The 144,179-nt window shown below is 41.7% G+C and overlaps 1 protein-coding gene across 1 annotated transcript; it reads left to right on the top strand.

Annotated features, from left to right (window-relative positions):
• On the top strand, positions 34,874–39,280 carry RTP4 (receptor transporter protein 4). Its single transcript, XM_005675140.3, has 2 exons — positions 34,874–35,158; positions 37,497–39,280. Exons 1-2 carry the CDS (start codon positions 34,977–34,979, stop codon positions 38,824–38,826), a joined length of 1,512 nt encoding a protein of 503 aa, XP_005675197.2. The 5' UTR covers positions 34,874–34,976; the 3' UTR covers positions 38,827–39,280.

Raw genomic sequence — 144,179 nt, 5'->3', positions numbered from 1 at the left:
ATTTGATCAGACCTCATCATCTTTCATTTGGACTCCTACAGTATTTTCTTAATGGGCCTTTCTGTCTTGGTCCTGCAAATGTCTCCTCTGCAATATAGGAAGAATAATCTACCTAAATTGCCAGTCAGACTGTATGACTCTCCTATCTGAAAGACCAGCCTTTTTAGTTTGGTACATAAACTGGACATGGTGGTCTGCCCATCTTTCTACTCCCTCTTTCACAAGGTTTTTACATGGTTTTAAATTCAGAACTTCTGTAATTTTCTCCTCTCCTCCTTCCCTTATGTCCCTATACATATGTACATTTGCGTGTGTGCACACACACACACACACACACTCCATCCATTCATGACCAGGATAACAGGACAGGAAGGGGATCTGATTGACTTGGGTAGGCACTTTAAGAACCATCATGAGGAAATCCAGAAGGGACTTATTCTATGTGGCTTTGGAAAATAGGATTAGAAACTATTAAGCTCATTTTAATATTCAGAGTAGGTATTTAACTGATAGGAACAGAGTAAAGGAACAAAGTAGATGATTAAATAGTTAATCTCTCTAGGGGAGTGTAAGTAGAGAAAAGAGGTGTGGGAGACTCCTGTTAGCTAATGATTTCAGGAAAGCAGGCTTGCCTAACAACAAACCAATGCAACAGAAGCATGAGGCTTGCCCCTCAAAGAGTAAAATGAGAGTGGAATGAGATTTACTTCCCTCCCAGTGAAGTCAGTAAGTTAATGATTCCTAGGACAGGCTTCTTTGTGCATACTAAAAGCAAAAATATAGGGAAAGCGTGACATTATACTGAAACCTGAGATGATCTACCATATTTTAGTATATGACCACCTTCTGGCCTGTTTCCATTGTACCACAACAGTCCTAGTTTGACGACGTAGAAACAAGAAAACTCCCCTGCCCAACATGGAGGAGTTGTTGATGATGAAAGTTCGAAGTCTATTCCAAAATGAGGACGAAGTTGGTCTTTCCCCCTCTCTGCTTTTCCTTTGATTATAAAACTGTAGCCCACTAAGCTCTTCAGGCGGCACTCCCTTGCCTGTCGTCTTGTTTTTCTCACGAAAGTCCTGTACTAATAAACTCTTTCCTTGTCACTCCGCCTCTCACTGAATTCTTTCTGCCCTGGGACAGAAGAAGCTATGCTCTACTGAGTCTCAAAATGTGTTCTGCGATTTCATAACCATTGAAGTTATTTGAGTACATAGTGGGCTCCCCCAGGAAACAGTGAGTGTACCACCTGGAGGATTCGGGCAGAGGCTGTCAGTTAAGGTGCCACAGGTACAATTCTTGCACTGGGTATGATCTTGGAGTCTTTGGCCCCCAAATAACTTTCTAATTCCAAGACTCTGTAAATCTCTGATACAAAAGGCACATCAACTTTTGCTATTTCCATTGAGACTTTCCTGTTTGGGAAAATCTCTCACCTTTGAGAATTTATGTGCAAATCCCCTCCATGCACATACACACACACACACCCCACACACATATCTCTGACATGGAAATTGCTGTTACACAGGGAACTTTACCATACACTGAATCAAGTTACTTCAAATATCTGGTGGAGACACATCTTACACTCATTCAAGTATAAAAGCTGGAGGGGGAAGTAGAGTGGGAAAATAATTTGAATATGTGGAGATGTCTCCTGGCTTTCCACTCAGTAAGCAGAGGCCCCAGGCCACACTGGGGTGCGAACGGGGGTGGTGAGAGCCCACCGTTTCCTCATTCTCTGTGTGCTGCTCAGAGTTGGGAGGCATCTTGAATAATACAGCTGCTGAACCCAAGCCAGCTACTGCAGCTGAGGCATCACCAAAAAGCAGAAGTCAGTTCCAGCCTCAAATGACCAAATGGTGGTGTTGGACTCAATGAGAGTTTGGATCAGTGCCTGTTGTGTGGGCCTTCCAGAATTTTTAAATTTTTAATTTTAAAGGGGATTTGGGTGCTGCTTGATTTTCCCTCACATGCCAACTTTAGAGGGTACTGAAGTCCAAATCCCCTGTATAAGGTCTATCACCATGCCTGGTAGAAGAAACAGGAGGTTAATGGTTAGTGACCCAATCACAGTCCAGGCCAATTCTGTGATTTTAGGTAAATCTCTTCCCCTCTGTGGGGCTCAGCCTCTTTATCTGTGGCTATGGTGGCGAGGGGAGGAAAGTGGATTAAATGATCTTCTATCCAATATGAATGTGCTAGGGTTCTGATTTTTCTGTTTTAGGGAAAATTTTCCTGTAGAGGGCCAGGTATTTTAGGGTTTGCACACTACAGTCTCTGTAGCAGCTATTCAGCACTGCCATTATCGCCTGAAGGTAGCTATGCGTGAATGAATGGGTGATTTGTCTCAGTAAGACATTATTTGCAAAAACAGTATCAAGTTGACTTTTGTTTGAAGACCCCAAGTTTGTGGACTTCTGTTCTAGTCTAGTCTGTCTGTTCTTCATACAGTGGGGCTTTCTCAGTCTGAACAGAGTGGTGGGACTTCATTGTACACTGCTCAGTTACCTATTTCACAAAGACTCTCACCAAAGTTCCTTACTCTTTCTCTGCCGAAGTCAAGTGGTTCCAACCTACAGTAGCTTTTTCTTAGTTTGTCTCAGAGTTCTGCTGAATGTAGAGCTGAGAACCATGCAGTGAAGAAAGTAATAGCCGACTATTTTCACTCTGTCAAAGAAGTCTAACTCTTCAAGATTTCCCAAATCACTGTGATGAGTGGAAAATCTGGTCAATAACTTGCACAGAATCTTTTCAATAACAACATCTGGGATGAATATGTCAAGAGCTGCACACATTGGTCTCCTAAGCCTGGCGTTCAATATCCTCCTGTTCTATTATCAGTGACTTTTACATACTCTCCTGTAACCTGCACCCAGACGTTGAGTCAATTCTATCACCTCTAAGCTGCGTGAATTCAAAGAAGCTCTCTGTGCTTCAGTTTTCTCAGTCTAATGAAATTAGTTGTTTTAAAGAGCTTGACATGGCACCTGACACACAGCAAGCACTTGATAGATTCCACCTTACCTATGTACGTCCCTCATCTCTACCTGCCCCTGGGGCTTGGCTTACCTTTATTCTCTTCATTCCTCAGGATTGCACTCCCATACTGATTGTCCAGGAAAAGCTCCCTGAACTTTGTGAGGGAATAAGTGAGAAATAGGCTTCCCATGTCCCACTCACCCCTTCATCTTTCTCTACTTCTACTTATCATGGGTATTTTCTACTTTGTCATAGTTTGTTGACATAGTTTGCATATTACCATAAATATCTTAGAGATAGAACATGTCACCAATTCTTTTCTGGATCCCCTCCATGGTGCTGAGCCAAGTGCTTCAACACATAAAGTGTTTTTGCTAAGTGTTGGTTGAATTAAGGAATCAAGTAAATCAAGAAAAGCCTCAACAGTCAGATTTCATTTTCCCTTTCATTTTTCATTGTGATACTTTGTTTCATGAGGATGGGGCTCTATTGTCAGTTTCCAGTAGAAGTTTAACAGGCTCATTAATTTTCAGAATATATTGGATATGATAATTGACAGAGATGTGATTCTTGCTCAGGTTTCATTTGTGTATGGGTGGATGGTTTTCCTTGATAACTTGTAGCCTATGAACTCATCTGTTTATACCTTATCTAGGCACAGATTGGAGACTGGAATTCTATGCCTAGGAGGCAGCAGGAGTAGGTGGCCTTGGAGCCTGGAGCTCAAGAGAGAATTTGCCAAGTTTTGCTAATTAGTCCTGGGACCCATCTTGCTGTCCACCTGCCAGGATGAGGACCATGGGCTGCAGCTAGTCATTTTACTGAAGAATTGCCACTGACATTTTTTTCTGTTATTAGTGAGAGAGAAGTCTGTTTGCATTAGGACATACTTTACCCCAATTTGGAATATATATTTGGTCCTACTTGATTTCACATTTATGGAGCTGAGTTTAACTTCAGGGAGATTTCAGTTCCCAGGCCTATGATATTTCCAAGTGTTGAATGAATCACAGACTTTTAGAACATTGAAAAGGGTCTCAGAGATGAATGAGTCTAACGTCTGATTCATCCATCTAGCCAAATGTCTCTAAGCGAGGGCTGTGCAACTTTCTCACACATGCTTCCACTGACAGGGAGTTTTATTGCTATATGAGGCAGCCTATTTCTCTTTAATTATAACTCAAATTCTCATTGATATTAATAGTAACACTGGCTTGCATCTTCATGGTGATTTACTTCCAAGAAAGTATCTTCACATTTACAGTGTTTGATTTTCAAAGGTGGTTTGGAAGAGGCCTGGACCCCTTGGTTCCATCACCCCTACTTCACTAGGGGAGGAACATAGGCCTGCATGGCTCTGAGTCATGAACCCTGTTTAGGGTATTGGACTCAGCATATGAGGTGATTGTACTATGCCATGAGCTCCCTTTTTAAGAAATAAAAGCTATTTTTGCCTTCAGTTTTTAAATAATGAAAGTATATATATATATATATATATATATTTTTTTTTTTTTTTTTTCTGAAAAAGTAAAGGGAAATGGAAATACTTGAAGTGTATGTTTTGAACTCACCCCCTGTGTCAGTACTCCTTTGATATGGCTTAACCCTGTGAAGAAAGTTCTGGGAAGCAAGGAAGCCTGGAAGGGGTCCCACTAGCCTTATTACAGCCTCAGTTTCCGTGGAGATGATTCAGGCAGCCGCCTGAAATTTGCTCGCCATGGGCAATGGCTTGCATCTCGGAGAGCAAGGAGTAAAGTCCAGGGAAGCCAGTCTTCCAGTTACTGTGTGTTTGACCCCAGGAGGAGCTGGCCAGATCCTGGTGGGCCAGTCCTGCTTGAGGAGCATTGATCTTCTTCAGTGCCCCATTTGTCCTGTTATGAATCTGGACAACTTTATGAACTCAGTGGTCTGTCCTTTATCTGAATTCAGGAATCCTAGCTTGTCTACCCTTTGCTGTTGATCTACTTGGAAAGAGTCCAATACTTTCAAGTCACCAACAGACTGATAATCAGTATTGTTGAAGGAACCTACACTGGCTAATGGTGCTGGCAAGTCTAGGCCTGTTTCCATAAGAAATAAACATGTACACATACAGAAGAAGTTAAAGAAGAAGAGAAGAAGAAGAAAGAGAAGGAGAAAGAGAAGAAGAAAGAAACACTGGATATTTGAAAGAATGAGAAGCCTAAAAGAAGAACTATAGCATTGAGAAATCAAAATGAAGTGGAGTCTGTTTAAACAGAATAGAGGCAAGAGAGCAAGAAAGAGAACTCTCTGATACAAATTTTCAATGAGATTTAAGAAGATATTATCAAAGAGAGACAGCTCTCTTTTTATTAAGAAAAACATTTAATTCTTGGGAAAATAATTTAAAAAATAGTTTCTGAAATCAAAACAATCCAAAAGGAGTAAAAATATATGGAAGGACAGAAAACTGAATTATTGATCTCAAAAATAAACTTAAAATATACTCCAGAATATAGAGCAAAAGGAAAAATGAATGAAAATTATTACTAAAAGTGAGAGACAAAAGGAAGAGAGACTCAGGATGCATAACTGACAAAAACAAGCAGCTCAAGAGGGAAAAAAGAAAGAATGGAAGAATTACACTAAAAAATAAAAATAAAATTTTCTGAAGCTGAAAAAATGACCAACAGTTTTGAATTAAAAGTCACAGAATTATATACAAGGTTAATAAAATTAATATAAACAAGTATTTTCTGGTGAAAATGTTAATTTCCAGGAACATAAAACTAAGCTTTAAGCTTTCAGAAAGAGAGAAGAGCTTACTTACAAGGGCAAGATAATTATTTTGACATGAGAGTTCTTATCACAGCCCTGGACACTAGAAGACGTTGAGAAATAGTTAAAGACTATCAGTGGAAAAGGACTGTGATTCTTTGGTTTTCCAACCAAGAACTTCAAGGACTCAAAATGCATTAAGCCATGGACTTCTTACAAAGGATTTGAAGAAGTATGCTTTTTCCATTAAAATGGCAGTAGGAAAAAATATCAGATTGGGGAAGATAAAATATGTAAGAAAAATACTGATATTCAATGAATTCAGTAAATCTCATTTTTAAGTATAAATCAAGTTTCTTACAATAAAATACTGCAATAAATGTTTAAACAACTCAGAGTAAAAATTCCAATCATCTTAATAGGCAGAAAGAGGATAGAATGAAAGAAAGCATTCTAAGGGTCTCTTCTTGAGGGACTATGAGCATATACAGTATACAAAAGTCAAATGTATCCAGTTAAAACATAAAATTCTAAAAGTGTATCATTTAGTTCTTTGGCCCATTTTTTGATTGGGTCGTTTATTTTTCTGGAATTGAGCTGCAAAAGTTGTTTGTATATTTTTGAGATTAGTTGTTTGTCAGTTGCTTCATTTGCTATTATTTTCTCCCATTCAGAAGGCTGTCTTTTCACCTTGCTTATATTTTCCTTTGTTGTGCAGAAGCTTTTAATTTTAATTAGATCCCATTTGTTTATTTTTGCTTTTATTTCCAGAATTCTGGGAGGTGGATCATAGAGGATCCTGCTGTGATTTATGTCTGAGAGTGTTTTGCCTATGTTCTCCTCTAGGAGTTTTATAGTTTCTGGTCTTACATTTAGATCTTTAATTTTTCTCCAAAGAAGACATACGGATGGCTAACAAACACATGAAAAGATGCTCAACATCACTCATTATTAGAGAAATGCAAATCAAAACCACAATGAGGTACCACTTCACACCAGTCAGAATGGCTGTGATCCAAAAATCTGCAAGCAATAAATGCTGGAGAAGGTGTGGAGAAAAGGGAACCCTCCTACACTGTTGGTGGGAATGCAAACTAGTACAGCCACTATGGAGAACAGTGTGGAGATTCCTTAAAAAATTGCAAATAGAACTACCTTATGACCCAGCAATCCCACTTCTGGGCATACACACCGAGGAAACCAGAATTGAAAGAGACACATGTACCCCAATGTTCATCGCAGCACTGTTTATAATAGCTAGGACATGGAAACAACCTAGATGTCCATCAGCAGATGAATGGATAAGAAAGCTGTGGTACATATACACAATGGAGTATTACTCAGCCGTAAAAAAGAATTCATTTGAATCAGTTCTGATGACATGGATGAAACTGGAGCCGATTATACAGAGTGAAGTAAGCCAGAAAGAAAAACACCAATACAGTATACTAACACATATATATGGAATTTAGGAAGATGGCAATGACGACCCTGTATGCAAGACAGGGAAAGAGACACAGATGTGTATAATGGACTTTTGGACTCAGAGGGAGGGAGAGGATGGGATGATCTGGGAGAATGACATTCTAACATGTATACTATCATGTAAGAATTGAATCGCCAGTCTATATCTGATGCAGGATACAGCATGCTTGGGGCTGGTGCATGGGGATGACCCAGAGAGATGTTATGGGGAGGAAGGTGGGAGGGGGGTTCATGTTTGGGAACGCATGTAAGAATTAAAGATTTTAAAATTTAAAAAATAAATTAAAAAATAAATAAAAAATAAAAGTGTATCATTTATAAGGACATAACAATATGAAATATCTAGGATAAAAATCTAACAAAGCTGTTCAAACCTCTCTGCAGGTAAGCATAAATTTGCTGAAACATTCAGGAAGACCAAACTAAATGGAGAGATACAATATACTCAAGGACTGAAGACCTACTGTAACATACCATTTCTTCCAAATTGATCTAAATATGTAATACAATCCCAAACAAAATCTTAAAGTGTTATGATCATGTCTCTGATAATCTCAAAGCTTATCTTTATAAGTTGATTATAAAATTTATGTGGAAATATGAAGAGTCAAGCATAGCCAGGATACTTTTGAAAAAGAAACCAACGCAGGAAGACATGTAAAAATATGAAGACTTACTCTAAGGTATTAAAACAATGTAATATTTAATAAGTAATATGTAATAAGTAACAGTATAATATTTAAATTACATAATATTAGTAATTATGTAAACATTATAGCCGTTAAACAGTGTAAATTTAGCACAGGATAAGAAGCCAATGGACTAGAATAGAGAGCCTAGAGGCAGATAGTATGTATGGATGTCTGATATGTAAGTGACAATTCAGACCAGTAGAGGAAGAACAGTTTTTTTTTCACTAAATGGTATTAGCTGGACCCCTACCTCACAACATATGCAAAAATTAATTCCGAGATAATCTGAGATCTAAATGTGGAAGACAAACAAGAAAATATTTTACAAGACAAAACAGGCAAATCTTTTTATACATCAAGGAAGGTAAATTTTCCTTTAAAAGGACATAAAGGGGGAATTCCCTGGCTGTCCAGTGGTTCAGACTCTCAGCTTCTATGGCATCAGACATAAATTCAATCTCAGGTTGGGGAACTAAGATTCTGCAAGACTAACTAAATAAAATTAGCAAAAGGACAAGAAAGCAATAATCATAAAATAAAAGAATGAAAAATTTGAGTATATTAAAATGAAGAAATTACACTCATCAGAAGACACCATTGAGAGAGAAAATACAAGTCAAAGAGTGGGAGAATACTTTTTCAAGGGGTTCATATCCAAAGTGAAAGTGAAAGTCACTCAATCATATCTGACTATTTGCGACCCCATGGACTATACAGTCCATGGATTTGTCCAGCCCAGAATACTGGAGTGGGTAGCTTTTCCCTTCTCCAGAGGATCTTCCCAACCCAGGGAGTGAACCCAGGTCTCCCACATTGCAGGCATCTGAGCTGCATCTCACATCTGAGCCACAAGGGAAACCCAAGAATACTGAAGTGGGTTGCCTATCCCTTCTCCAGCAGATCTTAAGGACCCAGGAATGAAACCAGAGTCTCCTGCATTGCAGGTGGATTCTTTGCCAACTGAGCTATCAGGGAGGTCCTCATATCCAAAAATACAGTTATAAAACAAATCAACAAAAAAATGACTGATAATCCAAGAGTTAGCAAGAGTTTTGAATAGGCATTTCACAAAAGATGAAAATTTGTAAGAAATTAATGTATGAAAAAGCACCCAATTTCGATAGTAATCCCAGAGATACAAAATTAAAACCACTGGAAAATATCACTACACATTTGCTAGAATGATTATAATTAGAAAGAATAGCCATATCTCATATCAGTGAGAATGTAAAATAGTGGGAACTCATACATGTGACAGTTTAACCCCTTTGTATAAGTTAGGCAGTCTCCAATAAATTTAGTCCCCATGATCCGACAATTCTACTTATTGTTAAACAACCAATGGAAATATGTGCATAAGAAACTTGTTTAAGAATGTTCATAGCAGCATTGTAAAATAGCCCAAATGGGAAACAACCCAAATGTCAGATAAAGGTGGAAGAGAAAAATAAATTGTTGTGTATTTGTATAATGGAATATTGTACATTATCACCACCAATAACCAAAAGCTATAGCTACACATCCCTCACAATCCCTTAGAAGAATTGGAGTAGCCATCATAGTCAACAAAACATTCTGAAATGCAGTACTTGGATGTAATCTCAAAAACGACAGAATGATCTCTGTTCATTTCCAAGGCAAACCATTCAATATCACGGTAATCTGAGTCTATGCCCTGACCAGTAATGCTGAAGAAGCTAAAGTTGAATAGTTCTCAGAAGACCTACGAGACCTTTTAGAACTAACACCCAAAAAAGATGTCCTTTTCATTATAGGAGACTGGAATACAAAAGTAGGAAGTCAAGAAACACCTGGGGTAACAGGCAAATTTAGCCTTGGAGTACGGAATGAAGAAGGGGAAAAGGCTAATAGAATTTTGCCAAGAGAACAGACTGGTCACAGCAAACACCATTTCCAAAATCAGAAGAGAAGACTCTACACATGGACATCACTGGATGGCCAACACCAAAATCAGATTGATTATATTCTTTATAGCCAAAGATGGAGAAGCTCTATACAGTCAGCAAAAACAAGACCGGGAGCTGACTGTGGCTCAGATCATGAACTCCTTATTACCAAATTCAGACTTAAATTGAAGAAAGTAGGGAAAACCACTAGACCATTCAGGTATAACCTAAATCAAATCCCTATGGTTATACAGTAGAAGTGAGAAATAGATTTAAGGGACTAGATCTGATAGAGTGCTTGATGAACTATGGACGGAGGTTTGTGACATTGTACAGGAGACAGATATCAAGACCATCCCCAAGAAAAAGAAATGCAAAAAAGCTAAATGGCTGTCTGAGGAGGCCTTATAAATAGCTGTGTAAAGAAGAGAAGCAAAAAGCAGAGGAGAAAAGGAAAGATATACCCATTTGAATGCAGTGTTCCAAAAAATAACATGGAGAGATAAGAAAACCTTCCTCAGCAATCAATGCAAAGAAATAGAGGAAAACAACAGAATGGGAAAGACTAGAGATCTCTTCAAGAAAATTAGAGATACCAAGGGAACATTTCATGCAAAGATGGGCTTGATAGAGGACAGAAATGGTATGGACCTAATAGAAGCAGAAGATATTAAGAAGAGGTGGCAAGAATACACAGAAGAACTGTACAAAAAAGATCTTCATGACCCAGATAATCATGATGGTGTGATCACTCACCTAGAGCCAGACATCCTGGAATCTAAAGTCAAGTGGGCCTTAGGAAGCATCACTACGAACAAAGCTAGTGGAGGTGATGGAATCCCAGTTGAGCTATTTCAACTGCTGAAAGATGATGCTGCGAAAGTGCTGTACTCAATATGCCAGCAAATTTGGAAAACTCAGCAGTGGCCACAGGACTGGGAAAGGTCAGTTTTCATTCAGTCCCAAAGAAAGGCAATGCCAAAGAATGCTCAAACTCCCGCACAATTGCACTCATCTCACGTGCTAGTAAAGTAATGCTCAAAATTCTCCATGCCAGGCTTTAGCAATATATGAACCGTGAACTTCCAGATGTTCAAGCTGGTTTGAGAAAAGGCAGAGGAACCAGAGATCAAACTGCCAACATCCACTGGATCATCGAAAAAGCAAGAGAGTTCCAGAAAAACATCTATTTTTGCTTTATTGACTATGCCAAAGCCTTTGACTCTGTGGATCACTATAAACTGTGGAAAATTCTGAAAGAGATGGAAATACAAGACCACCTGACCTGCCTCTTGAGAAATCTGTATGCAGGTCAGGAAGCAATGGTTAGAACTGGACATGGAACAACAGACTGGTTCCAGATAGGGAAAGGAGTATGTCAAGGCTGCATATTGTGTCCCTGCTTATTTAACTTATATGCAGAATACATCATGAGAAACGCAGGGCTGGAAGAATCACAAGCCGGAATCAAGATTGCCAGGAGAAATATCAATAACCTCAGATATACAGATGACACCACCCTTATGGCAGAAAGTGAAGAAGAACTAAAGAGCCTATTGATGAAAGTGAAAGAGGAGAGTGAAAAAGTTGGCTTAAATTTCAACATCAGAAACCTAAGATCACAGCATCTGATCCCATCACTTCATGGGAAATAGATGGGGAAACAGTGGCTGACTTTATTTTTGGGGCTCCAAAATCACTGCAAATGGTGATTGCAGCCATGAAATTAAAAGATGCTTACTCCTTGGAAGGGAAATTATGACCAACCTAGATAGCATATTAAAAAGCAGAGACATTACTTTGCCAATAAAGGTCCATCTAGTCAAGGCTATGGTTTTTCCAGTAGTCATGTATGGAGGTGAGAGTTGGACTATAAGGATAGCTGCTCACTGAAGAACTGATGCTTTTGAACTGTGGTGTTGGAGACTCTTGAGAGCCCCTTGGACTTCAAGGAGACCCAACCAGTCCATCCTAAAGGAGATCAGTCCTGAGTGTTCCTTGAAAGGACTGATGTTGAACCTGAAACTCCATTACTTTGGGCCCCTAATACAAAGAGCTGACTCATTTGAAAAGACCCTGATGCTGGGAAAGATTGAAGGCAGGAGGAGAAGGGGACGATAGAGGATGAGATGGTTCAATGGCATAACCGACTCAATGGACATGAGTTTGGGTAAACTCTGGGAGCTGGTGATGGCAGGGAGGCCTGGCATGCTGCGGTCCATGTGGTCACAAAGAGTCAGACATGACTGAGCGACTGAACTGAACTAACTGATAGCTACACATAACAAGATGAATAAATCTTTAAAATGTAATATTTCGCAAAGGAAGCAAGACATAAAAGATTTATACTGAATAATTTTCTTTATGTATATTTCCAGAAGCTGGCAAATCTAAATTTTAGAGTGCTGAATATACACTTAGGTGGTTAAAATATGAAGAGAAAGGAGCCAATTCCTATACAAATCAGGATAATGGTAAGATCCAAAAGGAAGCTTGAGAACAGTGGGCTTTTCGAGTTCTCCCAGTGATCTACATTGTTACTCAATAGGGATAGTGGTTAGATGAGCAATTCTTTAACCATACATTTATGTTCTAAACATCCTTTTCTGTATATTTCACAATAAAAATTTAATGTATATCCTTAAAATATAAAAATAAGCATCCCTCCTGAAACTGGCAATATTAATACCAGATAAGGTAAAATTTGAGGCCAAGAGTAAAAATAGAAAAAGAGAATATTTCCTATTTGATTAAAGGCACCAAGAGTATGAATTCCCTGGTGGTCCTGTGGTGAGGACTTGGTGCTTTCAGTACAGTGGCCTGAGTTCAATACTTTATCAGGGAACTAAGATCCCACAAACTGCACAGCATGGCCAAAAAAACAAAAACAAATTCCCATAAAGAAAACATTTGTCATAAACTTTCATATACTCTAAATAATACATAGCAAGATATACAAAGCACAATTCTTAAAAAGCAAAATTTGATAAAACAAAATTGGTTTTTTTTAAATAAGAATTTGATTAACCAGATAGACAAAGGAATAGAAAAAGGCTATAAATGAGTTTAATCACATAAATAGTAGGATCAACTTACTAGATAATCTAGTACTTGATACCTTATAGAGCATATATTCTCACTTACTGATAGAAGTGAAGTGTGATGTATTTAGTCATAAAGGAAATCCTGAATAAAAAATTTCAAAATTTAGAAATCTTATTGAGCATATTCTGGGACTATCACACAATCATACCAGAGCCGCATGAATTGTAGATCAAAACAAAATGAAAACCAAACAAATAAAATCCCACAGTTTCTTTCAAGAAATTGTAAATGAAATCAAAAGTATACCCTGAGATCATCTAAAAATCAACAAAAATAAGAACAGTGCATAGCAAAACTCTTGGTTGATGCTAACAAGAATTATTATAGATTTTAATGCTTTTATTATTTTACTCAAAGAAGGCCAAAAATAACAACCAAGCTTTCAACTCAAGACAATAGAAAAGTTAACAAAATAAGCCAAATATATAACTTACATATAATAATTAATAAACAAAAGAACTTAATGATTTAGAATACTAAAAATAAAACACAGAATTAATAAGTGAAGTGATTCTTCAAGAAGATAAAATAAGCAAGTCCCTAGGAATTCCTAGGATAAAGGAATTTTATTCCTTTGAGTAAAGGAAAGAAACAAAAATATAAAGCATTAGGAATGAGAAAGGTATAACTACATGAAGAAACTAAGTGAGACGCATAATTCTTTAGGAAAGTTGAAAAAACCAAAACTGACTTTCAGGCGGGCTCTCTGGCTCTCCCACCTTGTGTCTGCGGGTACAGGAGCGTCAATGGAAGAGGTCTTTGCTCTCCAGCACAATCAGTAACAAGGAAGCTCAGTTCAGGGGGATGCTATTACACTATTAGAGCTACAGAGCTCTAATTTGCCAGGAATAAAGGTATTTTCATTCCCTCTTAGGTACAGTATCTATTCTTTAGTGCATGCTGAAAATGAATAGAAGGAGGTAAGAATAATTAGCTTTCCAACATATTCAGAGTATAAATGAAACGAAAAATTTCCCAAATCTTTTTAATGAGATCAACATAAATCTGATACCAAAACTTATTAAGAGAGCATACAAAATTAAAATACAGATAATTCTAGTCTATGAACGTTATATTGTGTCAGCTGACTTAAGGGAAAAATGATGCTTACACTGAAGTTACCAAAAGTATGGGAGTATGTCTTTTGCCATGCTAGCACAGGTGCTTAAAGCTTCTCTTTTTGCTGATTTCATTCCCAAGTACACTTCCGCCTGGCTGTGGCAAGCTGTTTACCAGTGGTACAAGCTAGCGTTCTATTAGCTGGAACTCCAGCAGAATAAGAGCACATCTCCCCTGATAATACCTGGCAAGTTCTGAGAAGAAGTCTCATTGGTCTGGCTTGGCTCCAGTGCCCATCACGGAACTGTTCATTGTGGCCCAAAGACTGGTATTCCAGCTGGCCAAGGGTTGATTATAAATCCTCTCCTAGAGCAGAGACTGGGTTAGCCTGACCTGATCCTCTAGTCTAGAACTGAGAAAGCAGTAATTCTCCAAGAGAAAATTGAACCTCTTTTTAAGAGAAGGGCGAATGGATTCAGGGTAGGCAGAAAAAAAGAAGTAAAGGAAAGGAAAAGAAACAAGAGACAAAAAAATATAAAACAACATCTAATGTAAGATTTCTTATAAAAATCTTAGAAAATCAAATGTAGCTGTATATTTAGGACTATTGTATGGTCAATAACAAGAGTTTATTCCAGGGCTTCCCGAGTGGCTCAGTGGTGAGGAACCTGCCTGCCAATGCAGGAGACGCGTGTTTGATCCCTGGTCTGGGAGGATCCCACATGCTGAAGAGCAGCTAAGCCCATGTGTCATAATTGCTGAGCCTGTGCTCTAGAGCCCGCCTGGGAGCCACAACTACGGAGCCCATGTGCCACAACTACGAAAACCCCTTCGCCCTAGAGCCCATGCTCCGCAAGCAGAGAAGCCGCTGCCGGAAGCCTGAGCGCCGCAGCTGGAGATGAAGCCCCGGTCGCTGCAGCTAGAGGAACGCCCAGGCAGCCACAGAGGTGCAGAGCAGCCCGAAATACATACAATGAAATATTTTAAAAAGAGCTCACTCCGGGATTGCGAAGATGGTTCAGTATTAGAACTCCACGAATGCAAATCATGACATTAATTATTAAAAAGGAAAAAACATATAGACGAGAGGCATTGGACTTGATTCAGCATCTAGTTCTGGTCAGTTGATAATTTCTCCAACAAGCATTTTTTCAATACCAACCATGTGCTAAAAACTTTTCTAGTCATTGGATACAGGAGTGAATAAAATGGGCACAACTCCCTGCCTTGTAGAAGTTATATATTAGTGACTAAAACTCTATGCAAAATAGTAAGAATACAGAACATCTTAAATATGGTAAAAAATACCTGTCACATGCTAACAGCAAAATTTACATTAAATATTGAAGTGTTAAACACATTCCCATCCTATAATTTTTATTTTATTTATCTTTTAGGGCACAATTTTAATAAGATTTCTGGGAAGAGCTGATGTAAATACTGAGTTCTTACTTGTTATGAATATCTTTCCCTGCCCTTTCAAGTGAAAAGAACTTGCAAGATTTTTCAGCCTTGAGTATTTTCCCTTTAAATTCTGCAAATGTTGCTTCTTTTCCTTCTGGCATTTAATATTAATGAGAAATTATCTGAAGCCAACCTAATCTTTGTTTCTTTGTAGGTAAGCCATAGCTTCCCACTCAATGAAGAATTCTACAGGACTCTTAACTAATTTTATTGCTTTTTATGAAATCTTTTCAAACTTAAACACTGTCTGACTCAAAAAAACGCTTGTCATTCTCTTCCTTTTATTGTTTCTACTCAATTTGCACTTTTCTCCTCTTGGTTTTATTTAATACCTAAATAGAATCTTCTTAAGTTGTTCCTTACGTCTTGTCTTCATTTGTTTCTCAATTGTTCACCTCCTTCTCCCTTTCCTTGGACTTGTGGGGACATCTTTTGAATTTTCTCCAGCTTTGATGGTTCCCCACCACCACCCTTTGGTTTGTAGTCCCCTGTTGTGAAGAAAGCTGAGCGCCAAAGAATTGATGCTTTTGAACTGTGGTGTTGGAGAAGACTCTTGAGAGTCCCTTGGACTGCAAGGAGATCCAGCCAGTCCATTCTGAAGGAGATCAGTCCTGGGTGTGCTTTGGAAGGAATGATGCTGAAGCTGAAACTCCAGTACTTTGGCTACCTCATGCAAAGAGTTGACTCATTGGAAAAGACTCTGATGCTGGGAGGGATTGGGGGCAGGAGGAGAAGTGGACAACAGAGGATGAGATGGTTGGATGGCATCACTGACTCGTTAGATGTAAGTCTGAGTGAACTCTGGGAGTTAGTGATGGACAGGGAGGGCTGGTGTGCTGTGATTCATGGGGTCACAAAGAGTCGGACACGACTGAGCGACTGAACTGAACTGAATTGAACTGTTGTTTGTATTTTGGTGTTATTATTCTGAGGCTAGCAAAGGAAGACAGGCTTTCCTTTATCAAACTGCATGATGTTGTTAGAAAAAGATCTCCTTTTAGTTAAACATTCTCAGAAAACAAATTAAATATTCTCTCTTCTTTCCCTAGCAATCTTATTTAATATAAGGATGTGTTGTGATTCCTGAAGTCCATGCTTTCTCTGTATTAGATATTGAGCCTGGATCTGTCAACAATTACATGTTGACGTTTTAGACATTTAGGTCTAGACAAGGAGAGATTGGAGGAGGTTAGCTTTAAAGTAGTTTTCCTTTCCTGCTCTACATTCTGGAAGCCTGAGAAGGGGAGGCAGAGGTTCAGGGGCAAAGATGGTTGGGATCTTTGCATTCTTTGCAAGGCTCCTTTCTTTTCTTGTATTTTGTTTGATCTGGGGCAGTAGCCTCGTCTGCCCACCCTCAGGGTTCTGTGGTGCCTGGCTCATAGGTCCTTGGACATGCACCGGATACCAGCATGCCTTTATATTAGAAGGACCAGGAAATCTATTTCAAATAGTTTCAGGCAATAAAGGAGAATGACGTGCTCAGTTAGCTAAGATAAGGTGAACTCCACAAAGGTTGTTTGTTGTTCTAGGTTTTGGGTTTGTTTTTTTTTTTGCCACAGCCCAGTGATGTCAAGGACTAAGTTTCTTTTGATCTCCTTCCTCTGCCTCTGAAGTGTCAGCCCCACTCCTAGACTGAACTTCCTTAAGGAGATGAGGTAGCTGCGGCAGTTCTGGACTGCATGGACCTGCAGGAGAGGAAGCCAGCTAACTCAGAAAGATGCGCCTGGACTTCATGTGACTTCTGAAGGAGAATGCAGTTTCACTAATGAGCTTAGACCAGTCTTGGCACTCCTTCTGCTCCAGGGCGGGGATGGGGGCAAGTCACGTTTCCTTACTCCACCACACAGCTGCTACCCAGGGGTGAGGGTGAAATGGGTGGTGAGGAGTCAGGCATAACATATTCAGATTTGTAGTATTTCTTTTAGTGTGTTCCCAGAGTTGGGGAGACAAGTTCCAGAACTGGTCTAAACAATACAGGGATAGTTCATTTCGTTATGTAAGTTTTTTATATTAATCACCAAATTTATTAAAATCATGTAATCCAGTCTTAAGAGTGAGAATTTGGGAAAGATCCTTAGCTTTTGCGTTTGTTTTATTTCACTTTGATACTCTGTCAATGAAAAATCAACTAGAGAAGAGAAAGAAAGATGGACTAGCAGAATCTCATAAAATAATACTTAATTTGGACATTAAATATGGACATTTGGATTCACTTACTTGTGTAAGAAATACTTTTGAGCACTTACTTCCTTCTTCCCAGGTATTTCATTCCTAAATGTGGGGAGTACAGTGGTCTACCAGATGGAAAATATTCCTGCTCTCAAAGAGTTTAGGTCATAGAAGAAATGATAGTCAAGTCAGCAGATTTGTAAGTGTGAAATAAAAGGAGAAATACCAGCTGCTTTGAGAATACACGGAGAAGGAAATGGCAGCCCACTCCAGTCTTCTTGCCTGGAAAATCCCATGGACGGCGGAGCCTGGTAGGTTACAGTCCAAGGGGTCGCAAAGAGTTGGACATGACTGAGTGACTTGACTTTCACTTTCTTTCACTTTGAGAATACACAGCGTGCGTGTGTGCTCAGTTGTGTCCAACTCCGTGACCCCAGGGACTGTAGCCCGCCAGGCTCCTCTGTCCATGGAATTTTCCAGGCAAGAGTACTGGAGTGGGTTGCCATTTCCTTCTGCAGGGGATCTTCCCAACCCAGGGATTGAACCCACGTCTCTTGCATCTCCTGCATTGGGTGCCAGGAGTCCAGGGAAATCTCCTGAATTGGGTGCCAAATCCAGGCTTGGGGAGGTAGTTCAAAGCTTACTTATCAGAGAAGGAATTCATCTGAGCTAAAACTTAAGCGATGGGTGGGAGTTGGCCAGGTGAGGAGGAGATAAAGGGGCTTTCTGGCCCGAGGGTCAGCACGTAGAAAGGCCCAGCAGAGAGGCAGCATAGCGATTCCAGGGCTGGAGAACCTGGTGTGATTCCTGGCTCTGCCACTCAGCACCTGTGTGATAGTGAACATTCAAGTCCTTTGTTTCTCCATCTGAGAAGCAGATAAGAATGAGAGCAACCTCGTAGCATTATGAAGACTGAGCTAGTTAATATTTGTAAAGCACTTAAAACAACGCTCTGTTTGTTATATAACAAACAGCATAAATCTCACGCAAACCATAGAACACATCTTTCCGCACTGCTTCGGTCAGCAGGGAGTAAGAGAGAGGTTACTTTTTGGGGTCTTGTGTTCAAGAGAAACATGCTTTTCCTCTAACCTCCACAGTAGCGGGTCCAGCTGCCTGAACAAGACTGCCCACTCAGTACTTCCTTGGACTGAACTCCTGGTCCACTCAAGAGACAAGCTAGAACCTCTCTTGTGATTCAGTGGTTAGGACTTACCTTCCAGGGCAGGAGGTGCATGCCAAAAAACCAAAATGTAAAACAGAAACTATATTGTAACAAATTCAACAGAGACTGAAAAAATGGTCCACATTAAAAAAAGTCTTGAAAAAAGAAAAAGAGAGAGACAACCTGAAGCAGGAGATCACAAGAGAACAGTGAGAGAGAGTGAGATGGCACTCAGATTAGCAAGTCAATGTGAAGACGGTCAACAGGAGTCCGGGAGAGCTGGTTGTGTATTGGAAGGTGAAGGCAGGGGCAAAGCAGCAGTGAGCCACCTGGGAATGCTGTCAGACAGACTGACAGCAGGTCCTTGCCAGCGCTTCCAGACCCCATGCAGAGGCAAGACTCCGTCTCTAGGAATCCCGACCAGGACTAAGCCAGGTCCAGATCCAGGAAAACCACAATGCCAGGTAGGCTATCAAACCCGTGATCATCTTTTTCTTTTGTTCTTTCCACACACACACACACACACACACACACAAATTAAAAGGCTTAACATGTGCCAGACTACATGCCAGGTGCTGGAAGTATTAATGATAAAACATTGTCTTTGCCTTCAAACACTTTCTGTTAGTGAGACTAATGACAGGATAGACAGCAAATAATGTGCTGCTTTGACCAAAACAAAATGCATGGGGCACCAGCGTAACAGTCCCAAAGTTCTGCCCTTACCAAGCCCAGCTGTAAGTTGAGGGGAGAGGGAAGGAAAGGGGTCAGGATAGAGAGTGTAGATTAAGAAAGTCTTCACTGAGAAGAAACACAGTTATTAATATAGGATCAGAACAAATGGCTTCCAGAATGGCCTGTTTAAGCCACATCACAAATAACTCTCTAGAACTTAGGAGTTGAAGTATGCAAAGAGAGAATCATATAATGAAGATAAGGGCAGTGTCTGAATGAAAGAGGAAAAAATGCAGGGTATCCATTATATTGGGCTTCCCAGGTGGCACTGCGGTAAAGAACCCACCTGCCAATGCAGAAGACAGAAGAGATGTGGGTTCAGTCCCTGAGCTGGGACGCCCCCCTGGAGGAAGGCATGGCAACCTGCTCCAGTATTCTTGCCTGGAGAACCCCAATGGACAGAGAAGCCTGCTGGGCTACAGTCCACAGGGTGGCAAAGAGTCATACATGACTGAAGTGACTGAACACACACCCACCCATTATATTAATGAGCAAGCCTCAAAAATACCATCATATAGACTGTTATTCAGCAATAAAAGGGAATGAAGTACTGATACATGCTATAACGTGGATGGATCTTGAAAACATTATGCTTATTTATAAAATACCACAGTATCGCATGACTCCATTTATATGAAATGTCCAGAAAAGACAGGTCTATAGTGACATAAAGTAGACTGGTGTCTACCTAGAGTGTGGGTGGGGTGGGCGGGGGTTGGAGGAAAATGAGGAGTGGTTCCTTATGGATATGAAGCTTCGTTTTGGCTGATGAAAATGTTCTAAAATTGATTGTGATGATGGTTTAACAGCTCTGTGAATATACTAAAAACCTATGAATTGGTGTACTTTGGGTAAGTTGCATGCTATGTGAATTACATATTTAAAAAGCTGGCACAAATATAAAATAAAAAGTGGCTCGGTAGAAGAATAAGGAAAAGCTAGTGTGACTATATAGGGTGACTGTAAGTTCTACATAGAGTGTCAGGTGTGGTGACTGATTAGTCTCAAGAAGTGGTTCTCCACCCAGGCCGATTTTGCCCCTAGGGTGCATTTGGCAATGTCTGGAGACTTGCCTGGGGAGATGGTGTGACTATTATCTAGTGGGTAGAGGCCAGGGATGCTGCTAAATATCCCAGAATGCACAGGAAAGTCTCCCACAATAAAGAATTATATAGCCCAAAATGTCAATAGTGCTGAGGTTGAGAACGCTGGTCTGAAAGAGGCAAGCAGAGTTCAGATCATGAAGGGTTATGGGGTCAAGTCATGGAGTTTGGCCTTCCTCTTAAGAGGAGTAAGGAACCACAGTATTTGGTGGGGAATTGGCATAGTGAGATCTGAATTTTAGACAGATCACTTTTGGTGCAGTTTAGAAAATGGACTGACAACAGAGGAGGGATGGAGATATTGATTACCCAACTAGGATGGCAGGAGAAGAAATGAAGGGATTTGAAAGATGTTGACTTAGAAGGAACAACTGGTGGAGCATGATGATTCATATGACAGAACTCAGAAACAGATGGAGAAGAGGGGGAGGTCGGCATCGAGATTTCCTACTTGTGCTAACAGCTGGAGGGCTGTAATGCCATTGGCTGGAATAGGAAACCAGGGTAAAGGAGCCGGTTTGTGAAATAAAATAATAAATTATATTCTAGATGCATTGAAAGTCCTGTGCAAATAAAAGTAGAGATGTTCAGGTGATAATAGAAGATAAAGTTATAAACGTGGGAGAGACTGGAACTGTAAATGGTTATCAGGGTATATAAAGAATCCCTAGGATGACCAAATGAGATGAGATGAGAAGGCAGAACTCTGAAGGGGTACTAACAGGCACAGAAAAAAAAAAAATTGCAAAGAAACTCAGAAAGTAGCCAGAAAGTTGAGGATAAAAAGAAAACACCACAAAGCAGGAAGGTATGGTATCATAGAGGTCAAAGGAAGATTGTTTCAAGGAGGCCAAGAGTATAAAATTTTGCATGGAGATCAAATAATATAAAGACTAAGAATTACCCAACAAATTTACCAATAGTAGTTTGAGGGAGACAAGAGTTAGACTGGTTTCAATGGTGTGTGGGGAACAGAGAAGTCTGGTGTGGTGGGTTGAAGAGTAAGTGGGAGGTAAGGAAACAGAGGCAGTGAGTATAAGTGACTTGGGTATGGTGAAGGGAGAGAGCTCACTGGCAGCTGGAAGAGAATGTGGGGTTCAGATTGGGGGCTTTTTCAGAAAAAGAAAAGACTTCAACACTTTAAATGCTGAATGAGGGGGTTGGTAGACAAAAAGGTTAACATATAGAATAGGAAATTAAAATGTCATTGCTTAGTTTAGGTTAAAGGACATCTTGCTATCAAAGCAGTAGAGAAGGACAAAAGATGATGCAGCTAAAATAAAGTTTATACTCTTGGTGGCAGAAAGTTGAGGATATTTTCATTTGAAGATTTCACCTTTCCCCATGGATGAGGTAAGGTGATCTCCCAAGGGTAAGCCAGCGAAACAGCAGGGTTAGAGTTCTGTGGAGAGTGGACACAGTTTGCAATAGCTATAGTAGAGTGGAAGAGAAGGAAGCAGATTGATAATCTAGAACATGACAAGGTCAAGTAACATGGCCATGGGATTGGATGAATTAAATAAATAGAGGTGAAGGTGATTGAAAATGAATGGGGTCAGGAATTTAAGATGGAATTTCCTCATTGAAGCTGATTCGTCTTGGCAGAGTAAAAGTATATCATTCTTCTCAGGATATGTTCAGATTCTAAGCAATGTCTTGTTTTGTTTTTGGTTCTCAATTGGATTTCATCCACAAATCCAGACTCAATAGTACTTGTTACATTTCAAATCTCTCTAGCACTTGTACTTACAGAAATTGTGCAGAGAAGAATGGAAATATTTCAGAAGGCTAAAATGGATATGGTCCATGATGTGCTCAGTGACTTGCAGGTTGCTTTCTCTTACCCCGGTATAATTTTTGGTCATTCCAGGTAACATCTGTGTAGTGCATTTTCCCTTCCTCAAGGTAAATAGTCCCATTTACTTTGCCATTCTTGCCTCTTCTCAGATACTGACTTAACCCTGTGTACTAGCTTTTTTCTCTTCCAGCACGTATATTCCAGATTTCCTCCTTAGCTAACTGGGACCACCCCAGTTTTCTCTGAAGGATAAGCCCACCAGGAGATGGCACTTCTGAAGGATGGCACTCAAGGCACTACTCTACTGTGCACCTGGGACAGCAGCACTAACTCGGGACACTGAGTACTCTTTCACATCCCCTGATGTAGATACAGAGAACTGATCTATCTACAGAATGCCAGATCTGGAACTGAACTTGGAGACCATCTTGTCCAATGTTCTATTATGCAGAAGGGTAAGCTGAGGCAGGGAGTTGAGGCAATACGTCCAGATCATGGCAATCAGCTAGTGGCACAGCCTGGATTCAAATCCAGATCCTCTAACTCCTAACTTGATCCAGGTCAGGAAGCAACAGTTAGAGCTGGACATGGAACAACAGACTGGTTCCAAATAGAGAAAGGAGGACATCAAGCTGTATATTGTCACCCTGCTTGTTTAGCTTATATACAAAGTACATCATGAGAAACGCTGGGCTGGATGAAGCACAAGCTGGAATCAAGATTACCCAGAGAAATATCAATATTTCAATTGAACTGAACTGATGTTTATCAAATTCCCTGGAATAATATCTCTTTTTCTTCTAAATATCTATGCCAGAATAATTTTTCAGCTGAGTTCCATGTATCAGTACTCTGAATATTCGTTTTGCAAACCTCAGGAGCTTAACAAGAATAAAAAAAATAGATAAAAAAGTCAATTCATTATTGGGTGACATGGAATACAAATACAAAGTGTGAGAAAACATGTAAGAAAGTAAAACTTCAGAATGTTTACAGCCTGATGACAACCATCAGGCCGTGACCAAAATGGGACATGACAGAGCATTATAAATTGTGGGACTATAAGGGAAGGGCAGGGAGAGAAAATAGTTCAACAGCGCTGATGCCTCAAGCAGCATTCATCACCTATAATCTCTCAGCCTCTCCATCTCTGGAGCAGGTCATGTACAGGGCGGGTTTTGTTCTGAAGTAGCTGCCCTCACTGATCTCTCTCTTCAGACCTGACACCTGCAACTGATACCTTGTAATTAAAAGTGATCACAGGGCCAGACAGACTCCTCCTCATTGATTCAGGATTATAATGTATCTGGATTTTTAAAAATGAAATGGAAAAAAAAAATGTCTGAAGAGTTGGCAAGGAGAGCTAAAGCTTTGACCTCTTTTTCTGAAACAACAATGGAAAACCTGATCTTCAATCTTGTAGCTGAGAATGAAGAGTACCCCAAGGACAAATACACAAAACAGCCTGTCACAATGAATTCTAGTGAAATCAATAACTTCAGTGGAAGACCCTAGGTTATATTGTAAAATTACTCCAGCATGAATCTCATGAACTATCCTGTAGGGTGGCAAAGCTGAATCTTTGCAAAATACCTACATTGAGGTCACGATCAGGAGTCCTTTCATGAACTCACGAAACCACTCCTGGGTGAGTCTGTGGCTTTGAGTCTGCTTGTTTCCTGCTCCTGGGCTGGGGTCCTGGCTGCTCTTTGCACATGTTGAAAATTCTCACTGACGTCAGGAGAGGCCCTGGGGCTCTCACTGAGGCCTGAGCTACACTTCCATGGCCAGATCAAAGCTGCAGAGGTGAAAAACCAGTTCGGCTTATTAGTGTGAACAGTAGCAGACTGTGTGGCGCCTTCTGCTTCTTGTTGCCGTGGTCCTGGATGGTCTGCCTTCATTTCTGTAGCTACTCTCCCTGGATTCCAGTATGTGCTGCCATTAATTAAACTCATACATTAGGACTGTGGCTGTCTCTTGGCCTCCATCCATCAGAGAGCAAGCAGCTTTCTGGTGCCGAGTCAGTTCAGCTGTAATAACTAATGAAGGCTGACCTTGCTTTCCAGAACCTCACAGTGGGAAAAAAGTACACAAGTGGAATTTAAAGTACCTAGATTCGCTTCCTATTTCTGCCACTTGTGTGTTAGATCTTGGCTCAGCAGTAAAGAATCTACCTGCAATACGGGAGATGCGGGTTCGATCCCTGGGTGGGGAAGATCCCCTGGAGGAGAAAATGGCAACACACTAGAGTATTCTTGCCTGGGAAATTCCATGGACAGAGGAGCCTGACAGGCTATAGTTCATGGGGGTCACAAAGGAGTCAGACACGAGTTAGCAACTAAACGACAACAGCATGTTAGATCTTAGGATTTGCTCAAGCTTCCTGAGCCTCAGACTTTTAATTTATAGTGATTTTTATTCAGGAGTGTGTTTTGGTATCATTCTTGGAAATTTTAAAAACTATCTGACCTCCTTATTCCCAGACATGCAGAATCAGAATTTCCAGAGGTTGGCCTAGACTTCCAGATTTTACAAAGCTCCATTATACACATCTGTTCTGAAACATTCCTTATTAAGAGTCACAAGCCATTGGTCTATTGCAAGAACAAAAACAATATGGTGATTAACATATCTAAGATAAAGTGCTCTAAAATTTAGTTGTTCATTTTATCTTCCGCTTTTCTTCTCCACAACATACAGATATTTTCTAGGTTCTTAGTCTTATATATCTCTCTCCTTTACATATAAAGGTCCTTATCTCTTTTTTATCCTTTATATATCCAGTTCAAATGTTCTATTCCATCCAAGAGCTTCTTGTTTTTTTTTTTTTAAATACTATCTGATATTTTGTAGTTATGGTTCACATCTAAAACATATTAATACATATACCATTAAACCTAATGAAATGGGCATTATTATTTCCATTTGGTAGATGAAAACATTAAAGTTCAACGATCTTAAGTAACTCAATAAGTATTAGAGGTGGAATCTATACCGTTGTCTTCTAATTTTAAGTCCAGAGCTTTTCTCCCTGAGTCAGTCTAGAAACAGTATCTGAATTTTTACTCGTAATTCAAATGTTAACCATTACAAAGCAAGGAAGTAAAGAGTAGGCCTGAGAGGCCCTTTAAAATCTCTTCTGTGTCTTGGTGGTTTAATGATTCTAGTTGTATGTTTAGAAATCTTGATAGCTGAATTCTTTATTCCTCCCCCAGATATTATGAGATGAGTAGAGAATTAGTTTGACTTGTGTGGGACCTGGCTCCTCTCGTGGAAAACAGCACAGAGGTAGCCTCATCCTAGGTGTATGCCAGACTAAGCATCCTCAGCGCTGAAGGTTTGGTGGGCTTTGTACAAATTCTTGAGCAGAGAAGGAGAGGAATCATCTCATCCCCCTCAGTGAAGGATGGAGGGACTGGCATTTGGATAGTTCTTGTCCCTCAGGTCAGCTAGGCTTTTGTAAAATCCAAGTGTGTCATGCTCCAGTGAAACAGTTTTCCTTAAAGGCAGACTTAAAGAACAGAGTTCTAGGTGTTTTGAAAAATGCCTTTTTTTCTCCTTCCCTGGCAGAAGCACAGGACACTACTGAGCGACTTCACTTTCACTTTTCACTTTCATGCATTGGAGAAGGAAATGGCAACCCACTCCGGTGTTCTTGCCTGGAGAATCCCAGGGACAGGGGAGCCTGGTGGGCTGCCGTCTATGAGGTTGCACAGAGTCGGACACGACTGAAGTGACTTAGCAGCAGCAGCAGCAGCAGTGAGTTTTTCCTGGAGGGAAAACTCACAAATGGCTGGGAACACTCCCACACCTTAGGCCTGGGCCCCCTGGATATTTGTAATGCCCATTCTTGGCTACTAAGGCTCCAGTTTCTGCTGCTACTATTTCCTGTGGTGGCTTCTGCTTCTGAGCATTTGACAGCAAAAAGCTGTGATCCTCTGTATCCCCCCAATCTGTTCCTCCAGTTTTCAGGGAAGCAGTTTGCTCTCATGAATCTAAGAAGAGTTGTTGATGCTGTTTGTCCAGCTTTTTTCTTGTTGTAGGGATGGGAGTGGTGACTTCTAAGCTCCTTCGATGTCAGACTGGAAACTGCCTTTTCACACGTGGGCAGGAAGTGAAGGAAAATTAAGTTGCTCTTTGTCTCGGCTGGGGTTCTTCTAGAAGCACAGCCTGAGGTGAGAACTTGGTGCCGGTGGTTAATGAGGGGGTGATGCCTGGGGCAGGAGTGAGGAACTGTGTAAAGTGAGTCAGCTATGCAAGAAAAGCCCACCAGTGGGTACAGCTTCTGCCTGCTGGCTTCCTGGCTTGGCCCCTGGTGGCCATGAAGTGGAACCTAGAGACCTTGCTCTACCACAGTCTCACCACAGCTTTGGAACAGGGCCCAGATAGTTCTGACTCTGGTTCTAAAACCACCTGTGCTGAAGAAGAGGCAGTGGTTGTCAAGAAGGGGAGTCCAGGGCTATGTTTGTAGGTTAAGCAGCCTGGAGTTGGCCACCCTCCTGTCTGGGGCCAGCTCTCTTCAGGCTCATAGTTCTTTCTCCCCTAAAATACCCAAAAGCATTTTTATCAAGGCAAGCCCCAGCTTCCTAGAGGGACTGTGCAAGGCCTGACACCAAACAAGTTTTCACAGAAAACGTGAAACAAACTGCCTCTGAAAATTTGTTTTTGTTTCAGTTCTTTTGATTTTATACATCGCTTCTGGTTCTATCTAAAAACTTTTCTCTATTATCTTCTGAGTGTGATTTTTGCTGTCTAGAATGGTGTTCTCAGGAGGCTTAGCCTTGGTCCTGAGCCGCAGCAGGCTCTGGGCTTCCTGCTCCTTTCACAACTCGTATTTTACCTTTTACAAGAGTTGACAATCCAGACAGGGGCTGGACATGAATCCTGGGGTAGCCCTGGCCTCATCCAGGGAGGTCCACGGAACAGAGCGGGTTTCAGAGTAGATAAGAAGATATGATAGGACTATGTATCTCTGCCCAGACTGGGTTTCTAAGTGACTATTGTGCTCTCGGAGTCCTTATATACACACTTTTTGTAGATTTTTTTCACCCTGTACCACTACAGATAGATAGATAGACCAAAGACTTTATGGTAACTTACAAAGAAACATGCAACATAGCAACAATAGAAAGCTAGAAAAGACTTCTATTTGTTTACTAAGTGCACATAACTATTTTAAAAAAATTATTGGAGTATAGTTGCTTTACAATGTTATATTAATTTCTGCTGCAGAGCAAAGTGAACCAGCTACACATATACATATATCCCCTCTTTTTGGATTTTCTTCTGATTTAGGTCACCATAGAGCACTGAACAGAGTTCCCTGTGCTGTGCAGTAGCTTCTCATTAGTTATCTATTTTATACATTGTAGTGTATATGTGTCAGTTTCCTAATGGTTGTCAATACTATTTGTTAAACATCATTCAATCTTCGCAACAGCCCTGTTAGGTAGGTAGTGTTACTGTCCCTACTTTTTTGATGAAGAAACTGAGTCACAGAGAAGTTAAAGGGACTGGCCTTCCCAGGGTAAAGAACACCTGCCAATGCAGGAGATGCAGGGGACATGGGTTCAATCCCCGAGTGGGGAATATCCCCTGGAAAAGGGCATGGCAATCCACTCTGGGCTGGCTCCAGATCTATGCTCTTAACTGAAAGGATAAACTGAGAAAAGTGAGACAGGGCAAAGTGAAGCTAGATGCTCTTTTCCATACCTGTCTTTCCTGCTGGGCTATGCCCTGCCTGAGGTTAAGAACCAGCAGGTGATAGATATTTGATAAATGTATGATTTGATCTCTTCAAGACAACTGTCTGATTCTGCTGTTTCTTAACTTTGCTGGTTCCCTGTTGTGTTTGTCACTATTTATATGTGCAGCGCAGAGGCCATGATGAGAGTAAAACCATCCCATCCCATTACATTCAAGGTAATGGGATCACAGAGAGTCAGACATAACTGAAATGACTTAGCACGCATGCACATCCTAACCAGAGCGGCAGTCTTTCCTAGGACATTCCCAGGAGCCCCAGCTCAGAGAGAGCCAGCCTCAGAGGAGCAGCAGGAAGAACCCCGCTCAGATTCCCCCAGGTGGCTCCCTATACCTTCTGCCTGTCCTTCTACCGCGAGCAACTCATTTTTCCTTCAGACGAGCCCCTTCTTTCATGAGACTTTGTGCGGCATCAGAGAAGCTTGAGTCCTGACTCTGCCACTTTATGAGCAAGTCATCCTGGGGTCCAAGAGATGAAGATATTTGTCTGGCATCACCAGCACACCAGGGACTCCTAGTCCAGAATTCACCTTTCCGTGCTCTGGAACACTGAGGCAGGAGAAACGGACTTAGGTTAGGAATCATTCAGCCTCACTGTTCCCCAGATTGATCACCTTAAATGTCTTTCTGTATTTATGTTCCATATACCTATAGTGTTTATGCTAACCAATCAAAGAGACTTTTTTGTTATTACAAAATATTGAATATAGTTCCCTATGTGATACAGTAGGTCCTTGTTTATTTTATAGTAGTGTGTATATGTTAATCCCAAACTCCTAATTTATCCCTTCTCTCCCTTTTCCCTTTGGTAACCATAAGTTTGTTATCTATACCTGTGAGTCTGTTTCTGATTTATAAATAAGTTCACTTGTATTTTATTTTTTTTTTAGATTTCACAAATAAGTGAAATCATACAATATTTGTCTTTCTCTTTCAGACTTACTTCACTTAATCTCATAATCTCTAGGCCCCATTGGTGTTGCTACAAATGGCATTATTTCATTCTTTTTATGGCTAATATTCCATTGTGTGTGTGTGTATATATATATATATCATATCTCCTTTATCCATTCATCTTTCAATGGATATTTAAGTTGCTTCCATGTAAAAAAGTGCTGCTATAAACATTGGGGTGTGTACATATTTTTGAATTAGAGTTTTCTCTGGAAAGAGATGTTTAAAATGTAAAATTATCTCTACGTTAAGGAGTACATTTCTTGTTTCTTGCTTCTCTCCTTTAACCAGGCCAATCCTTCCATCTCCATCTATTCCCAAGCTAGAGTAATTATTGAAATAAAGTACCTACCTCTGTCTCATTGACTACGCTAAAGCCTTTGGCTGTGTGGATCATAAGAAACTGTGGAAAGCTCTTAAAGAGATGGGAATACCAGACCATATTACCTGCCTCCTGAGAAATCTGTATGCAGGTCAAGAAGCAACAGTTAGAACCCTGTATGGAACAATTGATTGGTTCAGGGTTGAGAAGGGAGTACGACAGGGTAGTCTGTTGTTGCCTTGTTTATTTAACTAATATGCTGAGCACATCATGAGAAATGCTGGGCTGGATGGGTTACAAGCTGGAATCAAGATAGGCGGGAGAAACATCAACAAGCTCAGATATGTGGATGATGCGACTCTAATGGCAGAAAGCTAAGAGGAAATAACCTCTTGATGAGGGTGAAGGAAGACAGTGAAAAAACCGACTTAAAACTAAATACTAAAAAAATTAAAAAAATTAGATCAAGGCACCTGGTGCCATTAATTCATGGCAAATAGAAGGGGAAAATGTGGAAGCAGTGACAATTTTCCTCTTCTAGGGCTCTAAAATCACTATAGATGGTGACTGCAGCCATGAAATCAGAAGATGATTGCTTCCTGGCAGGAAAGTGATGACAAACCTAGACAGTGTGTTTAAAAGCAGAGATATCACTCTGCCAACAAAGGTCCATGTAGTCAAGGCTACAATCTTCCCAGTGGTCATACACAGTTGTGAAAGCTGGACCATGAAGAAGGCAGAACACCAAAGAACTGATGCCTTCAAACTGTGGTGCTGGAGAAGACTCCTGAGAGTCCCTTGGACAGCAAGGAGATAAAACCAGTCGATTAAAGGAATCAAACCAGTTGATTAAAGGAACTCAACCCTGAATATTCATTGGAAGGACTGATGCTGAAGCTGAAGCTCCATTAATTTGGTCACCTGATGCAAACAGCCGACTCATCGAAAAAGTCAGTGAGGCAGGGAAAAATTGAGGGCAGAAAGGAGAAGAGGGCATCAGAGGACGAGATGGCTGGATGGTATTATTGATGTAGTGGACATAAACTTGGGCCAGCTTTGAGAGATGGTGAGGGGCAAGGAGGCCTGGCATACTGCAGCCCACGGGATCATAAAGAGTTGGACACAACTGGATGACTGAAAAACAGCAACATCAAATGGATTACTGCCATAGATAGAGCCTCCTTCTCCTCTCTCAGCCCCACCCACTCAATCCCTATCAATAATGTTCTTTTTCGCTCCACTTAAAATGTCCCAAAAAAGAACACATCTCTTTGGGTCAAACTTTGTGCTAGACTTTGTGATAGGTCATGTGATATTCTGAAAATGGGTACACGCCTAAGATTATGAAAACTGTACTTCCAGTTCAGTTCAGTTCAGTCGCCCAGTCGTGTCCAACTCTTTGCGACCCCATGAATTGCAGCACACCAGGCCTCCCTGTCCATCACCAACTCCTGGGGTTCACTCAGACTCACATCCATTGAGTCAGTGATGCCATCCAGCCATCTCATCCTACGTCATCCACTTCTCCTCCTGCCCTCAATCCCTCTCAGCATCAGGGTCTTTTCCAATGAGTCAACTCTTCGCATGAGATGGCCAAAGTATTGGAGTTTCAGCTTTAACATCAGTCCTTCCAATGAACACCCAGGACTGATCTCCTTTAGGATGGACTGCACTTTAGTCCTAGTTTAATCCAATCTATCTTGGCCTCAGCTTCTGCAACTTATAAAATGAGGAAGCTAGACTATTGCAGAAATGGCAAAAAAAAAAAAAAAATGTCATCTATATTCAGTTGGCAATGACTGCCTAAATCACTGATGAAAGAGTTTTTGAAGTTATGCCCAGACACAAGGGAAGGGTGCAGTCATTGATTAGCAATGTCTGTCTTGAATAAGAACAGGACAGTGACATCATGTGCCATCCAAGGATTAGGTGACCCTGAAGATTCATTTCAGCTCCAAACTGTTGAGTATCTAAATTTTCTTTTTCAAAACTGACCTGTGCTTTGTGTTCTTTGGGGATCCTTTCTCTTTTCTGACTGTCTCTCAGAAACTTTTTAGCCAATCTAGGATAAGGCACCAACAGTTGATGAAAACATTCAACTCACTACTATCAAGCCTGGGTGAGATAGTTAAGTTGTTTCAATATCTCGTCTCTCAGTGACATGGGTGGGAAGGTCAGGAGATGATATGTGAGGTTTCTTCCAGCTGTCAGTTCAGTTCAGTTCAGTCACTCAGTCATGTCCAACTCTTTGTGACTCTATGGACTGCTGCGCACTAGGCCTCTCTGTCCACCACAAACTCCTGGAGTTTACTCAGAGTCATGTCCATTGAGTCAGTGATGCCATCCAACCATCTTATCCTCTGTCATCCCTTTCTCATCCCACCCTCAATCTTTCCCAGCATCAGGGTCTTTTCAAATGAGTCAGTTCTTCGCATCAGGTGGACAAAGTATCAGAGTTTCACCTTCAACATCAGTCCTTCCAAAGAATATTCAAGACTGATTTCCTTCAGGATGGACTGGTTGGATCTCCTTGTCATCCAAGGGACTGTCAAGAGTCTTCTCCAACATCACAGTTCAAAAGCATCAATTCTTCAGTGAGCAGCTTTCTTTATAATCCAACTCTCACATCCATACATGACTACTGGAAAAACCATAGCTTTGACTAGATGGAACTTTGTTGGCAAAGAATGGCTCTGCTTCTGAACATGCTGTCTAGGTTGGTCATAACTTTTCTTCCAAGAAGCAAGCGTCTTAATTTCGTGGCTGCAGTCACTATCTGTAGTGACTTTGTAGCCCCACCCCCACCCCGCCCCCCAATAAAATCTGTCACTGTTTTCATTGTTTCTCCATCTATTTGCCATGAAGTGATGGGGCCAGATGCCATGATCTTAGTTTTCTGAATGTTGTGTTTTAAGCCGACTGTAAGTTCCATAATTTGATAATACTGAAGTCATGATGTCTTGGCACAAAGAAACAGTGGTTTACAGTGGATCCATGGGGTTTTAAAAAGGCTGTGATTTCTTTCTCTTCTTTATTTTCCCTTCATGGTGGTGAGGAAGATAATGGGCTTCCTCCAGTTCTCAAGTCTCAGTTCATACCCCACGGCCTCCCCATGCTCCTCCTGTTCTTGGACCAGGCTGGGCTGGAGCAGTTGCGTATATCAAAGGAAACACATCAAACAGAGGCCAAGGGAAATGGCAGGGAATGCAATGGACCAGTCAAGGCAACATCTGGGGGGAAAGGACCATTTGAGGAGTCAGGAGACAGGGATGCTCTGAAGATACAGGACAAAAAGAATGGACTTGGGCTCAGAAAGTAGAAGAGGGAGGGTGGGGAAAGGGCCTAGGCATGGTTGGACAAGTGAGCAGAGTTCAGAGCTAAAAAAGGGGATGTCTGTGTTCTGGCCCTCTATTGGCAATAATTTTCTGCATAGCCTTGGGCAGGAGGATCCTTTGTGTCTCTGTTTTTGGTTTTCATTTATCTACTTATTCATTTATTTTTGGCTGTGCTGGGTCTTTTTTTTTGCTGCATGCAGGCTTTCTCTAGTTGTGATGAGCATGCTGCACAGGCTTCTCATGTTGCAGAGCCCCAGCCCTAGGGTGCATGGGCTCAGTAGCTGCAGCCCATGGGCTCAGTAGTTGTGATCACTGGCTCTAGAGTGTGGGCTTAGCTGTCTTGTAGCATGTGGAATCTTCCTGGACCAGTGATTGAAGTCAAGTCCCTTGAATTGGCAGGTGGATTCCTAACCACTGACCACTAGGGAAGTGCTATGTCTCTGGTCTCTGTTTTTTTAATGTATAATAATCGGAAGGAAAAGAGGACAAGTTGATTCCTAACAGATTTCCAATTATAATACTCCATGAGTTTAACCTGAAGTTCCTACAACTATCTGTGCAGACAAGAGTATCCTATATTGTTTCTGCAGACATAAGCACCCTCAATGTATAAAGTTATGAAAGTGGGAGAGTTTGTATAGAACAGAATATCCTGGGAGGGTAGGATAGGGGAAGAGGTTTCTGCCTCCCAAATAGAGCATGTTAAAATCTAGAAAGCCTGAGAAGACTTAGGGTGATCCTGTCTGGGACTTCCAAGGGTTGTAGTGGGATTTCCAAGGCCACAAGCATCCTGCTTATCTTAGCTCCATCATTTGAATTGCAATCAGAGGGACAGAGCTTACTTTCTGGGATCTCAGACTATTTTGAGTTAGAAGTGACTTTGTTGTTGTTGTTTAGTTGCTAACTCGTGTCTGACTCTTAGTGGCTGCATAGACTGTAGACTGCCAGGCTCCTTTGTCCAAGGGATTTCCCAGGCAAGAGTACTGAAGTGGGTTGCCATTTCCTTCTCCAGGGGATCTTCCCAACCCAGGGATCAAACCCATGTCTCCTGCATTAGCAGGCAGATTCTTTACCACAGAGCCACCAGGGAAACTCAGAAGTGACTTTGACTTTATAGGTCATCCATTCCCAATACTTCACCCCAGGAATGGGAACTCTATCATGACATCCAAAGATGGCTCCCACTCCTGCTTGTATATTGCTTTGCATGATAACTTACACAGCGAAAGGAGGAGTTAAGAAATCCTTTCATTTGTCCTACAGTCATGCTTCATGACCCAGGAAACCTCACTAGACCAAATCACTAGGTCAGGGTCTCAAGATGGTTCTTCCCACTGGTTCCAGGATGCCAGCCTGGAATCCAAAACACCATCCTGAGCTCTCCTTGGGGAAGGAGGTGGCTGGAGACATCGCAGGTTAAGAGTCACACAAGAATGAGTTCAAGATTATACTGCTTACTAGCTGGGTGGCTTTGAACAAGGTAACCCCCTAAACCCGGCTCTCTGTGCCACTCACCTGAAAGATACCAGGAATAATCCATCCCCCATTAAGGGACTATGGTGAGGACTCATCAGGTACGTGAGAGACACCTTGGACACATGCTCCCCTACATCGACCCCTACGCTCCAGTGTCTGCACGAGGGCGTGAGCACCTGTGGGGGCAGGAACCGCTTCCTAGTTGACGTTGCTTGTCCCAGTGATGAGCATATTGCTTTGTGTGTGTGTGTGTGTGCTTAGTCACTCAGTTGTATCTGACTGTTTGTGACCCCATGAACTGTAGCACACCAGGTTCCTTTGTCCATGGGGATTCTCCAGGCAAAAATACTGAAGTGGATTGCCATGGAATATTCCTGACCCAGGAATCGAGCTAGGGTCTCCGGCACTGTAGGTGAATTATTTCCCAGCTGAGCTACTAGAGAAGCCCGAGCATAGTGCTTTGCCTAGTGTAAAAACAAGAGGAAAAAAACAACTAACTAATAGGTACCTCCAGAATCCAGACCAGAGTTTTGTACTCAGACATCCCTTAGCAAGACCTGTTCACAAACTAGCTAATCCCTGCTGCCGCCTGTCCTCAGAACAAAAACTTGCTCTGTGTGCTCAGACAGCCTGAAATGAAAGTCAGAAAAAAACAGCTGACGTGTGTTCTGAGAAACTGAAACTGTTTTTCCTTCTTGCTAGAAACTGAAAGTTACTGTCAACATGGACACCAAACCTCAGAGCAAGAGAATAGCTTTGGATATCAAAGAATGGGAGCAGACATTTCAAGAACTGATCTGTCAGGAGAAACCCCGGGCCAGATGGACCCTGAAGATGGATGGAAACCTTCGGCCAAACTGTGTGGCCCAGGGGTGGAGGCAATACCAGCAGAGAGGATTTGGCAGGTATGTGAGTCTGTCTAGCTATGGGCCTTTCTGGGCCAAGAGGCTCAGCTTGGCACTGATGAATTCTTTGGGGAGCTTCTTAAAAAGAATATGTGTCACCAGGCTGTTCATCCTTTTGCAGTTACAGAGTTTTTTTAGTATGGAAATGACATGGTTCTAAGCCTCTATTTTGGCTTAATGGTAGGAAATTTCCTCTAGTAAGGTTTCTCCCCTAAATATTTTTGGAAATCCCCAGGGGATGAAATAAATCTGCCCCCCATCCTCTCACCACCATTTATTCCAGACTGCCACTATATAGAGACTTCTGCTCTTTCTTCCCGCCTTAGTTTGGACTGGCTTCCGCAGGCTGCAGCAGCCCTACAAGCCTAGTCCTGGTCAGTACCAGCCTAGAACTGGGGCTTTCCTTTATGGCCCCAAGAACTGACTAAGGCCAGACTTTGACTATTACTGTTAATGGCTTTGAATATTACTTTACTGAAGACCTGAGGAGGGATTGGTGCTGCAAAAAATTAAAACCTGGGTCTTAATGTCCCTAAACACTGCCCCTCCCTTATTGACTGTCTCCCTCTCACTTCCAGTGAGACTTCCAAGTTTCAGGAATCAGCCTCCTTGCCCATGCAGGAGGGTGAGAAATGCTGATTTGGATAGTCAAGTCTGCTTTTTTATATGGCATGCAAGGACCTTCACTTCAACTGTTATATTTCTTCCTGGCCTGCTCCTAGCTCGCCTCAGATGTCCTCTCTTCCCTTCCTTATGGGTTATTAGCCATGACACACATTTCAAGACTTCTATACCCTTGTCCATGATGTTCTGCCTATTCAGCAGGCCATTTCCTTCCTGCCTCCCTATTTACTCCTCAAGGAATAACTCAAGTGCCCTGAAATTCCTAGACAGAGTAAGTGTTCCTTCTTCTCCATTCTCATAAGACAACGAATAGTTCTCTCTCTCTCTCTATATATATATAATGTATATATACAATGTATATATAATATAAATTATTGACTTGAGTCTATATATATATGTTGGTAACATATTTATAAATAACTTGTTCATATTTTACATATTACAGAACACATATATACTTATATATAAATTATTTTTAGCTGCAGAGCATATTGTTATAGAAAGCCTCCTGGGGCTCTACAGAACACAGTTTTCAAGCCATTGGCTAGAGCCCATGCGTCAGTTATTCTGCTCTGCTTGGAACCCAGTGTGCTAGATAAGAGTCTCTCTTTGCACCAGCCAGAGCGCTTGAAGGGACTCATGATGTCTTTAATCACTTTGGCACTCTCCCAAATGAACAGGTGCTTCTCTTGTTCAGATGAATTGACCTGATAGTCATTCCAAGATGGGAAAAGCAACCTACCAACATAGTTTTAGAAAAATATTAACCAGTTTAAAAAAAAATACTTTGTAGTTTAGAAAATGCTTTCACATATTCTCATTTAGTCTCATGACAATCTAACTCTTGAATAGTTTTCCCTTTTTGAATATAAAAAATGAGGCTTAGAGAAGTGCTTCTTTAATATAAACCATGGGCTTCCCAGATGGCTCAGTGGTAAAGAAGCTCCTGCCAAGCAGGAGGCACAGATTTGACCCTTGAGTTGTGAAGATCCCCTGGAGAAGGAAATGGCAATCCACTCCAGTATTCTTGCCTGGGAAATCCCATGGATGGAGCAGCCTGGAGGGTTACAGTCCATGGGCTTGCAAAAGTAAGACACGGCTTAGCAACTAAATAACAACAATGTAAATTACTGACTTGAGTCTCCAACTCAAGTATTGTGCTTCCAGGTTCTAAGTGATGTAGAAAACAAACCCCATTGCTCAATAGAGGCAATGTGGTATAGTAGATAGAGAACAGCTTGGGACTGGAAGCATGGCTCTACCATTTAACTTTGCGAGTCCCTTAGGCAAGTCATGTATCATTTTATGATTCAGTTTCCTTATCTGGATATTGGGATCAATAATGCCTACCTAAGAGGGATGCTTTAAAGATGAAATGGGATAATACTGTAAGCATTGCTTCAGAATAGGTACTCTATGAGTTCTCTGTGACCTTGTGAAGACCACATTTCACTGGCAAATGGCAGAAATGTTTTTCCCTCTGAGACATTCAGAAATGTTTTACTGGCAAAGAGGCAGACTTGGGACCACATCTGGGTGGGAGTTCAGTGGGCCACAGGGAGAAGCTTAATTAGAAACACAGTCCCTCTCATTCTTGTGAAATTGTCAATATCACATGCCCTTTTCCAAGCTGAAAGGGTTCTCAGAGACCAGGCCAGGCCCGTTTCCCTCAGGTCATCAGCAGCTGATGGTACAACGATCTGTCTGTGTGCAGGTTTCAGTGTTCCTCATGCCGTCGAAGCTGGGCTTCCGCCCAAGTGCAGATACTATTCCACATGTACCTGGAGAACCAGAAATCCACGGGCAAGGTGCTCATGCGGATCTTTGGACAGAGGTGCAAGAAGTGCTTCCAGTCTCAGTTTGAGAAGCCTGATTTCTCCCCAGAAAGCAGCCAGAGGATTCTGAAAAACCTGGTGCAGCGTGTTCTGGAGAAATTCTACAGAAATGGTATCAGGAAGGTTTCGGAGATACCTGTGAAACCGGAAGTACCTTTGGATGGGTCCCATGACAAGGCCAATTGTGAAGCATGCATTCTGGGCTACTGTGGACTGAACTTAGAAAACTGCATGACAGGGCCAGGAAAATCCTCTCTCTCCTACATGAACACTGGGAGTTCCTCTCCTCACAATGGTGACGAGTGTGGCCAAAACCGATCTAGGAACCACTCAGCAGCGGGGAGTGGGTATTCTGAAACCCTTATAGGCTCAGGGCCCAGCCATGTCACTGCTGGGATCCAAGTGCCTGGGACAGGCCCTCAGCCTAAACGGGAGATGGGCCAGCTGTTCACACCAGGGGGAGATCGACAGGCGGCGCGGGCAACCGGCCCACAGCCCATCCAAGTAGCAAGATCACTTCCCCCAGGGTGCACCGATCCACGGCCCAATCCAGCAGTAGGCCCACTACCTGCAGGGGGTGCATATTCACAGTCTACACTGGGGAGAGGACTGCAGGCCCCCCGGATGACGTACTCTCAGGCTATAAGGATGTCAGGCCAGCGGTCAACACAGGACGCACAAGCCACACAAGGGGCACAGCTTCAGGCCGCAAAGACAACAGAGCCACAGCCCACCAGAGGGACAATGCCAAGGGCCACATCAAGGTCAGACAGTCAGGCTAAAGCGAGGGCAGGCCCCCTGCCACAGGGGTCAAGCTCACAGCCTGTACAGGGGGCAATCCCAAAGGCCACAACAGGGTCAGACATTGAGGCTGCAGGGAAGGCAGGCCCCCTACCCCAGGGGTCAAGCTCACAGCCCACACGAGAGGCAATCCCAAAGGCCACATCAGGGTCAGACACTGAGGCTACAAGGAGGGCAGGTCCCCCAGTGGGGTCAAGTGCACAGCCCACATGGCCACATGTAGGACCTTCGTGTGGAAGTCAAGCTGCCTGGGGCAGGGAGGAGAGGTGGTCACCTGGAGGGTCTGCTTCAAACAGCTTTTACAGATTACCTCCCTCAAATGATTTCCGTAACCAGGAGCAGCTCTTCAGGTGGGGCTATGCCTGTGTTTTCGCTCTGTTTACCTTTCTGGTGTCTAAATACTTATGATTAGAATGATACAGAAAAAAAAAAAAAAAAAGAGCTGTCTTCTCTTGTCCTACTTTCATGGTAGTCAGTGAAGTGGCTGCCATTTTAATATGACAAAATTTGCTCTGGGACCAATGCAGGGTCAGGTTTAGAGAATAACCAATGGTTCCTGGACCTCCTCTGTAGGTAGTTCAAAACATGACCCAGGGAATGCAAACTGATTCAGCTACTATAAAGAATACTATGGAGATTCCTTTTAGAAAACTAAAAATAAAGCTATCATATGACCCAGTAATCTCACTACTAGGCATATACCCTTAGGAAACCATAATTGAAAAACACACTTGTATCCCAATGTTCCTTGCAGCATTATTTACAATAGCTGGGACATGGAGCAACCTAGATGTCCATCAGCAGATGAATGGATAAAGAAATTGTGGTACATATACACAATGGACTATTAGCTACAGAAAGGAATGCATTTGAGTCAGTTCTAATGAGGTGGATGAAAATAGAGCCTATTATACAGAGTGAAGTACATCAGAAAGACAAATGCTCTATATTAACGCATATATACAGTATATATGGAATCTAGAAAGATGGTACTGATGATCCTATTTGCAGGGTAGCAAAAGAGACGCAGAAATAAAGGACAGACTTGGGGCCACAGTGGGGGAGGGAGAGGGTGGCATGACTTAAGAGAGTAGTGCTGAAACACATACACTACCATATGCAAAACAGTCAGTGGGAATTTGCTGGATGATGCAAGGAACCCAAACCAGGTGCTCTGTGACAACCTAAAGGGGTGGGATGGAGAGGGAGGTGGGAGGGAGTTTTAAGAGGGAAGGGACATATGTATACCTATGGCTGACTCATGTTTATATATGGCAGAAATTATCACACTACTGTAATTATCCTCCAAATTAAAAAAATGACCTCACAGATAATGGAACCAATAATATTTGTTAAATCATTAAAACATTTTTGCTGGTGCATTCACTCATTCATTGATATCAATATATATAGACCATATCCCAACTAGAACTGAGGGTCCTGAGTTTCATCAGAAAATTATTGTAGTACATTGAATAATGGTTCCCCCAAATGTCTATGTCTTAATCTCCAGAACCTGTAATATGTTACTTTACATGGCTAAAGGGACTTTTCAGATGTGATTAATTTTAAGGATCTTGAGATGAGGAGATTATTCTATATTATCCAGATGGGCCAAGTGTAATCACATGGGTCCTAATAGGAGGGAGGCAGGAGGGTCAAGGGGCTTCCCAAGTGGCGCTAGTGGTAAAGAACCCACCTGCCAGAGCAGGAGACATAAGAGATGCAGGTTCAATTCCTCTTGTCAGGAAGATCCCCTGAAGGAGGGCATGGCAACCCACTCCAATATTCTTGCCTGGAGAATACCATGGACAGAGAAGTCTGGTGGGATGTGGTCCACAGGGTCACAAAGGGTTGGACACAACTGAAGTGACTTAGCAGGTAGTACACACGCACAAGTCAGTCAAAGTCAGAAAAAGGAAATGTAACTGTAGAACTAGAGGTTGAAGTGATGTGTTCTGAAGGTGGAGAAAGACATCACGAGCTAAGAAATGCATGCAGCCTTTAAAAGCTCATACAGGCAAAGAAATACATTTTCCTCTGGAGCATCCAGAAGGATGCTCAGCTGACATGTGACTTTAGTTAAGTGTGACAGATTTTAGACTTTTAACCTCCAAAAACATGAGATAGTAAATTTGCGCTGTTTTTGAGACACTAAATTCATGGCAATTTGTTATAGCAGTAACAGGAAGTTGACATCACTGCAGGGATCAGGCAATTATGGTTTAGCATATAGATACGCTTTAGCTTTAACAACAACATCAAAGATCATAGGTTAGAAATATTGTCATACCTATCTCCTCTTGTTCTTTTTTTCTCCTACTTAAACTGACTCAAATATTCCCATCCCATCCCATAGAGATTTTCTCAAGAGTCATCAAATCAAAAGGTATTGTTTAGAATAGAGATATTTGGGTGGGCTTAAGTAGTCTGGTGACCCTCAAGGAGGCTACCTATCCTTCTCGCCTTGGATGGGAAGCATGTAACAACCTGCCAATCCTGAGATCTTGTGATGCATAGCTACATCTTTCTTTCTCTATTTCCATCTGCATGTTAGGCATTTTTACATGGCTCTCACACTGCCATCTCTACATTCCCACTTTCAAAATCAAGCTCATCAGCATCTCTGTTTTCTTGTTCCAATTTGCCTCAGTCACTCAAGCGTATCACCTGAGAGTCATCTTTACCTTCTCCTCCCTGTCACCAATGCTTATTATCCCTTCTTTTGTCAAGTTGCTCCCAGTTCTTCCACCATGTTTCCCTATCAACCCCTCTCCTCAACCAGGTCAGGGACTTGGATTATTGAGTTACTTAGGAGATTTGGATTTTACCTCATAGGCAGTGGGGAGTCATTGCAAACATTTGAGAATATGGGCAATTAAAGTAGAATAACATTTTAGAAATATTATATCTTTCTGGAAAAGAATGGAGTATGGGATAGAAACAGTGAGGAGTCTGGCTTGAAATGAGAGAGTAGTAACCCAGGACAGGTGGGTCATGGTGGAAAGGTCTGACAGAATGTGGTCCACTGGAGAAGGGAATGGCAAACCACTTCAGTATTCTTGCCTCAAGAACCCCATGAACAGTATGATAAGGCAAAATGATAGGATACTGAAAGAGGAAATCCCCAGGTCAGTAGGGGCCCAATATGCTACTGGACATCAGTGGTGAACTAACTCCAGAAAGAATGAAAGGATGGAGCTAACGCAAAAACAATACCCAGTTGTGGATGTAACTGGTGATAAAAGCAAGGTCCGATGTCTAAAGAGCAATATTGCATAGGAACCTGGATTGTCAGCTGCATGAATCAAGGCAAATTGGAAGTGGTCAAACAGGAGTGAATGTCGACATTCTAAGAATCAGTGAACTAAAATGGACTGGAATGGATGAATTTAACTCAGATGACCATTATATGTACTACTGCGGGCAGGAATCCCTTAGAAGAAATGGAGTAGCCATCATGATCAACAAAAGAGTCCGAAATGCAGTTCAGTTCAGTTCAGTCACTCAGTCGTGTCCGACTCTTTGAGACCCCATGAATTGCAGCACACCAGGCCTCCCTGTCCATCACCATCTTTCAGAGTTCACTCAAACTCATGTCCATTGAGTCGGTGATACTATCCAGCCATCTCATCCTCTGTCATCCCCTTCTCCTCCTGCCCCCAATACCTCCCAGCATCAGAGTCTTTTCCAATGAGTCAACTCTTTACATGAGGTGGCCAAAGTACTGGATTTTCAGCTTTAGAATCATTCCTGCTCAAGAACACCCAGGATTGATTTCCTTTAGAATGGACTGGTTGGATCTCCTTGCAGTCCAAGGGACTCTCAAGAGTCTTCTCCAACACCACAGGTCAAAATCATCAGTTCTTCGGTGCTCAGCTTTCTTTACAGTCCAACTCTCGCATCCATTCATGACCACTGGAAAAACCATAGCCTTGACTAAACGGACCTTTGTTGGCAAAGTAATGTCTCTGCTTTTGAATATGCTATCTAGGTTGGTCACAACCTTCCTTCCAAGGAGTAAGTGTCTTTTAATTTCATGGCTGCAATCACCATCTGCAGTGATTTTGGAGCCCAAAAAGATAAAATCTGACAGTGTTTCCACTGTTTCCCCATCTATTTCCCATGAAGTGATGGGACCGTATGCCATGATCTTCGTTTTTGGAATGCTGAGCTTTAAGACAACATTTTTACTCTCCTCTTTCACTTTCATCAACAGGTTTTTTTAGTTCCTCTTCACTTTCTGCCATAAAGGTGGTGTCATCTGCATATCTGAGGTTATTGATATTTCTCCCGGCAATCTTGATTCCAGCTTGTGCCTCTTCCAGCCCAGCATTTCTCATGATGTACTCTGCATATAAGTTAAATAAGCAGGGTGACAATAAATAGCCTAGACGTACTCCTTCTCCTATTTGGAACTGAAATGCAGTACTTGGATGCAATCTCAAAAACGACAGAATGATCTCTGTTTGTTTCTGATATTGAAGGCAAACTATTCAATATCACGGTAATCCAAGCCTATGCCCCAACCAGTAAGACAGAAGAAGCTGAAGTAAACAATTCTATGAAGACCCACAAGACCTTCTAGAACTAACACCCAAAATAGATGTCCTTTTCATTATAGGGGACTGGAATGCAAAAGTAGGAAGTCAAGAAACACCTGGAGTAACAGGCAAATTTGGCCTTGGTGTTGGAATGAAGCAGGGCAAAGGCTAATAGAGTTTGCCAAGAGTAGGCACTGGTCATAGCAAACACCCACTTCCAACAACACAAGAGAAGACTCTACACATGGACATCAACAGATGGTCAACACCTAAATCAGATCGATTATATTCTTTGCAGCCAAAGATGGAGAAGCTCTATACAGTCAGCAAAAACAAGACTGGGAGCTGACTGTGGCTCAGACATAAAATCCTTATTGACACATTCAGACTTAAATTCAAGAAAGTAGGGAAAACCATTAGACCATTCAAGTATGACCTAAATCCAATCCCTTATGATTATACAGTGGAAGTGAGAAGTAGATTTAGGGGCCTAGATCTGATAGATAGAGTGCCTGATGAACTATGGACGGAGGTTTGTGACATTGTACAGGAGACAGGGATCAAGACCATCCCCAAGAAAAAGAAATGCAAAAAAGCAAAATGGCTGTCTGGGGAGGCCATACAAATAGCTGTGAAAAGAAGAGAAGCAAAAAGCAAAGGAGAAAAGGAAAGGCATCTGAATGCAGAGTTCCAAAAAATAGCAAGGAAAGATAAGAAAGCCTTCCTCAGCGATCAATGCAAAGAATCAGAGGAAAACAACAGAATGGGAAAAACTAGAGATCTCTTCAAGAAAATTAGAGATACCAAGGAATATTTCATGCAAAGATGGGCTCGATAAAGGACAGAAATGGTATGGATCTAGAAGCAGAAGATGTTAAGAAGAGGTGGTAAGAATACACAAGAGAACTGTACAAAAAAGATCTTCATGATCCAGATAATCACAATGGTGTGATCACTCATCTAGAGCGAGACATCCTGGAATGTGAAGTCAAGTGGGCCTTAGAAAACATCACTACGAGCAAAGCTAGTGGAGGTGAGGGAATTCTAGTTGAGCTATTTCAACTGCTGAAAGATGATGCTGCGAAAGTGCTGTACTCAATATGCCAGCAAATTTGGAAAACTCAGCAGTGGCCACAGGACTGGGAAAGGTCAGTTTTCATTCCAGTCCCAAAGAAAGGCAATGCCAAAGAATGCTCAAACTACGGCACAATTGTACTCATCTCACATGTTAGTAAAGTAATGCTCAAAATTCTCCAAGCCAGGCTTCAGCAATACGTGAACTGTGAACTCCCTGATGTTCAAGTTGGTTTTAGAAAAGGTAGAGGAACCAGAGATCAAATTGCCAACATCCTCTGGATCATGGAAAAAGCAAGAGAGTTCCAGAAAAACATCTACTTCTGCTTTATTGACTATGCCAAAGCCTTTGACTGTGTGGCTCACAATAAGCTGTGGAAAATTCTGAAAGAGATGGGAATACCAGACCACTTGACCTGCCTCTTGAGAAACCTATATGCGGGTCAGGAAGCAACAGTTAGAACTGGACATGGAACAACAGACTGGTTCCAAATAGGAAGAGGAGTATGTCAAGGGTGCATACTGTCACCCTGCTTATTTAACTTCTATGCAGAGTACATCATGAGAAACGCTGGGCTGGAAGAGGCACAAGCTGGAACCAAGATTGCCGGGAGAAATATCAATAACCTCAGATATGCAGATGCCAGCACCTTTATGGCAGAAAGTGAAGAGGAACTAAAAAGCCTCTTGATGAAAGTGAAAGTGGAGAGTGAAAAAGTTGGCTTAAAGTTCAGCACTCTGAAAACGAAGATCATGGCATACGGTCCCATCACTTTATGGCAAATAGATGGGGAAACATTGGAAACAGTGTCAGACTTTATTTTTTTGGGCTCCAAAATCACTGCAGATGGTGATTGCAGCCATGAAATTAAAAGATGCTTACTCCTTGGAAGGGAAGTTATGACCAACCTAGACAGCATATTGAAAAGCAGAGACATTACTTTGCCAACAAAGGTCCATCTAGTCAAGGCTATGATTTTTCCAGTAGTCATGTATAGATGTGAGAGTTGGACTGTGAAGAAAGCTGAGTGCCGAAGAATTGATGCTTTTGAACTGTGGTGTTGGAGAAGACTCTTAAGAGTCCCTTGGACTGCAAGGAGGTCCAACCAGTCTATCTTAAAGGAGATCAGTTCTGGGTGTTCATTGGAAGGACTGATGCTAAAGTTGAAACTCCAATACTTTGGCCACCTCATGTGAAGAGTTGACTCATTGGAAAAGACTCTGATGCTGGGAGGTATTGGGGGCAGGAGGAGAAGGGGATGACAGAAGATGACATGGCTGGATAGCATCACCAACTCGATGGACATGAGTTTGAGTGAACTCTGTGAGATGGTGATGGACAGGGAGGCCTGGCATGCTGTGATTCATGGGGTTGCGAAGAGTTCGACATGACTGAGCGACTGAAACACAGAGAGGGTTTCCCTGTCGGCCCAGTGGTAAAGAATCCGCCTGCCAATGCTGGAGTCACAGGAGATGTTAGTTCCATCTCTGGGTCAGGAAGATCCACTGGAGGAGAAAATGGCAACCCATTCCAGTATTCTGGCCTCGGACATCCCATAGATAAAGGAGCCTGGTAGGCTTCAGTCCACGGAGATGGCAAGAGAGTTGGACAAGCCTTATTGACTAAACAACAAATCAACACAAACACAGGGAGGAGTTCTTGTAGAATATAAACATCTTGAAGGAATTTTAAGACAATAAACTGCAAGATGGCAGAAAACCCAAGGATGAAAGCACTTCTTTGTTTTTCTCCAGCCATCTCATTTCATTTCCTCTTATGCCACGTCTATAAGCACTCTCCTTTTATATATGCCCCATCCTGAAGCCCCTTTACTGAATGTCTGCATTTCTCCTGTTTTCATACCATTTTGTTTCTTTCATAATGAGCATACACATGAGGATGAGACTTTATTTTTAGTCTGGTTATGTGATATGACCTGTTGCAAGTCATTATCCCTCCCTGAGCCTCAGTACCTCCATCTATAAAATAAGTCGATGGCTCCTAATTAAACATGGGGGATTAAACACATGCATTTCCTTCTGATCCCTCTTAAAATCCCACTGCATGGTAGTGAAATGGGGAAACAAGGCATCAGTTCACAGGGGTAAAGAGAATGGGTGGAAACTCCAAGCTGATAGATTACTGATGTGTAACTGATTTAACAGAGCAGAGATCTGTAATAGAAGTTAGGCAAAGGAAAACTGAGGTGCAAGGCAAAAAAATGTTGCATAGTTTCAGAAAGGCTCAAAAACTGTAGGTAATAAGTAGCTCTGAAGGTGGATATTAGGAAGTCTGAAGTAGGAGGATTGGCTAAAACCTTTATAAAAAGTTCCTTTTCTCCACTGCAATGCAGCCTGGTAACCACTCTTAACACTCTAGAGTGAAGAATGGAGGTTTATTCTCTGAAGACCCTGACCCAGAGGGACTTGAGGCTTAGTAACTTGGGCATAGTTAAGGGAGGGAGTATTGACAGGCAGGTGCATGGGGATGATCCAGAGAGATGATATGGGGTGGGAGGTGGGAGGGGGGTTCAGGATTGGGAGCTCATGTACACCCATGGCTGATTCATGTCAATGTATGGCAAAACCAATACAGTATTGTAAAGCAAACTAAAGTAAAAAAAATATAGTGAAATTCTGCATACTGAGTAGAGGTACTCCCTTAGCTCACTACCAAACCTAGAAGTCAGCGTCATATCCTACTCACCCTCTGCTCAAATACGCAAAGAATGGACAGTTTCTCACCTGGAAAAATGATCAGTTCAAGAGAGAGAAAAAAATGCATGTACTGAGACAGGTGTAGGGGGTTCCTTCAATGGAAGGACCTACTCAGATTGGTCCTTGTAGTATTGCAATACATATTTGTTGAAAAAAGAAATGTGTAAGTAGACCCACGAGGTTCAAACCCCAGTTGTTCAAAGGTCAATTGTATATGTAAACTACTAGAAATAATAAGGCGGACAATTCTGCATGCAAGGAATATAGGACTGAGTGACTGACGGAAACACAGAGAGGGCTTCCCTGTTGGCTCAGTGGTAAAGAATCCGCCTGCCAATGCAGGAGTCACAGGAGATGTGAGTTCCATTTCCGGGTCAGGAAGATCCCCTGGAGGAGAAAATGGCAACCCATTCTAGTATTCTGGCCTGGGAAATCCCATAGACAGAGGAGCCTGGTAGGCTTCAGTGCATGGGGATCACAAAAGAGTTGGACAAGACTTATTGACTAAACAACAAAACAACACAAGGTATGAGACACAGATATACATTTTTTAATGGAAAAGAAAGTAAATTTTTCCTAAAGTAAAACTGATTATTTCAGGGTGGAAAGAAAGGAAAACAGAGAAATGGAGGACAAATTATGGCCATATCTGTATCTACAGAGAGATAGGGAGACTGAGCATGAGCATAGGAAATTTTACCTCATCTCTCATCAGAGTAAAATTAAACAGTTTTAAAAATAAGCCTTAATATTAATAGTTCAGTTCAGTTCAGTTCAGTTCAGTCGCTCAGTCGTGTTGAACTCTTTGCGACCACATGAATCGCAGCACGCCAGGCCTCCCTGTCCATCACCAACTCCGAGAGTTCACTCAGACTCACGTCCATCGAGTCCGTGATGCCATCCAGCCATCTCATCCTCTGTCGTCCCCTTCTCCTCCTGCCCCCAATCCCTCCCAGCACCAGAGTCTTTTCCAATGAGTCAACTCTTCGCATGAGGTGGCCAAAGTACTGGAGCTTCAGCTTTAGCATCATTCCTTCCAAAGAAATCCCAAGGCTGATCTCCTTCAGAATGGACTGGTTGGATCTCCTTGCAGTCCAAGGGACTCTCAAGAGTCTTCTCCAACACCACAGTTCAAAAGCATCAATTCTTTGACGCTCAGCCTTCTTCACAGTCCAACTCTCACATCCACTGGAAAAACCACAGCCTTGACTAGATGGAGCTTTTTAAACTTGATTTTTTTTTCATCTACTTAAAGGACAAAGTTTTACTGGTCTGTTTCACTTATCTATGAAGAGGTTGTGAAAGATTTTTCTTTACCTGTTAAATAACCTGTCTATAAAATGAAAGTTCTATGCTTTGTCAAAATAATTTCCTGTGCTTTGTCATCTTAATCAAGACTTTGATAACTTAAGAAAACTGAATCTCCTCAATATTAAAAGAATGAAGTTTTGTTAGCAAATATGTAACCACCTGTATTAGCCTTTGAAACACTTTGTTGTCACTTTATCAAATAGAAAATTAACATTCAGAAAACAAAGATCATGGCATCCGGTCCAATCATTTCATGGGAAATAGATGGGGAAACTGTAGAAACAGTGTCAGACTTTATTTTTGGGGGGTCCAAAATCACGACAGATGGTGACTGTAGCCATGAAATTAAAAGACGCTTACTCCTTAGAACAAAAGTTATGACCAACCTAGATAGCATATTCAAAAGCAGAGACATTACTTTGCCGATTAAGGTCCATCTAGTCAAGGCTATGGTTTTTCCAGGGGTCATGTATGGATGTGAGAGTTGGACTGTGAAGAAGGCTGAGCGCCAAAGAATTGATGCTTTTGAACTGTGGTGTTGGAGAAGAGTCTTGTGAGTCCCTTGGACTGCAAGGAGATCCAACCAGTCCATTCTGAAGGAGATCAACCCTGGGATTTCTTTGGAAGGAATGATTCTGAAGCTGAAACTCCAGTACTTTGGCCACTTCATGCGAAGAGTTGACTCATTGGAAAAGACTCTGATGCTGGGAGGGATTGAGGGCAGGAGGAGAAGGGGATGACAGTGGATGAGATGGCTGGATGGCATTATGGACTCGATGGACGTGAGTCTGAGTGAACTCTGAGAGTTGGTGATGGATAGGGAGGCCTGGCATGCTGCAATTCATGGGGTCGCAAAGAGTCGAACACGACTGAGTGACTGAACTGAACTAATTAACAATTTGTGACCTTATTTATTCAAGTGTCTGAACCTTTCTATATTTTTGACAAACTTCCCCAAATTAAATTCTAAATCAAGTCTTATTGACCTTGAACTAATTTTAGGACTTCTCACAGGGCCCCTGGAACATCTCAGATTTGTTCTCTCTCCTATTTTTTTTTTTTTTGTTAAATTGAAGTATTATTGTTTTACAATGTTATGTTATTTTCTGGTGTATATCAAGGTGATTTAGTTATATATACTTTTTCATATTCTTTTTCATTATAGTTTATTATAAGCCATCAAATATAGTTCCCTGTGCTAAACAGTAGGACTTTGCTCTTTATTTTGGATACAGTACTTTGTATCTGCTAATCCCAAATTTCTAATTTATCCCTCTGGTCCCCTATCTCCCCTTTAGTAACCATAAATTTTCTTTCTACATCTGTGAGTCTGTTTCTGTTTTGTATACAAATTCATTTATATTATTTTTTAGATTCCACATACAAGTGCTATCATATGATATTTGTTCTCTCTCTTTACAGAGAGATGCTGAATTAATTAAATTAAGTTTGTTTGATATGTTGGATTATATGAGAAGCACTGGCAATTAAATGATACTGAATCTTCTTAGATTATATTCATGTGGCCACACATTTATGTTTGTTCCAGAAATTATATAAAATCTGATACATCTTGGTATGTTATCATTTTTATTTCTAATTATTATCTTGAAGTGTTGTGTGTCACAGAAATAAGCAAATTTCCTTATCAATTGCATTATAATGAACTCTCATGAGATCTTCAAACATGGCCATTTTAAAGTCTTTGTCATTAACAGGTAGTTATTTTTTTACTTTCATGCTTTTGCAAATATGTTTCATCTTCAGAGCCATTCATGGAAAGGACACAAATAAGTACTCTAGAATACAGGTTTCCAATAACTTTGATATCACAAAACTGAACTGAGTAGGAGTTTCCAGATTAATAGAAAAGCTAGATTTAAGCAGAACAAGAATTAATAATGTGGGACTGAATGAACTGATGGGGATGATGATTATTTTTATGACTTTTTATTTGAAACATTGTTGATTTTTAAAACTTTTACTTTTTCCAGATTTGAGGAAAACCTTCCCTATTTTCTCTTAAGTTATCAGCAAAGATGACATATTTATTTTTTTCTCCTTTCTTGATACCTCTAAAATTCAGAAATTATCATTTTTTATTTTTATGCCAATATATTCATTTGCATAAATGCAATAAGAATTTGTTCTTCTAACAGGACACAATTGGAAAGCCTGGTTTTATTATCAAGGTTTTGACCAGGATCTGAGAATGTGCATAGAATCAGATATAACCAGACAGCTTAAAAGGACTGTGGTTGACCTTATGAAGCCAATATAACCCCTTGGAAATATTGGTCTGCCCTTGCTTACAACATTCCCAGCAACTGAATCAGGTGACTAAGGAAGGTTACTTCCTGAGAGGTGTGAGTGCCTCAGGATACTCTAGGTACCCTGAGAAGAGAAGAACTCACCCAAATCTCTAAGTGTTGCAGGAAATGTCTGATGGCAAGCTCTTGGTTTGGCTTTCTGGCCTCAAGAGGATTTTAAAAGTTCAGTCTGAAATTTAAGAAAAGTTCCTCTAAGAAAAGAGTGTCTGTCTGTGATCAAACACTATTCTTGCTGCTGCTGCTGCTGCTGCTGCTGCTGCGTTGCTTCAGTCGTGTCCGACTCTGTGCGACCCCAGAGCTGGCAGCCCACCAGGCTCCCCCGTCCCTGGGATTCTCCAGGCAAGAACACTGGAGTGGGTTGCCATTTCCTTCTCCAATGATGAAAGTGAAAAGTGAAAATGAAGTTGCTCAGTCATGTCCAACTCCCAGCGACCTCATGTCCATCCATGGGATTTGCCAGGCAAGAGTACTGGAGCGGGGTGCCATTGCCTTCTCCGACTATTCTTGCTATGCTTACATAAATAATCAGGTCAATTGTTTGGAAGTAGATGTATTTTACAACTTGGACTTAGTTTGACTATCTTTTGTTGAAATGGGGGTGATTTTTGAGAGAAAAATTTTATTTCAGTAACACACTTTTGTGGAGTTTAGATTCTAGTGCTGTTAATTGTCTTTGAGGTTTCTTATTTGCCTGTAAACTGGACTGAATCCCGAATTCTTCTCGTTTCCTCTAATATCTGGCTATAAATCTCCAAGCTAATGTCTCCAATCTCTTACCATTTTAACTTGGAATCACTAAACTCAGAAGCTACCCCCATTCCCTGAAACCCTGCAAACTGAATGTGAATGACTTTATATAAACTTTAGAGAGATCACAACAGTTTATGTGTAAAAGATCTTTAAGTAGCTTTGTTGGCTACTCAGAAAGTTGACCTAAACATGTGATGACATCATTGTGAGACATTCAAGCTACAAAAGATGCTTTGATCCCAACATCTGGAAACATTCTCTAGAAATCTCCTAGACTGACTGCTCTCAGAAGTCAGACTGGGTTTTCAGTCTGCTGCAATCTTTAAACTTTGTTTTTCTTCTGTTTTTATAGAAATGCCATATTAAATACCTGATTTCTCACACAATAAAGGCCTAATTTGGGGATCTCAAATACAAGACAGCCTCCTGAAGTAAGACACAACCATTTAACTTAATTGATCTATTCTCAAGACTGAGATTGGTTTAATGAGATACGAAGCAACGTATCAATTTGGCTTCTGGATTGTGAAATTTCTTACTTGAAGTTTAAAAGGCTGGACTGAAGCAGAGCAGAATTTGTCATCCTAAAGCATGCCTCTTTAACATAAAGATTATGTTAAGCTTATTGTTGTTCAGTTGCTAAGTGATGTCCAACTCTTTGTAACCCCATGAACTGCAGCATGCCAGGCTCCTCTGTCCTCCACTATCTCCTAGAGTTTGCTCATATTCACATTCATTGAGTCTGTGATGCTATTTAACCATCTCATCCTCTGCTGCCCTCTTCGCCTTTTGCCTTTAATCTTTCCCAGCATCAGGGTCTTTTCCAATGAGTCAGTTCTTCGAACCAGGTGGCCAAAGTATTGGAGCTTCAGCTTTCACATCAGTCCTTCCAATGAATATTCAGGGTTGATTTCCTTTAGGATTGACTGGTTTGATCTCCTTGCTGTCCAAGGGACTCTCAAGAGTCTTCACCAACATCACAATTCAAAAGCTTCTATTCTTCATGGTTCAGCCTTCATTATTTTAGGCTGATTATTCTTTTAAAAAAACAGCAGACAGAGGTAAAACTCTGAGAACTGAGTAGAAGTATCCATTTTGTAAGGGATATTTATATTTTTAAGGAAAATATCTCCATGTGTGAGAGTGTTTCCCTCTCTGTGCTAGGAAGAGATGATGATTCTAAATCTCTGGAAACACTGCAATGACGAAGGAAAGAATGTGAATCTGCTGAATAACCTTGCTCTTGTTTACTATGCTTTTCCTAGTCACCTGCTATAGCTGACTCCCCACTCTCAACATCTTTAGTGTTTAGCTGGAGATAATATTTAACATCATGATTCTGACCATCTTAGGGGGTTACTCAGTTTCCCTGGGTCTTTCCCACGTATACATGGAGATACAGGTGGGTTATACATTTATTTGACATCCTCCTGCTAATCTGTCTTATAACAGTTTAATTATTAGGCCAACCAAGGAAACTAGGAGGAAAGAAGGGGAAATCTTTTCACTCCCATAATAGCCCAGAAAGCATTAGTCCATCTCCATTTTGGGTAATTACCTTGAATTATGAAATAATGGATTGAGATGTTATTGGAGGGATGAAAGAAATGGAGAGAAATTCAGCAGCACCTAACCAAGCCACGAGGAAGTATTAAGCAGTCAGGCCTGGCAGCCAAGCAGGGAACAGAAACAGCGAAGTATTATATGAACACTGTAAGGACTGAGGTAACTCTCAGACAAACAGAGATCTGATTTGAGAAGGCTCAGCAAAAGGGAAAAGGGAAAAGAAAAAAAAAAAAAAACCCTCCTGTTAACAAATCAGTCATTCTCTCAAAAGGGAAAGTTTTTCTATGTATTGGTCATTAATGGTAGTCCAGGGCCAAAAGCTATGGATTTCAAGGAATGATAAATGCATCCATTGACCTTTCTTGACCTGCCTTTCTTGTTCTATGCTCTTATCTATCTTTTACATCTCCGCCCCAGGTTAATTCAAGGCAATTTCAGCTTTTGTATAATGTCTAAACATCTTCAGGCCAAGAAGTCAGAGGAAGAGAAGTCTCTGGAGGTTTGGAAGGACAGACTCATCAGACGTTAGAGCCAGAAGCAGGTTTAGAGAGAAATCCTGACCCATCCCTTTGCAGCACTTGGAGGGAAGAGTGTAGCTGTTTGACCCCTGGTGTCTCAACAGAGGCCAAATGTCATCCATTTCCTCTTAGGGATGTCAAAAAGGTGAACACTCTGGGGTGATGCCTTATCCTCAGGATTAAACTAAAAGCCTGGGGTGTGGAATTTGGAAGTCCTGAGGTTTACAGTGGGAAATAGGGAATGGTTGGAGGAGATAACGGCAGGGGAATGAGAGTAAATTGGGCGAAACAATACAATCTAGCTCCTGGGAACTTCGCTCCTGGGAACTTCTGACTCCTGGGAACACAGCTGCAGGCACGTGTTCTGTATGATCTGACCACCTGTCGGGACTGGATGACTGGGAACAGTGCTGGCAGGAGCTGATTCTCAGTTCTAGAGTTAGTGTGGCCCTTCCTCCAGAGAACCTGGAAGGCTGGGAAAGAGGGGGCGGAGATCCCAGGTGGCTTAGTGGCTCGGAAACCTTTAAGTGGGCTCTTAGAGAACTTCTAGTCCTAATGTATTTTTTAACAGATATGAAAACCTAAGCTTTAGTGGCAGAAGTTTGCCTGTTAAAGTATAATTTTTAAAAAGCTAGAATCATGTTTCTCACACATACATACAGATTTTTTAAAATATGAATTTATTTATTTTAGTTGGAGGCTAGGACTGTGAAGAAGGCTGAGTGCTGAAGAATTGATGCGTTTGAACTGTGGTGTTGGAGAAGACTCCTGAGGGTCCCTTGGACTGCAAGGAGATCCAACCAGTCCATTCTGAAGGAGATCAACCCTGGGATTTCTTTGGAAGGAATGATGCTAAAGCTGAAGCTCCAGTACTTTGGCCACCTCATGCGAAGAGTTGACTCATTGGAAAAGACTCTGATGCTGGGAGAGATTGGGGGCAGGAGGAGAAGGGGAAGACCCAGGATGAGATGGCTGGATGGCATCACGGACTCGATGGACGTGAGTCTGAGTGAACTCCGGGAGTTGGTGATGGACAGGGAGGCCTGGCGTGCTGTAATTCATGGGGTCGCAAAGAGTCAGACATGACTGAGCGACTGAACTGAACTGAACTGAACATATAGATGTTAAAAGAATAGGTTTCAAAGATTTTATTGAGCTCAAGATCAGTCCTGGATGTTCTTTGGAAGGAATGATGCTAAAGCTGAAACTGCAGTACTTTGGCCACCTCATTTGAAGAGTTGACTCATTGGAAAAGACCCTGGTGCTGGGAGGGATTGGGGGCAGGAGGAGAAGGGGATGACAAAGGATGAGATGGCTGGATGGCCTCACCGACTTGATGGACATGAGTTTGAGTGAACTCCGGGAGTTGGTGATGGACAGGGAGGCCTGGCATGCTGCAATTCATGGGGTCACAAAGAGTCGGACATGACTGAGCAACTGAACTGAACGGAACTGAACTGATTAATTAATGAGGGAAGCAGTAGGATTTAAAACTGGCCTCAAAAACATCTGAGAAACTAGGTATGTATATGCAATTTAATGGCTTGCTGAGTTACAAGCTATCCAAAAACTGGCTTATGTTTAACAGGATCATAAACTGTAAACATTCAGACTATTAGTTCCACTGGGAAGAAATTATTTGCATCTTTACTGAACAAAATTTTCCAAATGAGATTTTGCCTTATAGTGATATAAAGTCATCCAGTAAATTGAAAGTTAAGTCTGCACTGAAAGAATATCCAACAATTTCTTTTACCTATTTCCAAGTTTCAGATAATTTTAAAAACTTGTCCAAGACAACACTAGTATGATGTAAGATAATATCTGATGTCAGATAATATTTGAAGTCTCATTATGCTCAACCCAATATTTTGTCCTTGCCACAGGTGGACTCCAGTCCACGAGGTCGCAACAAGTTGGCCATGACTGGATGACGAACCACATCCCATCCAGAAAGACCCAGATGCACAAGAGCCAAATTGTGAAAGGAAGAAAGGACTGCTTAGGAAATGGTATATTCCCTACTCTGGTCTGCCTGGCCCATCCACTCACTTAGGGTGCTGTTTATGAAACACTGACCTGAGAGGACTTCCCAGATGGTGCTAGTGGTAAAGAACCTTCTGCCAGTGCAGGAGATGTAAGAGACTTGGGTTAGATCCCTGGGTCTGGAAGATCCCCAGAGAAATGACAACTCCCTCCAGTATTCTTGCCTGGAGAATCCCATGGAAAGAAGCCCGGTGGGCTACAGTCCGTGGGTCACGGGGTGTGGGACACGACAGAATCAACTTACCACTGACCTATGAAGAAGCCCAGACTGATTCCTTGTCCCCATATTTCCCAAACTCAAGGTGTGATCTCAATCCTCTCTTTTCCTCCAGTGCCCTACAGGAGTCCTTAATCACCATGCCTCACTCACCACACACACTCAGTCCTCAAGGACAGTCAAGACAGTCCTTGACTGTCTCTAGGCTCCTTTTCTGCACATTCTTTATTGGAGCCTTCATTATATGTGTTTCAGTGAGGCTCAATGACATCTTAGTGGAGATATCAACTAAAGAGATTTAAGACTGAAGGTACTCGCTTGCCATAGATATCCATTAATGTCCTTCTGCTTCTTAAATTCAAGTATTCTGTAATAGTGTATTTCCCAAAATGGGAGTGAGAACTTGCATATAGAACCAGGCCTCAGGTGGATTTGCAAAGCTTGCATTAATTTTTTGGCTTTAAGAAAACTCTAATTTATTGTCTCTTCATTAGAGTGAATGCTCATGTCCTTCATTTTGGGAAGGCTCTGGGGATAAGTTAGTTACTATTTACCAAAAGATTTGGGAGCCTGAGACAAGTAACACCAAGCTGCTTACCAGCAATGACAAGGCATCTGCGTAAATATCCATCCTTTTGCTCCTGCAAGATCTTTGTGGGTGGCAGAGCTTGGAATAATTTCTTTACCAGAGTTCATCAGACTTCTCAGTGTCTCTTTAAGATTGTCTTTTTGAAAATTACTTTGTTTGTCTAAAATGGAATTCAGGTAGATAAGGAATGAAAATTGTGCAGGGTTGGCTATTAACCATTCAAAGGATAACATGATGGGAATGAATCATCTACCCGCAGGCCCTGATTTTTAGGCTTGCTTTTGCATTCTTTTTATCTTCTATATAAAAAGAAGAGAAAATTTCTAAGAAGGATGAATTTCTTATGGTTAGAGTTTTTTGTTTTTGTTTTTTAAAAAAGAGAGACCACAAACCCAGTATGGAGTCACTTGTGCTAAGCTCCAGATCATGAAACCTAAACCAAATGCCTAGTTTGAGTACATCTTCAGCCTTTCCCAGGAAAAGAACCTCAAACCAGTCAATCTGGAATCACCTGGTCTATACCAGTGAAGTAATCTGTTTGATAGACCCCTGCTGGCCCCTAAAGGATAGTGATCTTTCCACAACTAATCCATTCTTTGCTGGTATAACTTCCATGTCTTACTCCCTCTGTCTTTAAATCTTTGATTTTGTACAGGTCTTCAGAGTTCCTTACTGTCTGCTAGATGGGTTCTGTTCAATTCACAAATCACTGAATAAAGTAATAAGATCTTTAAAATTTACTGAGCTCAATTTTATTTTTAACACCAGCATCATAATATACTGTGGACACCACAAGTCTGAAATGGAGATAGAAGCCTTTTGAAAGTCCTGTGCCAAAATTCTACTTTTGTTGTTTGACTTGCAGCATGTTAGGGCCTTGGGAATATGAGAAATCATTGTTTTATAGGTTGAGAGATGAAGACCCAGAGAAGGAACACAATTTACCCAAGTTCACACAGCTATGTTGAGGTGCATGTTTTGTGATTTATAGGGGTGATTCTAAGATATGGGAGCTAGTACCCTGTCTACTAAATTATCCCACTGGAGAGACTTATTTATCCTAGGCTTGAGCTACAAAACAGAATGGAGACAAGAAGGGGTAATTTCAGCCCATTTGCCCTCTTCTCAGTGTAAAACCTTCCTTCTTCATTCCCAAGATTTTGTCTTTAAGGCCTGCACATCCTGCCAGTCTCTCCAGCCAACCATGCTCCCCAGCCAACCATGCTCCCAGCATGTTCCCTGTGGACGGTCTTCTCACTTCTCCTCAGAAATATTAATAAAAAGGCCATTTTTTGGAACATCCATTAGAAATGCCAAACTAAGAAATGCCAAACTAATATCTCAATTAATCTTCACAACAACACCAAGTCCAGTGCTATTAGTCTCATTGAATAAGTCAGGGAAATTGAGGCTCTTTGATACTGAGATCATATACCCATTATCCCACAGCTGATAACAACAGATCAGAAAGTCGGACTCCTGGACTCTGCTCTTCAGTACTCTGCTTTGTAATCTTTCATGATTAATTCATCTTCTCAAAATCATGCCTCTCTCATTCTGCTGCCCTCTCTGGTGACAACTTTCACCTCTTCACAAGCAGGAGTCATCTTCATTGGATCCAAGCTGGGATCAGAAAATCGAAGACAGGCAAGTGAAAGGAACCATTCAGTTCAGAGCCAAGAGGGATCTAAATATCTGATTTCCTTGACATTGGGTGGCCTGTCCAGCTCTCATCTTTCATGTTCTCCTTAAAGAGCTTGATTTTTTTCTTTTTTTTTTAGGTATTTACCTTTCTCTTGCAAAGCTCACATGCTTCACCCACAACCCCAGGGAAAGTTCTGATTTAACCAGAGAAAATCACATACCCTGGACAGTGCTTGATTTATAAATGAACATCTGTAAAAAGGAGGTCAATAAGGTGAACGGAGAAGTTTGCAGAGAGTCTCTGGGAAATCCTTCCTTACTTTTCAAATAGAATTTCCAAAAAGTGACCCGCATATATTCTCTGGACAACCCATACCCACATTTGAAGTCTGGAATGTCCACAGCTGTCTAATAGGCTGAGGATGAAACCTCAGAGGAAGGGAGAGCCAGGGCTATAGGCTTACATGCACCCTAAGGTTTGCCTTACTGCTGGACTTTGTTATAGAAGCCAATAAATTACTCATTTCTTTAAACCATACAAAGTCCAGGGATGAAACTTGAATTATGAGTCAGGCAGATAATCCAATGGAAACATTCTCTGAGAGAGCTGGGTAGGGTAGCAAAATATACTGTGAAGCAACAGGGGAAGGAACAAAGATATCAGTACAAAGGAGGATGCTGGGAATCAAGAGTCTGAGGCAAAACTTTAAGAGATTCCTGAGAATCTGGGGCATTATTTCTGGGACTATGTGCAAGGCAACTGATTTGTTGGTTATTGGCTTATCTTGACTCCTAGAATTTTCTTGTCTCAGTCCAAATGCCACCCATCCTCAAGCCCTGGCTCGAAGCTTACCTCCCATGGGGTCTTTCCATTTGCACTGGGTCTTGTTTACTGGTCCCCTGCTGAGACGTTCTTGTGTTTTCTCTTCTCTACAGAAAGTCTCTCATAAGAACCACTATGCACCCTTGGCTGGAGTCTTATCCCTTAAGGCCAAAGGAACTAATATGTCTTTGTTTCTTCTCCCACAGAGCTGACTCCAGAGTTATTCCCAGAAATTACAAAAGAGTAAATCCACCCCTACTCCCACCCACAGCTGAGTTCAGCAGGCGGACCTCTCTTGCATTTTCAGGCTGTGCTGAGAAATACCACAGCCCTGTCTCTCAGAGAAGATCCCAGTAATAGTGCGAGAGGTGAAGGAACCACTCTGACTTTGTTTAATACTTGGAACTGCGGAATACATGAGCTGAACTGGATCTTTAGGGTCATAGAGGCACTTTTTTTTTTTTGAAAGCAGGGAAAACTGAGGCAGAAAGTAGAAGGAACCTGCCTAAGTTTCTACTATTAAAATGATCTTTAAACAATCAGCATGCCATAGCTGGGGAAGGCTGAGCAGTCCATCGTTTTCTTAAAGACAACTCCTTGTTTAATTTTTAGGTCTCCTTTTCACTAAATAGCTGGGCCATTTGATAGTAACTAAGAAAGTTATCTAAAGAAATGGCTATTTTAGAAGCAATAATTACTCACATTGCTATATAGCTCTAATAGTTTAAAAAATTCTGTAGCTTGGTCTTTCTTACAGTTATTTTCTGGAGGTAGAAAGTGTTGTTTTTACTTTAGAAAGGTAGCAAGCAGTCTCACTCACCCAGGCCCTACTCCTGTGCATATTCTTTCCTGTTCACATGGGATTGCTAAGTCGCTTCAGTCATGTCTGACTCTGTGCGACCCCATAGACGGCAGCCCACCAGGCTCCCCCATCCCTGGGATTCTCCAGGCAAGAACACTGGAGTGGGTTGCCATTTCCTTCTCCAATGCATGAAAGTGAAAAGTGGAAGTGAAGTCGCTCAGTCATGTCCGACTCTTTGCAACTGGACTGCAGCCTACCAGGCTCCTCCATACCTGGGATTTTCCCGGCAAGAGTACTGGAGTGGGGTGCCATTGCCTTCTCCGCCACATGGGATTGAGAAACACCAGTTTCGAAAATCAGTTTGATGCCTCCGGTGTTTCCAAACTCCATTTTCCCTTTAGAGTGGCAAAACCCTGGATTTTTATCAGCCCAGCCCTAATGCCAGAATTTGTGTCTAGACCCCCACTTTCTTCTTTGGTTGACAGTGGAGCCTTTTTAATGAAGTAGCCTAGAAAATACTGGCCAGTGTCTTCAAATATTAATAAATTCATTTGTTTCCAAAACTTAGGGAAGGTGTCATAAAAATTAATGAATGTACTGGTGGAAATCAACTGTCTTCTGCAAATAGTTCTGGCTGGTGTAGTAAATTATGTGAATTTTTTTTTTAAACTTCTGGGATAGTACATTTCTAGCTAAAGGATATATTTTGATTATATTTATGATCCAGAAAATGGAGACTTTATAAAGATCTTCTGGTATTTGGCTTTAAAGAAAGATGAAGTTTGGAGAAAAATAATACCAAAGAATGAAAACCTAAGGGAACCACTTCAACCAAATGTTTCTCATAATTTTGGCTTGGGTATTTGTATTCCTCTTCAATCTCATATTTTTACACCCAGAATTGGGCTAAGGTAAATTCTTACTGAGTTGGAGACACAGAGCCAGACTCAGAGAGGAAGAAATTTAGAGTGTCATAGTCTAGTTAGTAGGAGAGATCACTGATACCCAGCCCATGATTTTTGCTGTATTACATTACCTGTCTTTCCTATTCTCTCTTAAAAAAGAAAGAAAAAACAAAGAAAAAAACCTGGGCATTGGTATAGAAATTTGCAATGTATTCATTTGTTCTTAATTTTCCAAATTAAAAGCTTTTTAATTACATTAAGATCACAATCTTTTCCCACGCTAAATCTGGCTTCATCTCAAATTTACTAATGTCTGATGGCATCAAATAGGCTGTAGGCTTTTGGAGATCCAGCTATGAGGGAGTTGAATTGGAGATACATTTAGCCTGGGTTGAATGGACCACACTGATGTATTTCACATCTCTGAACATAGATAAAATGCACAATTTTATGTAGAGAGTTGGTAACATTTAAATATATCATATTAGTTACAATTTGAAAAGCATATTGAAACATTTCAGTAAATCAAGTGAGAGTTTACTGATTATTGATTTGGACATACACAAAGGGTATTTTGTTTTCCTTTGAAAATTATTTATTGAAGAACTGAAGGAAAATTCAGGTAAAATTTGGTAAATATTTACTGTACCATCTTTTCAACTGTTTTTGATTGAGAATTTTCGTAAAAAAATTTCAAGGACTTTAAAAAAAATTAAGGGAACACAGGACAATAGTGATCAAGACAAAGAAATTGATAGAAATTTTCTGAGATTGAGAGGCAAATTCTAACAAAAACAAAATTACCAAAGAAGTAATTCATTAAGAAGAGAGAAACGTCCAATCACATTAGTGAATAGGTTCCGGCATTGTTTGCTAATGCAATTAACAAAGTGAAGTGAATGGTGTAAACACACTGGAAAATTTTAAAATATTCTGTAGACTTGACCTGGAATGATAATATCAGTGAAAGATAATATACAATTGGTAATATACACCACAGCAAGGACAGCAACAACAAACTCATTAATGAGTGACTTGAGTCAGAACATTAAAGATGAGTCACCGTATAGAGAAACCTGAAATGCCCTGAAAACTTCCTGCTCGCATATGAAAGGAACTTGATAAAACTTTTCCTTTATTTGCCAACAAGTCTAAAATTTTGCATGGCATTATTAATAAAGAATTGTAAAGCAGAAAGGAACTTTCCTAAACTATCATAATTTTTCAAGAAATCGATTAACCATGTTAGGAGAAAACTATATTATCTTTTTATTCTCTCTATAATAAATGATGTCACAAAATCAAATAAAAACCTGATCCAATTTTAGGAAAAAGTATTCTAGAGACATGAGGCTATGTCATTTTTCTGAATTTTGTGATATCTGTTTACATTTTACAATTTGTTGTGATTTCTTTTTTCATTCTAAAGGAATATTTACTTTTGCACCTAATTTTGTAATCTTTTTCTTAAAGAGGACCTGACCTTATTTTATGGACTTCAGGCCCTACCAAACCTGCGGTTCTCTGGCAGTGAGAGTGGGAGAGCCTGATGGATGTTTCTTACTGAGGCATAGGTGCAAGAGAAGGAGGAAAGGGAGAAGAGGGAGCATCCAGGCAGGGAGTGGTACAGTGGCAAGGAATCTGTCTGCTGGTGCAGGAGACACTAGAAATGCGAATTCGATCCCTGGGTCTAGAAGATCCCTTAGAAAGGAAACGGCAACCTGCTCCAATATTCTTGCCTGGAAAATTTCATAGACAGAGGAGCTGGGTGGGTTATGGTGTATGGGGTCTCAAAGAGTCGGATAGCCAGCAGCAGCAAACAGCGAATGTTGGCTAAGTCCGTTTATATTTATAAATAGGAGAGGTGAGGAGAGAATTGGGTGATTTCCAAAGCTTCTTAATAACAATGACAATAGTAGTTTCTCTTATTACCAAGCACTTTATTGAATATCATGCATTATATTGGAGGTCACAAATGATAACACAGAGACCAATCAGACCTGCCTCCTGGTTTATAAATAAAGTTTTATTGAGAAACAGCTACAACTATTCACTTAGGTGCTGTCTATGACTACCTTTATATACATGGTTGCACAGCAGAGTTGAGTAATCATGACAGAGACCACATGGTTTGCAAAGTCTATGCCCAAGAGCAGGGGGAGATATGTGTGTGTGTGTGTGTGTGTGTGTGTGTGTGTGTGTGTATATGACTGATTTGAGTTGTTGTATTGCAGAAACCAACATAACATTGTAAAGCAGTAATCCTCCAATTGAAATAAAATAAAATATTTGCTATCTGGCCATTAGAGTAAAAGTTTGCTTACTTTTGTACAATGTTGTCATTGGCTCTGTGGTACACTGTATATTGCAAATATTAATAGGTCCACAAATATGTGGGTATCTCCCAACCCATATGCTAAAGTAAAAATGTGGTCTTCTTACCTCACCTCCACCAAGAGATGGGGTCTACTTGTATCTAGGTGAGTGGGCCAAGTGGCTGCTTTGACCAGTAACACAGAGTGGAATTGATGTGGTGCTGTTCCAGATAGTAGCCACGTAAGAAGGGCAACTATCTGAAACTGCTGTGTTGTGAGAAGTTCAGATCTCACAGAGAGGCCCTCATACGTGAGATGCCATATGGAGAGAGACAACAAAATCTTGGAGGTAATAGGCATGAGAGTAATGAAACCATCTTCACAGCACATCTTCCAGCTCTAGTTGCTGTGCTGACGCCACGCGGATTAGACCCAGACCACCTGAACAAGCACTTCCAGAATTTCTGACCCACAGAATCAATCAGTTCAGTTCAGTCGCTCAGTGATATCTGATTCTTTGCAACCCCATGGACTGCAGCACACCAGGCCTTCCTGTCCATCACCAACTCCCAGAGTTTACTCAAACTCATGTCCATTGAGTCAGTGACGCCATCCAACTATCTCATCCTCTGTCGTCCCCTTCTCTTCCCACCTTGAATTTTTCCCAGCATCAGGGTCTTTTCATATGACTCAGTTCTTCGCATCAGGTGGCCAAAGTGTTGAGGTCCTTCCAATGAATATTCAGGACTGATTTCCTTTAGGATGCACTGACTGGATCTCCTTGCAGTCCAAGGGACTCTCAAGAGTCTTCTCCAACACAACAGTTCAAAAGCATCAATTCTTTGGTGCTCAGCTTTCTTTATAGTCCAACTCTCACATCTATACACGACTACTAGAAAAACCATAGCCTTGACTAGACAGACCTCTGTTGGCAAAGTAAAGTCTCTGCTTTTGAATATGCTGTCTAGGTTGGTCATCACTTTTCTTTCAAGGAGGAAGTGTCTTTTAATTTTATGGCTGCAGTCACCATCTGCAGTGATTTTGGAGCCCTCCAAAATAAAGTCTGCCACTGTTTCCACTGTTTTTCCATCCTTTTGCTGTGAAGTGATGGGATCAGATGCCATGATCTTCGTTTTCTGAATGTCCAGCTTTTAAACCAACTTTTCCATTCTTCTCTTTCACTTTCATCAAGAGGCTCTTTAGTTCTTCTTTGCTTTCAGCCATAAGGGTGGTGCCATCTGCATATCTGAGGTTATTGATATTTCTCCCAGCAATCTTGATTCCAGCTTGTGTTTCCTCTAGTCCAGCGTTTCTCATGATGTGCTCTGCATATAAGTTAAATAAGCAGGGTGACAATATGCACCCTTGACATACTCCTTTTCCTATTTGGAACCAGTCTATTGTTCCATGTCCAGTTCTAACTGTTGCCTCTTGACCTGCATACAGATTTCTCAAGAGGCAGGTCAGGTGGTCTGGTATTCCCATCTCTTTCAGAATTTTCCATAGTTTGTGGTGATCCACACAGTCAAAGGCTTTGGCATAGTCAATAAAGCAGAAATAGATGTTTTTCTGGAACTCTCTTGCTTTTTCCATGATCCAGAGGATGTTGGCAATTTGATCTCTGGTTCCTCTGCCTTTTCTAAAACCAGCTTGATCATCTGGAAGTTCACAGTTCATGTATCGCTTGGAGAATTTTGAGCATTACTTTGCTAGCCTGTGAGATGAGTGCAATTGTGTAGTAGTTTCAGCATTCCTTGGCATTGCCTTTCTTTGGGATTGGAATGAAAACTGACTTTTACCAGTCTCGTGGCCACTGCTGATTTTTCCAAATTTGCTGGCATATTGAGTGCAACACTTTCACAGCATCATCTTTTAGGATTTGAAATAGCTCAGCTGGAATTCCATCACCTCCACTAACTTTGTTCATAGTGATGTTTCCTAAGGCCCACTTGACTTCGCATTTCAGAATTTCTGGCTCTAGGTGAGTGATCACACCATTGTGGTTATCTGGGTCATGAAGATATTTTTGGTACAGTTCTTCTGTGTATTCTTGCCACCTTTTCTTGATATCTTCTGCTTCTGTTAGGTCCATATCATTTCTGTCTTTTATTGAGCCCGTCTTAGCATGAATTGTTCCCTTGATATCTCTAATTTTCTTGAAGAGACCTCTAGTCTTTCCCATTCTATTGTTTTCCTCTATTTCTTTGCACTGATTACTGAGGAAGTCTTTCTTATCTCTCCTTGCTATTGTTTGGAACTCTGCATTCAAATGGGTATATCTTTCCTTTTCTCCTTCGCTTTTCACTTCTCTTCTTTTCCACAGAATCATTAGATGTAGTAACATTTAGTTGTTTTCATCCATTAAGTTTGGGATAGTTTGTTATACAGCCATAGATAATTGAAACAGTCTCATATAATCCTCATCACTGCCCAGTAAGATAAGAATTATTAATCCAAGTTTATGTGTAGAGAACCAAAGTTTGAAGAAGCCAAATTACATGCCCATGTTATATGGCTGATAAACAGCAGAGCTGCAGTTCAGACTTGAGTCTAACGGACTGTAAAACCCATGTACCTGACATGCCTATTGCACTGACATTCTACGTGCTGAAAGCTGGCAAATCTGGGAGACAATTTGGCAAGCAGGAGGCGCCTGAGAAAGTCATTCTCCCCGGCTGAGTGGAGTTATATTCAGTACCCAGCTTCCACAACACAGAGCAACTAATGTTGTGCCAAACATTGATTCCTGGGCAATTTGCCTGACAGCATTTCTCTTTCATCCATGATATGTTTTTATTCTCTTCCAAGACATTTTGCTTTCTCTTTAAACAGCTTTATTGAAGTATACAACACATACCATAAAATTCACCCATTATAAGTGCACAGTTAAGTGATTTCTAGTAAATTCACACAGTTGAACAACCATCATTACAATCCATTTTAGAACATTTCCAAATGTTCTAAATGTTCCAAATGAACATTTCCCAAAAAGGTCCCTCTTACCAGACTGTGGTCAGTCCCCACTCCAACAGCTAGCCCCCAACAACCACTGATCAGCTTCTGCCTAGAAGTTTGCCTTTTCTAAAAATGTCATATAAATAGAAGCATGTGTTATGTGGTGGGTGGTGTCTGGCTTCTTTTTACTTAGCATTCATCAGTAAGTAGTTTGTTCCTTTTAATTGCCAACAAGTATGCCTTCATATGTATAGCTAGTTTCAGTCACAGAGCTGCACTGTGCTCAGTCGTGTCTGACTCTTTGTGACCCCGTGGACTGTAGCCCACCAGGCTTCTCTGTCCACGGGACTTTCCTGGCGAGAATACTGGAGTGGGGTTGCCATTTCCTCCTCCAGGGGATCTTCCTGACCCAGGGATTGAACCTGCATCTCCTTCAACTCCTGCATTGCAGGAGTCTTTCTGATCTCAAGTTGTGTATATGTCCATCTCATCCAGAAGCCTCTATTCTCCTGAAGATCAGGAATTGTCTCTTTTCTATCTGTATTTGCTTTTTGGCTAGTACAGTGCCTGGTACACAATGAGAACTCAGAAAATATGTTTGCTGTCCTGGAGTGTTTGTTATCTCCAGCGTCTTTTACTTAGGCAATTAATTTACCCCTTGGAATAGTTTTGCAAAACATTACCACCTTAGTTTCCACAGAGGAAAGAACTAAGCCTAAGAGAGTGTAAGTGAGTCATCCAAGATGGTACTGTTAGTAAACAGTAAGACCAAGACCCAAATCGTGATCTGTTTCCTATGGAGTCCCTCTTTTGAGACAGAGATACAGGACAGCAGAATGATCAAACACAAGGCTTTCATCTCTATCCTGCTGTTGTGGATTTCACTTTTTTCTTTCCTTTTCACTCCATTGACATCATATAATGCTCTTCAATTACAGTTGTCAACTCTATCCCACAATTGCTCTGTATTCTGAGCTGCAATTGCTCCTCACAGAACCTGAGCCCACATGCCTACAATTTCTCTATCAGTTAAGCAGCCCCCAACTGCCTCCAAGGGACCATGGCTAATGCAGCCCACAGAGGTACGTGCACCTGTGACGACTGCCATTTTCCACTTTAGTTACCCAGGAGAAGTGCTGTGCTAGAGTGCCTTTTAAGTAATGTGCAGTGACAACATTCTGATGTGGGTAAGTGGCCAAGAGTCATTATCCCCCACAATAGTATTTGAGAAAAGGAACCTTCAAGGTGGGAGCTGACACTTTTACTTGGATGGTTGAGGGTGGATGCAAAGGCGAGTCCCTCTGGTATTGAGATCCATTTCCTTCCTTAATGCTAAGGGCATGAGGCTCTTTCCCAGATAACAGACTAAGCCTCCACTTCAGGCAAAAACTTCAGCTAAACAACTCTCAACTTTTATTGTAAAAGAAAAAAGTAGTTCAAAAATAAAGAATTTCTCTAATTTCTTCTATATAGGAATTCCTGAAATTCATTTCAAAAGAACTCAAGCAGGTCACAGAACCTGAGAACTAAAATGGCCTTGTATAGATGGGAGAATGGGATGTAAGGAGGGAACAGGACTTGGTGAAGTCACCCAGCAAGTGGATGGCAAGAACCAAGTTTTAAGACTTCTAGACAAGGACCTTCTTCACCTTGGTTACACTGAGGGTTGAAGGAAAGAAGTGATGCCACTTCTACCCTCTGTCTCTGGGTAGCCTCTGACAGGGACAGTTGCAAAAATGCCAGGTCCATTGGATTGCTAACATCTTATTTCTAGGAGACCCTAGTCTAGAGTGCAGTTCAGAAACTCTGACCAAGAAAGCCAAATGTTGCTGAAGAGATAAACAAACATAATAAAACTCTAATAGGGCTACTGAATGTGCCTGAAATGAGTCTCCTTTCTCCACCTCAGCACTGAAAGAAGCTGGACAAGGTCGGGAAGCTGATTCTAGGAATCTGAGAAGATTTTGGGAGAGCGGAATGGATCAAGTGTAAAGAATTTCCCAATCAATCCAAAGTCTGGGATGCCTAATCATCATCACAAAGCAAGTGACTCTTCCTGGAGGTTAAGTGTCAATCTATGAGACTTCTCTGGAGAATTCTTTCAAACATCTAAGGAATAAAAAATAACAATTCTATACATTCAGAGAATAAGGAAGGCAATAATACATTGCTCTGCCGCTAGACTAAGACATTAAGAGGAAACACTGGCAGCATCATTTAAATCCTCTCTGCCTAACAGAGCCTTATGGTATCTGGAATTCCAAGAACAATGAAAACATATACCCATGACAGGCTTAAACATAGTCTGTAAAATGTATACAAATCTTTAAAGAATAGTTATTTACATTAAATAAAAGCTGGTAACAATCTAGATAAACATTATCAAGAAAGGGAATAAACAAATTGCAGTACATACACACGGTAGGAAAATATTTAGAAATAAAAAGAAATAAGGCTTCCCTGGTGGATCAGTGGTAAAGAACTTACCTGCCAATTCAGGAGACACAGGTTCAATCCCTAGTCTGGGATGATCCCACATGCCAGAGAGCAAATAAGCCCATGCTAAGTCGCTTCAGTTGTGTCCGACTCTGTGTGACCCCATAGACCTCAGCCCACCAGGCTCCCCCTCCCTGGGATTCTCCAGGCAAGAACACTGGAGTGGGTTGCCGTTCCTTCTCCAGTGCATGAAAGTGAAAAGTGAAAGTGAAGTCGCTCAGTTGTATGAGACTCTTCGCGACCCCATGGACTGCAGCCTACCAGGCTCCTCCATCCATGGGATTTGCCAGGCAAGAGTACTAGAGTGGGGTGCCATCGCCTTCTCCGAAATAAGCCCATGGGCCACAAATATTGAGCCTGTGCTCTAGAGCCCAGGAGCCGCAGCTACTGAGCCCACACGCACACTGCAACTGCTGGAGCCCACGTGCTCCAGAGCCTGTGCTCCGCAACTAGAGAAGCCACCTCAGTGAGAAGCCCAAGTACCACCTTAGAGAGCAGCCCCTGATCACTGGAACTAGAGAAAAGCCTAGGCAGCAACAAAGACCCAGCACAGCTAAAAGTAAATAAACAAATAAAATTAAAAATAAACAAATTGCAGATGGATGCAACACATGGATTAATCTAAAAAATTTACACCTATCAAAAGGAGCCATATACAAAAGAGTGTATTTGCACATTCTATTTTTATAAAAATTTAGAATATGTAAAACTAATCTATAATTGTAGAAAGCAGATCAATGGTTACCTGAAGCCAGTTGTGAAGGTGGATGAAAAAACTTACTTTTTTTGGTGGTGAAATACTCTATTTCTTAAAAGGGGTAGTGTTTAGTGTTTCAAATGTATATATCACTATCAAAAACTCATCAAACTATATGATTAAAATGGTTACATTTTATCACATGAAAATTATATCTTAACAGAATAGAATTGAAAGAATTAATCAGAGAAATAAGTAGAAATTAAGAAGTTAGAGAGAATGTTATCAAGGTTGTCTCTAATGTTTCAATCAGGGCAACTTGATGGATGGTGATTTCCCTCAGTATTGTGGAAATGCTGGAACAGAACCAGGTTTGAGGGAAGGGATGTTAATATAACAGTAAAAATGTTGAGTTAAAGATGCCTATGGGAGTAGTGCTCTGTAAGCCATATCTCAGGGGGAGAAACAATAGATGGGGAGCCCTGACTTGTAGCATTTTCTGATTTTCATAGTGTAGATACTTCCATCACACCTGATTTCAAGCTACTAATCCTTTAATAACCAGCTTAAAAAATCTTCAGAATGTAACAATAGGTTCCATGACCCAGAAGGAGCCACTGCCTTTGACTCATCAAAACATACACAGTCTGTAAAGCAAGAAACTATATATACAGAGTTCTCTAAAGAAATATAGGGGGGAAATGTAGTAGTCATTCATGAATAGATGTTAATACAATACAGGTATGTGGATGCAGTTAAGGAAAAATGTATAGAGGGGAAAGAAGAGATGCTTAGTATTTTACCTTGGGTTTTAAAGGTCACCTAGAAGAGAATGGGCAAGTAGAAAAAGATGAGAAGTAAGAAACCGGAGAGGTAGGAAGAAAAACAGGGTAGTATGGTGTCAAAAGGGTCAAGGCAATGAGCTGAGAAGCAGTGCAGTGTTAAATTCAGCTAAGTAAAATGAAGACTAACATTTGGGTGTATGGGGCTTATGGTAACATTTGAGGTTGCAGTTTCAGTGAAGTTCTGAAAGCTGAACAGGTTGCAGGCAGCTGCTTCCATCTAGAAGTGCAGAGTGGGGAGTAGGTCATAAAGAAGTCTACTCAGAGGAACATACACTGGCTGCAGAAGCCTATAACTGAAGACTGCCACTTCGGTGTGTCACCACCCTGATTGTCTTCCGTGACCCACATTAAATGCTCTAAAAAGGGGCAGAGGTGTCTTGACACCTGAGTTGGCATTCCCAGGCCTAAACTTGTACCACCACATACACTATATACCTATATACACCACACACAGCACATACCTATGTATGTGTAGATGCCTAATATGTATAAAAAACAAACACTATGATGTGCTGCGGTGTATAAAAGTAATATATTTTTTAAATGTAAAGTATGAGATTTCAAAGAACTTTTATGTGTGCAGCATGTTACTTTAATCTAAATGTCTATATTTCCTTCAGTTCCTGCCCCCCACTCCACATTTATTCCCACCTCCACGTGGGGTGTCCAGATTCATTCTCCTCGGCCATCAGGGACATTTGGATGAGTAAGTCTGGCAGACTGAGAGAAGGCCTGTGCTGACAGGTGCCGAGAATAAGGAGGTGATTCCCAGTGTCAGAAGCTCTTTGGCTTCTGGGCACCAACTACCCCTGAGGAACCCGGAGGACTGTTGTTTCTTAGGGCCCCTCCAGGAAGAAGCTGTCAACCTTGTGGTTTAACACTTTCATTTACCATCCTTCACATAATCCTATCTACCACCACTTCAGTTCACACCAGGCCCACAAGCAGCCCACAGTCCTGTGTACCCTAGAACTCAGACTGAGGGACCATAGAGAGGGTCAAAACATCCACAGACATGTAGACAAGGGACTTCCTGGTTATTACTGATGCCAGCACTAGCTTCAGAGACTAAGTCACCAGGAGAGAATGGATATGGGATAAGCCTTCCCATACTTCTATGTAACTGGGAGCTTATTGAAGCCCGAAGGGTTCTCAGAACAGCTCATGGAGCATCAGCCCCGCTTCATAGACAAAGCTTTTATATAGAGACTCTAGGCTGCACACTCTTCTTTGCACACTCATCACATGTTCTCTCTATGAAAAAGATACCTCTGGAGTTGAGCGTGTCTGTGTATGACAGCCCTGGCTCCAGCTTTCTGAAAACTTCACCAGTCAGGCTAGCTTCTAGGTCTCCTACCAGATGAAAGAAATTTGGACTGAAGGGACCATAGAAGGTTTGGGAAAAGGGTCTGCCCCACATTCTAGGAAGCTGACTCTGGTGGCTGTATGGAGGGCAGATGGGAGAGAATAAGAATTAGAGGTTGGGGAACAACCGAGATTTCTCTTTAATGAGTCAGTGGTTCTAAATCGGACTTCCGAGGCATGTTTTGAAATTTTGTGGGATCTTATGATTTGCTACTAATGTTTAGTGAATAGGACAAGAATGATATACATCTAGGCATTTTATGCCAAACAACTAAAAATTATTCTGAATTCCAATTAATTCCACTGAAAAACTGAATACTCCTTTCTATAATAGTCTGGATCTGACATTTAACTCTGTTGAGGAACGAAAAAGCCTCTTGATGAAAGTGAAAGTGGAGAATGAAAAAGTTGGCTTAAAGCTCAACATTCAGAAAACGAAGATCATGGCATCTGGTCCCATCACTTCATGGGAAATAGATGGGGAAACAGTGGAAACAGTGTCAGACTTTATTTTGGGGGGCTCCAAAATCACTGCAGATGGTGATTGCAGCCTTGAAATTAAAAGATGTTTACTCCTTGGAAGGAAAGTTATGACCAACCTAGATAGCATATTCAAAAGCAGAGACATTACTTTGCCGAATAAGGTCCATCTAGTCAAGGCTATGGTTTTTCCAGTAGTCATGTATGGATGTGAGAGTTGGACTGTGAAGAAGGCTGAGTGCCGAAGAATTGATGCTTTTGAACTGCGGTGTTGGAGAAGACTCTTGAGAGTGCCTTGGACTGCAAGGAGATCCAACCAGTCCATTCTAAAGGAGATCAGCCCTGGGATTTCTTTGGAAGCAATGATGCTAAAGCTGAAACTCCAGTACTTTGGCCACCTCATGCGAAGAGTTGACTCATTGGAAAAGACTCTGATGCTGGGAGGGATTGGGGGCAGGAGGAGAAGGGGACGACCCAGGATGAGATGGCTGGATGGCATCACAGACTCGATGGACGTGAGTCTGAGTGAACTCCGGGAGTTGGTGATGGACAGGGAGGCCTGGCGTGCTGCGATTCATGGGGTCACAAAGAGTCAGACACGACTGAGCGACTGAACTGAACTGAATCTACATATACACTACTAACGATAGTTGAGTCCTAGTACAACACAACTCTGAGTGCGTGCTTGTTAAGTTGATTCAGTCATGTCCAACTCTTTGCGATCCCATGGACTGTAGCCCACCAGGCTCTTCTGTCCATGGAATTATCCAGGCAAGAATACTGGAGTGGGGTGCCATTTCCTTCTCCATGAGATCTTCCAATTCCAGGGATCGAACACATGTCTCTTATGTATCCTGAACTGACAGCTGTGTTCTTTACCACTAGTACCATCTGGGAACTGGTCTGCATTTATAACTATGACACTCAAATTATGAAGAGACACAAGCATTTGACTGCTTGATCACATATACTAGTTTACTGAAATATATTATTTTGCTATAAACTACCTTTCTTTTTTTCTCTGTGTTTTAAATTCAGGGTATTATTTTTATGTTTGTGGAATGATATATTTTGATAGATTATATTATCTATAATTTTCATTTCCATATACTAAAAAGTCTATACACAAATATTTTTATTTATTTTTTAGGAAAGAAAGCATTAGATCTAATAATGTTGAAAATGACTGGTTTAGGTGATAAATATTGAGAGGCTAGGCAAAGCCCTGTGGGAAAAAGAAAGTTGGATGTAGAATTAACAGAATTTGGAAAATGATTTGATTCAGAGGATTAAAATTAAGCTCCGTTTCAACCTTCTCTTCTGCAGGGTAAACAAACTCAATAAACCCAGAGCCATCATCCAACTTGGTCTGCTTCACAAACCTTTCATTTTGTGGTTGCTGTCTCCAGAAACACTTCCCCAAGTCTCAAAATGGTATTCAGCTCTAGAAACTAAAAACTTAAATACATTGACGTGAGGAGCCAAGACCCTTAACCCCCAAACAAATAAGCCATGTACTAGCTCCCAGATCTGACCATGGACATGATACACACATGTCGCAGACATTGTCAGGAGCCTGAAAATATCCTCTTGTCTTCTGTATCTGCTGCTGTTCAGTTGCTAAATCATGTCTGATTCTTTGTAACCCCATGAACTGCAGCACACCAAGCTTCCCTGCCCTTCACTATCTTCTGGTGTTTGCTCAAACTCATGAGTTAGTGATGCCATCCAAACATCTCATCCTCTGTTGCCCCCTTCTCCTCTTGCCCTCAGTCTTTCCCAGCATCAGGGTCTTTTACAAAAAGTTGGCTCTTCACATCAGGTGGCCAAAATATTGGAGCTTGAGCTTCAACATCAGTCTTTCCAATGAAAATTCAGGGTTGATCTCTTTTAAGATCAACTGGTTTGATCTCCTTGCTGACTCTATCAGCTGAGAGTCTCACAACTATCAGCACTTGGATTTCTTTGATTAAGAAACTTCTTTGGCCACTGAAGCCTGCTTTGCCCAATGAAGGCAGCTGGAAGTGCTAGAATAAATGCATCTCCCCATCCCCTAAACAGCCCTCAAACAATAACTGGGTGGAGTTGGTGTATGAAGAACCCAGCTATCTGGTTCTTTTTGTGCAATAACTCTAAAATGTGTGTCCTATGTTGAATCCCAGCATTTTCCCAACAGGATAAAGCTCTGATCACCCACAATAATAACTGACTTGATAATGCATCCTACATTAACTGCCTATTTTTTTGGCTTATTTCCTTTTTCCTCTCCTGGGTATTTCTTACCTCACCCCATCAAAGTACTTTGCTATCATATTCTTTGTCTGAGGGTCAGCTTCTTGGGAAACCCAAACCAAGACAACTTGTTATCTATGGCTCTGGAGACCTCTTATAACAGGTGGATGTAGTCAAAGAGAACAGCCCTAGGAGACAGGCCTGAGTCTAACCCTCACCATCAGACCATCCATTGGATTCATGTGTCCTGGAAAACAAGTGTTTATTGTATCTATCTGTGATTTCTCAATAATCCCTGTGGTCCTTCCCCATTTGTAAGGTCTTAGCAAGGGCTGCCCAGGCTGTTGGGAGATTTACTGTCATCTCAAACCATCTCAGAGCCACTGGGGTTTCCCAAGAGGCTCTAGCTGTAAAGAAGGCACCCGCCAGTGCAGGACATATCAGAGACAGTTCAATTCCTGGGTCGGAAAGATCCCTTGTAGTAGAAAATGGCACGCCTCTCCAGTATTCTTGCCTGGACAATCCCATGGACAGAGGAGCCTGGTAGGTTACAGTCCACAGACTCGCAAAAAGTCTGACGGGACTGAGGATGCAGGCACGCACGCAAACCCTGAGCAGTGTGCTCTCTCCAAGATGAGTCAGCTGCAGGGAGAATGGAGCCAACTTCCAAAGGTGTTCTGAGCTTCTATTTTCTGAATTTTTGTCTCCCTGCAAAGCTTAATCTTTGGTTGTTATTGACAACTCTTGTGACCACATTTGAGAATGTGTGCAAGGAGCTGTGTAGAGAAGTGTGGAGAAGCGGAAAGGAGAGGAGAAAAATTGGCAGAAATGATTTTTAAAAGATGCCTGTTTTCCCAATTACTTAAGCTTACCTGGTTTTGTCAACATCAAGAGAGGCATAATTTTCTAGTTTTTAAAATACAAATTATACCTCAGTAGATAGCAAATGTGTTATCACAGGTAAAAGGAAAATAAGATGTCAAAATAATTGCTGTGGGAGCTAGAATCTGATTTCAGAAAATCTTTTCAGTTTTTTACAGGCAGGGAATAGTCTTAGAACAAACTAGCCAAAGTCATTGGTACAGTAGCTTCTGCTCGATTTTCTCCTTATCAGTTAACATTTCTAGTTCTGTGCATCTTCACATTTTTTTGTGAAGATGAGGATCCTGTTAAATAATTGTGTTTTTTTAAAACTGAGAATCTTGAAATGCTAAAAGTTGTGCTATTAGTAACTGTTAAAGGGAGAAAAGACACAGTAGTATTCCAAAGTATGCAATATACTGTTAAAGGGACAAAATAGGCTATCATTACTTAACAAACCACCTCAAATCTAATGGTTTAAAACAACACTGGTTTGTTTGGCTCATAGGTCAGCATTTGCGTAGGGCCTGGAAGGGACAGCTCACATCTGCTCCTCATAGGGAGCTGAGTCAGCTTATGGACTGGGGATCAGAATCCCTGCAGGCCTGAGGCACTTGCATGACCAGAGGTCAATAGTGACTGTGGCATGACAGCTGCAGTTGTCATCCACAAAGCCTATACGTGTCCTCCCCCTGAGGTCTGTTTGCTTCCTCCTGGCGTGGTGGTTGAGTTACAAATGAACATGTCCCAAGAGGACCAGATGTCACCCATACTGCCTTTTAAGGCTTCGGCTCAAAAGTCCCAAACTCATCTCCACTCTAGTAACAAGCCCACTCAGACTTAATGGGTACAATGTCAACACTGTAGGAAGAATGCGTGGATCACATATGTTGTTGCAGTCATTTGGAAAAATGTGACCCTTCACAAATAGAAGAATGCTCACAGTTTCAGCAATGATTTTAAATGAACACATGAGCCTATCACCTCTGGCAATGATGCCTCAGAGTCTCAGGATTTCTTACTATCATTGGGCACCTCTGCTCCAGAACAGATGCAGGTAAAACACAGTCTAACAGGTTCTAAGCAGTTGCCTACAGCTTCAGACCCTGACTATGCCATGTTTTCATCCACGGAAGAGGAACCTCCTTGGCCTCTACTGAGCGCACCTTCCAGCCCGCTCCGTATTCTGTTCATTCTCTTCTTTACCCAATCATTCTCCTGTGCTGTGCTTAGTCATTCAGTCTTGTCTGACTCTTGCGACCGCATTGACTGTAGCCTGCCAGGCTCCCCCGTCCATGGGATTCTCCAGGCAAGAATACTGGAGTGGGTTGCCATTTCCTCCTCCAGTCCAACTCTTTAGGACCCCATAGACTGTAGCCCTCCAGGCTGCTCTGTCCATGGAATTTTCTAGGCAAGAATACTGGAGTGGGTTGCCATTCCATTCTCTTATGTGTAGTTTATTCCTCATTCAGCCAACAGCATTTATTTTTCTAAAAATACACACCTATTCACAAAGTAACCCACCACAAACTAACTCTTGTTCAATTTGCCTACAAAATAACAACAAAAACATAAGTAGCTCTCATTTTGAACACATAAATGCCAGTCACTGAGCTGAGTGCTTTACAAACATTAACTAAATTAATCATCATTGATATAATAAGGCAGGTTCTGACATTATCATATTTTTTAAATTAAAATAAAAAACCTTTGAAGTTTACAATAAACTTACCCAAAATTCTCAGTAAACTATGGACAAGTCCCACAAACACCTTGCTTTCTGTCATTATGATGCTGTGGTTTGCTGTATAGGATAGGCTGATCTACTCAATGAAATGTTCATGGACTTTTAAGAACTGGACATTATTTTTCTAGTTCCACATAATAACAGTTTTCCTTCATATCCATTCAACTTAAACAACAGCAATCTAGTATTTTCTAATTAAATACACACTCTTTTTTCTTTGTTCATTTGCTTAATGTGTTTTTCTACTCTCCAATCAGAAAAACAGAAATTCCTTGCTTAATTGCCATCTCCTCTGGGAAGTCTTTCCTGACTTCTTCAGTTAAATGTCCCCTCCATTGAATTTCTATGACAGTACATTTCTCTACTAAAACTCCCTAGTGTCATTCAATTTATTTGTCTATCTTTTCCACAAGACAGTGAGGGCCTAGGATATGTGTTTATCTGTGAAGTCTTTGTACCAAGTAGTCACATCATCTGTATGTTGGAATTTCAGCTTTCTGTACTGATGGAGGAAGAGACACCATACCAGCTCTCTTTTAGTAAATTAGTATAAACCTAGACTAATTATCTCACACGCTAGTCAAGTAATGCTTAAAATTCTCCAAGCCAGGCTTCAGCAATACGTGAACCGTGAACTTCCTGATGTTCAAGCTGGTTTTAGAAAAGGCAGACGAACCAGAGATCAAATTGCCAACATCCGCTGGATCATTGAAAAAGCAAGAGAGTTCCAGAAAAACTGGAATTTTTTTGACTGGTGGATCACAATAAACGGTGAAAATTCTGAAAGAGTTGGGAATATCAGACCACCTGACTTGCCTCTTGAGAAACCTATATGCAGGTCAGGAAGCAACAGTTAGAACTGGACACAGAACAACAGACTAGTTCCAAATAGGAAAAGGAGTACATCAAGACTGTATATTGTCATCCTGCTTATTTAACTTCCCTGCAGAGTACATCATGAGAAACGCTGGTCTGGAGGAAGCACAAGTTGGAATTAAGATTGCCAGGAGAAATATCAATAACCTCAGATATGCAGATGACACCACCTTTATGGCAGAAAGTGAAGAGGATCTAAAAAGCCTCTTGATGAAAGTGAAAGAGGAGAGTGAAAAAGTTGGCTTAAAGCTCAACATTCAGAAAACTAAGATCATGGCATCTGGTCCCATCGCTTCATGGCAAATAGATGGGGAAACATTGTCCGACTTTATTTTTTTTGGTTACAAAATAACTGTAGGTGGTGATTGCAGCCATGAAATTAAAAGACGCTTACTCCTTGGAAGGAAAATTATGACAACCTAGATAGCATATTCAAAAGCAGAGACATTACTTTGCCAACAAAGGTCCATCTAGTCAAGGCTATAGTTTTTCCAGTGGTCGTGTATGGATGTGAGAGTTGGCCTGTGAAGAAAGCTGAGTGCCGAAGAATTGATGCTTTTGAACTGTGGTGTTGGAGAAGACTCTTGAGAGTCCCTTGGACTGCAAGGAAGTCCAGCCAGTCCATCCTAAAGGGGATCAGTCCTGAGTGTTCATTGGAAGGACTGATGCTAAAGCTGAAACTCCAATACTTAGGCCACCTCATGTGAAGAGTTGACTCATTGGATAAGACCTTGATGCTGGGAGGGATTGGGGGCAGGAGGAGAAGGGGATGACAGAGGATGGCATGGCTGGATGACATCACCGACTCAATGCACGTGAGTCTGAGTGAACTCCGGGAGTTGGTGATGGACAGGGAGGCCTGGCGTGCTGCGATTCATGGGGTCGCAAAGAGTCGGACATGACTGAGAGACTGAATTGAACTGAATTACAGGAAATAACTGTTTTCTGATGTAGAACCAAAGGCAGTGCAGGACTGTGATCTCTGAGAAATAGGAAACAAACAAGATAATCCCAGATCCTGGAATGGCTTTTTGTTTTAAGGCACTTTCCAGACTGTAGTACAGAGAAGGGAGGGCAAAACAGAGCACAACTGCTTAGCAGAGCTAAAATGATGGAGATCAGAATTTGAGGTTACTGAGGCAGGTAGAATTTCTGGGACAGGATAAGAGGGAGAAGGAAGCTATGCACAGAAGGAGCTCCAAAAGTGTGCTTAAGGACGCCCTTGAGTCTTAGCTGAATATTAACCAGTGTATGTGCAGAGAAAAACTGCATAAAGCTAGAGTGAAAATATCTCTCAGAGGAAAAAAAGACTGCTGGGAACTGTGAGTTAAACAATATTAGGGTTTCCCTGTGGCTCAGATGGTAAAGAATCTGCTGGCAATGTGGGAGACCTGGGTTTGACACCTGGGCTGGGAAGAACCCCTGGAGGAGGCCATGGCAATCCACTCTAGTATTCTTGCCTGGAGAATCTCCATGGACAGAGGAGCCTGGTGGGCTACAGTCTATGGGGTCGCAAAGAGTCGGAAGCTGAGCGACTGAGCAACTAAGCACATACATATAGAGTTTGCATAACGCTTAAAAGTGTTTGCATTCCCACAAGCCACAAAAGAGAGACTTTGCTGAAAATCTCAGAAATTCAACAAAACTCATATAAAGGCAACACCTTAGGAATAGGAATAGAACTAGCCCACCATAGAGTAATAGTCACTCTAGACCAACTTTTCAGAAGTTTCTAAAGAAATCTTGAAAGGACTATGTTGGTCCATGAGCAAATTTAATGCCTGCTGTATCAAAGCACTAAACTCTATTATGAATAAAGACAAATTCCTTCAAAAATGTAGTACCTATAATGTCAGTCATAGAATACAGTTTACTAAATGTGTAAATGAGCATAAATACCTGATATGCAATCAAAAGAAAAATCAGAAAAATAGAAGACAACCAAGAAATGAGAAAGATAATGAAATTTGCAAACAAGAACTTTAAAACAGTTATTATAATTATATTCAAGAATGTAAAGGAAAATATATTAACATAATAGGCAAAAAGTAGGAAATCTTAATAGATGCTTGAGACAGAACAAAATGGAAGTTCTAGAATTAAAAGTTACATAATCTGAAATTTTAAAATTATGAGGTTAACATCAATTAGTGCATAAGAATGGGTAATAGGAAATTCCCTGGTTGTCCGGTGGTTAGGACTCTGCTTTCTTTGCCAAGGATATGGGTTCAGTCTCCATTTGGGGAGCAACTGTGTGATGCAGCAAAACAAAGAAAAAAGGCCAATAAACTTGAAGACAGAGCAACAGAAATTATATAAATGGAAGCACAAAGAGATAAAATGCTTGGAAAAAGAAAAACAGTCTCAGGGACAATTGTCCTATGATCTAATATCAAGGGATCTACTTTTAATTTAAGTGACATGAAAAATATAAACCCACAGACACAAAAAGCTCAGGGTACTTCAAGCAGGATAAACACACACCCCACACCACAGTCAGAGTGTACTGTAATCAAATCATTATAAACTAATGTGTTAAGCAAGCAATAATAAAAAGCAGCTGGTTGGAGTTGAGGTGGGGATGTTACAAATGAACAAAGGAACAATTATAAGAATTACCACTGGTTTCTTATCATAAATACTTCAAATCAGAGAAACTTGGAGCAACAGTCATGTCTTATAATTATTTCATAACATTTTTTAGTTGACAAAGTACTTTCCCACTCATGTCTCCATGTAAATTTACAACGTGATCCCAAGAGAGAAACAGGATTAGGATTATTATTCTAAATTCATAAATGTAGAAAGTAAGCTCAGAGATGTGGATTTGCCCAACAGAACTAGAACTAAATCCTGGTCCTCAGGGCACCCAGACCACCATCATTGCCTTCACACTGACTGGTACACCTCCCTTGGGTTGGTCTCTGATATGCCTCTCCTTCCAGGCTGACTTTCTGGGACTGTTTTCTAACTAAAAGAGCCACGACACAACAATAATCCCCATTTCTTGCCAAATTCCAACTCCCAGTTTCCTGCCTTCCCGATTCTGTGTTACAATTCAGGACTCTGAGGAGCCTGAATGATCCCTTTAGCCCTTCCCAGGTAAGAAACACAAATATGAAACCATGCTTTCTTAATCATAGCTCAGCTGCACCCCTTGAGTGGTTCATATGATCCTGACATACCTCAAATTATATATCATAGCCCAAGCTTGGACCATTTTAACCCAACAGTTCTCCCTGTTAAAGCCTGGCCATCCTCTCATTGGTTCCTCCAAGTCCCCACTTCCAGCGCGAAATAGAAAAATTCCTTTCAGAGTGACAGTAAAGGCAGTAACAGCAGATGACAGTTAACCCCCTCACATGTTTTCTGTGGGGAGGGGGCAGCGTGCTTTGTCTAGTCTCATCTCTAAATGGCCCATCACCAAATACAAAATTGGATTCACTCAGCATGCGTCTCCTAGAATGCTTTGCAAGACAGAATGAAGTTGAGAGGATATGATGCACAGATTTCACCAGTTCATAAATCTGGAAGGAAACATTTCACATTAGACACACAGTCCAAGATTCTGAAAGAGAAGTGGTTTGCAGATGGTCACCCAGAGACCTGGCAGCTGGACTAGGACAATGACTTTCAATCGCTCCTGAAGTGTCTCTCCTTTCTCAGGTCAATTCCAAAGTAAGGATGTGATGATTCTGGTTGAGAGATTTTCTCTTAGAAGGGGTTTAGATTGAAAGAGGAGACAACTGCCCTCTGGGTGATCAGGCTCTATTTCTCAAGAAAAGGCCTTGCATTTTTGTTCTCCTGAGGTTTCGTTCCTTTGAAGAGGTCTCACTGCATGCTTCTTGTGTTTGTGTGTTTGTCACTCAATCGTATCTCTTTGCCACCCCATGGACTGCAGCCATCCAGGCTTCTCTGTTCATGGGATTTTTCCAGGCAAGAGTACTGGAGTGGGTTGCTATTTCCTTTTCCAGGGCATCTTCCTGACCCAGGGATCTAACCCTGGCCTCTTCCATTGCAGGCAGATTCTTTACCATCTAAGCCACCAGGCATGCTTCTTACCAGCCACTTATTGTTTTCCCTTGGCAATATGTTCACTGCATTCCTTTATATTTGCTTGAAATGTGGTTCTCATATATGCAGTTAAAACCTCAAGAATTTGCTGATTCAGATTTTGATTGTTCTTTTCCAAGTGTTTGCTACTTCAAAGCCCTCTTCACCCCAGTGGGGGTGGGGATAGGAAATTCAGGAGTAAACTTGGTCTGAGTAGTCTCACTATACTTCTTTAAAAAGGAAAATCAGCACAGCCTTTGATAAGCATGTCCCAAGGTTTAATTTCCCTTCAGAATGTCAGAGAAAGTCGCTGTAATGAGCATACATCAAGCCTGCAACCTTTCTTACAAGGAAATTTCAAGAGGGTCTACTGCCCCTGAAAGCAAGCAACTCTTTGCTCTGTAGCCAGACATATCCCTAGGCATTTCAAGAACCCTTTCTGAAGGGAGAGGAGACAGCTCATCTCAGCAATAGATTTGTTGCAAGCAGTTAAGAGGCCAGCAGAGAGTTAGAATGGTGCTTATTCCCGTTATTAATATTGGCTGTTGCCATTGTTATGATCATGTTGCAAATTCACTTAATGGTAACAACAGGGGCTGGCCCCAAAAAGAGATTCAAAAAAGATGCAATCTCTGCCCAGAGGCCTCATTTTCAAGCTGAATGTTTTTCCAGTAATCCATTCTCACAGTCCTCTGGTGCCTGTTGTGGATATGTCTGTGTACTTTTACCAGCCTGGTTAGATTCATGTCGATAAACTCTGCACACAGAAAAACTATCTAGCTCATATACATTTTACTGCTCCTTTTGATAAACCAGAGCCTCTTTAAAATTATGAGATGTATTGACATAATTATGCACATACTGTGTCTTCTCAAATAGGATTTAAAGAAACTGATAAGATGCTTGGTGTTGTAAGTGACCTCAGAGAGCCAACTACGTAGTGCTAAAGTTCTGCCTTTCAATCTCTTGCCCATTCTTGAATACTCTTGATGTTGTAGAATTCAGCACCTCTTAAAGTAGTCCATGCCATTCTTAGACAGCTTTGATAGAAGGTTGCTTCTTATACTAGGCATCTGTTGAGTCACTGTCCCTCTCCTTTCAGAGAGCAGCATTCTCTGTATGGGAAAGCAAAGGTCTCTCCCTCTCTTTGCTCATGACTCTACCCTCTCTAGAGGGCTCCCTGGAACTGGGGAGCTCTCTGCTTTCTTCTGGCTTCTCTATGGTTGCCTTTCAACCCCTCTGGACATCACCTGGAGTTCATGCTCCAGAAAATGGGCTGATGCTTAATAAGTATCCCCAAAGCTTAGTGGCTTGAAACAAGATAGACTCATTGCTTGTTATGATTCTGAGTATTGGTTGGGGAGTTGCTCTGCTGGTCCCTCCTGGGGTCCCTTGACTGGGCTGGAAGAGGCAAGCTGGCATCACTCTTGTGTCTGGCAGTCAGTGCTGTCAGTGGCCTGGGACTCCCCAGTTCTTTTCCACGTGGCCACTCTTTATTCACTAGGATAAGCTGGGGTTCTTAAGCGGTGGTCTCCCAACAGTCTTCCAAGGGGGTGAAAGGCCTAATCTTGAAAACAGCACATCATTTCTGCCGCATTGTTATTGGTCAAAGCAAATCACAAAGGTGTCCCAGATTCGAGGTTGCCGAGCAGACTCCGTCTCTTGGTAGGCTGCGGCATGTTCTTCAGTCTACCAGCCTACTTTCTGCTGGAAGGCACAGGAGGCAGATGTGCCGAAGGGAGAAAGGAGACGGGAAGAACGATGGCTTTCCTTGTCTTTCTTGACACCTTGTTCCTTCATCTTTTCAAGACCAGGATCTCTGGGTCTATGATTACACACGATTTTTTAAATAAACTGTTTCAATGATTTGGGAAGACAATTATTATATAGAAGGAAGAAAGTATAATTGCAGCAAACTTGAATATTGCCTTAAATCTCAAAAACGAAAGATCCTAAAAGCTCGTGAAGAGATCCTCTGAGGCCACTTTTCAGACTTTCATTCTGGATCCTTTATCTTCAGGTTCAAGAGTTTCCTCTTCCTTCATGTCAGAGGCCTCATGGGTCAAGGGTCGATATCCAAAAATTTCCACTTTCACTCCACTTCCTTTTAGGAAATCTTATCTCTTATTGAAGGAAGGGAGTCCCCAACCCCAGGTTCTTTGCCTTTTCCTGATATAAAATGACTGAAGTTTTAAGCCTGTGGTCATAGCACCTCAAACCCTTGCTAACATTGGTCATCAGCCAAATTTCATAGACAGGCAGGCACATGATAGGTGTTGGATCCCTGGGGGAAGTTGGGTGTGGTAGCCTTTTGGAGTTTCTCTTTTTACATCTCCTTGTGAAGGCTGAGGCTGGCAGTTCCTCTTATAAGAGATCTATTAAAATAAGATCTGATCCCAAGAATAAATATCAGTTGTGTGGTGTGTATATGTGTGCTTGTGCGAGGATGTGTGAATATGTTTGTGGGAAGACTGGAGATGGTTCAAGGAGAGTGGGTTTTTCTCAATTAAAAATGTAGTCATGTATAGCAGAGGGAACTATACTCAATATTCTGTAATAAACCATAATGGAAAAGAATATATGTGTATATTCAGTTTTTTATATATATTCAGTTATATATATATATGTCTATGTATACTTTATATATATTGTTCTTTAGTTGCTCAGTTGTGTCTCTTTTGAGACCCCATGGACCGTGGCTCACCAGTTTCCTCTGTACATGGAATTTCCCTGCTGGTGCTAGTAGTAAAGAATCCACTTGCCAATGCAAAATATGTGAGTTTGATCCCTAGATTGGGAAGATCCCCTGGAGTAGGATATATGTGTGTGTATATATATATATACATATATACACACTTGTGTATATCTATACACACACACATATATATATGTTGTTGATTAGTTGCTCAGTCATGTCCAAGTCTTTTGCAACCCCACGAACTGTAGCCTGCCAGGCTCCTTTGTCCATGGGATTTCCTAGGCAAGAATAGTGGAGTGGGTTGCCATTTCCTTCTTCAGGGGATCTTCCTGACCCAGGGATCAAACCCATGTCTCCTGTATTGCAAGCAGACTCTTTATCACTGAGCCACCTAGGAAGCCCATATGTATATAATGTATGTATAACTGTATGTATGTATATGTATGCGTAATCACTGCTATACACCAGAAACTAGCACAACACTATAAATCAGCTCTACTGCAATTTAAGTGTATATATATCAATATATATATGTAACACCATTGAAAGTGAAAGAAAGTGAAGTCGCTCAGTCGTGTCCACCTCTTTGCGACCCCATGGACAGTAGCCTACCAGGCTCTGCAGTCCATGGGATTTTCCAGGCAAGAGTACTGGAGTGGGCTGCCATTTACTTCTCTAGGGGATCTTCCCAACCCAGGGATCGAATCCGGGTCTCCTGCATTGCAGACAGACGCTTTACCATCTGAGCCACTAGAGAAGTCACTGCTGCTACTAAGTCGCTTCAGTCGTGTCCGACTCTGTGCAACCCCAGAGACGGCAGCCCACCAGGCTCCCCCGTCCCTGGGATTCTCCAGGCAAGAACACTGGAGTGGGTTGCCATTTCCTTCTCTAATGCATGAAAGTGAAAAGTGAAAGTGAAGTCACTGAGTCATGTCCAACTCTCAGCGATCCCATGGACTGCAGCCCACCAGGCTCCTCCGTCCATGGGATTTTCCAGGCAAGAGTACTGGAGTGGGGTGCTATTGCCTTCTCCAAGGGAAGCCACTAGGGAAGCCCAAAACACCATTAAACATACTGAAAAAAAATTCTATGACATTGGTAAACCAAAAACATCAACAACAACAACAAAACAACCAAAACAATAACAGCAAAAATGCAGTCATTGAAACCTCATGTCCATGCGGTCACACCTGAATGAAAAGTGTAGGGGTTTTCTGCTACTCAGTCTTGGTTTCTGCAGAATCACAATAGTCTGCGCCCCAGACTGTTACTCCAGTGGTCCCTACCAGCAACCACACATGCACACACAAACATACCTCTGAAGGAATGTGCTGACTCCTCTTACTCTATCCTGGAAGAAATCCATCTCCTTTCCTCCGAGGACACATAGACAATTAATTTTTTATGAGAGACTTTTGTGTATTTCAAGAAAATTACCATGTCCTTCACAATTCTCATCTTAAATATTGCTGCCGCTGCTAAGTAGCTTCAGTCATGTCCAACTCTATGCAACCCCATAGACGGCAGCCCACCAGGCTCCTCTGTCCCTGGGATTCTCCAGGCAAGGATACTGGAGTGGGTTGCCATTTCCTTCTCCACTTAAATATTGAGACTGGTTTAATAAAATTTTATCTGGCAAATGTCACGTTAGTGATGCAAAAGCTATAAGAAAATATATTTATTTGAAAAACTCATGCCTTTTGTTTTTATTCTAAATATTTGTTGTGCACTGAGCAGAAATACTAAAGGTTAGACATGGATATGGATAGTGGATGAGGTATTGAACATAAAATGTTAAATTAAAATCTGTTTCTATTTCTCTTCTTTTGTGTCCAGCACCTACTCAAAAAAAAAAAAAAGATAAGAAGGAAAGAAAACTGTAGAAAAGATTCTATATTTAATGTGATAATTCTTTTTTCGAACTAGAAAAGTCCTACAAATTCATTTAATAAGTATTTAACAATATTTAGTAACATCTATTAATCACCTACTATGTATCAGTCACTGTGCATCTGGAACCTAGAAAACCTTTGGTAAATGCCTGTCAGGTAAAGAAAGGGAATCACTTAATCAATCAAATTCTGCAAAGTAAAAGTTACTCCTATTTTCTAGAGGAAGAAATTGGAATTTGGGGAGGTAAGTGGGTGTGCCAAATTGTTATAAGAAAAAAGGGTAGACCCCAGGTCCTTCTCTCTGGACTCCATGCATCTCTCCTGGGCACTGGGGGTATGGAGTAGAAACAGCGCCAGGGACTCCCGCTGTTCCTCACTGTCTACATGTGAGGAGGAGAAGCCGGGGCTCAAGAAGCCTTCCTCAAGGAGGAGGGACGCACTGTGCTGGTCATGGAGAAACAGTGGCAAAGGGGCCACTGCAAAGGAAGGGACACCGACAGGGAGGGACTCCGGAACTAAGAAGTGGAAACAGGAACGTGCTGGTTCTCAGAAAGGTACTGAGAGGACCATTCTGGCCAGATGTGGGAGTGCCGGGAGCCAGCGTGAGGAACTCCGCCCGTGGCAAAGGTCATGAGGAAGGAGGCTTGGCATACGCAAAGGCGGGATCAAGCCTCAGGAGACACCCTGTTTCCGAGCATCTACCCCCAAAAGCAGAGTCTACCTACTTTACTGCTTTATGCTCTCACCTACACCTCTGACTTTACGGGGGGCTGTCCCCCACCACCTCTCTTGGAGAAGGAGTTAACTTACAGCTTCCGCTAATAAAATTCCTGGGCGTGACAAGAGAGTTTCAGTTTACAAACTCATCTGAAAGTTCTCTAGCCTGCCTGACAGGCTCGTCCAGCCACATGTGATTGTTCACAGCCTCCCAACCGTGAGAGGCACAAGATACTTTAAACTTTCTGAATACAGATTCTTTTGAGAAGTTAGAAAATTATTAGTATAGTATAGTGGGTTGATTAGGAATTATATTGGCGAAGGGTTTTTCATTTGTTGGGCCAATATTTGCTGCTAAGTCTCCACATCCCCTGCCCTTATACACATTAATGAATACAACTAGCATATAGGAGAAATAAGTATTAACCTTTAAGATTAATCATGTTAAACCTTAGGCTAAATTCCTTTCTCGATTGTAATCCACTGCACCTTCACCCTATAGGAATGCAACTTTATCTGTTGCCTTCGGAGGGTGGCGCCTGGTTTAAGAAAATTCACCCCTGGAAGAATAAGTTTTCTGGTTGACTGACCATTATCAGAAAGGAAGGGCCATAAAATGTAAGCAGGCCTCATGACCAGAAGATGATGTAAAGCCCCTAAGACCTTTGTATACATTTGTATGAAGCACCTGATTTTGACAAGGGTCAGGTCTGCTCACCCCATGTGACTCTGTATTCTATCTCTATGTGTAACAAAAAGTATATAAGTGAACCTGAAAAATAAAGAAAACAGACCAGTTCCTGGAAAGACTGGTTTCCCCCGTGTGGTCTTTTCTCGTTCTCTTCTTTTCTGGCTGAATTCCCATCTGGAGAGTGGAGGCTTGCCATGTCTACTTACTTGCTTTGGCTTCTAAGACCCACGCGAGAGGGACCCCAAGGCAGGTCACCCTCTGCTATTCAAGTGGGCACCGGTGGCCTAAGTAGATGGTGCAAACTCCTTGTCTTGGAGTTTTATTGGTTTTCCACGTAAACCAAGTTGTTCAGCCTCTTTTTCTCCACTAATTTTCCTACTACACTATTCTTTTCTAATCTCTCTTTATATCTGTAATTAAATAAGTTCTTTCCTAGGACGCCGACTCTGTCCCCCCTTTGAATTACCCTGGATCCACTGGGCCTGGACCCCAGCATGGGAGCACTCATTTTAGGGATGTGTGGAGGGAGACTTGGAATTCTGGTTTGTTTGACTCCAGTCTTTGATATAGTTGGGCCATGGAGAGCCTGGAATGACAAATTATGGAAGCTTATTACTCTGCATAGGTCAAGGTCAAAACATGTGCCATGTTTCCAGAGATGTAGATAGGCCTGTTTGGGGAAAATTCTTTCTTCCTCTCGATGTTAGGCAAGTTCTGGCTGGCCTTTCCTCACCATTGTGATAGTTAACTGGAGATTTAGATTTGGGGTTGGGGAGATAAAGGAGACTAGCTCTTTTGATATGCTTACCTACCACCAGAACTGGGAAAAATGTCTCCGCACAATACCAGGCATATACTTTCCTTACATGTCCCTAGAATGTTTTGCAACAGAATTCAAAGATGCAAGATCCTATAGCCATGACCGTTAATTCTTAATCTTCCTTTCATCCAAAGTCCAACAAGAAGGAGCCAGTGAATATTTTAGCAGAATTGTCACTTGAAGGAAAGTGTTGTGTGGGAACATTGACGTTGACCTCATGGCTCAGCATGGCTCAGAGAAGAGACCCAGAGGCAGGGAGACCAGGTGGGAGACACAACATTAATTCTTACAGGTGGTGGGCAGGTTGTCCAGGAAATGTGAAGAATCCATTCATCCATTTACTCATTCAGTTACTTATTTATTTATTCACTCAGTATGTAGAGAAAACCCACCTATATGCTAGGTGGTGGGTGGGTTATAAAGCTCTGAAAACTAGGGTGAACAAAACAGATATAATTCCTGTCCTCAAATAATTTACAGTGACTTTTCTAAACTAATCATCCAGTGTTACAGTGTTTTAGGGTGATGGGATACCACAGAGTTAAAAAATCCAGCCAAGGGAGAGGATGCCTGACTACACGGTGACCTGCCTGAACCTAGAGGCAATTTTTGTACCTCGTAGGAATCTGACATAAAATTCTACCAAAACAGAAGAATCTAGAATTCGTGTTTATAGGTATGTGCATCTGACCTGAGACTTTTACTGGGATTGGTCTTGAAAGGAATTATAAAAGGAAGTAGGAAGATATTTTTCTTCCTTCTTCTGGAGCAAAAACAATGGGGGATAGAGAAACCACAAGTCAAGGCTTCTCAGGAATGCTGAGGAAATCAAAGCTCTGTGATAGCCAAAATAAAGAAAGAAAAAGTCACCCTTTAGGTTTAAAGTGATTGCAAAGTCAAGCATGCATGAGTCTTTTCTTTTTGCTCTATGCATGGTGATATAACTGACTCAAAGAGAAATGATCTTAAGAAATTCACCACCAGGAGGATGGTAGAAGGTGTACTTGCAGCAATCAGCTTATTTCTTTAGTTTATGCCTCCATCCTCATCATGTAATTGTACCAGTCCCTTCTCCAAGTCTCATGACATTCTTTGTGAGATAATTTAACATTCTGCTGTGTAACCTTTCTCAGTGTCAGTCTTCCCTTTTGTAAAATGAGGATACTTTTGAGAGGGCCCTGTTAAGACTGAGATGATACCACATAAACAACTTGCCAAACACAGCACCTGGAACTTAACAATTGCCTCATAGCATCACATCCAGGAAAAGTAAAATACGTTTTAAAACAGATCAATTTTTTTTCTCATATCTTGTGAGAGAAGTTTGGCAAAAAATAAAGGAAATTATTATTACTGGTTTCCTCAGTCAGGTTTGAAGTTCCCTTGAATTATTCATCCCAGTATTGGTGGGAAGCTCAAATGAGGTAGTGTATAGACAAGCCCCTTGCCCTCCACACCTGAGGGGCCAGATTAGGCTGAGGGGCCTGGTCCCTGCTTTAGCACAGGAATGTGCTTGTCCCCAGGCATCACTGCATGAAGGAGGTCCTTGTTATCAGACCTGCCTGCCTGCTAATGAAGACCACAAGCAGCTGTGAAGAGGTTTTCCACCATCCGGCCTTCTTCTGGCTCCAATTTGTGCAGCCTATAGCTTCTCTGCTTCCTGGAGCCCAGGCTCCAGAAGCCGTTTATAGTCATGGACACCGGAGTGAACCTCCACCCACCGTCAGCCAGCACGGCTGACTTCCTAACAGAAGATAAATGCCGATAATCCCCTTACCAGTCGGGAGAGACTTCTAATTAACAGCTTGCAGTGGGTGACCCTGGGCTGAGCAGCAAAATAGGATGCAGATGGCACTTGGCGCTCCTGACTCTGTGGCCACTGTGGCTCTCACCACTTCCTGGCCCCATCGCCAGCAGCTAATGACCTTCTATTTCATGGAAGGCCTCTCCAAAGCTGTTTCCAGGGGTGCTTCTAGAAGGAGCAGAGATGATCCTTCCAGAACTTTCTGACTTAGCAAACTCCATCGCATGAGTGTCTTGACTATAGATAGACCTGAGGCTACAGTACAGCCTCCACTTAAATGTAGACCCAGAGGAGAAGCTACTTTGAATGGATTCATTTCCACTTTTCATTTCTCAAAAAACTCTGAAACCAAAACCCCGTATATATTCATTGGGCTTCCCTTGTGGCTCAGCTGGTAAAGAAACTGCTGCAATGCAGTAGGCCTGGGTTCAACCCCTGGGTTGGGAAGATCCCCTGGAGAAGGGAAAGGCTAGCCACCCCAGTATTCTGGCCTGGAGAATTCCATGGACTGTATAGCACATGGGGTCACGAAGAGTTGGACACGACTGAGTGACTTTCATTTTCACTTTCATATATAATCATTATTCCAACTGTTATTACTTTTCTAGGGGGATGATTCATTCTTAAACCTAGGTGTATCTCAAAATCACCTGAAAACTCTCTAAGTAGCAAGATCCCTCTGCTGTACCTGTACAAACCTATGAACATCAGAGGATCAGTGTTGTATCCAGTTTCCTGAAGAGACTTCAAATATATCTAAACAACCTCACACTCTGCAAATAAGGCAGCATCATATTGTGTACTGACCCTACTAAACAGCCAGGTTAAATTCCTGGCTTGCTCTCTTATAGGCAGTATGATTTGGAGCAAGTTACTTTAATTCTCTGGGAAATTTTCTCATCTATACTATGAAAGTAAAAGTGAAGTCGCTCAGTCGTGTCTGACTCTTTGCGACCCCATGGACTGTAGCCTACCAGGCTCCTCAGTCCATGGAATTTTTCTAGACAAGAATACTGGAGTGGCTTGCCATTTCCTTCTCCAGGGGATCTTCCCAACCCAGGGATCGAACCAGGGTCTCCCACATTGCAGGCAGATGCTTTACTGTCTGAACCACCAGGGAAAATGGAGATTTATATCACAAGAGATTGTGATACACACCTTCTCCAAATAGACTGTGGATGTTTAAATAAATTAATATTGGCAAAATATTGAGAAAGTGCCCTGTGTCTAGTAAGCATTTGCTAGATATCATTTTTATCATTCACTATTCAGAGAAACAGAACCACTTCACATGGTATAAATTCAGAAATATATTACAAGGATTAGAAAGAAAGAAAGTTTAGTTGCTCAGGTGTGTCTGACTCTTTGTGACCCCATGGACTGTAGCCTACCAGGCTCCACAGTCCATGCGATTTTCCAGGCAAGAGTACCAGGGTGGGCTGCCATTTCCTTCTCCAGAGGATCTTCCCAACCCAGGGATCGAATCCAGGTCTCCCACATTGTAGGCAAATGCGTTACTGTCTAAGCCACCAGGGAACTTGTTACAAGGATTAGGCACACACAGTTGTGGGAGCTGATTATGTTGGCTATTTAAGGCTGTAGTTTCTGCATTTGGTGCTGGGCCTGAAGTCAGCAGGATAGGGCTAGAAATGTAGAAGGAAAGTAGACCTAAAGTAGAGATGCCAAGAACAGATTGGAACCCGTAAGAATTAGCTGGAACACTACAGTAAGTCCCCCACATATGAATGAGATCAAAGAGCACATTTGTAAGTCCAACGATGTTAGCCTGGGTACTCAATGAACACAACTGGTTATATAGTATGGTACTGTAATAGGTTTATAATACTTTTCTCACAAATAGTATATAAAAAATAAACACAAAAAATAAAGAAAGCATTTTTTATTTTACAGTACAGTACCTTGAAAAGTAACAACATAGTACAACAACTGGCATCCAGGGGCTGGCATCCAGTGACCAGGCAAGAAGAGCTACTGACTGGAGGAAGGAGAGGAGGTGAGAGATGGTAGAGCTGAAGGACTGTCAGCAATAGGAGATGGAGACAAACCACAGTTTCACTCGTCTGATGTTGGTGACACCGGTTCTAGTTCTTTGTTGGATTCAATTCTGTCCACCCTCTTGAAAAAATGATCCAGTGATGTCTGGGTAGTAGTGCTTTTTTTCTCATCATAGTTGACATGATAGCACTGGATTGCATTCTGAATGGCTGCTGCAACCTTTGTGCACCATTCTACATTCGGGTCCTGTGCCTTAAAAACTAACAGTGTCTCTGCAAATAAAGAAAACCCGCTTGTCATTTCCTGCATCCTGAATCTCTCCAGTTATTCAGTTACTGCTTCTATCTCTTGTCTCCTCTCTTCATCCTTTCTCTAGGTCTCCAGCTCCTGGCACTTCTTACCAGTATCAGCTGGTAATGTGCATCAGCTGCTGCTTTCACGCTTGTGTCTGGACATCCTGGGCTTGAAATAAAGATGCTGCACTACTGTACTCTATATAGGACTGAATAATACAGTACAGAGGAGAACCACCACTTGTGGAGGATGTAAGCACGTGACAATGTACGCCAGACATGTAAACTAACTTATGTGGTTAGATATGCCACTGTATGTTTGCATCTTTGAAAGTCTACGACTTAAAATTTCACATGTAGGGGCCTTACTGTACTATCTCTCATCTCTTTCAGTCTCCTTGATGCTCTTGCTATACATGATGAACTAGCACCCTATGCCACAGAGTAGAACCCCTGTTTGGCCCAGGACTCAGGGAAGTTGAAGTCAGGGACATGGCAGAAGCTGGAGGGGATGGAAGACCTGACTATATCACATACCAATAAAGTAACTGAGCAGACCAGCAGCAATGTGAATGAGCTGCAACTGTGCCTGCCTTATTGACCTTTAGAATGAAAAAAAAAAAAAAAAAAAAAGGATCTCCTTTGTGTCCTCCTTCCCAAGCTCACATGACCCTAACTTGTGGTCAACTCCAACTTGGAATCACATACAGAAGGGAATTACAACTGTAACTTTGCATTTTAACTCTAATTTGGAACCATATAGAGAAGGGAATTCTGGAATTTGTAGTTCCAACTTAGCTAAACTGATATAACACAAATCACATTATCAATTTCTCTTATCACTCATCAGAAAACTGAAGACAGAGAAGGAAAATAACTTAATCAAGGTCACATAGCAAATCTGTAGAAGACTGACAAGGGCCTGGACCTATTCTTTCCTACATCTATCCTTCAAGCCTCTGGTTACTGCAAATACCTTAAGAATGTGTCCATCTGAATATTCTTTGACCTATAGACAGAAGGTTCAAGGGGGCAAAGATCCAAGTCAATAATACATTTACTGAAGTCCTGCTAGTTCCTGCTACTCTGTTCCTAGGCAGGGAGGAGTCCCTATTCTTACACTGCGTACTGAGAAGACAGCTGCATCAGTAAGGACAATAGAGGCTGAAGAGACATCCTTAAAGAGAAAAACAATAGTAGTGTTTTGGGGTGGAGCTTGATGAAAAATGGGACATCAAAATGACATCAGGGCCTTAGGGCCTTTTGCTTAATATGAAGAGTCCATCAAGTGTAACTCCTATCTCTCTGCTCTCTTATCCCTTCATACTCTGCCCTGGTGAAGCAGGAGACAGGATTTGTCTGGAACTGAGGGGCTTCCCAGGACGTGGTGCCCCAGCTGGAAATCTCCAGCAAACTACAGTGAGCTGGTCACCTCAAGGCCCAACAAAATTTACCCAACGGGAACAACAGGTAAATAGAAATGCCAGCTTTGGAATCATACAGTCTTCTCCTGGCTACTATGACCCTGTAACTCTCAGCTCAACAAGTGCAAGAAATTCTCATAAGCAATAAGCAAGCCAATAAAAGGAAACAAGACTCCCCAGTCATCCTCAGCTCTCCTCAGAAATTCCTGAACTTCTATTCCTGCTTGGATTCTGAAATCTTTTAAACTCTCATCTGTTTCCCCACAATGTATCAAAGTCCTGTTGGACTCAGTTTTATGTTTGGCCTCTGGATTTTACTGTGGCTTTTTCACTGACTTTGGCCTCACTGTTGCCTTCCTGATTCTTCCCAATTAAGAAGACCTAGAGGAGGACACCCATACTCAAAGCACCCAGGACCTCTAAGACGGAAGGACCTTGAGCAGAAAAGAAGGTTCTGTTCAGTTCAGTTCAGTTCAGTCACTCAGTCGTGTCTCTTTGCGGAGGCCTTATTTGGTCTCTAGTACTGAGACAGCCACTTAAAAAATTCTCCAACTCTTTGGTTGAAAAGTTTGAAATAATCATGGATGCTTATCAAGACCTTTAGCTTCCACCATACAAACATCATATCAGATGAATCACCTTCCGGATCTACCAACCAGGGTCTTTGTTTAGCTTGCACAACTAAAATTAGCAGCCCATTCACATTCCATAATGGCTGGGGAATTAACTCATACACATGGGACAAAGGAGAAGGATCCAAAGAGGGGCCTCTTCCCTAAGTCTCATCCGTGAGATTCTTCTCATTAAAGAGGAGCTCTCAAGCGTCCAATTTGCTGCAATTATAGCAATCAAAAAAGCATTCAGCCTCCTTCCGCACCTGACAAGCCAGCTCATCCATTCTCTCCAACAGTGGTGGGCTGGATGCTAATGCAGCTCCCACCCGCCTTGTTCCAGCTACAGCCAGCAGCAATCCCACCCGACTCCCACCCGACTCCCACCCTCACAGCTGGGGCTGGTTAACAGTCCCAGATACTCAGTCAGGTTGATACTGTATAGTAGACCTGTGCCTGTCCCTGATACCATATAGTAGACCTGTGCCTGTGCCTGACCCACCCGGGGTTCATGGTTCTCCAGAGAAAGAGCCCTTGATGTTGGCTTATATATCTTTATCCCCAAAGGCTGGAAGGGAACTGATTCTAGGCAACCTCCTCCATTCTGTGAGTTTCTAAGGGCTGATAAAGAAGCTCCTGCTGAGATAACAGGTGCAGGTGGAGCGCCGTGGAGATGCTGGGGCTTGTCTGATTACTGCATTGTGCCAGCCTCCGTGGCACTTGAATGGGAGCTTTGTGAGTATACAGTCTCCCTAGATTGTGGGGACCGGCTGCTGCTGATGGCGGAGTGGAGATCTGCTGATTAAAGGCCCATTAACAAAGCGCAAATAACTCTCAACTTCCTCTTCTCACCTGCTTCTTTGTTTTAGTCTAATGGCTCCTGGGGAGCTGAAAATGTTATTTAATTATTCCTAACCCCCATGCTGATGCTATGATGACGCCTTCTAGAGCACACCATCCCCAGCAAGGCTTCTGTAAACATACTTATGAACTGCTCCAGGCTTGGCAATAGATATAAGAAGTCTGCAGGCACTTCAAACAGTCAGGCTGGCATTGAGCCATCTACGTGGACCACCTCTGTGCTACTCCCTTGAAACAGTCTGGCTGCACTGTGACACGTTTCCAACTACCTTTGAGGCCGACTGGCCACAGCTTTTGTGTTATTACTCACCATGTTTCTCTCAATGTCCGCTGAGAGTCTTTGGAAAACAATAAGCAAATATTTATTGTTGTTATGTATGGTCACCAAGCCCCATGGGACATTCCCTCACCTTTTCTGTGTCTATAAAATGTGGATAATGAGAATAATCAGACTCTCTTCAAAGGGTTGTTATGAGTCACAAAGAAGATAATGTCTGCAGTATATATCATGCTCCACTGAGTTGGTGCTCAATTGAAGATCACTATTATTTCTTTATTGTTTCTGTCACATCAATTGTGTTTGTTTTTTTTAAACTTTCTCCAGAATGTCTCCCAGTCTAATAAGTTCTCCTAGAGCAAGGCACACTTCTAGATTTTTCTATTTGTCACACAGTGTACCAGGCAGCTGGAGTGTGGAACAAGGATTTGTGGAGCTGGAAGCCCCAGGATAGAGCCCTGGCTCTGCCTGTCCACCATCAGGCATCCTTTGTTCTCCTCTCTGCCCTCACTCTTCCTTCCTTCTTTAAGTACATTAAAAAAAACACCCTTCCCCTTGGCCTCCTGTTAAAATCCCACACTTCTTCCAGCTCAAACCAAATGTCTCACCTTCCAGAATCCCTTCTCTGGTTGTCCCAGTCTATAGTGGCCTCTCCCAGACTGCTCGTCTCTTTGTCTTAGCACCATGAAGCTTAGTAATTGCCTGTTAAAAGCCTCACTTCAATGGAGGAAAAAAAAATGCAATCTTTACCTTTTCATGACACTTCTTCCCCTACTATGTTTTCTACACTTATGCAGCTCTTTAGGGCAAAGATTGACAATAAGTGGCCCAGTGGCCAAATCTGATCTGTTTTCTCACTTTGCTTGACCTAGAGATAAGAACAGTTTGGGTAATTTAGATGGTTGGAAAAAATCAAAAGAAGAATTATTGTTTGATGACACATGAAAATTATATGAAGTTTAAATTTGAACATCCATAAATAAAGTTTAATCAGGACACAACTGTTCCCATTGTGATGTATTGTCTACAATTGCCTGCACACTCCAATGGCACAATTGAGTTGCTGCAACAGACACCGTATGAGCCACAAAGTTTGAGTTGTTTACCAGCTGGTCCTTTACAGAGAAAGTTTGCTGTTGTTACTGTTCAGTTGCTAAGTCATGTCCGACTCTTTGTGAGCCCACGAACTGCAGTGCACCAGGCTTCCCTGTCCTTCACTATCTCCCTGAGTTTGCTCAAACTCATGCCCATTGAATGTTAGAATCAGTTTGCTGACTCTTTCTTTAAAGTATAAAATCCCTTTCACATTTGCACATTCGTGTGGTTCTTGTAATAGGCCTATGCAACATCTCCATTTTCATAAAATCAGAAAAGTGAAGCCACCTCTTCAAGACTGCACAGCTTTGAGGTGGCAGAGCTGGCAGTCTCTGGCCCACTCTCCTGATCACACATAGACCTGTATCACTCTTTAAGCAGCCAACATGGAGGAAACTTCTGCCTTGTAATCGATTCTCTATCACATGCCTCATTTAAAGCTCCAAGGAGCTCCCTCCAGAAATCTGGGCATGCAGAAAAGTATCCTTGCATTAGTGACTCCCAGTCTCTCATTACTTTGCCAACAAAGGTCCATCTAGTCAAAGCTATGGTTTTTCCAGTAGTCATATGTGGATGTGAGAGTTACACCATAAAGCAGGCTGAGCACCGAAGAATTGATGCTTTTGAACTGTGGTGCTGGAGAAGACTCTTGAGAGTTCCTTGGACTGCAAGGAGATCAAACCAGTCCATCCTAAAGGAAATCAGTCCTGAACATTCACTGGAAGGACTGATGCTGAAGCTCCAATATTTTGGCCACCTGATGTGAAAAACTGACTCATTGGAAAATACCCTGATGCTGGGAAAGAGTGAAGGCAAGAGGAGAAGGTGACAACAGAGGATGAGATGGTTGGATGGCATCACCGACTTGATAGACATGAGTTTGAGTTAGTACTTGGAGTTGGTGATGAACAAGGAAGTCTGGTGTGCTGCAGTCCATGGGGTCACAAGGAGTTGGACACAACTGAGTAACTGAACTGAACTGAGTCTCTTTGGAATGGGGTGTTCAGTTCAGTTCAGTTCAGTTGCTCAGTCATGCAGATAGAAGTTATCAATAACTGGTAAAAGGCTTCTGCTCTTGGGTGGTATTGGAGCTGACTGGTCCATATGAGTTGCATCCTGCCAACCATACCCCTTCCTTGGCTGACTCTGATATGGTTTAATTAGGGAGAGATCACGTGCTGCTGGTGACCACTGGATGCCAGCAGAATGTACACACGAGCAGCAGCTAGCCTTTGGGAGAGATAGTCTGGCCCCCATTTAAGTCATTCTCAGGTAGCTGAAGGCCTGTCCCACCCCCTTCCCTAACCTCCCACTGGTCTCTTCTCCTGAGCTCCTGTGGTGGGTGCTCACCAGCTGTTCTTTGTTTCTCCCTCACTGGTCCTTGGTTTCAGCCTCACTTTTTCCCTGGGGATCTATCTCTTCTTTTCCAGTGATGTAGGGTGAATTACTTGTCCTTGCTGCAGTATCCTCAACGTTGAATTGGGATAATACCTCTACTTCCAGAATAGTTGATATGACCACTTGTGGTCATTTATGCAAAGTGCACGTAGCACAGTGCCTGGCCTATTGGCTGGACTCAGTAAGTGATAGTACAGTGTCATCATTTGTATGTATCACATACAGTAAGTGATACTACTGTGTCATCATTTTGAGTCTCAGCAAAGGTAAGTACTAAACCCCGTCCCAGGAGTCTATTTCTTATGACTTGGGCAAAATCTTCCCTCTATCCTTGCTCTCCAGTTTCCAAATTTCCTGACATTTCTTCATAACTCACTTGCCGGGGATGTCTGTTGATATGATTTCTGCCCTGGAGAGGGGGTGTAGGTTCTGGATCAGGGGAATGCCAGGTGCCCTCCATGGGCCATAAACCAGAGTTCTCAGGGTCTCACTAGAAAGGCTAAGGCTGCCTGGAGTGCCCGTGAGTGGAGCTGAAACTACTTACTACTACTTTTGGGGAGATTCCCACTTGGGTAATATGTAGTATATTAGGCAGAGTTCTCTGACTACTCAGAGTTCTCTGAGAACGCAAAGTTCTCCAGAGAAACAGAACTTATAGGATATGTATATATAGGGAAACATATTTATTGTAAGGAATTGGCTTATATAATCATGAAAGCAGTTGAGTCTGAAAAATAGTGTGGACTAGCAGGTTCAAGACCTAGGACACCTGATGGTACAATTCAAAGGCTAGCAGCCGGGAGACTGAGCAGATTGATGGTTCAGAAGTCTGAAAGAAGTCTGCTAGAGAATTCTCTCTTGCTCCAGGAGACCAGATGTTTTGTTCTATTCATGCCTTCAACTGATTGGTTGAGGCCCACCCATATTGTGGAGGGTAATCTGCTTACTTGAAGTTCACTGATTAAATATTAACATCATCCAAAAACTCCTTCCAAATTGACATAAAATTAATCACCACAGATACCATGCATAAATGCTCTCTTTCTCTGACAAATCCCATTCTGTTGACATCCTGTGCTAGTGTATTTTAGGAGGTAAAACAACTGGAGAGTTGCATGATGTTTCTCTTTCCAGAGTGGTTGAATAATAGTAATGTCCCCTCTTGGTGGATAAAATTGTCTCAGCTGTGTCCAGCATTTTTCAGTCTACACTCTCTCATCGGTTTCTCACACAGGACCAATCAGCTGGTCCAATGCCCTCATTTTTCAGATAGAGAAACTAAGACCTGGGAGTGGGAGGCTTGGCCAAGGTCATCCCACATGATAAAGTTGTCGGGGAGCTAGGAGAGCTTAGCCCAAAGCCTGGCCCAGGATTTTTCCTCTTGACCTAAATTCTGTATAATTGGGAAGCAACAGTTAGAACTGGACATGGAACGACAGACTGGTTCCAAATAGGAAAAGGAGTATGTCAAGGCTGTATATTGTCACCCTGCTTATTTAACTTATATGCAGAGTACATTATGAGAAACGCTGGACTGGATGAAACACAAGCTGAAATCAAGATTGCCGGGAGAAATATCAATAACCTCAGATATGCAGATGACACCACCCTTATGGCAGAAAGTGAAGAGGAACTCAAAAGCCTCTTGATGACAGTGAAATAGGAGAGCAAAAAAGTTGGCTTAAAGTTCAACATTCAGAAAACTAAGATCATGGCATCTGGTCCCATCACTTCATGGGAAATAGATGGGGAAACAGTGGAAACAGTGTCAGACTTTATTTTGGGGGGCTCCAAAATCACTGCAGATGGTGATTGCAGCCATGAAATTAAAAGACACTTACTTCTTGGAAGGAAAGTTATGACCAACCTAGAGAGCATATTCAAAAGCAGAGACATTACTTTGCCGACTAAGGTCCGTCTAGTCAAGGCTATGGTTTTTCCAGTGGTCATGTATGGATGCGAGAGTTGGCCTGTGAAGAAAGCTGAGCACTGAAGAACTGAAGCTTTTGAACTGTGGTGTTGGAGAAGACTCTTGAGAGTCCCTTGGACTGCAGTCCTGGGTGTTCTTTGGAAGGAATGATGCTAAAGCTGAAACTCTAAAACTTTGGCCACCTCATGTGAAGAGTTGACTCATTGCAAAAGACTGATGCTGGGAGGGATTTGGGGCAGGAGGAAAAGGGAACGACAGAGGATGAGATGGCTGGATGGCATCACCGACTCGATGGATGTGAGTCTGAGTGAACTCCGGGAGTTGGTGATGGACAGGGAGGCCTGGCATGCTGCTATTCGTAGGGTCACACAGAGTCAGACACGACTGAGCGACTAAACTGAACTGAACTGAATGAAGCTAAAATTGAAGCTGCTGCTTTGAGTAGGTTTGGGATTCTTTTAGTTCAGGGTCTATAAGAGAAAAATTGTGAAAGACTTTGATATTTAGTGGTTGTCCTAATTAGCTCTTCCCCCTGGGCTATTTCGTCTCTCCTTGTCTTTGACTAGGCTATTTTACAACTCAGTACAGACAGAAATTAAGCTGTAGAAAATTGATAGTAGTGCAAATAACTCTTGTCCATAGAAATTGTGTCTATGTATGTGTTAGTTGCTCAGTAATGTTCGACCGTTTGCAACCCCATGGCCTCTAGATCACCAGTTTCCTCTGTCCATGAGATTCTCCAGGCAAGAGTACTGAAGTGGGTTGCCAGTTTCCTTTCCAGGGGATCTTCCTGACCCAGGGATTGAACCTGGGTCTCCCACACTACAGGCAGATTCTTTAGCATCTGAGCCACCAGGAAGCCTAGAAATTGTGTCCAATGGAATATAATTGATTATTGCCCTTTAGATAGTGGTCACTTTTGCATCCTTTTGTAAATCCATTTCAATATTCTGATGTAACTAAAAATATGTGACACTGTGAGTTTACTTTTGAACTCACTGTAACATCTGGTTCCTTCATTGATTAATGAGTTAAAAAATAATCTTTGGTATGTATTCACTTTATATTTGTATGAGAATCAGGATTATATCTTCTCTTACAATGTATCTTTTAATATGTCTCTGTGTAAACAATTTTTAGACTTATTTTCCTATACTATACTGAGTTTCTACACCTCCCTTAAAGAATAAATTGAAGCTCCTGTGACTTCTGAACATCTTGGAGAATGATAGCTAATTTTGTAAGGTTCTTTAATGTTGCTTTCATTGTCAGGCCCCATGGACTGTAGCCTGCCAGGCTCCTCTGTCCATGGGGATTCCCCAGGCAAGAGTACTGGGGTGAGTTGCCATTTCCTCCTCCAGGACATCGAACTCAGGTCTCCTGCATTGCAGGCAGTCTCCTGCACTGAAGGCAGATTCTTTACCAGCTGAGCCAGCAGGGAAGCCCCATGAGAGGAGGTATGTCATTCCTATTTTGCCAGTGACTGAAATGAAGGCCAGAGGTGGGGGGAAACAAAAATCTGTCTTGTAAAACTAGAATCATAGAGCTCTAGGAAGCAGTGAGCTACAGCCTCAGCATAAGTCTCCTGTCTCTAAGTCCTATGCTTACCCTCTTCCTTAAGTTATGTCTTCTTTCTCCATGAGAAATGCTGTGGACCCAGCCTGGCAGCTGAATCCCAGCCAGGGAGAGCTGCTGTTTCAGGAAAAAAGGGCCAAGAGTTTGGATGTGGGGGAAGTTCTGAGTTCTGAGTTTTAGCACCAAGGATGTTATTCTGCTCCGTTTTTTATTTTTCCCCTTGAGAACAAAAGCTGGTTTTACATTTTAATGGATTTAATTACTGCATGGAGATCTGAACAGATAGGAAAGGAACAGGCAATGAGGACACAGCGATGGTCTATTGAGCATCATTTGAATTAATTTAGAGTTTTCATCTTTGTGATTAGTGTGGTTATTAGTGTTTTTATTTGAAGTTTGCATTAACAGGGTGCTACTGTGAATTTGAAACATTAAAGCAGGCCTGATTTCCTAGTATTTGTTTACTTATTAATCAGTCATTCATAATTGCTATGGTGTTGACATATAAAATGCCCCCTGCATCCAACTTCCCGGTTCAACTTAATAGAGAGTAACATCGGGCCTCATTTAGTCAATGTTTAATGCTAATAGGTTGTCCTTATCTATTTTGGTGACTTCCCCACTGTGGACATTCTCTCCTCTGTCCTCAGACCACCGTGGAGTTGCAGATAGAGCTTCAGAGTTTATGGAAACAGCCAGAACTGGGTTTTAGTTTACCATGTCTCTGGAAAAGTCATGCCTCCTCTCTGGGCCTCAGTTTCCCAGCTGTAAAATGAGAGGTTTCGATGAGATGGTCACCACGTCCTTTCAGTCCTATGGCTCAGAGAGCAAATCAAAGTGGCAAAATGACTGGAGAGTCAGAAATGTAAAGTTGTGACTAAGAGATCATCTACCCTGACACATTAGTTCTTCAATAGAGGACAAAGAGACTCAAAGAAGATTAGCGATGTCCAAAGTCAGATAGAAGGTTAAAGAGTCAGAGTCTGAACCTGAATGCGGACTTTCTCATTCCTGATCTCATCCCATATGCTTCTTTTCATTTGGTTGTATCAAAGTCTTAAAGTAGATACAGGGACAGTGACAGTGAAAGTTGCTCAGTCGTGTCTGACTTGTGACCTCATGGACTATACAGTCCGTGGAATTCTGCAGGGCAGAATAGTGGAGTGGGCAGCCTTTCCCTTCTCCAGGGAATCTTCTCAACCCAGGGATTGAACCCAGGTCTTCCATGTTGCAGGCAGATTCACCACCTGAGACACCAGGGAAGCCCTTTAAAGTAGAGAATGTATTAATAGAATATCAAATTATGAGACCCCCATAATATTCCTATCTAATTAATATAAATGTTAATTTATGTCCATACTATTGTTTTTCTTTCTTTCTATCAATATAACATTAAAATCTAGCTCAACTTTAGATCCTCAAATGACCATCCTCATAAATAACTACCATCTTGAGGCTTGTGTGTATCATTCCTATGTTGTTGTTAATATTTAATTACATAAAAAATGCATGTGTCCATGCTTATTGCTTCAGTCATGTCTGACTCTATGTGACCCCATGAACTGTAGCCCACCAGGCTGCTCTGTCTACGGGATTCTCCAGGCAAGATACTGGAGTGGGTTGCCATTTCCTCCTCCAGGGGATCCTCCCAACCCAGGGATCAAACCCACATCTCTTACGTCTCCTGCATTGGCAGGTAAGTTCTTTACCACAAGTGCCACCTGGGAAGCCCTATGAAGTATTCATTGTTTATTTGACTTATTGAATTTTATGTTTACCCTCTACTGGTTTGGAAATATACCTTCTACTGTTGTGTTTTAGGTATACCTTTAAATTCATAATATGCCTACTTGATATTCAAAATGATCTACCCTGAATCAGAATCTCTACCCTCCTCCTAAGCAGAACCACCAACAATCCTTATCCTAATCCCATGTAATTGGTTATCAACAAATTGGTTCTGCCTGTTTTAAACATCTTCAATTAGTTACTGATCTCTTAACAGTTTGGGCTTGTTTAGATTTAGACGTTACTTGTGTATGCTTTCTCATCACTGTTTGCTGTACATCACTACTTCAACATGTGGTAGAGGATATTCCACTGTCTTCAGGTTTCTAGGTTTGCTGAAGTTGTTTTAATCTGATTTAGTCCTAAGAATAATTTCTCTTTTCTCTTCTGTAACTTTAGAAATCTCCTTTATTCAGTGTTCTTCATTTTCACTTCAAAGTGTGTTCAATGTGGATTCATGTTTTCCTTTTTGCTGCCCTGGGCTTTCTCTCCTTTGTCCTCAGAGACAGATAGAGCCTCAGAGTTTATGGAAACAGCCTGACCTGGGGCTTAGTTTACCATGTCTCTGGTGAGCTAGATGCATTATGGGTGCTGTCTAGTTGTCAGTTGCTAGACCATGTCTGACTCTTTGCAACCCCATGGACTGCAGCACGCCAGTCTTCCCTGTCCTTCACTATCTCCTGGAGTTAGCTCCAGCTCAAACTCATGTCCGCTGAGCTGGTGATTGAGCCACCCAACCACCTCATCCTCTGTCACCCCCTTCTCCTCCTGCCCTCAATCTTTCCTAGCATCAAGGTCTTTTCCAATGAGTTGGCTCTTCTCATCAGGTGGCCAAAGTATTGGAGCTTCAGCTAAACTGGATGCGTTATAGATCTCCAACCCAAAGGTTCATGTCTTTCTTCAACTATGGAAAATTCTCAGTTTTCATCCCAATGAATATTAACTTTCTCCCTTCTTTCGTGAAAGTAAGAGTAGCTCAGTTGTGTCCAACTCTTTGCGAGTCCATGGACTATACAGTCCACAGAATTCTCCAGGCCAGAATACTGGAGTGGGTAGCCTTTCCCTTCTCCAGAGGATCTTCCCAACCCAGGGATCAAATCCAGGTCTCTGGCATTGTGGGCAGATTCTGTACCAGCTGAGCCACAAGGGAAGCCCAAGAATACTGGAGTGGGTAGCCTATCCCTTCTCCAGTGGATCTTCCCAACCCAGGAATCGAACCAGAGTCACCTGCAGGAGCCTGCAGGTGGATTCTTTACCGACTGAGCTATCAGGGAAGCCCCTTCTTTCCATATGAACTCCTATTAAATGAGAGCTGTCTGCATTCTAGTTAATGTCCTGAAATCTATCTTCCAGGCACTAGTTCTGCCTGCAGATGTCTAATCTGCTGTCTACACTGTCTGCCAAACTTTCAATTTCAGTGATTTGGGGTTTTCCATTCCTAGAAGTACCATTTTCTTCTTTCTCAAATCTGCCCATTGTTTTTTGATGGAGGCTTATTTTTTTTCTTGTAGATTGATAGTTAATTTCACATCTTTAACATTTAAACATTTATATTATAGTGTCCCCTAGGTGACTTTATCCTAAATTCTTAACATGCAAGCTCTCCTGTTTGTCATATGTATTCATTCTCATTTTTTTATTAAGTAATTATCTTCTGGAATTTTTGAGTGTGAGCACATTGTCAATGATAATATAGGGGTGACTGGGGAGTCAATGGGATATGGGGTTTGGAAATGTCCCCCCGGAGAAGCTTTGCATTTGTTTTGCTTGGCACCCAGAGGTATCATGACCCCAGAAACATTAATTTTTTTCCTAAACCAATACACTGGATGGATAAATGAGTGAACACTCTATTTATTCCTTTGCCTTAATTGGAATGCAGAAAAATCACTTTAAGTACATTCAGTGCTGCTACCTGTGGCCACACAGACGAGGCACTGCATGATAGGAGAGCTATGTGACATGGTGACCTTCAGTTCTTTTTTATTGAATAATTTAATCTATGTAAGGAAAGCCATTAGGACAGTGAACTGCCATACCATCTGTTAGAAAAACCACAATGATTGCGATGGTCGGCTCTTAACCTGCCCAACAGCAGAAATTATAAATAATTATCTTCTAGATCAGAAATAGATAAACTATTTTATACTGCTTTCCATAACCTTGGGCCAAGTTTAGCCTGCTGCCTGTTTAGTAAACAAAGTTTTACTGAAACACAGTTACTCTTACTCATCTACATATTGTCTATGGCTGCTTGAGTCCTACAGTGACAGAACTGAGTGATCGTGGTAGATGATGTTTGTTTTACAGCCCATGAAATGCTTCCCCAGTGGCTCAGTGGTAAAGATTCCACCTGCAATGCAGGAGATGCGGGTTCGATTCCTGGGTCAAGAAGATCCCCTGGAGAAGGAAGTGGCAACCCACTCCAGTGTTCTTGTCTGGGAAATCCCATGGACAGAGGAGCCTGGTGGGCTGTAGTCCACAGGGTCACAAAAGAATCTGGCACAACTTAGTGACTAAACAACAGCCCATGAAGTCTAAAATTTTTTGTATCTTTTTACGTTTTGACCCTCTTTACGCATATCTTCCACCTTTAAATCCCTACCACTGACAGCCATCAATCTACTCTCTGTATCTATGAGCTTGTTTTTTGTTTTTGATGCTTTGTTGTTTTTTTTTTTTTTTTTTTTTTGGATTCTACATATGAGTGATAATACAGTTTTTGTCTTTCTCTGTCTGACTGATTTCACTTAGCATAATGTTCTGTTTTCAAGGTTCATCCATGTTGCTGCAAATTGCAACATTTCACTATTTTTATGGCAGAGTAATATTCCATGTAAATGTGTATATCTCTACATATAATATGTGTGTGTACATATACATATATATACCACAATGTCTTTCTCCATTTGTATATCAATGGACACTTGAATGATTTCCATATCTTAACTATTGTAAATAATGCTGCAATGGACATGGAATGCATATATCTTGTTATTTTAGTATTCTTGTTTTCTTCAGATAAATACCCAGAATTAGGATTGCCAGATAATATGGAAGTTCTTTTTTTTTTCTTCAAGTTTTGAGGAAACTCTATACTGTTTTCCATAGTGGCTGTATCAATTCACATTCTCACTAATAGTACAGAAGAATTCCCTTTTCTCTATATGCACACCAGCACTTGTTATGATATCTCTCAGATATGACACTGAAAGATGAACTCCCCAGGTTGGTAGGTGACCAATCTGATACTGGAGAAAAGTAAAGAACTAAGTCCAGAAAGAATGAAGAGACAGAGCCAAAGCAAAACCAGTACCCAGTTGTGTATGTGACTGGTGATGGAAGCAAAATCTGATGCTATAAATTACAATATTGCATAGGAACCTGAAGTGTTAGGTCCATGAATCAGGATAAGTTGGAAATGGTCAAACAGGAGATGGCAAGAGTGAATACTGACATTTTAGGAATCAGTGAACTAAAGTGGACTGGAGTGGCTCAATTTAACTCAGATGACTATTATATCTACTACTGTGGGCAAGAATACTTTAGAAGAAATGGAGTAGCCCTCATAATCAACAAAAGAGTCTGAAATGCAGTTCTTGGGTGCAATCTCAAAAATGACAAATTATTTCTATTCGTTTCCAAGGCAAACCATTCAATATCACTGTAATACAAGTTTATGCCCCAACCAGCAATGCTGAAGAACCTGAAGTTGAATGGTTCTATGCTACAAGAACTTCTAGAACTAACACCCAAAAAAGATATCCTTTTCATTATGAGTGAGTGAGTTGAATGAAGTTGCTCAGTCGTGTCCGACTCTTTGTGACCCCATGGACTGTAGACTATTAGACTTCTCCGTCCATCGGATTTTCCAGGCAAGGGTACTGGAATGGGTTGCCATGTCCTTCTCCAGGCGATCTTTCTCAGCCAGGGATTGAACCCGGGTCACCCGCATTATAGGCAGACGCTTTTACCTTCTGAGCCACCAGGGAAGATTCAAGGAAGGTTCATTCCTTTTCATTATGGGAGACTGGAATGCAAAAGTAGGAAGTCAAGAAACACCTGGAGTAACTGGCAAGTTTGGCCTTGGAGTACACAATGAATCAGGGCAAAGGCTAATTGAGTTTTGCCAAGAGAATGCACTGGTCATAGCAAATACCCTTTTCCAACAACACAAGAGAAGACTCTACACATGGACATCACCAGATGGTTAACATCGAAATCAGATTGATTATATTCTTTGCAGCCAAAGATGGAGAAACTCTATAGAGTCAGCAAAAAACAAGACCAGGAGCTGACTGAGGCTCAGATCATGAACCCCTTATTGCAAAATTCAGATTTAAGCTGAAGAAAGTAGGGAAAACCACTAGACCATTCAGGTATGACCTAAATCAAATCCCTAATGATTATACAGAGGAAGTGACAAATAGATTCAAGGGATTAGATCTGATAGACAGAGTACCTGAAGAACTATGGATGGAGGTTTGTGACATTGTACAGGAGGCAGTGTTCAAGACCATCCCCAAGAAAAAGAAATGCAAAAAGGCAAAATGGTTGTCTGAGGAGGCCTTATAAATAGCTGTGAAAAGAAGAGACGTTAAAGGCAAAGGAGAAAAGGAAAGATATACCCATTTGAATGCAAGAGTTCCAAAGAATAGCAAGGAGAGATAAGAAAGCCGTCCTCAGTAATGAGTGCAAAGAAATAGAGGAAAACAATAGAATAGGAAAGACTAGAGATCTCTTCAAGAAAATTAGAGATACCAAGGGAACATTTCAAGCAAAGATGGGCTCAATAAAGGACAGATACAGTACAGACCTAACAGAAGCAGAAGATATTAAAAAGAGGTGGCAAGAATACACAGAAGAACTGAACAAAAGAGATCTTCATGACCCAGATGACCATGATGGTGTGATCACTCAGCTAGAGCCAGACATCCTGGAGTGTGAAGTCAAGCGGGCCTTAAGAAACATCACTATAAACAAAGCTAATGGAGGTGATGCAATTCCAGTTGAGCTATTTCAAATTCTAAAAGATGATGCTGTGAAAGTGCTGCACTCAATATGCCAGCAAATTGGGAAAACTCAGCAGTGGCCACAGGACTGGAAAAGGTCAATTTTCATTCCAATCCCCAAAAAAGGCAATGCCAAAGAATGTTCAAACTAACACACAATTGCACTCATCTCACATGCTAGCCAAGTAATCCTCAAAATTCTCCAAACCAGGCTTTAACAGTATGTGAGCCGTGAACTTTCAGATGTTCAAGCTGGTTTGAGAAAAGGCAGAGGAACCAGAGATCAAATTGCCAACATCTGCTGGATCATGGAAAAAGGAAGAGAGTTCCAGAAAAACATCTATTTCTGCTTTATTGAATATGCCAAAGCCTTTGACTGTGTGGATCACAATAAACTGTGGCAAATTCTGAAAGAGATGGGAATACCAGACCACCTGACCTGCCTCTTGAGAAACCTATATGCAGGTCAGGAAGCAACAGTTAGAACTGGACATGGAACAACAAACTGCTTCCAAATAGGGAAGGGAGTATATCAAGGCTGTATATGGTTACCCTGCTTATTTAATTTATATGCAGAGTACATTATGTGAAATGCCGGGCTGGAGGAAGCACAAGCTCAAATCAAGTTTGCTGAGAGAAATATCAATAACCTCAGATGGGCAGATGACACCACGCTTATGGCAGAAAGGGAAGAACTAAAGAACCTCTTGATGAAGGTGAAAGAGCACAGAGAAAAAGTTGGCTTAAAACTCAACATTTATAAAACTTAGATTATGGCATCTGGTCCTATCACTTCATGGCAAATAGAGAAACAATGGAAACAGTGACAGACTTTATCCTTTTTGTCTCCAAAACTGCTGCAGATGATGACTGCAGCCATGAAATTAAACGACACTTGCTCCTTGGAAGAAAAGCTATGACCAACCTAGACAGCATATTAAAAAGCAGGGACATTACTTTGCCAACAAAAGTCCATCTAGCCAAAGCTATGTTTTTTTCAGTAGTCATGTATGGATGTGACAGTTGGACTATAAAGAAAGCTGAGCGCTGAAGGACTGATGCTTTTGAACTGTGGTGTTGGAGAAGACTCTTGAGAGTCCCTTGGACTGCAAGGAAATCCAACCAGTTGATTCTAAAGGAAATCAGTCCTGAATATTCATTGGAAGGACTGATGCTGAAGCTGAAGCTCAATACTTTGGTCACCTCATGCAAAGAACTGACTCATTGAAAGACCTGATGCTGGGAAAGATTGAAGGCAGGAGGAGAAGGGGACAACAGAGGATTAAATGGTTGGATGGCACCACCGACTCAATGGACATGAGTTTGAGCAAGCTCCTCGAGGTGCTGATGGACAGGGAGACCTGGCGTGCTGCAGTCTCTGTGTCGCAGAGTTGGACATGACTGAGCAACTGAAGTGAACTGAATGGCACACTTGTTATTTCTTATCTTTTAGATAATAGCCACTCTGACCCATGTGAGATGATCTCATTGTGGTTCACCCTGATGATTAATGATGTTGAATGTCTTTCCACTGAGTTTCTTTGCAGACATCTTGAGGCTTGGGGCTTCCTACGATGCATAGGTGACAGACATTTACTTTAAATCCCTGCATAGTAGGGACACATGGAGGCTTTTTTGTTAAAACGCAGAATCCCAACAGACTCTCTATAGTCTCCTTGGGTTAGTGCTGTAGGCTGAATAATGGTTGCCAAATTTTAGGTCCTAATCCCTGGAAATTGTGATTGTTACCTTACATAGCAAGAAAGACTTTGCTGATGTGTTTAAATTAAGGAGTTTGAGATTGGAAGATTATTCCATATTATCCATCTGGACCCTAAATGTAATCACAAGTGTCCTTACAAAAGGCAGACAGAGAAACTTGACTATAGAGGAAAGAAATCAATGTGATAATGGCAGAACATACTGGGGTGATGGTCTTTGAAAACAGAGGAAGGGGTTGTGAACCAAGGGATTCAAGAAGTACAGAACTACAAAGTAGAAAAGGCAAGAGAAGGAATTGTTCTCTAGAGGCTCTGGAGGAAACAGTCCTGCCAACACCTTGATTTTAGACTGCTGGTCCCCAGAAATGTGAGAGGATAAATGGGTGTGATTTTCCCACTAAGTGTAGTAATTTTTCAAAAGAGTTCAGTTCAGTTCAGTTGCTCAGTCACGTCCAATTCTTTGCAACCCCATGAATCGCAGCATGCCAGGCCTCCCTGTCCATCACCAACTCCCGGAGTTCACTCAAACTCATGTCTATCAAGTCGGTGATGCCATCCAACCATCTCATCCTCTTTCATCCCCTTCTTCTCCTGCCCCCAATCTCTCCCAGCAACAGGGTCTTTTCCAATGAGTCAACTCTTCGCATGAGGTGGCCAAAGTATTGGAGTTTCAGCTTTAGCATCAGTCCTTCCAATGAAAACCCAGGACTGATCTCCTTTGGGATGGACTGGTTTGACCTCCTCGCAGTCCAAGGGACTCTCAAGAGTCTTCTCCAGCACCACAGTTCAAAAGTATCAATCCTTCGGCACTCAAGCCTCCTTCACAGTCCAACTCTCACATCCATACATGACCACTGGAAAAACCATAGCCTTGACTAAACGGACTTTGGTGGCAAAGTAATGTCTCTGCTTTTGAATATGGTATCTAGGATGGTCATAACTTTCCTTCCAAGGAGTAAGCGTCTTTTAATTTCACGGCTGCAGTCACCATCTGTAGTGATTTGGGAGTCCAAAAAATAAAGTCTGACACTGTTTCCACTGTTTCCCCATCTATTTGCCATGAAGTGATGGGACCAGATGCCATGATCTTAGTTTTCTGAATGTTGAGCTCTAAGCCAACTTCTTCATGCTCTTCTTTCACTTTCAACAAGAGGCTTTTTAGTTCTTCACTTTCTGCCATAAGGGTGGTGTCATCTGCATATCTGAGGTTATTGATATTCCTCCCAGCAATCTTGATTCCAGCTTGTGCTTCTTCCAGCCCAGCGTGGAGTAACAAGAAACAAATAAAGCTGGTAAGCAGAGTTTTTCTAGTCCTCTGGCTTTGATTTCAGTAATTCAAGTCTCTGCAGGAAAAACTGACTGGGTTTTCATGAAAGCTGGTTGGTAATGAGGATGCTGTCGTTTCCACCAAGTCAGGCTGGGAAGACATCAAATGACAAGACTCCACAGCTCCTGTGATTGCAAATCAGTCTCGAGACAAGGGGGAAAAAAAGACAAGAGTCCAAGATTCTGAGCTTTTTATTGTACTAGCCAAATCAAAGGCTCTGGGTGCTCTATCATGGTTGTCAGAGTAGTAGGGATGGAAGGTGGTGGTTGTATTCCACATGTTTTGTAAATCACCACGTGGCGAGAAAAGGTGCCACATGTTGGGTAAATTAAATTATACGCCTCGATTTTCTCATCTATAAATGGAATGAATAATAATGCTTCTGTCACAAAATTATGGTGAGGCTCCAATTTATAGATGCTGAATGTCAAACACTTGGAGGTATATGTATATGTGAATATATATACATATATACATATATATATATATATATATATGCCTATATGCCTTAGCTTTGTAGACAGACCCAGTGTCTCTGGAGAGACTTGTCCCAGGATTCTTGTCCAAGAATTATGAGAAGAGAATTGAGTGACTCAAAAATATTTATAAGAAGAGTGAAGACTTACAAGGAAATACAAGTTTTTCCATCACAAAGATTTGGAAAACAAGATTCTGTTAATTTTGGAAGCAGAAGGGGCTAGCTTAAAATAGAAAATGCTAGTGTGATTGCTATGCTGTTCATTCAACAAACATGTGTCTGCAGGGTAGTATCCTATACAAGGCTAGATGCCAAGGGCTGTGAGGAAGACAGACATCAACAGCAGCCACACCCTTGCCATTTATATCACACCCGGGCGAACTCTTGTAACAGTTCACAACAGTGCAATGAGTCTCACAGGCATCCTCTGAGGTGGAGAGTCAGGAAACTACTTATTAGCATTTTACAGATGAAGAAACTGACCCTAAGGTTTAACAGGGTCAGAGCTGGCTCTCAACCCAGTCTCCTAATTCACTTCAGTTGACTCAGTGTCACAGACAAGATGAGATCTCTGATCTCAGAGTACTTATAACTTAGTAAGGAAGACAAGACAGAGCAAAAAACAGCAGGGGCGAGGGGAGTACTATGGGGTAAAATGTGACCACCGCAAGATATAAAAGGAGAAGAATAAGGGCTTTGGGGAGCTAGGAAGGCTGTGATATGGATCAGGGTGGCAGTGCCTGGTAAGGCAAAACCAGAGGCTCAATGGAGGGGCATTAAGTCACACACACTTCAAAACTCTTCACTGTGAAAAATAAAAACCAATAAGCCAACACCAACACAAATGGTTTCAGGTTCTGTCAGCATATTGCACTGTATCCTCCCTTCCACAATTATGATGTGCACATTATATACGGGGAACTGATCACACTGAAAAGAAAACGACAGAGCCATGGAATCAGCCTGATTTGGAGGAAGGAGAGGCACACTGCTCACCAGGAGACCTGCAGTCCTGCCCTGACACCAGCAGTGACCTCGAGTCACGTGTTTCCCCTTCAGGTTTCGTTTCTTCTCGCACGCGGTAGGACTGTAAGATTCCCCGGCGGCTCTAACATTTTCTAAATTTGAGTAAGGAGAATGTTTATCTCTGCTGTTGTCTTCTCTTTCATTATTCATCCTTGTTTTCGTGTCTCAAATGATTGTATTTGCCTTCTCTCTGTTTCTCATTTCTTTCTCTTCCTTTCTCTGGGACGGTTGCGCCCCTCCCCCTCCCCGCCCTCCCCCATGGTTATGCTCCTTCTCACGTTCAGCGTCTGCATCTTTTCTTCCTCATTACCTAAGCGCATGTAAATTGGCCATGTGCTGATGCGGAAGCAATTTTTTTAAAATTGGTTAAAATGCACCAACGTCAAATATGACGAATTCTTCCACTTTTGGACCCCTCATGATTTTAATCATCGCAGATCAGTCATTTAGGAAATGACAGCATGAGAACCAAATTCCCTTAGCATCAAATCTTTCATTTTGTCTTTTGATGGTGTGTGTGTGGTGTTTGCCTAAATTGTTAGTGGGTTTGTGCATCATTTAACTCATCAAAGAGCACTGAACACCTGCTGTGTACCAGTACTGGCTGGGTAGGTGGAGATGGGAAAGATTTAAAAAAAAAAAAAAAAGGAACACTCTCTAGTGTCTAGCTGGAATGGAACTTGGGTGCTTGGTGGATAAAAGCATGAAAAATGGTTAGAAGTAAAGAAGTAACTTTAGATGCAAAATAATGGTATTTTGGTCCCAGACCCAGGAATGCTTGACTCTTGTCTTAGGAAAGAATTTTTGGGTTTTTTAACTGAAAACAGTAAACAGCAGCAGCAGAGAAAATTGCCACCTTGTCACTGAGATCCTGGCCTGATAATTCCTTACAAAGGATGTCTATTAAAAGCTGACTTAAAAAACACAAGTTAAGCCTATTAACTGCCTTTCTAAGCACCAAATCTCTATCTTGGGAATTCATATGTTCAGGGATATCTATGTGAAAAAAAGAAAGAGAATTGGTCCCAGAGGGACCTTAAACTTGCTTACTTATTCAGATGTGAATGGAAGTCAAAGGCCAACAAAAATGATCAGTCTGGCCTGGGGCCAGGCTTTACCTGGGTTTCAGGCAAAAAAAAGCAGGAGAGAACACATCACAACATGCTGCTGTATAAGGCAGAGTAAGCCAGGCCACAAGTAAACTGGGATTATTGAATGTCCTGGCTCTGGACAATTAGTAAATTCTTCTACCTTGGAAATGGGGGCAACTAGAGGGGTATGCTCCCTGCTACCCCACTCCTCATCAGTGCAGGAAGAGGTACAGACCTGAAGTATTGGGTTGGTCAAAAAGTTCATTTAGGGTTTCCCATAAGATGTTATGGAAAAAACCAAAGGAGCTTTTTGGCCAACTCAAATATATAACTTGAATGAGTTAATGGGAAGAACAAAAGCATTCCCTCCTCCATCAGGGTGCTGGATGAAAGAACAGGGTGCTCTTATTAGCATCATCTTTGGGTATTTCAGTATGCAGCAGTGAGCTTCCTTCAGCTGGAAAAGAATCTGCCTGCAATGTGGGAGACCCAGGTTCAATCCGTGGGTCAAGAAGATCCCCTGGAGCAGGGAATGGCTACCCACTCCAGTATTCTTGCCTGGAGAATCCCATGGACAGGGGAGCTTAGCAGGCTTCATGGGGTCGTAAGAGTCAGACACGACTTAGTGACTAAACCACCACCGCCACCAAGTACAGCAGCGTTCAACTTTGGCAGCATAGTCTAGTCACCTGGACAGCATTCAACCACCCAGATGCTAAGGCCACAGCCCAGGCCAATTAAGTGAGGATCTCTGGGCTGCCTTAGGCATGAAGATTTGGGAAGCTTACCAGGCGATTTCAGTGTATATCAAAGTTGAGAATCACTGCTGTAGATCCGTTTTTCCATCTTCCCTTCAAATCTTCTCCCTCACCTAGTCTCCACTCCATGCCTGATATCTGGGTGTTTCCTCTCTTTCAGCTTTTGCCTGTGTTACTGAACAAGTTCCTTCATTTAATTGTCATATTTCCTGATCCACAGATGCCTCTTACTGGGCTCCCTTTGGCATTGATATCCTACTCACAGCTTCTATTCACACTCACAAGATACAACACTGGAGCTCTAGGAGAGTTCTACTCTATCTTCAGAGCAGGGATAAGATAGGAACATGCAACTGTCTTTCAAACACTTCACGATTTCCTCCCAGTTGAATATTTACCCCACTCTTGCCTACTCATCCTACTAGAACTCAGGCCAACATCTTCTTTGTGAAGACATCTCTATCTATCCTATGGCCCTGGTACAAAGACCCCTATTCTTGACTTCACTAATGACATCTATATTATGTGTTAGGACACCATATCTTATTACAAAAGGGGAAAGTGTTGTGGTAACAATAACCACTGGACCTTCTTATGAGAAAGAAACTGTACTTGTTTGGAAAATTATGAGCATTTGGGATAGAAATTTATACCAAGAGAAATGTAAAACAGATCAGAACTACTTTGCTCAAAATCCAGGATGGATTTTTTATTACTCCAAGAGAAATATAAGAGATCAGCCACTCTGTAATGTGACCCATCTGAGATTTCTTAAATATCCTAACTAAGCCCTATGCTAGCATATTCAAAAGCAGAGACATTACTTTGCTGACTAAGGTCCGTCTAGTCAAGGCTATGGTTTTTCCAGTGGTCATGTATGGATGTGAGAGTTGGGCTGTGAAGAAGGCTGAGCGCCGAAGAATTGATGCTTTTGAACTGTGGTGTTGAAGAAGACTCTTGAGAGTCCCTTGGACTACAAGGAGATCCAACCAGTCCATTCTGAAGGAGATCAACCCTGGGATTTCTTTGGAAGGAATGATGCTAAAGCTGAAACTCCAATACTTTGGCCACCTCATGCAAAGAGTGGACTCATTGGAAAAAACTCTGATGCTGGGAGCGATTGGGGGCAGGAGGAGAAGGGGACGACAGAGGATGAGATGGCTGGATGGCATCACTGACTCGATGGATGTGAGTCTGAGTGAACTCTGGGAGTTGGTGATGGACAGGGAGGCCTGGCGTGCTGCAATTCATGGGGTTGCAAAGAGTCGGACACGACTGAGCGACTGAACTGAACTGAACTGAAGCCCTATGCTACAGTGTGCTTAGTTGTTCAGTCATGTCCTACTCTTTGCAACCCCATGGATTATAGCCCAGCAGGCTCCTCTGTCCATGGGGATTCTCCAGGCAAAAATACCAGAGTGGGTTTTCATGCCCTGCTCCAGGGGATTTTCCCAACCCAGGGATTGAACCCAGGTCTCCCACATTGCAGGCAGATTCTTTACCAACTGAGCTACCAGGAAAGCCCCAAATAAGCTCTATGAGCTTTTACCAAATATTTGATAAAAGTAGATTTCTTGAAATACTGCTAAAGGGTCTGAGTCCAGAGTATTGCAGGGAAACACAGGTTATGTGAATACTGGCTTAGAGACAAGCAGTAAGCAGAGAGCTCTAATGGAAATCTTAAGGAGTGATTTGGAATATTATAGGAGGTGAGATTTGGATTAAGGCCAAGTTTAACCAACCCTCTGAGGAGCACCATGGTCTCAAAAGTATCTGGATTACATTTGAGCATTCTGTATGTCTGATGAACTGTGAGCTTTCTAATGGCAGGACCTAGCTCCACTATCAGAGAAGGCAATGGCACCCCACTCCAGTACTCTTGCCTGGAAAATCCCATGGATGGAGAAGCCTGGAAGTCTGCAGTCCATGGGGTCGCTGAGGGTCAGACACGACTGAGTGACTTCACTTTCACTCTTCACTTTCAAGCACTGGAGAAGAAAATGGCAACCCAGTCCAGTGTTCTTGCCTGGAGAATCCCAGGGACAGGGCAGGCTGGTGGGCTGCTGTCTATGGGGTTGCACAGAGTCAGACACGACTGAAGTGACTTAACAGCAGCAGCTCCACTGTATCCAAGTTCTAATGCCTAGCCCAATTCTTGGCACATGAGATACTCTTAATAAGTGTTTGTAAAATGAACAATACAGGAAGCATATAATACAGGATTTATCCTAAGGTCAAAGTAAACATCAGTCTTCTGTCTGTGGCTATTTTGTGGCTCACTAAATTCACTTTCATTAACTACTTAGATGCTATTGAACTTCTTTCTCCAAACTCTGTTACTCAAAATTTGATTAATTTGAGCTCAGAATGACATTTCAGAATCCCCTATTCCCAAACACATAGCTCATCAGAAATGCCTCCCACTATTTACAGATTCGCTTCATTGAAATATGATGATGCCAGGCAGACAGCAATGTGTGTTCAGTGGAATTCAATTTTCCTGATCACTGGCTCCATCGATCAGTCTGTTTGCAAAGGGCTGATGCAAGCATCAGTACACCTCGTGTAGACGATGGGTGAGTTGCCCCTATTATTTCTGCATGTGAAAAGGGTTGTAGACTCTAATGATGGGATTCTGGAAGATCACTTTATTGTTGTTGTTTTAAGCTTTATTGAGTTTCTATCATGAGCCAGGAGTTTTTACTATGTGTTCATATTTAATCTTTATGCTTGACATTTTTGTGACTGAAAAATCTGAGATAGAGGGCTTGGGGAAAATTGTTTATGGTTACAAAGCTGGCAATGTGTAGAGCTGGGATTCAAATGTAGTTCTTTTGATTCCCAAAGTGAGTTACCATCCAGTATGCTGCTTCTCTTCTTGGGAGTTATCTTAGGACCAAAGCAAGTGAGCAGAGGGAGTGATTGAAAAAGGAATCTGAGACAAGTTGAGCAGAAAGAATAGTAATTGTGGTTTATTGCTCACCATACTCACTGCCTCTCAACCCTTCTTGAGACCCCCATTGTGCCTACAAAGACATTTGTCACCGTAGCTGGAAGGCCACACTTGGCCACTGGGCAGTTCCTCCTCATGTGATGTAACCTCCCAGTGGGTACCCACTTGGCATCTATACTTTGTACAGCACCCAGACCCAGAGGAGCAAACAAAGGGCTAGAAAGAAGGTGCACTGATGGCAGTGGCAGAAGTCCCGGGAAGGAATCTTTGTGGATCCCATGGGAAAGCAGCTTTCTCTTTGGGTTTACCAGAGGGCATGACCTAGGCATCTGTTCAGAGGGCAAAACACAAGGAAGGAACCTCCCAGAATCCTAGAATACCTGGTAGCGTGCTAACCCAAATCCTACTCAGGCTAAAATCTGCATAGTATCCTTCTTTTTCTACTTTAGGCAGAGTCAGAAAAATACCTCTGTGGGACCTGCCGCAACTCCATCAAACTCTGGGACAGTGAGTACTTTATCTTTTCAACTTCACGAAACTTTCCTTGTTGTTCATAATTGTGTCAACAGATATCTGTTAACCTGTAACTACTTTCAAGTCATGAAATGCATGGAAAATCTCAAAGGGAGCTTCCTTTTTTGACCCATAGGCAAAGTCTGAGAAAAGTAGAAGCATGCTTCTCTTTTCAGATAATAACTCTAGGTCGTAAGACCAAAGGTGATCAATAACTGACCTCAGTTTCTCTGAAAACTGAACTGTGCACCATGAACATTCCCTCTCCAAGTAGGATAGTTTTCCAAAGCCATCACTTTCTGAATATTTTCATAGACCCTTTGATTTGTCTGCAGGGCCTGGTTAACAAAGAAAAGGGTTACTCATAAGACATCAGCAAACCTGAAGTCAGTTGGGTTGATACTATTATTTCCATTTCACAGATGAAGAAATTGAGGCTCAGAAAGTATACCTGAATTATTAAAGTTCACACAGCTAAATAATGGTGTCACTGGGATGACACCTGTGTACCTTATTGCTCAGTTTGATATCATGCTGTACATTAATGCTTGACTCCTGCCAGCTTCTTATGATCACAGTTGCATTTTATCATTCAACACTGCATCCTTAAAATTTGAATCCTGTTCATTTATCCTTGAGAAAGAAACCAGGTTAGGTACAAACTGCTGTTTTAAAATATAATCTGATTCTACTCTGAAAAGAGAAACTTGAGGAAGCCCTTCTGGTCAGCAGTAAAAGGTCATGGTAGGTTCAATGTCTGAAAATCCAATACGGATTTCAACATTCAGGTTAATAAGCAAAGAATCTTAGATAATCTTTCTAATCTTCTTCAGAGCTAGCTCCTGTTTCCAACTTGACTGGTAAAGTTCAGTTATACTGCCGGTCAAAATAAACACTCTAGGTCAAATAGTTCACTATTTTGCTCTTGCTCAGGTTAAATATTTTATCCCTTTTGGACAGCAAAATGTGTGTGTGTGTGCCTGTATACTATTTCCAAGCCCTAGGAAATATAAGGTAAATTTTAAAGCAAATAATATACAAGTTGTCTGAAATTGGTTAATCATCTTAACTGATATCTTGTGTCCCAATTGCTAAAAAAAATAAGAAAGAAAGAAAGAAAGGAGAATGGGGAAGAGAAATATTTGAAAAGACATAAACGGGTAGAGCGTCATACCAACACTGACACATACGCAACGTAAATAATCTCTCGAGCGCATAAACTGCACTACAGCTTACAAAGCGCTTCCACCCACAAAACGTCTCTACTATAACTCTCAATACTACCCCACGTATGAAGTAGACAGAATCAGTATAAATAGCATCATTTTAAAAATCAGATAACAGATTTAGATCTAGAGTCTTGTTTAGGAGCCTTGAGTCCAGAATTTCTTCTACACCGTCATTTCCACATCGATTAGCCTTCACTTACATAGTGTTTACCAGCAGAAGAAACCATTAAAAGTGCTTTATGTTGACTCACTTAATGTCTAAAATGCCTAGATATACATACTCTGACTCAAAATGCAATTGAAATTTTTATGTAAACCAACCAAAATATAATTCACAGTGGGAATGGGTGGGCATTCATTACCAAGAAATATTAATGTTGGCTATGTGAATGGCACACGTTTAAATGGTTTGTGCTGCACTTGCTCAACACTAAACACTCTTCAAAATGCTTTCCCCCTTATAGTGTCTTTTGATCCTCACCAGATCCGCATTTGACACAGCAGGGAAGCTGAGGCTCTGTCTCCCAGAACTCAGTCACATTAGCCATATTTTGACAAGAAGCTGCACTGTTAGTGCTGGTGGGTGGTAGATGTCAGGAGGGAATTGAGAAGGGAAAAAGTAAGGAGTGGGGAGTGGGGTGGGGGAAAAACCCAAGGGGTAGAGAATGGCTCAGAGGACAGAGTCCTCAAAGCAAGGTGAAGTCTCGCTTTGAGGGGTCCAGGGTCAAGATGAGGCTTTCTCTTGCTTTGTGCTTCAGCCTTCACTGCGTCCAGCCTTCTCACTTTCCAGATTTATTCTCTTTCATCCTGAACCTTTAATGTGCTCAAGAGGCTGTGCACAGATATTCTCTCCACAGGCGTCTTGTAACTCTTATCTGCAGCCACACTCTAGGGCCTGATAAGGAGAGAGCGCAGGTAGGGTGGGAGCTGGGAGACCAGCGGCCATTGTCTCCAGTGGCAGCCTGATGTGTGTGTGTGTGTGTGTTGTTGTTGTGGTGGTGGTGGCGGGGGTGGGGGGCAGGGGGATAATTCACAGGATGTAGAGCTTCAAACGTGTAGGTGAAAGATGCAAGTGTCCTCTTGATCATGGCTTGCAACATCCATGCCTGAATGCCAAGGCCATCTCACTCAATGCTGCACCCTATAGTCAAGGTGAGGTCACAGATTGTGGGCCACGACTTGAAGGTTCTAACCACCTCTTGGCAAGATTGCCCAGCCTTGTCATTTAATTTTTAATTTCAACAATCATTTATCAAATACTGAAAATGAGCACCATACCAAGATCTGGGAACAGAAGTAGACTTTCATTTATTATGACTTATTTTATATTTTCTTTAAACTGTTATAAATGTATATAATATTCACTAAATACTAAAGTGAAAGTGAAAGTGAAGTCGCTCAGTCATATCCGACTCTTTGTGACCCCATGGATTGTAGCCTATCAGGCTCCTAAACACTGTTCTAACTGCATTTTTCTAATTTAATCATCACTCCCCATTTCACAGGTAAGAATGTTGAGACAGAAAAGTTAAGAAGCTTGCTTGAGGTCATATTGCTAGTGACTGTGAAACAGAGTACATCATGAGAAACGCTGGGCTGGAAGAAGCATAAGCTAGAATCAGGATTGCTGGGAGAAATATCAGTAACCTCAGATAAGCAGATGACACCACTTTTATGGTAGAAAGCGAAGAGGAACTAAAAAGCCTCTTGATGAAAGTGAAACGGGAGAGTGAAAAAGTTGGCTTAAAGCTCAACATTCAGAAAACTATGATCATGGCATCTGATCCCATCACTTCATGGGAAATAGATGGGGAAACAGTGGAAACAGTGTCAGACTTTTTGGGGGCTCCAAAATCACTGCAGATGGTGATTGCAGCCATGAAATTAAAAGATGCTTACTCCTTGGAAGGAAAGTTATGACCAACCTAGATAGCATATTCAAAAGCAGAGACATTGCCAACAAAGTTCCGGCTAGTCAAGGCTATGGTTTTTCCAGTGGTCATGTATGGATGTGAGAGTTGGACTGTGAAGAAAGCTGAGCACTGAAGAATTGGTGCTTTTGAACTGTGGTGTTGGAGAAGACTCTTGAGAGTCCCTTGGACTGCAAGGATATCCAATCAGTCCATTCTAAAGATCAGTCCTGGGTGTTCTTTGGAAGGAATGATGCTAAAGCTGAAACTCCAGTACTTTGGCCACCTGATGCATAGAGATGACTCATTGGAAAAGACTCTGATGCTGGGAGGGATTGGGGGCAGGAGGAGAAGGGGACGACAGAGGATGAGATGGCTGGATGGCATCACCGACTCAATGGACAAGAGTTTGGGTGAACTCCGGGAGTTGGTGATGGACAGGGAGGCCTGGTGTGCTGCAAATCATGGAGTCGCAAAGAGTCGGACACGACTGAGCGACTGAACTGAACTGAACTGAACTGTGAGAGCTGAAAATTGAATCCATGCTGCAAAAGTTTAGACTAAATGATGAAAGACTTTATTTTGGGGCGGCTTCAAAATCACTGCAGATGATGACTGCAGCCATGAAATTAAAAGACGCTTGCTTCTTGGAAAAGCTATGACCAACCTAGATAGCATATTAAAAAGCAGAAGCATTACTTTGCCAACAAAGTTCTGTTTATTCAAAGCTATGGTTTTTCCAGTAGTCATGTATGGGTGTGAGAGTTGGACTATAAAGAAATCTGAGCTCTGAAGAATTGATGCTTTTGAACTTCGGTGTTGGAGAAGACTCTTGAGAATCCCTTGGACTGCAAGGAGTCCAGTCCATCCTAAAGGAAATCAGTTCTGAATATTCATTGGAAGGATTGATGTTGAAGCTGAAGCTCCAATACTTTGGCCATCTAATGCAAAGAAGTGACTCATTGGAAAAGACCCTGATGCTGGGAAAGATTGAAGGCAGGAGTAGAAGTGGGTTACAGAGGATGAGATGTTTGAATGGCATCACCGACTCAATCGACATGAGTTTGAGTAAAGTCTGGGAGTTGGTGATAGACAGGGAGCCCTGGCGTGCTGCAGTCCATGGGATCACAAAGAGTTGGACACAATAAGTGACTGAACTGAACTGAAATGTTTGTAACCACTGTCTTTCAAAGTCTCTGCCCTAAATAAGTTGTCCAGAGTGCCAGACAATGTTTAGACATGACAGAGTAAAATGATTGTTGTATTGGAGATATGTGCAAAGTGCTATGGAAATCTAAACAAGCTGCACTGCCCCGCACTTCTCCAGTCCCGGCAGCTGTATCTCTGGTCTCCTTGCGCCCTATTCTCACTAGGCCTCCTACTGACCTAGCTCCGTATCTGACAAAGAGACCAGCTCTATCACTGTCAGGGGTGGGGGCAGGGGCTTTCAGCTTCCTGTGTTAGGAGAGCAGGCACTGGCGTGAAGACAGTCTTTTCTCTGGTCCTGTTTAGGTGCTTGCTCTCTAAATGGGCGCCTTCAGCCTTAATCTTCTGACCAATAAATTCCACTTCTGCCTTGGCCCCTGCAGGGGCTCTTCGGAAAGTGCGCTTGTTTCTCATTTCTGGTGGAAGGGGATCTGGCTGTAACATTTCAGTTCTCATCCAAGATCAAGGTTCAGTGCACTCTTCCGGTTACTCTTCCCCTCTCATGGCTTTGAGTATGTCCTCCAAAGCTTGGACATAGAGGATGACCTTTTCTACAGAAGAGGGCCTCTTCTCATTGAATGGTCACTGGGTATTTTTCCCACGAGCACTTCTAAACAAGCTCCTGAGGTCTGGCATGCCTTTAAGACTGAAGCTCTGCCTTCTCTCTCCAGGCTTCTCTCCATTTCTACAGCTGAGGTCCTGAGCCTTCTGACTGATGTCACCACCATTGCTTGCCTGTCCCAGACACCCCCCCTTACCACTCCCCTTAGCCAATCACAAGCCAGGGCCAGCATCTCCCTCCACACCCACACATCCTCTGCTCCATTTATCACAGCCCTCCCCTGTCTTCTGCAGCTCGTTCTGCAAGACTATCCTGATGTCTCCCCCAGAGACCTCTTCAACTACCAGTCAGCAGTCTTCACACTCAGACTGTTTGTTTATATCAGAGTCTAGCCATTGGGCTCACCTTATTATTATTATTTTTTTGATGTTTTTGTCTCAAGAAAATCAGCCATTCCTAAATATGTAAGACACTGGCATTTTTCACTTAGCTTTTTCTTCTAGATCCATGAAACAAGGGCTCTGATTGTATATTATATAATCTAGAGGAATAGGAGATAAAAATTCAGTCCTAATATGCTATAATGAATATATTTGACATTCTTTGACTGTTTAAGATATGCTAGGCATCTACTCAGAGAAGGCAATGGCATCCCACTCCAATACTCTTGCCAGGAAAATCCCATGGACAGAGGAGCCTGGTAGGCTGCAGTTCATGGGGTTGTGAAGAGTCAGACACGACTGAACGACTTCACTTTCACTTTTCACTTTCATGCATTAGAGAAGGAAATGGCAACCCACTCCAGTGTTCTTGCCTGGAGAATCCCAGGGACGGGGGAGCCTGGTGGGCTGCCGTCTATGGGGTCGCACAGAGTCAGACATGACTGAAGCAACTTAGCAGCAGCAGCAGCAGCAGGCATCTACTACCTATGTATATTCACTTTCTCATCTATCCTTAGAAAGGATGAAATTGGTTATTATAACCATTTTACAAATGAGGAAGCTAAGGCATGAAAAATTAAACAATTTGACGGTCACACAGCTAACAAGTGGAGGAGCTAGTTATTAAAGCCAGGTCTATCTGCCTCTAAAGTGAGTTATAACCACCAACATTCTTCTTTCTTCATTTCTTCCTTCTGAGCCTTGTTTTCCTTACTGTAAAATAAGGGGGTGAAATGAATCATAGGGCTTCAAAAGTCTGTTTCAGCTTGAGAAGAATGTGTATCTAGCAGTGCAGATCAGAGTTCATATGACGCTGTCTTGCTTGCCTCCTGCTTCATCTTTTTCCTCTGGAGAGGCAGCAACACTGTCTTCCAGCTCAACGGGTGTCCTTTGAAGGAGGGGGTTGTACAATCTTGGAAGCTTGAAGCAGATTATATTCAGTCCCACAGTGACTTTCTTATAACTGCATCAATTTAGTGTCTTATACCTATTAGGAGCTTAATAATTTTAAGGAAAAAATGGAAAGGTTAGAGTTTGGGAAACTTGTAGCCAAGAGAAACCTGAAGGCATGTCTTCATCTAACTTAAAAACTAGCTCTGATTTGGAGTTAAGCCAGTTTTGAGGCTACTCAGGGATCCAGCCTGTGGAACCTCCCTCACCACCACCCGGCACTCCCTCTCCCCCTACAAAAAATAAAACAACAACAAAAACTTCTTAGAGTAGGAAGGACTTGGGAGGTCATACTACACGATGTCTTCATTTTAGATATGGGTGAATTCAGCATAGGAGAGGATCCAGTTGCCTGGTGACTCGGTCACAGGACGGTACCCTGAAATGTTCTAGCTATTTTTACGGAGAGTTTCTTTGCCATAAACATTTTTGCTGCAAGCATTTTTGCTGCAAACGTTTTCACCAATTAACTAATTGGCCTTCAGACAATTCTGCTGTGGAAGATACAATAACTGATTGACAATTTTTTGCTTGCACTTGGTTTTAACTTGTTGAAAGGAATTAGTGTTTCTTCCAGTTAGTGATGTCACTGATGGCTTTATTGAGCTGATGATGATTTACACCAACAGTTGGTACATATTGGAGACGCACGACATTGGAAAAGAAAGTCTGAGGGCCTCAAAGGTGCAGAGTTGGACCCATATTTCCTCTAGAACTTTGGAATGTCTGTCACTGGACATGTGACAAGATGCCAAGAACAAGCAACAGCATAGAGGCTTTCATAATGCAATACAAAGCTCAGTCACAAACTTGGAAGTTGATATCTCTCTTTCGTTTTTTTTTGTTTTACTTTTCACTTTTTTTTTTTAAATTTTTTGGCCATGCCATGGCTTGTGGGACCTTAGTTCCTGAACTGGTTTGAACCCAGGCCCTTGGTAGTGAAAATGTAGAGTCCTAACCACTGGACCACTGGGGAATTCCTTAATGAAGGAGGAAATTTTAACAAAAAATAAAAACTGCAATGCCAAAACAGAAGACTAATCAACGATCAAAAAGAAAAATATATAAACACTATGAATAAAGGAGTTGGAAGACAAATGCTCAGGTAAAACCACAAAATGTCACTTATTTGTTCAGGATTGCCACGAATCTACACACATTACCAGTTCAGTTCAGTCACTCAGTCCTTTCCGACTCTTTGCGACCCCATGAACCGCAGCAAGCCAGGCCTTCCTGTCCATCACCAACTCCTGGAGTTCACCCAAACTCGTGTCCATTCAGTCAGTGATGCCATCCAACCCCCTCGTCCTCTGCCATCCCCTTCTCCTCCTCAATCTTTCCCAGCATCAGGGTCTTGTCAAATGAGCCAACTCTTCACATCAGGTGGCCACAGTATTGGAGTTTCAGCTTCAACATCAGTCCTTCCAAAGAATATTCAGGACTGATATCCTTTAGGATGGACTTGTTGGATCTCCTTGCAGTCCAAGGGACTCTCAAGAGTCCTCTCCAACACTACAGTTCAAAAGCATCAATTCTTTGGTGCTCAGCTTTCTTTATAGTCCAACTCTCACACCCATACATGATTACTGGAAAAACCATAGGCTTGACTAGATGGACCTTTGTTCCTACTGGAAAAACCATAGCCTTGACTAGACAGACCTTTGGTGGCAAAGTAATGTCTCTGCTTTTTAACATGCTCTCTAGGTTGGTCATAACTTTCCTTCCAAAGAGTAAGTGTATTTTAATTTCATAGCTGCAGTCACCATCTGCAGTGATTTTGGAGCCCAGAAAAATAAAGTCTGACACGGTTTCCCCATCTATTCACCATGAAGTGATGGGACCAGATGCCACGATTTAAATTTTCTGAATGTTGAGCTTTAAGCCAACTTTTTCACTCTCGTCTTTCACTTTCATCAAGAGGCTCTTTAGTTCTTTACTTTCTGGTGTAAGGGTGGTGTCATCTGCATATCTGAGGTTATTGATATTTCTCCCAGCAATCTTGATTCCAGCTGATGCTTCATCCAGCCCAGCATTTCTCATGATGTCCTCTGCATATAAGTTAAATAAGCAGGGTGACAATATACAGCCTTGATGTACTACTCCTTTTCCTATTTGGAACCAGTCTGTTTTTCCATGTCCAGCTCTGGACTCAAATATTTCATATTGTGCAATGAAGTCTTTTTGTTATTCATGTTTTATTATGTCTTTCATGTCCCTCTTTTATTTTTCCTGATTTTATCTTTCATGGCAAAATTGCCTTATGGTAAATCGGTTATGTCATGAAAATGTTTGCAGCAAGATTTGCAGCAAAGATGTCCAACAAAGATACTTTAGGTGAAAATATCCAATCTAGTTATCATCATCTTGTGCTACAGTTAGGAAAATGATGTCAAGAGCTTAATGGTTGATGGTTTTCCTGAATTATTGAATTCTATACAAATGAAGAAAGAAATGAAATCTGAATTGCAACACCACCTGCTCTCTGTGAATACTTGAGCAGTTTTTGCTTTCACACATAGTGGCTACCTCTTCCAGTTAAACGCTCTGCAGGAAACCCTTCATCTCCAAGGCGACACTATAGTTCTTTGCATCACTGCTTATACTGTTGTTATTACCAGTATTTTAAAGAATATATTTAACAGTCTTAAATTCACTGAAGTTGTTCAGTTCCATCCAAGAAAAGGATTGACCAAGATCAAATTAGCATTTACTTAGCTATTTTAAATACAAGTCAAGCTTGTTGAACAATGATGACAGGATGTCTCAGAATGGATCATATACAGAATTTCCCTTCAAATTCAAATTCTCCCATGCTTAAGAGAAAAGTGCAAAAGGGAGATGCAGCCTGACAAAAGCAAGACAGTTCATCTCCATCATAGAAGAGGCATAGCTTTAAAGCAACAAGAATAATTTTTTTTTTGCATGGAAATTCTCAGAGTCAAGTTTCAGAAAATTTCCAAGAGTCAGAATGATCCCCAAAGCAATATTTTAAGTAAGATATTTTGAGACCCCATACCGAGGTCCATGGGGAGAAGCTAACAGGAGAGGGGACAGAGTCAGGAGCAGGACTATGGGATCTTCTCTGACTTGCAAGCTCTGACTCTGATTGTGGTGGTCATCAGTTCAAACTACATCATCCACAATAGTGTGGGAACTCAGCTTAGTGAGCGGATAGAGCAGAAGGGAGATCCAGTCTGACAGGTGGGGCAGGGGGCAGGAGTGCCCAGGCAGTGGTGATGTGGACTCAGGTAAGGGCACCACCATGGTGATATAGTCCAGATGAACCCCTTTTTCTGAGCATGACTCCAGGACTCACTGGGAGTTGGGAAGGAGAATTGGATCCAGTGCCCAAGAAAAGGAGAATGGCCAGACATAGGTAGAGATCCTCAGTTCAGTTCAATTCAGTCGCTCAGTCGTGTCCGACTCTTTGCGACCCCATGAATCGCAGCACGCCAGGCCTCCCTGTCCATCACCAACTCCCGGAGTTCACTCAAACTCACGTCCATCGAGTTGATGATGCCATCCAGCCATCTCATCCTCTGTCGTCCCCTTCTCCTCCTGCCCCCAGTCCCTCCCAGCATCAGAGTCTTTTCCAGTGAGTCAACTCTTTGCATCAGTTGGCCAAAGTACTGGAGTTTCAGCTTTAGCATCATTCCTTCCAAAGAACACCCAGGACTGATCTCCTTTAGAATGGACTGATTGGATATCCTTGCAGTCCAAGGGACTCTCAAGAGTCTTCTCCAACACCACAGTTCAAAAGCATCAATTCTTCAGTGCTCAGCTTTCTTCACAGTCCAACTCTCACATCCATACATGACTACTGGAAAAACCATAGCCTTCACTTGCCAGACCTTTGTTGGCAAAGTAATGTCTCTGCTTTTGAATAAGCTATCTAGGTTGGTCATAACTGTCCTTCCAAGGAGTAAGTGTCTTTTAATTTCGTGGCTATAATCACTATCTGCAGTGATTTTGGAGCCCCAAAAAATAAAGTCTGACACTGTTTCCAATGTTTCCCCATCTATTTCCCATGAAGTGATGGGATCAGATGCCATGATCTTTGTTTTCTGAATGTTGAGCTTTAAGCCAAGTTTTTCACTCTCCTCTTTCACTTTCATCAAGAGGCTTTTTAGATCCTCTTCACTTTCTGCCATAAGGATGGTGCCATCTGCATATCTGAGGTTATTGATATTTCTCCTGGCAATCTTGATTCCAGCTTGTGCTTCTTCCAGCCCAGCGTTTCTCATGATGTACTCTGCATATAAGTTAAATAAGTAGGGTGACAATATGCAGCCTTGATGTACTCCTTTTCCTATTTGGAACCAGTCTGTTGTTCCATGTCCAGTTCTAACGGTTGCTTCCTGACCTGTATATAGGTTTCTCAAGAGGCAGGTCAGGTGGTCTGGTATTCCCATCTCTCTCAGAATTTTCCACAGTTTATTGTGATCCACACAGTCAAAGGCTTTGGTGTGATCACTCACCTAGAGCCAGACATCCTGGAATGTGAAGTCAGGTGGGCCTTAGAAAGCATCACTACGAACAAAGCTAGTGGAGGTGATGGAATTCCAGTTGAGCTATTTCAAATCCTGAAAGATGATGCTGTGAAAGTGCTGTACTCAATATGCCAGCAAATTTGGAAAACTCAGCAGTGGCCACAGGATGGGAAAAGGTCCGTTTTCATTCCAATCCCAAAGAAAGGCAATGCCAAAGAAGGCTCAAACTACCGCACAATTGCACTCATCTCACATGCTAGTAAAGTAATGCTTAAAATTCTCTAAGCCAGGCTTCAGCAGTACATGAACCATGAACTTCCAGACGTTCAAGCTGGTTTGAGAAAAGGCAGAGGAACCAGAGATCAAATTGCCAACATCCACTGGATCATGGAAAAAGCAAGAGAGTTCCAGAAAAACATCTATTTCTGCTTTATTGACTATGCCAAAGCCTTTGACTGTGTAGAGATCCTAAGCATGGTCAAATGGCTAGTATTTATAACCACTACAGATTCATCAGGAAAAAGGGACAGGAACGTTTGTTCATATTGACTGAGCAAGCACAGCAGGAAGTAGGTGAGGCCTGTAGCTTGAATGAGGGAGCATGCCAGGTCACAGCCCACTTTGGCATGGTGACTTCCGTGCCCAAGAAGCAGAAAACTGCCTAGGCCCCTCCTGGTAGATGTGCTCAGGGTACTCCAGGTCTCCAAGCTTGACTTGGGGAAGAGAGGTAGAGGCCTCAATGCTCATCACCACATAAAGTCTGGAAGTCAGGGACTGCATTCATTCTTTGAAGGGCACTGCTCATCTACGTTTCAGCTATAGCACCACAGAAGGGCATGTGGCTAATCTCTGGCAGAGAGAATACAGGTGCCATTCTTCTGCCTTGATGTCTGGGCCTCTCTCCATCACCATCAACTGAGAAACCTGTCAGGTACTCAGAAACCCACCTCTTTCAAGTGAGATGGCTGCAATCAGATCAGTGTGTTGCCTCCAATAGGTAATATATTTCTACTTATAGATGCGTGTGTACGTGTGTAAGTCACTTTAGTTGCATCCAACTCTTTGCAACCCCATGGACTGTAGCCTGCCAGGCTCCTCTGTCCATGACATTCTCCAGGCAAGAATACTGGAGTGGGTTGCCATGCCCTCCTCCAGGGCATCTTCTTTACCCAGGGATTGAACCCGTGTCTAATTATGTCTCCTGCATTGGCAGGTAGATTTGTTATCAGTAGCACCACGTGGGAAGCCCAATAAAGACATATCCAAGGTCAAAAACGGTAGCTCCTAAACCTAACATCAGTATATTTTCTGAAATGGTATAAATGTGGGGCTCTGATGCTTGGCTTATAAGGAAGAAGAGGGAAGAAACTAAATTGGGGATATGGTGATTTTTGTGTTGTGGACTAGTTGTGAGTCGTCTTTACATTCTTCTCAAAGACTGTCCTGATCTAAAAAGTAACCACTATGGAAACCTCTCATATTTTCTAGCATTTGAATATTCTGGAATCACTATACAGTTTTATGATCATAAACTTAGGTATACAGATTATATTTTAGTATTCCCATTTGACAGTTACAAAGTTAAAGCTTCAAACAATGGAGTCATTTGTCTAGAGTTATCAGTTGTCAGTAGAGGAGTTTGAGCCCAAACTTGCTCCTATATCTTCTGAGTTTCAGACCCTGGGCTTGTGTAAAAGAATTTTGTACCAGACACTTACTAAAAATGGCAAGACTGATTTTATTTGAGATAACTGCAGTAGGGGAGAGACTTCAGTGTATCATCTGAGCTCAACTCCACTAAACAAAAAAGCAGTAGGCTTTTTAAATTCTGGAGGACACTGAAGGAAAAGTACTGAGGGCTGCTGAGGGGCGGACAGTCAGTGTGATTAGGTCATTTGTGTTCACTGTCTGGTATTTATCAAAGTTAGGCTCCCACTATCCCACAGACACTGGGTAACACTGGCTCTTTCTTGGTGATTGCATTTCAAAGGGATGGCTCCCAGGTCCTTGAAAAAGACGTTCCTGGGTTGCAGAAGATACATCTCAAAATGATGGAGAAAGGATTTACCATTGTAAGTTTTATAAAATATATGCTCTAAGAAAAGAGAAGTTGGAGGCTTATAGTCAGGTTTTGGCTGGAACTAGTAGTACGTTCTTTTGGCAGCATTAAGCTTTCACAGGCAGGCTCTTTAAGGGAACTTGAGTAGTCATCCTAGGGACACAGCCTCAAGCTGATAGACTAGAGTTTGTTCAAATCTCTTAGTGTGGGGGTAGATGAAGTCATTTGTGCCAAGAGTTGGGCAGATTTCACCTGCTACCGTTCTGAGTGGGTTCTCCATTTTAGTGCTAGACGGACTGGCTCGCAGGCTTCTGGGGATGTCTCCCTGATGCCAGCCCTAGAGAGAAGCTACTTCATGTTTCAGAATCCTGAAAACTCCAAGCCTTACATAAAAGCCATGTCTGTGCTTAATTTCTCACCATCCTACTAGAATCCAAGTGAAGGATTACTTTCTCTTAGGCTAAAGGGCCAACTATCCCACTTTCTGTCTTGAAAGGGCCAACTATCCCACTTACTTTCTCAGAAGTACCGTTGTCCTATAGCTGTTAGACAACTGTGGCCTTGACCCTAGAGGGAGCCAAACTTTTCACTAAATCGATTTGCTCTGGAAACCTTGCTGAAAGACTCAGCAGGGGGAGGAAAGATATCATTATTATTTTCCACTGTTTGATTCATGTAGCATTCATTAGATGATTATAACCACTGGAATTTGATGGATGGAGCAGTCTGTCTTGTCAGTATATTTCTGAGTTGCTCCGTAGCTACTCAATAATTACCATGCAGCAAAGTGGGGGCATGTTCAAAACTGCTAATGAATTATCAGTTTTCTTTAAGCCTCATTAGATTTCTGGATAGCAAAACCTCCGATTGACAAGATCTCATCCAACATGATTTACTGAAGTCTCTTGTTGCTTGTCAGGCACAGCAGTATTTCTGCATGCATGAGGAAGTGTGGGAAACACAGCAGTTTCCTGCTGTGCCATTATCTTACACACTCGTTTTTGTTAGAGCTTTTTGTGTATGCATCTGTGGTATATGTGTGTTGTGGAGGTGAAAGAGCATAGACAGAGATCTCTGGAGAAGCTTTCAAAAATGGCAGTACTGAATTGTACTATAGAATTGAATTTTCTAGTTGGAAATTATTTTAGATACATCTTGAACTATTGCCTTTCAATCCCAAGTCAACTTTTCTCATATAAGCAAATGGTAAATTAATCTGCCCAGTTCTTCTGTCCAGAAGCCTAGGCATCATCCTTGATCACCTTCTGTCCCTTAGCTCTCACATGCAACCCATCAGCAAATCCAGTTGGCTCTACCTCCAAAAGCTATCTTAACGCTATCCTCCTCTATCTCCATTGCCATATCTCTAGGCAAAGCCACTTTCATTTCTTTTCTAGTCTATTGCACCCACTTCATCCCTTGGTCTCCTTCTTGCTCACTTAAAATACATTATTTCCAAAGTAGTCAGAATGATCTTTATGAAACTAATTCAGATTGTTACACACCACTCTCCTGCTTCCCCTCCCCCCGCCCCAGCCCCCTGCCCAGTGATATAGTGAGGCAAGCAAAATAAAACTCAAAGTCCTTTACACAGTTGACATGGTCCTACAGGAACTGGCTCTTATCTTCCCCTCAGACCTCATCTCTTGGTTTTCTCTCCATCATTCACTACCTTCTAGACAGGCCTACCTCATTCCCACCTTGGAGCCTTTGCATTTCCTGTTGTCTCTGCCTGGAACCTTATTTCCTCTGAGTTTCACATGGATGGGTCCTTTATTATTTGGGTTTCAGCTCAAATGTCATCCAAATTAATTCCTCAGAGAGCAGCCTCCTACCTTCAGACACTTTTTACAAGACTGCTCGCCTTTGTTTTCTTCAGAGCAATTATTATTTCTTGGGATTTTATAACAGTTTCAATGTCTGTTTATTGCCTGCCTCCCACAACTTGCACACAGGTATCGTGAGGACAGGGACCTTGCTTTACTTGGCACCTGTTAACCCTTAGCTGCACCCAGAAGAGAGCCTGGCACATAACAGGAGCTTACAGAAAGTTGACTGAAGGGGTGAAGGAGTGAAGGAAGAAATGAAGGAATCTAGTACAACTTCTTTCTTTGTGAAATGAAGAAACTGAAGTCACAAATTGAAAGTGGCTTGTCCAAAATTACAGAGGAGACTGCGCTGTGCTCCTGATCTCCACTTTCATGATCTTTCCCACATCTCAAAGTGGTTGGCAACCAGGGTGATTTTGCCAACCAGGGGACATTTGATAATATCTGGAGAGATTTTTGGTTGTCTTAACTGTGGAGAGATTGCTACTGGCAGTGAGAACAAAGCCTGGGATGCTGCTAAACATCCTACAATACACAGGACAGTCTCCAGCAACAAATAATTCTCTGGTGGAAGATGTCAAGAGTGCTGAAGTTGAAACCCCCAAGCAAGTCAAAACCTCCAAATCCCCTAACTTAAAGGAAGGTTACGCCTCCTGCTTTCTTTGTTCTTCTTCTGGGCCACTGGAAAACCTTACATAAACCAGCTTTTCTGTCCAATGAGTAGTCACTTTTCATCCAAGAAAGATGCTGTCTTTGATCACCAGATTCATCTTTTCTCTCTTGAAGGTAAGTTTCCCACCATCTAATTAGCATAGAACATGCCACTGAGTTGACATTCAATTAATACTAGTTTTAAAGTTTGTTAAAGAAATTAGCTGCTTTAGCATTCCTTTCTGCTCATCCACATTCTATCTTTCAGTCCTAAATTTTACCACTTCCAGGGGGCCTTTCCTGAGTCCCAGGGAGTTCGTATCTCCCTTACATAATATTCTCCTAGTACTCGACTTATTTTAAATGAAATACTGACTTAAACCCAGGAGTCACTCATTTTCCCACCACCCCTAGTGGCCTCTGCATTCCTTGAGGGCAGGTACTAAGTCTCAGCACAACACTGAGCAGAGTGGACGCTCAGTGAGTACATTTCAAAAGGAAGACACGTGTCTGTGACAGGCTGCATATCCATTCAAAGTGGCAACAAAGAAAACCTTGCAAAATGAGCACAAGAGAGGAGGAAATGCTTTCCTCATTCACTGTAGCCAAAGGAAGTTGGGAGGCAGGCTTTTTAATTGATGTATCTTTTCAGAATATCATTTTCTCTTTTGTGGATGAACGCAGGCATTCATGAGGCAGGCCAGTGGAGCCCGCTCCCCACCAGCTAGAGAACAGACAGAATGAGCAGTTATCTCTAAATTGATGGCGAGGTTCCCAGGAGTGGGAGGAAGTATGGTCTCTGCAAATCCCTAAGCGAATGAAAGGGACAGGTGGGGAGCAGGCTCTGTGATCAGCACCCCAAGGGAGATAAGGAAAACAAAGTAGCAACCTCTCCTGCTTTCAGGAAGCGGGCTTGTTCGCCTTAAGCCTGTGTGCTATTTAACTCAACACAGCTGCAAACAAACAAGATTAGACTTGAATGATTGATTTCCTTTTAAAATAGAACAGGAAACAAAAGCATTTTTGTTGTTGTTGTCACTGTGGGCAAAGCAATGGCAGTGCCTGCGGAGAAAAACAATTCCAATACACCGATTCCTTCCACTTTAGCTTAAATGACTTGTTTAAAACACAAAACACTAAACCTAGAAAGGCCAGTTAGACATATTTCTATGTTCCCATTTTATGCAGGAGGAAACTGAGACCTGAGGAGGAAGAAGGGCTGACCCTCAAAATCACACAACAATGACAAAGCCAAAATCTAGAAGTAAGTTTTCTGTCTCCTGGGTCTACTCAGATATCTGTGATGTGGACAGGGGGACGGTCTTTGAATCAAAGATTCTCAATACCTGAGCTCTGGATTTTATCAAACTACAAATTGTGCGACTTTGGACGAGTCACTTTTCCTTGCTTCACTTCCCTCATCTGTGAAATAATGGGTTTAGAATGAATGACCCATAAGACTCCTCTCAGTAGCAAAATTATCTAACCCTAATTTGAGTAAATGTTAATATCAAATAAATAAATAAAATGTACAGGATGCATACTACATACCAGATGCTGTGCAAAATGTTTTGTTGTGTTTTCCACGAGACAAGCTTATTTAATCTTTATAGCCCTGCAAAGTAGCCGTGTTTGTCACTTCCGTTTGCGTGTGAGAAAGCTGGAACTCAGGTTAAGTAACTAGTTCAGAGTCACACAACTGGTATGTGGTAACAGTGGGATCTGAGCATCTACCTGTCTGACTTCAGAGATGGAACTTCCAAGGTCAACAAGGGTTCAAATGCTAGTACTATCCAGTTCTTCCAGGGAATAGGAACTCGTGCCCATCTCCACAGAGGCCCCCCTCCAACCCCCCCCAGTTTAGGACACTGATCGTGACAGAGTAAAACAGACAGAGTGTAGCTTGTACCCAATGATCCAATAATGCTGCAAGACTACCAAGAAGTGTAATATTTTTCCTATCAAATAGTTCCTTAGATAAGAGAGGGTTGCTTTTATGACCCTTATTCTGAGAATCTTCTCCAAATTTTACAGTTTCCTTCCTGGTTCTTCGTTTGGGCCTGTGTTCAACTCCCTTACTAACCCCAGCAGAATTAACTCTGCTCTCACCCAAAATATCTCATACTTTCTGCTTAGAGTGTAATTACTGCTCAACTCCTCAGTAATTGCTAGAGAGGTGGGAGCACAGCGGATGATTTCAGTGCAAACTAGAACAGGGTCTCTTTTGTTTGGGGCCATGATAGAGTCACGGGGATTTACCCTTCCATCTTACGCAACTTAAAAAAAAAAGCAAAGTAACACAAAGAAAAGAAATAATAAAGATAAAAGCAGCAATATATGAAATAGAAAATAGAATAATAATAGAGACAAATCAATGATTTGAGGAGATTACTAAAATTGGTAAACATGTAGTCATACTGATTAGGGAAAATAAGAAAGAAAGATTACAGGCATAACCAATATCAGGAATGAAAAATGGCATCACCATAGATTTTATTGATATTAAAAGGATAAAAACTAAATATTATGAATAATTTTATGCCAATATATTCTATATATTATTTGAAATGGACAAATGCTTTGAAAAACACAAATTTCCAAGTTCACTAAAAATAAGCTAACCCTAATATACCCATTTTTATTAGAGATGTTGAATAAATAATTAATAGCCATTCAGAAAAAGAGAAATCACTATACCCATATACTTTTACTGGTGGATTCTAACAAGCATTGAAATAAGAAATTTTACTAATTCTCCATAATCTCTTCCATAAAATAAACACCAAAGGAACACTTTCTATCTCAATTTTTGAAGCCAGCATTGTCCTTGATACCCCAGCTAGAAAAAGATATCGCATAAAAAGGAAGCATAAACTTATATCCCTCTTTATGCAAAAATTCCTAACAAAATTTAAGTAAGTTTAACAGTATGGAGCGCTGCAATTCATGGGGTTGCAAAGAGTCGGACGCGACTAAGCGACTGAACTGAACTGAACTGAACAGTATGGAAGTAGGTTAACACATGATGAATAAGTGAGGTTTATCACATAAACATTCTTTCTTAAACGTCTGAAAATCAATCATTGGAATTTACCATATTAAAATACTTTAAAAATAAAAACCCTAATGATCATCTCAATAGATACAGAAGAAAACATTTGATAGAATTCAATGTCTATTCCTGGTTAAAAACTCCTAGCTACCTAATAAATACAAGGGACTTTTTTCAACCTGATAAACAGCATTGATAAAAGAAAAACTTGGAACTAACACAATACTTAATGATAAAGACTGAATGCTTCACTGTAAGAGTGGGGAGAAAAGTCATGAACACTTGTTCTCAATACTTTTTTTGCAGCATTGTAATAGAAGTTTTCACTTCAGTTCAGTCGCTCAATCGTGCCTGACTCTTCGCGACCCCATGAACCACAGCACGCAAGGCCTCCCTGTCCATCACCAACTCCTGGAGTTCACCCAAACTCATGTCCATTGAGTTGGTGATGCCATCCAACCATCTCATCCTCTGTCATCCCCTTCTCCTCCTGCCCTCAATCCCTCCCAGCATCAGAGTCTTTTCCAGTGAGTCAACTCTTTGCATTAGGTGGCCAAAGTACTGGAGTTTCAGCTTTAGCATCATTCCTTCCAAAGAACACCCAGGACTGATCTCCTTTAGGATGGACTGGTTGGACCTCCTTGCAGTCCAAGGCACTCTCAAGAGTCTTCTCCAACATCACAGTTCAAAAGCATCTATTCTTTGGTGCTCAGCTTTCTTTAGAGTCCAACTCTCACATCCATTCATGACTACTGGAAAAACCATAGCCTTGACTAGATGGAACTTTGTTGGCAAAGTAATATCTCTGCTTTTTAATATGCTGTCTATGTTGGTCATAACTTTCCTTCCAAGGAGTAAGTGTCTTTTAATTTCATGGCTGCAATCACCATCTGCAGTGATTTTGAAGCCCCCCAAAATAAAGTCTGACACTGTTTCCCCTGTTTCCCCATCTATTTCCCATGAAATGATGGGATCAGATGCCATGATCTTAGTTTTCTGAATGTTGAGCTTTAAGCCAACTTTTTCACTCTCCTTTTTTACTTTCATCAAGAGGCTCTTTCGTTCTTCTTCACTTTCTGCCATAAGGCTGGTGTCATCTGCGTATCTGAGGTTATTGATATTTCTCCCAGCAAATATCAATTTTGCCAGGATTCCAGCTTGTGCTTCTTCCAGCCCAGCATTTCTCATGATGTACTCTGCATATAAATTAAATAAGCAGGGTGATAATATACAGCCTCGACGTATGCCTTTCTTATTTGGAACGGGTCTGTTGTTCCATGTCCAGTTCTAACTGTTGCTTCCTGATCTGCATACAAGTTTCTCAAGAGGCAGGTCAGGTGGTCTGGTATTCCCATCTCTTTCAGAATTTTCCACAGTTTATTGTGAGCCACACAGTCAAAGGCTTTGCCATAGTCAATAAAGCAGAAATAGATGTTTTTCTGGAACTCTCTTGCTTTTTCCATGATCCAGAGGATGTTGGCAATTTTATCTCTGGTTTCTCTGCTGTTTCTAAAACCAGCTTGAACATCTGGAAGTTCACAGTTCATGTATTGCTGAAGCCTGGCTTGGAGAATTTTGAGCATTACTTTACTAGCGTATGAAATGAGTACAATTGTGCAGTAGTTTGAGCATTCTTTGGCATTGCCTTTCTTTGAGATTGAAATGAAAACTGACCTTTTCCAATCCTGTGGATACTGTTGACTTTTCCAAATTTGCCAGCATATTGAGTGCAACACTTTCACAGCACCATCTTTTAGGATTTGAAATAGCTCAACTGGAATTCCATCACTTCACTAGCTTTGTTCATAGTGATGCTTCCTAAGACCCATTTGACTTCACATTCCAGGATGTCTTGCTCTAGGTGAGTGATCACACCATCGTGAATCTGGGTCATGAAGATCTTTTTTGTATAGTTATTCTGTGTATTCTTGCCACCTCTTCTTAATTCTGCTTCTGTTAGGTCCATATCATTTCTGTCCTTTATTGAACCTATCTTTGCATGAAATGTTCCCTTATTATCTCTAATTTTCTTGAAGAGATCTCTAGTCTTTCCCATACTATTATTTTCCTCTATTTCTTTGCACTGATGGCTGAGGAAGGCTTTCTTATCTCTCCTTTCTATTCTTTGGAATTCTGCATTCACATGCTTCTATCTTTCCTTTTCTCTTTGCTTTTCACTTCTCTTCTTTTCACAGCTATTTGTAAGGCCTCCTTAGGCAGCCATTTTGCCTTTTTGCATTTCTTTTTCTTGGGGATGGTCTTGATCCCTGTCTTCTGTACAATGTCACAAACCTCTGTCCATAGTTCATCAGACACTCTGTCTATCAGATCTAGCCCCTTAAATCTATTTCTTATTTCCACTGTATAATCATAAGGGATCTGATTTAGGTCACACCTGAATGGTCTAGTGGTTTTCCCTACTTTCTTCAATTTAAGTCTGAATTTTGCAATAAGGAGTTCAAGATCTGAGCTACAGTCAGCTCCCGGTCTTGTTTTTGCTGACTCTATAGAGCTTCTCCATCTTTGGCTGCATAGAATATAATCAATCTGATTTCAGTGTTGGCCATCTGGTGATGTTCACGTGTAAAGTCTTCTCTTGTGTTGTTGGAAGAGGGTGTTTGCTATGACCAGTGTGTTCTCTTGGCAAAACTCAATTAGCCTTTGCCCTGCTTCATTCTGTATTCCAAGGCCAAATTTGCCTGTTACTCCAGGTGTTTCTTGACGTCCTACTTTTGCGTTCCAGTCCCCTATAATGAAAAGGACATCTTTTTTGGGTGTTAGTTCTAAAAGGTCTTGTAGGTCTTTATAGAACCATTCAACTTCAGCTTCTTCAGTGTTACTGGTTGGGAGTACCGTGATATTGAATGGTTTGCTTGGAAACGAGCAGAGATCATTCTGTTGTTTTTGAGATTGTATCTAAGTACTGCATTTCAGACTCTTTCATTGACTATGATGGCTACTCCATTTCTTCTAAGGGATTCCTGCCCATGGTAGTAAATATAATGGACATCTGAGTTAAATTCACCCATTCCAGTCCATTTTAGTTCACTGATTCCTAGAATGTCGACATTCACTCTTGCCATCTCCTGTCTGACCACTTCCAATTTGCCTTGATTCATGGACCTGACATTCCAGGTTCTTGTGCAATATTGCTCTTTACAGCATCGGACCTTGCTTCTATCACCAGTCCCATCCACAACTGAGTGTCGTTTTTGCTTTGGCTCCATCCCTTCATTCTTTCTGGAGTTATTTCTCCACTGATCTCCAGTAGCATATTGGGCACCTACTGACCTGGGAAGTTTATCTTTCAGTGTCCTATCTTTTTGCCTTTTCATACTGTTCATGGGGTTCTCAAGGCAAGAATACTGAAGTGGTTTGCCATTCCCCTCTCCAGTGGAGCACACTCTGTCAGACTTTTCCACCATGACCTGTCCATCTTGGGTGGCCCCACACTGCATGGCTTAGTTTCATTGTTAGCTAATGCTGTGGTCCATGTGATCAGATTGGCTAGTTTTCTGTGATTGTGGTTTCAATCTGTCTGCTCTCTGATGCCCTCTCTCAGCACCTACCTTCTTATTTGGGTTTCTCTTACCTTGCACATACTTCCCTGGTGGCTCAGACAGTAAAGCGTCTGTCTACAATATGGGAGACCTGGGTTCGAGTCCTGGGTTTGGATGATCCCCTGGAGAAGGAAATGGCAATCCCCTCCAGTACTGTTGCCTGGAAAATCCCATGGACAGAGGAGCCTGGTACGCTACAGTCTATGGGGTCGCAAACAGTCGGACACAACTGAGCGACTTCACTTCACCTCTCTTACCTTGGATGTGGGGTATCTCTTTCACGGCTGCTCCAGCAAAATGCAGCCACTGCTCCTGACCTTGGACATGGGGTATCTAGTCTCAGCCTCTGCTTAGCTCCTCTTGGCTGCTCCTGCACCGTGCAGCCGCCACTCACTGCAGTAGAGCAAGAAAAACTTTAATGCAATTTGAAAAGGAGGAAATGAAATTGCCATTGTCTGGTGCTGGAAAAGATGTAGTGCATGAGGAGAAGGGGTAGCAGAGGATACGATGGGTAGATAGCAGAACCAGCTCAATGGACATGAGCTTGTGCAAACTCCAGGAGAGAGAGAAGGACTGGGAAGCCGGTGTGCTACAGTCCAGGGGGTCACAAAGAGCTAGACATGACTGAGTGACTGAAAAACAATAACATGATGACATAATGCATTTGCAGAAAATCTCAAGAAATCTCCAAATCAGCTACCAGAACTAATAAGTGAGTTTATCAAGTTTGCAGAATACATAAAACTTATCTATAAGAAATAAAAATATTTTATATAAGCAATAATCTATCATAAATAAAATTTTAAAATAATGTATCATCAAATTGAAGTAATTAGTGATGATGAGAAATGTGAAAGAATACCTAAAGAAATAGGATATATCACACACATAGATTGGAAGACTAAATTTTTGAGAGGTTAATTTTTTCTAAATTGATCTAAAGAGTATAATTTCAATTAAGACTCCACTTTTATACAATAGTAAATTTTCAAGCTGTTTGCAAAATCTAAGACAATTCAAAGGACTCACCGTGGCTAAAACAGTTTGCAAAGCAAGAACAAAGTTGCTGAATTCATACTAACTGATTTCAAAATTAATTTAAAATATTAAGACAGTATAGGATTGGGATACAGTTACAGAAACTTATCAGTGCAACTGAATAGAGTACATCGAAGGACTCAAAGTGGCTAAAACAGTTTGCAAAGCAAGAACAAAGTTGATGAATTCGTACTGCTGCTGCTGCTGCTAAGTCGCTTCAGTCGTGTCTGACTCTGTGCGACCCCATAGACGGCAGCCCACCAGGCTCCCCCGTCCCTGGGATTCTCCAGGCAAGAACACTGGAGTGGGTTGCCATTTCCTTCTCCAATGCATCAAAGTGAAAAGTGAAAGGGAAGTCACTCAGTCATGTGTGACTCTTCGCGACCCCATGGACTGCAGCCCACCAGGCTCCTCTGCCCATGGGATTCTCCAGGCGAGAGTACTGGAGTGGGGTGCCATTGCCCTGATTTCAAAATTAATCTAAAATATTAGGACAGTATAGAATTGGGATACAGTTAGAGAAACATCAGTGCAACAGAATAGAGCACAGAATTAGATCCACGTGAACATACATGGTCAACTGATTTTTGAAAAAAATTCAAAGAAAATTAAATGGGGAAAAGGATACATTTTCAACTTATTCTACTGGCACAATTTGATAGCCATATTAAAAAAAATCAACTGCAACTCATCACAATATACACAATGTAACTCACACGGAACACAGACAGTTTCAAGGGAAAACTACATAACGTTTGGAAGAGTGGAAAATGTCTTAGTGACGTTAAGTTAGGGAAGGATATCTTAAGTAAGACACTGAGAACATAAAGTATGAAATAAAAACATAGGATGTTGAATTTTATCAAACTTTACTCTTCAAAAGATATTGTTAAGAAAATAATAGTCATGCCACAGATTAGGGAACAACATTTGCATAATATATATCTGGCAAAAGACTTTTATCCAGGCTCTATAAAGAACTGTTACAATTCAGTAATGAGAAGACAACCTAATTTTTTTAAATGGGCAAATAATTTCAACTGGCACTCCATCAAAGAAGATATACAGATGGCATATAAACATATAAAGAAATGCCTGATTTTATTTATTGATCTATGAAATGCAAATTAAACCACAATGGTAAAACTGCACACTGATTAGAATGGCTAAGATTAAAAAACAAAAGAAAATAATTTCAAATGTTGATAAGGGCAACTAGAATGCTCATGTACTGCTGGTGGGAATATGAAATGGTACAACCACTTTGGGAAGCAGTTGTAATTTCTTATAAAGTTAAACATATACCTGCCATGCAATGCAATCTTTTCACTCCTAAATACCCACCCAAGAGAAATGAAAGTGCATATTCACAAGAAGAGCTTTACATAAATATTCATAGCAGTGCCATCAGTATTGGCTCAAAGTTGGACCTACCCAAATGTCTATCCTCAGGTCAGTGTAAACAATTTGCTGCAAATCTATTCAATGGATCAGTGTTCAGCAATAAAAAGGAACAGACTAATGATACACACCAAAACATGGATAAATTTCAAGATAATTATACTGAGCCAGACAAAAAACTGTGCATAGTTCATGACACCATGTGTATAAAATTCTAGAAACTGCACACTAATCTACGAAAGCAGAAAGCAAGTCAGTGGCTTCCTGCAAATAAGAATAGAGGTAAGGGTATACTACAAAATGCATGAGGAAATTTTGGAATGAGAAATCTTCATAATCTAATTATGGTATATTTACAGAGAGTAAACAAATGTTTAATCTTACATATTAAAGGTGTATAGTTTGTTGTACATTTACTACACCGCAGTAAAATGGCAAATCATTTTTTAAAGGAAGAAAGACAAAATTTTACAACAAGGAACTTGACAGAATCCTCAGTAAGAAAAGCATATAAGAAGAAAAGGCATTGAGGAACTGGTGGAAAGAAAACTCAAGAAAAAGCAGTAATATATTAGGAATAGGACTTTGAGTCAATAGCATTCTGCCAGAGACATTCCAAGCATAGGTTGATTCAGATTGGCCTTATGGAAGAGGTAATCTGCAAAGAGGCTTAAAGCAGTGGTTTTAGAATGTAGGCTGCAATATGACATATGATTCTTGAGCAGAGTATTAGAAGAAAGATATTAAATTATAGGCTTAAAAGTGTCACCTTGTCACACGCTCTGCCTCCAAGCAGAGTTTAGAGATATTTGGGGAAGACAACTGTTCCACAGTCCATTTCTCTAAACTGTGTTCATAATATCAGGAACTGTCTAACCACCTATCCAGGAGCCTTAGATTCGTATTTGACTCCTCTCCTCCCTTATTCCCCGTGACAGCCGTGGAAGAGAGACTTTCAGATCTCCCCTGAAGAGACAGCCTGCCGCAAGAATTAGAGGTAGCTGCACTGTTTTATGATCCCTCACAGCATCTGAGCTAAATCCATTCTCTGGCAGATCCCAGTCAGTGAATGAGCCTCACCATTTCTTCCCAATGAGGGATTTTCACCTGCCAATCCTGGGAATAGACCTGTCTATGGCTTGGCCAGAATGTTCTCCAAGTTTCACCAAAATCTGAGGCTCTTCTTTTCTCCTTTTCTCTTGTCTTTCATGGATACTGGACATGCATCAAGGTCTGAAGTCTTTTCCTACCCACTTCTGCTCTCCTGATTAATTTATTTTTATAGGCATTCCCCTCAACACATCTCTTGCACTTCTCTTTCTTGCGTTTGCTTCCTGGAGGACCTAAACTGACATGTACCCCTGACACTCAGTTCCTATCACTTTAGTCCCCAAGTTTTATCGAGTCTGTCCTCAAACTCTCTTTTAAAGTTACTTCCTCTTCTCCAGTTTCGCTGCCACGGTCCTAGGACAGGCTGCCTCAGTTCCATTGCCCAAAACCTTGCCCTAAAAATGGTCAGACATCAGATTCGAATTTTAATGCTAATGTTACTCTAGGAACAGACTGGTTGCTTGTATGGCCTGGATATCTGATAAACAGCGCTACACTTCCCTTAATAACAGGATATAATTTGAAAGGGGGCTGATAAGTTTGATTGCTAAGGTCTGCTCTGATAATTAACTGGGATCTAGTATTCCATGCTCAAATATTTCTTGCTACTTTTATATCTGAAATGAGAAATGTTTAATCACAGTCTCTGCTCTTTGCTAAGAATCAGAGAGGCTGGTGAAAATCTGACTGGTAAAGTGCTATGAGCTCCTTAGAAATGCCAATAATCTACCTATGGATAAAAATG

Source organism: Capra hircus, chromosome 1 (genome assembly GCF_001704415.2).
Source record: "Capra hircus breed San Clemente chromosome 1, ASM170441v1, whole genome shotgun sequence".
In the NCBI taxonomy this organism is placed as follows: Eukaryota; Metazoa; Chordata; class Mammalia; order Artiodactyla; family Bovidae; genus Capra; species Capra hircus.
Note: the sequence above shows the minus strand (reverse complement) of the source record. Positions and strands in the feature narration are given on the sequence as shown.

Bases quoted from the DNA above. Each gene is read 5' to 3' on its own strand.
- RTP4 (XM_005675140.3), top strand. From the start codon at position 34,977: ATGGACACCAAACCTCAGAGCAAGAGAATAGCTTTGGATATCAAAGAA. The intron at 35,159-37,496 runs GTATGTGAGTCT...GTCTGTGTGCAG, and splicing joins CAGCAGAGAGGATTTGGCAG to GTTTCAGTGTTCCTCATGCC.